Source organism: Notolepis coatsorum, assembly GCF_963971535.1.
Source record: "Notolepis coatsorum genome assembly, chromosome: 8".
Taxonomy (NCBI): Eukaryota; Metazoa; Chordata; class Actinopteri; order Aulopiformes; family Paralepididae; genus Notolepis; species Notolepis coatsorum.
In genome coordinates this window covers 55,067,573-55,211,751 of record NC_140172.1, presented here as the reverse complement: position 1 = coordinate 55,211,751, position 144,179 = coordinate 55,067,573, and the positions used below count along the sequence as shown (strand labels likewise).

Below are 144,179 nucleotides of genomic sequence, written 5' to 3'. Positions count from 1 at the left end.
CCTATCTTTAACAAAGAATGTACACAATCTCTCCTACTGTATCTTTAACAAAGAATGTACACAACCTCTCCTATCTTTAACAAATAATGTACACAACCTCTCCTATCTTTAACAAATAATGTACACAATCTCTCCTACTGTATCTTTAACAAAGAATGTACACAACCTCTCCTATCTTTAACAAATAATGTACACACTCTCTCCTACTGTATCTTTAACAAATAATGTGCACAACCTCTCCTATCTTTAACAAAGAATGTATACATCACACACTTACAATATTTAGATGATGAGATTTGAAAACATCACATATCTCAGATATAAAATGGATGTATGGTTCCTTCGTCTCAACTCAAGCATTCAGTTCCTTCTCAAGCAATCTCCTCCACTTTCCCTTTGTCATCTGCTGTCAATGGAAGGACGTTTTGGGGAGCATTTCCAAATTAATTCAATATACATACAAGTCCTATTTAACTTTGTCTTTTGATAGATTTCGTTTTTTAGAGAGAGAGAGAGAGAGAGAGAGAGGGAAGCCAATGGATAAATTATTTGTCAAATTTAAAGGAACACACCAACATTATGTGAAATACGCTTACCGTCTTATCCAGAGTCAGACAAGAAGATAGATACCAATTTCCTCTCTGTGCGTTCAGTAGAAGGCTTTCTGGCTGCAAGCTAGCCTAGCTTAGCATAAATGAATGGAAGTGGATACGAACCAGCTAGCCTAGTTGTTAGCCAAAAACACCTCTCCTGGAGTTTTAAGCTTCCATTGACTTGTGCTAAACTAGGCTAGCTTGCAGCCGGATAGCTTTCTACTGAACACACAGAGAGGAAATTGGTATCTATCTTCTCAACTGACTCTGGAGAAGACAGTAAGCGTATTTCCCATAATGTTGGCGTGTTCCTTTAAGATAAGATCACCTTCGATTTGGACAGAGATTATGTGTCTATTTGGTCCTTCTCTGCAGGACGACCTGAAGGCTTGGACCTCAAACATCATCATCAGTATAGAGGAGCATGAGGAGCTGGCCAAGCTCGACAAGCCGGGTGTTTTGTCCACAGACCCTGACCCCTCGGAGAGGAAGGAGAAATCAGAGGGCGACGCAGATGCCAGGTCAGAGAGATCCGAGCTGGGAGCAGAGGGAGAGGAGAGGTCTGAGAAGGAGAGATCAGAGAAAGGGGATGGCTCAGAGAAGTTAGACACGTCCGAAATCGCAGACAAAGCGGAGGGGGGGGCGGGGGGCTCCAGCACGTCTGGGAAGAGCAAATGAGTAGCTCTCTCTCGTTCTAACTTTACCCAGTGACAGCAGGAGGAGGAGGAGGAGGAAGAGGAGGCGGTGAGCAGGAGAGATGGGCTGAGGAGCATGTGCAGCTAGGTGCATATCCTCTCCTTCTCTCTCTGGCCGGGCCGGAACATCCTGAGGCCACCGGTCCTTGGACTGCCTATTGTAACTGTGACAGACTGATCTTTCAGCCCCTCCCTGTCACCCAGGCAATACATCAGTGCTTGCATTGTGCCATCTGCTGGTAGGTAGGAGGCGTGGCTGAGACACAAAACTTCCACCCAGTGGCCCACAGGAATTAGTCACTATCACGTCATTCATCATTCATCATTAAATCTCTTGGATTCCACGGCATCTTACAGTGTATTGACTGATAGTGTAATGCTCTGTCGATCTCTAGAAGACAACTCAAGCAGTGGTGAATGAAATGTCTCACAATATGATATATATATATATATATATATATATATATATATATATATATATATATATATATAAATAAGAAAAAAGAAAAGTTGTTTTTTTCTGAAGCAATATACTTTTTTATTTCTTCTCTTTTTTAGAGAGCGAGATGGGGAAGAAGGAAACAAGAAATAGTTGCAAATATGAACTCTACGATTCATCACATCCACTTTAGCTTATTCCTGACAGTTCTGCACCTTAAACACTCGGCACATCTGTAAAGTAACCATACAGTATTGACATTTAATCCTGTCACACAGCTATCATTGATTCATGCTAACATAGCGGAATGCTGGTATAACAAATTTTAGTTCAAAGGAGTTATTCAATACGCCCATTTATCGTATTCACAAATTTTTTTATTTTGATTAAAAGATTTGTTGTATTATTAATCGTCTGCCCAGCCCATGTCAGGAAAAATGTGTTCCATCAACCTCTGAATATTCCATTAAAACCCCAAGAGTCTGTTCAAAGTGGCAGCGCCCAAAGTATCACCAAGTCTGTGAGACACAACGCCTTTTTGTATACATTACTACACCGTCTTAAATCGGAACATTGCATGAAATAGTCTATTAGTGCAACTTTTACACTTATGCTTTTTACTTTATGTTCTTGAAGTAAGTTGAGCCGTCTTGAATTTGGAATTGCATTAATTTTATGCGAGCGGGAAAACTGCAATTTGCTATCATGGTCCACTTTTCAAAATCAAGAGGTAAGTTTAAAAAAAAAAAGATTAAAAAAAAAAGGCTTGTCTTGTCTCTACAATAAGCATGAGAACAACAGAATTTTTGATGGGGGGGGGGTAGAAAGTTATGAACACTCCTTGATCTGACAAATGAATTAAGAAGCCGTATAATCTCATTATTGTTTATATTGTATGACTGCAATACATAATTTTTAAGGATTGTAATGTTTTACGGGTGACAATATTTCACCAGGAACATTGTGATATCCAAATCAGTCAACCCAGAATTTATTTCCCCAAGAAGAAATACAACTACTTCCAGTCCCTACCCTGTGTCTTTCATCTGGAGTTTAAAAAAAACTATTGGAATATCCCATTCAGAGGAGAGTAAAATGTAAAACTGTCATGATTCAAGTCATTCGGTTGTATATACCTATCTTTGTATGTATACCAATAAATTCTATGCTCTAATAAAAACAGTACTCTGGACTGAAATGGGTTAAGATTAAAGCATTTGTATTAATCTACATTCCTGTAAGTAAAGTAAAAAGAAAAAAAAGAATCATCACTCAATTACAATATTACTGTTTACTCCATTTAAATGAAAAATATGCAAATTAGTCACTACTAAATATTATAGTGTATATAAGTACACCAATATCTAGTTGCATTAACATGTTTTACCAGGAAAGGAAGTGCAGCAGGACATACTGTAGGTATGTTTGTTGTGTATACATCATCATCTTGCTCCCAATTGAGGAGTTTCTTTTTAGTTTATTTTTTCTTTTTAACCCCATAAAGATTCTGTTAGAACAGCATTATGTAGTCAGTGTGACTGTGACTGGTGTGCTACATGTATTTATGGCAGTATATGAACAACAACAACAAACAGATCAACTATTGGAACTAATATACTAGCCTGAGCAGTTAAGTATTATGTTCACCAGTACAACTCTGTTGGTCCATTCAGGCTGACACCTATTTAAACGTTTGGTCTGTGACCACAAACATCAGTGGGTATTAATCTATATCGCTTGGTCATGTATGGAGATGTACTACACCAATGACACCTGGCCATGCTGTAATCCTACGTGAAAGAAAATACAGGAAACAACTTGGGGGGGAATTCAAAATTTCCATCGTCAATCAAATGGTTACTCAGACATCTTAATGCTCTGCCCTATACTCGAAATACATAAAAGAAAAGAAGTCTGAATGGAATCATTCAGAGAATCCATTTAACACAAGAGATGAGCCAGTATTTTAATTCACCGACTTTGGGATTGTAGTGTTAATACAGTACATACACAGTCTTACTGCAATCTTTGAATTAGACAAACTAGTATTGATAAGACATTGATATGCCATGATGTGTATGTTTATGTGTCAATTCATCACTTTGTTTTCCGTGGTCAACATAAGTGCCATGCCATGCAATATTGAAGATAGTGTGATTTAGTAGTGAAAACGATTGGTTATTTGGACATAGACAACTTCTCTTTTTTTTCTCTTTCTCTTTCTCTCTTTTTTTTTTTTTTTTTTTTTACACTCCTCCGACATCGAGCCATGTCATTGCAATAACATTTTATCATTGAAATAGGAGTTCTAGTGTTTTCATGTGGCTATAAATGGTTCAGACACTTTTTTTCTCATGGTAGTTGTTTAGTCCACATGTGTGTTCCCAGTGTTTTCATCCCAGCACTTTAACACACGAGTATGTTTCCCCCCCAGTATGTTTTAGGTAAAGATCTTAATAAAGCAGCATAAATCCTGAATGAAGAAAACATACCTTGTGAATTTGTGTTTTTTTTTCTTTTAAATGATAAGTTTCTGTTAACCTTACATTACAACTTGCTGCTATAACGTTGGAAAGAAAACCTCCAAACTTGCCGATGCAAACTTTGATGTGGATTTGTGGTGGACACACATTATCTGTCTGACTGGTAGTAATAGAGTTCATGAAAAATGTATGTTTTCGTATGTCGAGTCTAGTGTTTGACGAACTGTATTGAATGTCAGGATGCTTGATCGTGAAGAGAAAGCCAACATAATTCTCAGCGATAGATATATTCATTCTGTGAACCAGTATGAACCGGAATTCTTTCAACCACTTAAATGTGAAGTTGAGGATATTACTTTCAATACAAACTATGTCATTAACACATAACATTATCATCAGGTAGCAGCAGCATTGATTAGCATTGACAAATTATGAATCCATGGACTTCCATATTGATCAGCTCCACAATACTCTATGCTCATGTCTTGGTGCTTCCTACAGTATCGCATGGAACAGATTCCGTGGGTACGTCAGGTGTAATAGCAACATACTGTATGTAGGTACATGACATTGTTATGTAAACACACTCACCTGAAAGTAGTAATCACAATATTGAAAAATGTATTTATTTATTTTGTAACATGAAGAAAGCCTGTCTGTGTCCTCCATGTCTTACAATGTTACCAGGCCCCTGGAGCTAGAGACGAACATTCTGTCTACATTCTGTAACTAGCTGGCAACCGCCGGTCTGATTCAGTGATGGATGTCTACTGAAGGGCTGGGTTTTTTTCCAAACTGTGTTTATGTTCGAAGGGGTTATTATAGAAATGCTTCAGATCATTACGCTTGAAATATTTGCTTCTGTACATAACGGTAATTGGTACAATACAAAAATTTTTATGCTGTATATTTATGGCCTTCTTATAGCAATTAATGAAATGCTGAAACTCATCGGAGCTACTTGCAGTTTTCAATAAAAATGGGAGTGGGAAATGTGAATAACTGACGATGTGGAAAAACACAAGATTTCATGCAACTTTTGTTTTGCACTAAAGCACCGCCCCCCATGCACAGTGTAAAACCTTAGTGGTGACGCAGGGTCTATAAAAAAAGTATTAAAATAATAAAATAATAAAAAACTTACATGTATACAGTATTGCACAAAGTCTGCACAACTTAATGTATGTTTTAAGAATGTACATTTTAATTCTGATTTGTTTATTGAATTGACTGAGTAACATCTGCCGATATCTGTTTGTGGAAATATGAAATTATGGTATTGTCTCATAAACTCTGTTCATCCCTTAATCTGCCTTTTGTCTTTTTGCCTCCCTTTTTTGTTGTAGAAAATCAGTTATTTCACCAAATATTATTATTATTATTTTTTATTATTTTTGATGAATCTGCACCGATTGTAGTTCACAGGCTCAGGGTGATTTGATGTGAAAAACGAACACCCCATACGAAAATGAGCTATAGTATTTCTGTTGTTTTTTCATGTGCACCAAATAATAAAACCACAGGAATACTATAGTGTTTGACCTTAAGATTTCTATAATATTCCACTATAGAAATATTATGGTGAATCACTACAGTATTTCTGTGGTAAATATACAGTCTGTTTGAAAAAGAAAATGCAGGAATACTATGAATCACTATAGTATTCTGGGGGACTGTAAGAATACAAACCTATAGTGCTATTAACCAATAAACTTGCAATTAGCTGTAGCCTATTACAAATGTAGCCATAAGTCAATGACACTGTCCTTTTAACTTGTTGCACAAAATACCCACATGTATGTGAATCTGGTTGATGGAATGACATAAAGGTTGGTACTATGCTATAGACCACTTGCGACAACATCACTTTGGGTTTGATGCTGAACATTAAGATCAAAAACTAAATTAACGTCATTTGTCTTTCATGGTTATCAACAGTTTCCTTCTTTCAGCATTTGATCAGTTTGATTGACACAACATTTAGTGCACATATCCAGCTATCCCTGCTCTACAGGTGTGTGTCTCTGAATTATCCATGTACACTATAATATTATCTGCTATGTTGCATTCCTTGAAAGACAGTTAATTTCCCAGAGGTGTTTACAATTGTTGACACATCGACACCAAACTTAGTACATAAGACTGAGATACACCTATACTACATAAACTATAGCATGGGGTGACATACAGTATGTGTGACTGATTGTTCCAAAGGGCGACTACATTGTGTACGGGGACAACATGATTACTATGTTGCCTTGTTCAATTTCAAAATCAGATATACGCATCCAGCCTTAGAATAAAAATCACACCTTCTGGGAAAATATAAAAAAAATAATGGAACCAATGATCCAAACATAAACAAATGAGTAACTCTGCCACCAAAAATAAGATAAAGGAAGCACCTTTTCATTCTGTAGCTGATTGACTGATACAAGGACTACAACACTACAACAGGTAAATACTGTTTTGTCTTTTGATTGATTGATTGGTTGAACATTTTATTAACAGATTGCAAAATGGGTACAATACAGCATGGCTCAATACACACAATTGTTCAACATCCCCTCCAAATTCCTCAGAGACTCAGCAGCCGCCATCACCCCAGTCATCACACACATAATAAACCTCTCCATAAAACAGGGACATGTCCCCAAGGACTTCAAAATTGCGAGAGTGACCCCCCTGCACAAAAAGGGCAGCAAATTAGACCCAGGCAACTACCGCCCTGTTTCTATTCTTACCTCCATCTCGAAAGTCATGGAAAAAATAGTCTACGATCAGGTCGAAAAGTACCTTGCGGTACTAATCTACGAATTCCAATCTGGCTTCAGAACATCCCACTCCACTGACACATGCCTTGTCTATTTGAACGACCACATCAAACAAGAGGTGGACGCGGGCAAATACTGCGGCATGGTCATGCTGGACCTACAAAAGGCCTTCGATACTGTCAATCACTCCATTCTGATTGACAAGCTAAAAGCAATTGGTTTTGATAGTCTATCAGTGAGCTGGATACAATCCTACCTGGAGGGGAGAGAACAGATGGTGGAGGTAAACGGTACTCTATCCGGTACTCTATCCCCCTCACAGTGAGCTGTGGTGTTCCACAAGTAAGCATAATAGGACCGCTACTGTTCCTAATTTTTGCTAATTACATATCGTCAGCTTGTGACTGCAACTTGTTCTTATTTGCGGGCGACTCAGCCCTGCTGGTCTCTGACAAGAACAAGTTACAGGTTGAAAAAACCCTCAGCTCTGAACTTGGCAGAATCTGCATCTGGCTCGCTGATAACAAACTATCATTACACCTGGGTAAAACAGAGTCCATTCTCTTCAGATCAAATAACAAACTCAGCAAGACCGACGGCTTCTCAGTTACAGTGGGTGACAATATTGTCACAAGGAAAGATGAAATTACATACCTGGGTTCCATTCTAGAGGCAAATCTTTCCTGTAACAAAGTGGCATCCAATGTAATCAAAAAAGTCAACCAACGAACTAGATTATTTTTTTTTATCAAATCTTTTTTTATTTTCCTTTTTTTACACGAAACAAGACAACACAATACAGTAACAATACTAATAAACAAGACATCACAGGACAATAACAGTAATAATAACCCCAGCGAATCAGAGCATTATGCCTCTTTAAGGTCGCTTTCACATGTAGTTTTGGTGGACTCTGTGCGGTTCTGGTGGTGAAGTTGCAACATTGTTGCATTCTTCATTTGGTTCGCCTGCGTTCACATAGCAATTTGTCAAGCGCACCGAACTTTCTGAACAATGTCACGTGGTCGAAAAGGGCGCTCGTCTATGGGACACAATGGAGAGTGGAAATCCCTCCCTTTCAGGAAGTGAAATGCGCGTCAACACAAACTGCGTGAAGCGTGATAGTAGCAGAGACGTGGCATTGATCCATCGTTCGATTATAATTCCCAATCCCATTACCGCCATCCTCTCGCTAAACAACTTGTACACCTCGTTGTTTTTGTGAGTGCCCACATTCCCCACAAGCGGCTGTTTTATTTGGTCTTTTGCCCCCCAAGTCTGTTACACAGTGTGCTTGTTTTGCAGTGAATGCCGCGCCGCGGTAATATTAATAATAATAACAGCTGTGTTTTTTTTCTTCCTTCTACCCCAAGATGCACAGTAGATAGATAGATAGATAGATAGATAGATAGATAGATAGATAGATAGATAGATAGATAGATAGATAGATAGATAGATAGATAGATAGATAGATAGATAGATAGATAGATAGATAGATAGATAGATAGATAGATAGATAGATAGATAGATAGATAGATAGATAGATAGATAGATAGAGAGTTCCCATGTTTGTGGTGCTGCAAAAAAGCAGACATGGGGAAAAATAGACATCCTAACTAAACTAGACAGATTAATCTAAAGGTCAGTCCCCGACCAGGTTAGATCAGGGTAGGTTGAAGGAGAGAGAGAAAAGATGGGTCTTAAGCAGGGATTTAAAAGCTTCGACAGAGCAGGCGCCCCTGATGACGGCAGGTAATTTGTTCCACAGGTAGGGAGCGCGGTAGACAAAGGCTCTGTGGCCGGCGGATTTCTTTTTAACCCTAGGAATCGATAGAAGCCCCGCATTTTGTGAGCGCAGAGCATGAGCGGACGAGTATCGGGAGATGAGATCGGATAGATAGAGCGGTGCAGGAAGCCAGTGTAGGGCGGACAAAACTGGTGTGATGTGATCAGAGTTGAAGATTTTTGATGCTTGAATTAGGTAGGCCTGAAAAAGTGCATTACAGTAGTCCAAACGTGATGAGACAAAAGCATGAATCAGGGTTTCAGCATCAGCCAGAGTTAAGATGGGGCGGATTTTTGCGATATTACGAAGATGGAAGAATTTTGGTGAATTTTTTTATATGTGCATTAAATGAGAGGGAGGAATCAAAAATTACTCAGAGGTTTTTTATGGTGGAGCTCTGGGATACATGACAAGTATCAAAGTTGAGGGAGATGTCCTGAAACAGGCCTCTGTGGTTTGGGGGGCCAACAATTAACATCTCAGTTTTATCTGCATTAAGGAGTAGAAAGTTTTGCGACATCCACTTTTTGACGGCAAGCAAGCAGGCCTCAAGGTTTTGTAGTTGGGAGGAATCATTTGGCTATATATAATTGGGTGTCAGCGTAAAAATGAAAGTTTATGCCAAATTTGCGTATGATATTGCCTAGGGGTAGCATGTGAATCGAAAATAGCAAAGGGCCCAGGACAGAGCCTTGTGAGACACCACATTGCACTGGGAGGGTCTCAGATGTTAAATCATTATAGACCACGCAGTGTGTTCTATCAGTTAAATAGGATTTAAACCAAGCTAGTGCGAGACCCCGAATGCCAACATGATTCTCAAGCCGACCTAGAAGGATCGAGTGATCGATAGTGTCAAAGGCTGCACTGAGATCAAGCAATAAGAGCACAGAAGTGAGGTTTGAGTCAAGAGAGAGCAGTAAGTCATTTGTGACTTTGGTAACCGCGAGTTTAACCGAGTGTAAGGCTCTAAAGCCAGATTGAAAAGATTCATTAAGATTATTGTTTGATAAATGGTCAGAAAGTTGCATTGCGACGATCCGTTCTAACACTTTGGATAGGAACGGAAGATTGGAGATGGGTCTGTAATTTTTCAAGATTAGAGGGTCGAGGTTCGGTTTTTTAAGTAGTGGTTTAATGACTGCTGATTTAAAGGCCAGGGGCACCACGCCAGTAGACAAGGAGGTGTTGAAGATATTGAGTAGGGCAGGGCCTAGAGTTGGGAAAAGTTTTTTGATGAGAGTTGCTGGAAGAGGGTCAAACAGACAGGTTGAGGGTTTAGCCGCGCCAACCAATTTAGAGAGGGCACTAAATGAGACGTTTTCAAGGCAGCATAGCGTATGGCTGGAATCAAAGTCAGGGGGAAGGCCCATCAGAGGTTGGGAGGGACTCTGATTGTTGAGTAAAGCAACAATTTCATCTCTAATGAGGTCAATTTTCTTGGTAAAGAATTTCATGAATTCGTTAGCCGAGAACGCATGGTTTAGGGCACTTGGTTGTTTCTGAGTAAGTTTTGCAACTGTGTCAAACAGAAACTTTGAGTTGTTTTTGTTTTCATTAATGAGCCTGGAAAAATATGAGGTTTTGGCAAGTGAGAGTGCCTTTTTGTAGTTACGTAAACTATCATTCCAGGCAAGTCGGAATACTTCGAGTTTGGTGCAGCTAACCGCTTAGCGTCATCTTCTGAGACCTGTGGTAAGTTGATTTGATTAAGAAAGTCCTCCAGCTTAGTATGATCAAAGACCACCTCTGACTTGTACAGGTTGGAATAAAAAGAGCGAAATGTATCATTAATCTTTTTGGGGTTGGTGGTTACCTCCCCCTGTTGGTTCTTAACACTTTCAGTGCCCAGCAGGGGGCGCACATTTAGTGCTTGAATGCCCACCATCCACTTCAATGTTAGCATTAATATCGCCTAATCTATGTTTTAAATTATGGCTATGTGTCTAATCTGCCCGTCGCTTATCAATGACTCATTTCCAGTCAACATTGTCAAAGCGGATTGTTTTTTTATTGGTTCATTTCCGTTTTATAGCATTTTGAAAAGCCCTCGTTTTCACGGGAAAAAAAAGATTCCATGATAATCGGCCTGTACTGTAATATTCTAGAATGTTGTAATTTTTCGGCCTATTTATGAATAGTTTTCAAATAAACGCTAGATTATCGATAGTATATGTGTACGTGTGCACGCTGGTGCTGCGAGCTGAAAATCGATTCTCTCAGTTCCTGATCGCTCTTACAGTCAAACAGCCATATCACATTATAGGGGAAAAGCTTATATCTCCGTGAAAACAGGTCTGATTATCCTAAGACTGGTCAAATAGATTCCTTACCTGAGATCAGATGGTATCCAAATGGATTATTCCAATTCCTGATCGCTATTCCAAAAATCAATCCTTTTATTGATCCCACGCGTATACTGTAAAACACATATTACACGCTGTGCTGAGGGTCCAGAATGAATCTTATCGGCTCCGGTTACATGCGTGAGAAGTCAAATGTGGATTCCGGAGTTTTTTTTTCTCATCCATTTTCATTGAGTCCAATCCAAAATGGTGCATTACCATCTGGGATACGATAGGGGGCGCTTTTTTCACATCTGAGCGCCTGGCGGGGCAGGTTTACCAACGGTAGACTCGGTTGATGAAATATGAATTCAGATCGCTAATAAAAAAAATAAAACGAATTCTCGTGATGGGCATTCAAAGTGTTAATGGAAGGGATATCAGCAAATTGTTCTCTGGCTCGTATCATCATAGCTAGTAAATGGCTAGGCCTGGAGCCGTGAAAGTAGTAGTGCTAGTCTTGTTCTGTGCATTTGAAATTCAGATTGTTGTCTTAAAATGGAGTTAATCTCTTTTTTCACCACCTTAATTTGAAGCTCCAGTCGACTAGAGTAGTTCAAGTCAAGTCAAGTCAAGAGTTTTAATTGTCACGGCATACAGGTATACAATGAAATGCGGGTGGTCTTGCCCGCAACGATGTGCAATACAGTGGTACATATAATAGAATCAAAAGAAGAAAACAACATTGTGCAGTAACAGGTAGCAGGTAACATGGAGTGACATCTCGGTATCTGTACATAGTTATTTACAGAGCATGTGTGACATGCTAGTTAGCTTTGGTAGTGCAATACACTGTTCCTGTTATTCTAATTTAAAGTGTCCTTTCCTTTGGCCATAAGTGTGCGTGTGTGCGACATGAGTGTGTGCCCGCTCATGTTAAAGTGTTAAGTGGCTGCTCGTGTGTGAGCGTGCACAGTGTGCGTGTCGTGTGTGTGTTCATGTGTGCTTGTGTGTGGACAGTTCAATGTTCTGAGCACTCAATGTTCATTGTTCATGGCTCTGATGGCCTGGGGGAAGAAGCTGAGCCTAAGCCGCTCTGTCCTAGTAGCTGGGGTTCGCAGGCGTCTGCCTGACCTCAGCAGCTGAAACAGGCTGTTATTGGGGTGGTGAGGGTCTTTCATTATCCTGCAGGCTCTGGATTTGCACCTCTTGTTGTATAGAACCTGCAGGGGGGGTAGTGCAATACCCGTGGTACACTCGGCTGAGCGCACCACTTTCTGTAGGGCCTTCTTGTCCTGTGCCGTGCTGTTTCCATACCAGGCAGTGATGTTTCCGGTCAGGATACTCTCTACAGCTCCTGAGTAGAAGGACTGGAGTATCTTCCCCGATACTCTGAACTTCCTTAACTGTCTCAGGTGGTAGAGACGCTGTTTCGCCTTCTTTACTACTGTGTCTATGTGTGTTGACCATGTCAGGTCCTCTGAGATGTGGACCCCCAGGTACTTGAAGCTGCTCACCCTGTCCACGGTAGCCCCGTTTATCATCAGTGGTGTGTGTGTCTCCTGCTGTCCTCTCCTATAATCCACGATCAGTTCCTTGGTTTTGCCAATGTTCAGGAGCAGGCTGTTGTCCTGGCACCAGCGTTCCAGTACCTCAACCTCCTCCCGGTAGGCCTTCTCGTCGTTGTCCGAGATCAGCCCCACCACCACCGTGTCATCTGCGAACTTCACTATGGAGTTGGAGCTGAACTTGGCCACACAGTCGTGTGTGTAGAGTGAGTACAGCAGGGGGCTCAGAACACAGCCCTGGGGGGACCCGATGCTCAGGGTGATGGTGTTGGAGGTCTGACCCCCCACCCTGACCGCCTGGGGTCTTTCGCTCAGAAAGTCCAGTACCCAGGCGCTCAGGGCGGAGCTCAGACCTAGCTCGATCAGCTTGTCCACCAGTCTGGTGGGGACTATGGTGTTGAACGCTGAGCTGTAGTCAATGAACAACAGTCTCACATAGCCCCCCTTCTGACGGTCAAGGTGCGAGCGGGTGCTGTGCAGTACCTGGGAGACCGCGTCGTCGGTGGACCTGTTTGTCCTGTATGCAAATTGCATAGGGTCCATATCACTGGGGAGGGAGGCACAAATGTGGTCCTTGACCAGCCTCTCGAAACATTTCATGACCACAGAGGTGAGTGCCACCGGTCTGTAGTCATTTGGACATGCTGGGGAGGGTTTCTTCGGCACAGGGATGATGGTAGACATCTTGAAGCAGGCAGGGACCACTGACTCCGCCAGTGATTGTGCTGCAAAGAGGAGATCAACGAGGCATGAAGCTTTTCCAATTCCACCAGCTTGGAGAGACGTCCCTTGCGGAGATTAGATGCAAAGAGAGTAGTGTTACTTGTAATAAAACCCTTAACAGAATCCCATAGAATTCTGGGACCTTGTACCGAGCCAGCATTAAACTGCAGGAATTCAGTGAGCTTCTCTTTAAATTGCAGGTTAAATTCTCCATTTTTCAGCAGCGTTGAGTTAAAGCGCCATCTAGGGGCGCAGGGTGTTATTTTACTGAGAGAACCCTTCAGAAGGATACCTTTGTGGTCTGAAAGTGCAATGGGCATTAAGTCAACATCAAAGCTATCAAAGAGACGCGGGGAAGAAAAAACATAATCAATTCTGGAAAAGGTCTTATGTCTCGAAGAGAAAAAAGAGTAATCTCTCATGGATGGGTTGAGAGAACGCCACATATCAATTACCCCTGTGTCCTTGGACCAGGCCTGTAGGGCCATGGTAGCTTGTTTCTGATCAAAGGTTTCAGGGTGTTTTGATTTATCAATCAATAGATCCCATACTGCATTAAAATCAGCTCCTACTATAAACGAGTAATCAGGTCGTTTCAACATAGCTGCAGTGAATACAGTATAAAAGTTAGCGTCATACAAATTAGGGGCGTATGCAGAGATCAGAGCAATTTTTCGGTTAGAGTATTCAATTTTAGCAATAGTAATTCGACCATCTGCATCAGACCACACATCTAACAGTTTAATATTCAAATTTCGCTTCGCTATTATGGCTACCCCTCAGGACTTGGTGCTAAAAGAAGAAGAACTTATGTTATGGTAAAATCTATTTGCCAGTCTTGCATTATCAGCCATTAAAAGGTGCGTTTCACTCAGTAAAGCAAGGTCCACTTCCTTCCTTTTTATGCGGTGTATTAAGACCCCCTGTATTCCAGATCAAGATATTTAAATTAGCCATAGTCTAAAAGGGCTGCAGTATGATTGAATGTAATTCGTTTGGAGTAGAGCATTAGAACAGTCACATATCCACTCGTTAAGGTCCTATTGAGTTCCGAGCATGAGCGTAAAAACTAAAATAAAATAGAGCGAGTCGAATAAAAAGAAAAACGAAAAGCAACGCACCCCCCCCCATTCCCTCCCCCCTCCCCCCATCAGAAAACATTTCCGATATCGATCTTAGCCTTGCCCATGCACCGCTTGTTGTAAATGCCTTGGAGAGTGGGAAGCCCCCCTCCAATTGTGCGTTCGGCTGAACGGGCCACTCTCTGTAGTTTGCTGCGGTCTTGTGCAGTGCTATTCCCAAACCAGGAGGTGATATTGCCAGTCAGGATGCTCTCTATTGTGCATGAGTAGAAGTTCTTGAGGATCTTCTGACTCACGTTGAACTTCCTTAAGCGCCTAAGGAAGTAGAGGCGTTGTCGTGCCTTCTTGATAACACTGTCAATGTGTGTGGTCCATGTCAAGTCCTCGGATATGTGGACTCTGAGGTACTTAAAACTGTTCACTCTCAACCGGTGCCCCGTCGATGTTGAGGGGGCTGTAGTCCCTGACCCCCGACCTCCTAAAGTCCACAATCATCTCCTTTGTTTTGCTGACGTTCAGGGAGAGGCTGTTCTCTTGACACCATCCCGCTAGAACCTTAACCTCCTCCAGGTAGGCCCTCTCGTCGTTTGCAGAGATCAGGCCCACAACTACTGTGTCGTCAGCTAATTTGATGATTGTGTTGTTGTTCCGCTGTGCCACACAGTCATGTGTGTACAGGGAGTAGAGGAGGGGACTCAGGACACAGCCCTGGGGGGCCCCTATGTTGAGAGTGATCGATGAGGAGGTGCAGTTGCCTGCTCTCACCACCTGGGGTCTGCCCGTCAGGAAGTCCAAGACCCACTGGCAGAGGTCATAGTTCAAGCCCAGGTCCCTGAGCTTGGCTATGAGTTTGGAGGGGACTATAGTATTGAATGCTGAGTTGTAGTCGATGAATAGCATTCTCACATAGTTCCCCTGCCTCTTGTCCATGTGTGATGCTGCTGTGTGCAGCACATGGGCTATGGCGTCCTCCGTGGACCTGTTGGGGCGATATGCAAATTGCAGGGGGTCCAGGTTGATGGGGAGGGAGGAGCAGATGTAGCCCTTCACTAGCTTCTCAAAGCACTTCATGGCTATGGAGGTGAGAGCTACAGGGCGGTAGTCGTTGAGGCAAGCGCCAAGCGGGCTTGGATTTTTTGGGTACAGGGATAATGGTGGACTTCTTCAGACAGGTGGGGATGACAGCCTGTTCTAAGGACAGGTTAAATATGTCAGTGAATACCGGGGCCAGTTGGTCGGCACAGACTTTTAGGACGCGGCCGGGGATACCGCCCGATCCTGCTTCCTTCCTGATATTCACTTTCTTAAAGGTCCGCCTCACCTCATGCTCTGTTACCCTGAACACTGAGTCTCCATCAGCAGTGCCCCCCCTCTATTGCAGTGGTTTGTAGGCTGGTGCTGTTATTCCCAGCCTCAAACCTTGCATAGAAGGTATTGAGATCATTTGCTAAGGAGATGTCACTGTTCAGTTTGAGGGAGGTGCCTTTGTAATCTGTCATCATTCTGAGGCCCTGCCACATAGCTCTAGAGTCAGCCTGTTCATATTGAAGTTCAATTTTATCCCTGTAGCGCCGTTTTGCTTCTATTACTGCCCTCCTAACATTGTATCTCGCCACCTTGTGGTCATTCATGTTGCCTGCCACAAGCCCGGCGTTGTTGTTGTAGGCTGAGGTGTGCGCCTTCAGAGCTTCGCGGACGGATTTGTCTACCCAGGGCTTTTGGTTTGGGTAAACTCTAATTGTGGTAGTGGGGATTGTTTCTTTTACCAAAGTACAAACAAAGTCCAGCACTGTTTCCGTGTAGTCATTAATGTTATCTGTGTTATCGCGAAACACCCCCCAGTCTGTACATTCAAGTGCAGCTTGGAGTGTGCCCTCTGATTCTACAGACCATCGCTGCACATCTCGCGATACTACCGGGCCGCGCTTGAGACTTCGTTTATATTGTGGTAAAAGGAAGATGGCGTCGTGATCTGACTTGCCGAAACCACGAGCAGCTTGAGACTTATATCCACACTTAAATTGCGAGTAGCAGTGGTCTAAAATATTCCCGCCTCTGGTAGTACAAGTCACGTGCTGGTAGAAGTTTGGCAATACTTTTCTCTAGAGGTGGGCATAGATAATTTTTTTTAATCTAGATTAATCTATCTGCAATCCTGGATTTAATCTAGATTAATCTAGATTAAAATGGCTAAAAAAAAAGAAAAACTGCCGAAGGCATTCAAAATATGTGTGTTCTACCCAAATAATGACCAGAAGTAAGTCCTTACTTTTTCTTTCCTCCTTATGTTTCTCAGGCCAGGTGGCCCATTACACCATGAGCCCATCTCCCGTTTCCAAAATGCATTACAGACTGTTTGAAAAAGCTGTTTTGCTATGATAATTGGTAATGAAATATCAAAATAATGTTCAATAAGATGTACTTGTGTTTAATAAGTTGTTTTATTCAGAAGTTAACACAAATAAATAATATTACCAGTACAGTACAGTATCTAGCACACTCTCAGGAGCAAAACAGAAAGAATCATTTCAAACTTGAACTATGTGACATGGCTTGAATCAACTGCTCCAGTGGAGTTGCTCAGTGGCCAATGGTGTCAACTGTGGTTGTACTTGCAGCTCCCAGGTGTGAATGGAACTGTGTGAATGTGAAGCAGGGCGTTCCTGAAAAAGAGCATCTGTGCTCAGCGAACCTACCCTGGGTAAATAAAGAAAAAAAAAAAAAATTAGATTAATGCGTTAATTATATTATCGCGCGATACTAGTATAGCGTTAACGCAGCACGTTAACGCTGTTAACGGCCCAGCTCTACTTTTCTCAGATTGGCGCTATTGAAGTCACCCACAACCACAATAGCAGCGTCAACATTAGCTGTTTGAAGTTTGTTTACCTCGTCATGAAGCAGGGACAGCGCGACTCCAGTGTTTGCGCGGGGGGGAATATACACTCCGATCAGGATGACCGACGTTAAGTCTCTCGGGAGAAAGAAAGGCCAGCACTTGATGGATATATACTCCAGGTTGTGGGAGCAGTGGTTTGAAAGCTATTTCACATTGCCTGGATCGCACCAATTGCTATTCAACATGAAGGCTATTCCACCTCCCCACTGTTTACCGGATTCTTCTGTGCGATCTTTGCGGTGGATGAAGTGATCAACCGGTTGTATTGCGTGGTCTGGGACGTCCGGCGTCAGCCATGTCTCGGTGAAGCAGAGAACATTACAGTCTCTAACGTCTCTTTGGAATTGAATCCGTGCTCTGATGTCGTCCAGTTTATTTTCTATTGATTGCACATTGGCCAACAATATTCTGGGTAATGGCGTTCTGTGTCGCCTGGATCATAGTCTGTTTCGAACGCTGGCTCGTTTTCCTCGCCTGCGTCCTTTGTTGTTGGTGCCTGGGCCGCCTAGGATCTCAGCAGGCCATTGTTGCTGCTCAGCGAGCCGATCCAGAGAGCAATCCAGATGGTAAGTTTTTCTTAATCCAATGTCGATGAGTGACTGCCGGTCATACACATTAAATGCACCAACAGCTGGTACAAACAGAACTCTTAAAACTATATTAACAAAAGTAAGCACAGTCTCGTCGGAGCGAACAGATAGGCAGCCGGACGTGGCAGCGCCATCAGGCATACTAGTCATGGAAGCACCTCAAAGGCGCTAAAAACAAGATTACAAACGTTGAGTGCCAGCGACGATAAATCTCGCTTTTTTTTTATTAGCAAATTCATATTTCATCAATCTAGTCTCACGTTAGTGCTGCAAACTCTCTCTGAGCTCCATTGGGAAAATACCGCCCCCTATCGTCTCTCCCTGTTGTACTGCACCCCATTGGATTAGACTGAATGAAACACATGGGGGGGGGGGGGGGGGAATCCAGCTTCCTCATTTTACTTCTCGGGCAAGCCACCCGAGAGGATCAGATTCATTTCCGAGCCCCAAAACAGTGTGGAATACATATTTCCAGTATCCAGTGTTGGATCAATAAACGCGATCGATATTTGGAATGGCGATCAGGAATTGGAATAATCTTTTTGGAGAACATCTGATCTGAGGTAAGGAATCTATTTTACCAGTCTTAGGATAATCAGAACTTTTTTCACAGAGATATCAGCGTGTGCCAAATGTGTGTGTGTGTGTGTGTGTGTGTGTGTGTGTGTGTGTGTGTGTGTGTGTGTGTGTGTGTGTGTGTGTGTGTGTGTGTGTGTGTGTGTGTGTGTGTGTGTGTGTGTGTGCGTGTGCGTGCGTGTGCGTGTGTGTGTGTGTGTGCGATGCTGATCAGGAAATAAGAGATTCGATTTTTCAGCCCGCTTATATAGCGTGCATAAGTACACATATACTATCGATAATCTAGCATTTATTTGAAAACTATTCATAAATAGGCCGAAAAATTACAAAGTTTTTTGTGTATTCCAGAATATTCCAGTAAAGGGTGTTTATCACAGAATCTTTATATTTTCCTGAAACGAGAGTGTTGTAGCCAATTTAATGATTTTCTGCCGTTACGTTATTGTATGAAGGCACCGTGTCACCATGAAAGTGTTGACCAATTAGCTGGCAGTGGGCACAGGAGGCGGGGCTCAGATGTGCTCAGGTGCAGTCTATATGTATGTGTTCACAGGTGTGCAGCGGGAGGGAATTGGGTAATTATCACAGGGAAGCCACACTGTCTTTTTACCGTGCTCGTTTGTTTTGTTTTCAGTTATATTGAGTAACTTTTTGGGTTTATTTTGTAGCAATTATCCTGTGTTTAAATTCCAGTTTAAACACAGAGTTTACAGTATGCTTATATTTGTCCACACTGCAAGTATGAATAAAAACTCTCAAAACGTACTCAAGGAGAAGACATCATTTTATTATCAACAAGCACCACGCGTTGGAAAGAGCTTCACCCAGTATTCCCTCACTGGCATCTTTTCTTGTTAGGTTGCCCTTACACAAGTAAAAAGACAAGCTTCTAAACAAGATTGTTTTCAAAGACAGACAGACAGACACGGAAGGAGTCAAGGAACAGCGCCCCTTTCATTGACGTTTCTGCCGATTCAACCACGATATCAACATGCACAACGCGGAACAACACATCAAAGAAGCTACGGTGAGATGGATTCATGAATGAATGGAATAAAGTTGTGGAAGGAGTGGCCTCGCGCAACTGGATATAGGCAAATCCTATCAAGAATTCTAAGTAAAACCTCCGCCTATTGCTTGATATTCTAAACATGAGTAGCGTGGGGAATCAGGAAATTAACGTTGAAATGGATGCAGCTGTCAATCAAGATGAAACAGAAAATGAACTTGGCAAAAGGCTTTCTAAGCCCACATTTAAAGCTTTGGAAACAAAAATCATGTTGCTGTATAAAGAAAGGAACTTTGGACCGAAACAATTGTGTAAAATGGCTAAAGAGTTGGATCAAATGATGGGCTCAAATGAAAATATTTCCGCCATGCAAATTAAGCACGACACACTGTGGAAATTGCTTGGTGAAACTACACGGTTGCATGAATCACTAAAACCTCTATTGCCTGACGACGAAATGTCTAAACAAACAAAATGGTTTCAAGGTCACATGCACAATGTTAATCAAATCATTGACAAAATGGAGAAATGGGTGCGTGCTAACAGGGAGCAGTGCACGCCCACACAAGTTGATGACAATGATTACGAATTCAGTGGTGTTCTGCCTCCCAGGCAGTTTATATGGTTTTGATTTACTTTGGCACCACCTGTTGGTCGAACGTGGTATATACAGGAAGTGGGACCTCATGGTAAAATAGGAAGTGGTAGCTCAAAGATAAACAGGAAGTGGGACCTGCAGCTTCACCAGGAAGAGAGTTCGAGTAGGGTCTCATTATGAACAACATGCTGTTCTTATCTATAGTAATCCTTTGATTTGCCCCATCGTAAGCATTGTCTGTAAGTAATCCTTTATTGTTTGCAAGGTTATCTTTCAGTTTTGAAGTATATTGTCGTAGATGGGTCGCTGTTATGTTCGTATTCTATTACCTGTGATACATGCTAATGGCAGATACAGTAGATGTGCATAATACTTGGAATGTTTAGTACAACATGTCTACATATAATCATTTAGTACACTTACTGTATATCTATACTTTTTACGTGCACTAGTAGTAACACTATGCACTTCATTCTGTTTCAGTTTTACTCCTATCCTAGCAACAAGAACTGCATTAAACAAGAAACAAGGAAGTTACGTTGACTCATGTTGCTTATTGAAGAGTTTGGCTGGCCGTCTACCTTTGATTAAAAACATCATCGGGAGGACAGCACAAGTGGTGTGCCCAATGCAACTGAGGTTGTGGTTGACCCAAAGAACAATGCTGTGTCGAGTACAAATGAGGTTCTGAATAACAACGGTTCAAATAACAATGCTGTGTCATATACAAACGAGGTTCTTGATAATGACGGTTCAAATTTCAACTTTGTGTCAAATGGAAATGAGGAGGTGGATAGTATTGGGCCAGATGACAGTGTTTCCAATACGGGTAAATCAAGGGTGTCACGTGGTAGTTCTACCAGACACTCAATGTCATCAAACATTTCTGCATCCCTCTTGGCACAGGCCGAGGTGGCGGCACTCGTGGTATTGGAAATTACTTTAAAGGAAAGTCATGAAATGGAAGCCCAGGAAGCACAAATAAGAGCCCAGGAGGCACAAATAAGAAAAAAAAGACAATTGCTTCAAATACAAAGTCAAATTGCTGCTCAGACAGCTAAGGTGAATGTTCTCAGGAACAGAGGGTCTGACATTGAAAGCAGAGTTACAGATGGAATGAACTCTTATGCGTCAAAAGAAAAGGCTGCTCTCAACCCCTCTGCTGTACAATTCATTCCATCAATGTCAGATTGTCATGTCAGCTATCCACCAACAGGAGGGAGTGGACCTGCAATGGCAATTGATGCACAGCCAATGGATTCAATACAGCAATACAGATTTCTACCAACAGGAGGCAGCAAACCTGCAAGACCAACTCAATCACACCAAAAGCCATACAATCAGCTCAGTACTGTATCCACCCGGCACAAAGAAATCATTTCTCAAAACCAAACCAAGTGCTCCAACTATCACTGCAAGCATGCCACAAAGATCTCAACACCTACCTCATGCTGTATATCCACCACAGCAACCCATTCAAAGCAGTGAGGATCAAGGCAATATTTTCACGATCATGCAGAAGCAAAATGACATCACAGCATTACTTGTGCAACAGCAAGCTTCCTTATCACTACCCCCCAGGGATATACCAATCTCTGATGGAAACCCTTTTGAGTACAACACATTCATTAGAGCCTTTGAACATGGAGTGGAAGGAAAGGCTGCTAACAGTGTGGACTGCTTGTACTACCTGGAGCAGTACACTAGAGGGCAACCTAAAGAGCTGGTAAAGAGCTGTCAACATATGCCATCCGACAGGGGGTATCAAAAGGCTAGAACGCTTCTGCATGAACGTTTTGGAAATGAGCAGAAAATAGCCACTGCATATATGGAGAGAGCGTTTGGATGGGTACCTATAAAATCAGAGGATATCAAGGCCTTACAAGCATTTTCACTATTTCTACGCATCTGCTGTAATGCTATGGAGGACATCAGCTACATGTTTGAGATGAATATGCCATCAAACCTACGGGCAATAATCATGAAGCTACCTTACAAACTCAGAGACAGATGGAGAAACATTGCTTTTGAGTACCAGGAGAGACACCATCGTCGAGCAGGTTTCAGTGAAGTTGTCACCTTCATTGAAAGACAAGTGTCTATTGCATCTGATCCACTGTACGGGGACATTCTAGACACTGTTGTCTCAATGTCAAAATTGAAGATCGGAAATACAACATCACAAGGACGCATACAGGAGAGAGGAAGCAGTTTTGCTACGTCTGTGGCACCTGTTGAGTTTGACAATCAAGAGGAGAGAGACAAACCAACAAGAGGATCCTGCCTGCTGTGTGAAGAGGGTCACAGTTTGGAAGCATGTCCTAAAATGGAGAAGAAGCGGCATGGTGAAAAAATAGATTTTCTAAAAAGAAAGGGTGCTTGCTTTGGATGTCTATATGTCGGGCACATAAGTTCACAGTGCCATAGTAGGCTATTTTGTAAGATATGTAACCTGAGACATCCTACCATTCTCCATATTCATGAAAGGGAATGGAAAGAACTAAGATCACGACAAGATGACACACGAGATGAAAACAGAATGAGTCAAGTCAACATTCCCAAGACTTGTGGCCGGAGCACAGGACTGCGTTTTGTCTATTGTGCCTGTAAAGATCAAGGCAAAGAAAGGCAGCACAATCATAAAAATTTATGCATTCCTAGATCCCGGCAGTTCATCCACTTTCTGCTCTGAACAACTGATGAGGAAGCTCAATGTGAGAGGAAGGAACACTAGATTCCTAATGAAAACAATGAACAAAGAGAGTTTTGTCAACAGTCATGTCATCTCAGGACTAGAGGTCGCTGCACTAAATGGTGACGCCTACATCGAGTTGCCTGATGTGTACACACAACATAAGATGCCTGTAACTCGCAATAACATCCCACGACAGGAAGACTTGTGGGCTTGGCCGTACTTGAACACTGTAGACATTCCTACTATCAATGCTGATGTGGAGCTGTTAATTGGAACGAACACTCCAGAAGCAATGGAGCCATGGGAGGTGATAAACAGCAGGAGTAGAGGACCTTACGCTGTTAGAACCCTTTTGGGATGGGTTGTCAAACGGACCATTGAGAGGTGGCAATGAGAGTGGGATTAGCTGCCCCACAGTCACAGCCAACCGCATCTCCATTTCTCAGAAAGATAAGTCAAAGGAGCGGCTTTCAAAAATGGAACCTGAGGACGAGGACTGGTCTTCTGGGAAAGAGCTGCAGAGAACGGCGAAGAAGGAGAAAATTAAGAAAGTTAAAGAATCAGCCAAGAAGGAAAGGACCCTCAAAGAGAGAGACAAGCTCAAGGAGGAGAAACCTAAGGCTCACAAAGAGGAGAAAAGGTCCAAGGAGAAGTCCTCCTCAAAGGCTGACAGGAAAAGTGAACAGAACAAGGAGAAACATCTGCAGATGGACAAGGAGAAGAACACCAGGGAGGAGAAGGAGAAATCTAAAAATGAAAAGGCACCAAAGGGGGAGCCGAAACATGAAGGTTACGACATCAACAACCGTTTCCTGAACATGGAAGATACCAAGCTCAGTGCCTCCGATGACCACCACGACAGGTGGGCCTCAGACCCCTTCTTTGATTCCTGCCTCTACAGGGACGACAGTTGGGACGGTCCTGTGAAGGAGTACAAGTAATATAAATCCCACAAACGATGTGTAGCTAAGTTAAGTGATTCTCCAGGCCTCTCTGACTCCCATAGGAAAGACTCAACACCTGGTCAGGATGAACTGAACCACTTTCCAACAGAAAAAACAAAAGAGAAAGACCATAAAGAGAAGAAGGAGGAAAAGGGGCATATTTGACATGGCTAAAGAGAGGAAAGACTCCCTGGAGAAACACAACAAAGGCAAGAGACTCTGTGGATGCTACACACACACAAGGAACACAAGGAATGTAAAGACAATGTCAATTGACTCTAATTAGGAAAAGAAAAGGAAACAGGAGTTGTCGGACAAGAGGGATGCCAGCGAGGAAAAGACAAAGACAACGGTGGCCAAAGAACAAGATGAACTTTTCATAGGAGACATTTCCATGGTAGCGGACTCTAATGCGCCTCGTGGATCCTGTCAGACATGGACTTGTGCAGTTTGAATGTCCGGATCAAGTACAACGTCCTGGAGCAAACCATCGCAAATACCTATCTTCTATTGGACGCTGAATAGACTGAAGCCAATTTTCTATTACTGGGGTTACCAACCCTACTGGATTACATAAACATTATGAACTACATGAACTTTGAACTATCACCAAGATCTGTCTTCTTTTGGAAGCTGACTAGATTAATATCCATTTTCCTTTGGACTACATGAACTTTGGACATTACGAATTAAATATCAACGTGGACTACGCACTTGGCTACAATCACTTGCATGCATTGAATTGTTACGTGTTTATATAGTATCAATTGGGGGCAGTGGGCACAGGAGGCGGGGCTCAGATGTGCTCAGGTGCAGTCTATATGTATGTGTTCACAGGTGTGCAGCGGGAGGGAATTGGGTAATTATCACAGGGAAGCCACACTGTCTTTTTACCATGCTCGTTTGTTTTGTTTTCAGTTATATTGAGTAACTTTTGGGGTTTATTTTGTAGCAATTATCCTGTGTTTAAATTCCAGTTTAAACACAGAGTTTACAGTATGTGTAACGGGGAAGCCCGTGGGTATGTCCACAGTCACGGAAACAGGTGTGTTGACGAGTGACTGTGGCAGTGCGGGCTGGTAAGTTAAACTCACTTCCCCATAACAGGGTTAACAGACGCATAGGTACGGTAGTTAGGAGTGAATTCACTTCTTAGTGCAGCGGCCTGTGTCGTCGCCCGCGGACGCGGGAGCCCCCTGTTCGACTCCCCCTCGGGACATTCTCATTTAACATCAAACACAACGCAGACCCAATATGATCCGTCACATATGCTTATATTTGTCCACACTGCAAGTACGAATAAAAACTCTCAAAACGTACTCAAGGAGAAGACATAATTTTATTATCAACAAGCACCACGCGTTGGAAAGAGCTTCACCCAGTATTCCCTCACTGGCATCTTTTCTTGTTAGGTTGCCCTTACAGAGAGTTTTTCAAAATGGTATAAAACGGAAATGAACCAATTAAAAAACAATCCGTTTCGACAATGTTGACTGCAAACAAGTCTTGATTGATTGATTGAAAAGTTTATTAACAGATTGCAGAATGGGTACAGTACAGTACAGCTCAATTCATACAATTGTTAAGGGGATGCAGACCAGAGAAAGACTTTCGTCTTGTTTACATCAGGGTCCCCCATTTTCAATTCATCATAACATAATGACATACATGACATACAGATAGACAGTACTGCTACATCTATACATTTATGACATATCAGATTTGCAAATACAGTACTGTTTGTGATACAAAAAGTGTCCAGAAAAAGAGTGTATATACATTTGACGTAGAAACTGTACATTGGAGGAGGTTGGGTGGGTGGGGTGGGGTTGGTGGGTGGGGGCTGTACATTGGAGGGGGGGGGGGGTTGGGGTGGGGCGGGGACACTGTACACTGTACATTGGAATACTGACAAAGCCATACTTGGTAATTTACTGTACAACTGGGTTAAGAAAGACATTTGTAGGGGCCAGTTTCGAATTGCAGTCTCCCGTAGGTGTTCTTTGAGAGTGTTTTTGAAAGTGGGTAGTGATTCACATTCCTTTACAGCTTTGGGTAGGGCGTTCCACATTGATGTGGCATAATTGCGAAACGTGTTTAGTCCCTTGTTTGAGCCGAATCTGGGTTTAACATGATTTGTGGAGCTCCCTCTGGTGTTGTGATCGTGGTATTCACTGACCTTTGGGAAGTATTTTGACATGTACATGGGTACCTTGGTCGCGTAGTGTATCTTGTAGACCAGTCATTGATAAGCGACGGCCAGATTAGACACATAGCCATAATTTAAGACATCCCATTTCTGCTTTGCACTATATAGTACTGTACACTAGTACACTGCATAGTATATTATATGGTAACTCAGTTACATCTATTCTGCATCGAACATTGTACATGTCTATACTGAACACTGTGACCTCATTTTCTACTTCTAAATTACATGCTATACTATGTTATTTGATACTATCTCTGGAGCGTAACAGTAAGAAGCATTTTGTATGAAAGTATTCTGTACTTCTGTATGACAACTATTAAAGAAACTTGAAACTTGAAACTTGAAACATAGTTTTATGAGAGCTCTATCATTGAAGTGGACGCTGTCAACCCTCCCGTTCTTCCCGGGATTCTCCTGTATTTCACCCTTCTTCACGCCCTGTTCACGGTTCACGGAATTGGCACGTTTTTGAAAATTTTAAAAATAAAAATAATTTTTTTTTTTTTTTTTTTTATATAATTTTTTTTTAAACTCATAAAATATATGTGATCAAGTCCAGCGTTTGTGCCGACATGTCTCCATTTTCATTTTCCAGATTTTTCCAGGTTGTGAAAGTACAGAATGTAAGCTTTCAAATTATGTGTCATACTTTGAAATCTGAGAATGTTTTGAATATCATGTATTCATTTAAATCTGTAACTCAGTCTGTTGTCTAGAACGCTCAAGGGGAGGAAATGCCTCTGATTTTCACACTTCAGCTAGTTTGGGGGGGGGGGGCGTGGACAACTACCCTCACCTGAATGCGTCCATTTTTAACGTTAATGACTCTCTCTGTGTGAATGCCTTTACCTGGCTCAGTTAATCTGAATCCCAACGCGCAGCTCTATTCAGATGCAAAAATACCCCCCCCCCCCACCTCTCCTCTGTGGAGAGTACAAACTGTTTCAAAACAGTTTTAAACACAGAATTCTTACAATTAGTTATTATATCTGTTCGCTGTTATACTAAATATGTTCTTCATGTTCTAAGTGGTTGCCTAGTGGAGATTTAGGATTCACTGACTGTACACTGTAAGAAAAAAAGCTGCAAGAAAACTAAATGTCTGGCATCAATGGTTTCCAAATACTGTCAAATTACAGTAAAATCAAATACATTTACAGATTACAACCTTTATTTAATGGTTAATATTTTGATACAAGGTAATTTACTGTATTTTTATAGCATTTACACTTAAAGTAGGAAAACAAAAGTAATCTGTAAAATAATACAGTGAATTTCCTTAATACAGGTTTTGACCAGCAGCAGATGGCAGCGACGAGGCAGCTCCATTGGAAGGGGGCGGGGCCGGGAGGGAGGGGGCGGGGCTAAAATGTGCAAGTTATTAGTTGTCAAGAGCCAATCGCACAGGTTGCCTCATCTCATCTGGCTCTGCAAATAGATCTAGAGTCTGAATATCATATATAGCCTGCTGATGATCTCTCTCTCTCTCTCGTCAAATCCATTCTGAGAACGGAATGCAGTGCCCGCGACGCGGGTCTTGATTGATTGATTGAAAATTGTATTAACAGATCATGCTGGACCGTTAGCGAACGTGTTAATTGAACGCGAGAGGGGGGGGGGGGGGGCTTGTATTGATCAGGTTAGTAGATATTGTACCGATAAGGTATTACAGATCATATCCGCATGAAATAAACTAAAATGTTAAAACCCATTTAGACTGTTTCTCATTCCTGTACTGTTGTTTATACTCTGCTCCTGTGTTGTAACCCAACCCCCTCCAATGTACAGTAAATTACCAAGTATGGTTTTGTCAATATTCCAATGTACAGTTTTGCTTGTACAGTTGTACAGTGTCCCCCACCCACCAATCAATCAATCAATCAATCAATCAATCAATCAATCAAGACCGCGTCGCGGGCACTGCATTACGTTCTCAGAATGGATTTGACTCGAGAGAGATTGATTGATTGATTGATTGAAAAGTTTATTAACAGATTGCAGAATGGGTACAGTACAGTACAGCTCAATACATACAATTGTTAAGGGGATGCAGACCAGAGAAAGACTTTCGTCTTGTTTACATCAGGGTCCCCCATTTTCAATTCATCATAACATATATGACATACATGACATACAGATAGACAGTACTGCTACATCTATACATTTATGACATATCAGATTTGCAAATACAGTACTGTTTGTGATACAAAAGTGTCCAGAAAAGGAGTGTATATACATTTGGCATAGAAACTGTACATTGGAGGAGGTTGGTTGGGTGGGGTGGGGTTGGGTGGGTTGGGTGAGGGCTGTACATTGGAGGTGGGGGGGGGGGGGGGGGGGGGTTGGGAAGGGGACACACACACATTTTACAATGTACATTGGAATATTGACAGAGCCTTACTTGGTCATTTACTGTACAACTAGGTTAGGACATTTGTAGGGGCCAGTTTCGAATTGCAGTCTCACGTAGGTGTTTTTTGAGAGTGTTTTTGAAGGTGGGTAGTGATTCACATTCCTTTACAGCTTTAGGTAGGGCGTTCCACATTGATGTGGCATAATTGCGAAACGTGTTTAGTCCCTTGTTTGAGCCGAATCTGGGTTTTACATGATTTGTGGAGCTCCCTCTGGTGTTGTGATCGTGGTATTCACTGACCTTTGGGAAGTATTTTGACATGTACATGGGTACCTTGGTCGCGTAGTGTATCTTGTAGACCAGGCCCATTGCAAGTTGCTGTACTCTGTCGTCTACTCTAAGCCATCCTAGGTTGTCAAAGTGGGCAGGGGTGAGGTGGGTTCTAGGAGTCAGGTCAAGTAGTAGTCTGACTAGCTTGTTTTGAGATGTTTGTAATTTGTTTTTTAGTGCCTTTGAGGTGCTTTGGTACCATGAGGTGCAAGCATAGTCGTAGTACCCTTGAATGAGTGCTCCTGCTAGAGTCTTCAGGGTATTCTTGTTTACCAGAGAGGAGATCCGGTACAAGAATCGCGTTCGTTGGTTGACTTTTTTTATTACATTGGATGCCATTTTGTCACAGGAAAGATTAGCCTCTAGGATGGAACCCAGGTAGGTAATTTCATCTTTCCTTGTGATAATATTGTCACCCACTGTAACCGAGAAGCCGTCGGTCTTGCTGAGTTTGTTATTTGAACCGAAGAGAATGGACTCTGTTTTGCCCATGTGTAATGATAGTTTGTTGTCGGCGAGCCATATGCAGATTTTGCCTAGTTCCGAGCTGAGGGCTTTTTCAACCTGTAACTTGTTCTTGTCAGAGACCAGCAGGGCTGAGTCGTCCGCAAACAGGAACAAGTTGCAGTCACAAGCTGACGACATGTCATTTGCATAAATTAGGAATAGTAGCGGTCCTAGTATGCTTCCTTGTGGAACACCACAGCTCACTGTGAGGGGGGGGGATAGGGTACCGTTTACTTCCACCATCTGTTCCCTCCCCTCCAGGTAGGATTGTATCCAGCTCACTGATAAACTATCAAAACCAATTGCTTTTAGCTTGTCAATCAGAATGTTGTGATTGACAGTGTCGAAGGCCTTTTGTAGGTCCAGCATGACCATGCCGCAGTATTTGCCCGCGTCCACCTCTTGTTTGATGTGGTCGTTCAAGTAGAGAAGGCATGTGTCAGTGGAGTGGGATGTTCTGAAGCCAGATTGGAATTCGTAGATTAGATTTTTTTCCGCGAGGTACTTTTCGATCTGTTCGTATACTATTTTTTCCATGACTTTCGAGATGGATGTAAGGATAGAAACAGGGCGGTAGTTACCCGGGTCTAATTTGCTGCCCTTTTTGTGCAGGGGTGTTACTCTCGCAATTTTGAAGTCCTTGGGGACGTGTCCCTGTTTTATGGAGAGGTTTATTATGTGTGTGATGACTGGGGTGATGGCTGCTGCTGAGTCTCTGAGGAATTTGGAGGGGATGTTGTCATGGCCAGTGGCCTTGTTTGGTTGGAGGGCGCTCAGTTTTTTGAGTACCTCATCTGTAGTTACTATTTCCAGTTTGAAGTCGTCTTTGTTGACGCCTAGGTTCATGTAGTATGCTACTATGTGTTCTACCCCATACTGCCCTGAGGGGCGACAGTGGCTCAGGAGGTAGAGCAGTCGTCTGGCAATCCGGAGGTTCCCGGTTCGATTCCCACTCCTGGGCAGCGTGTCGATGTGTCCTTGAGCAAGACACTTAACCCCTAATTGCTCCCGATGAGCAGGTTGGCACCTTGCATGGTTGCCTCCACCGTCGGTGTGTGAATGGGTAATATGTAAGTAACAAATTGTGAAGCGCTTTGGATAAAAGCGCTATATAAAAAAGCAGCCATTTACCATTTAGGGTAGTTTGTTTACCAGTGTTGTGGCTATGTTTGTGAAGAAAGTGTTTAAGTAATTGGCTACATCCAGCTTGTCTGTGATGAGCGTGTTGTCCGTCTTTATGTTTATGTTTGAGAACCTGGTTTTGAGTTTTTTACTGCAGCCTAGTTGATTGTTGAGTAATTTCCAAAGTTCACGTGGTTTATTTTTGTTTTCCTCGGTTTTGTCATTGATGAAATTTTTTTTTAGCAGTTTTGATCATGGAGTTTACGTCATTTCTTAGTCTGTTTCTTTCTAGTTTGAGTTCAGTCACGTGGTCTTGGAGTTCACTGCTCGTGCTTTTGGTAAGCTTTGACTGACTTTTACGAAACTCAGAGCATTTTTTGTCTCTGGCTTTCATAGCGGTCAGTATTTCAGTGTGCATCCATGGCTCAGCGCGATTTTTTACCCTGGTGGTTCTTAGGGGGGCCATTTTGTTTAGTATTGATGAAAATTTGGTTTTGAAGCCAAGCCAAGTTTCTTCAACCAGTGTACCATTGAGTTCATCTGACCAGTCCAGACTCTCCAGTTCAAGGTTAAAGGCCTCGCTAGAGTAGGTTTTGAGGTCTCTAGATGTGACTGTTTTGTGACAGCCAGCCTTTAGTTTTAGCTTTTTGCGGGTACAGAATATCATGTAATGATCACTTAACCCGCATGCTATAACCCCTTTACTGGAGATCTTGGACTTGTCAGAGGTCAGTATGAGGTCAATGGTAGTCTGAGTTGATTCACATATCCTTGTGGGTTGGGTGATTAGTTGGCTGAGGCCGTGCAGATCACAAAACCTATTGAAGGATTTGAAGACGGGTGCATTTTTTTGTTGCATATCCGTGTTCCAATCCCCAGATCATCAGCAGGCTATATATGATATTCAGACTCTAGATCTATTTGCAGAGCCAGATGAGATGAGGCAACCTGTGCGATTGGCTCTTGACAACTAATTTTGCACGTACTGTATAGGCTACAGTATGTGTGTATGCGCGCACTGCGGGAGGTGGCCAGAAGCGCGCAACTAGCCAACTACTATTATTACTACTATATTAATACAGTTTGATCCATCGAAAAGCGCTCCAGCGCTTGAATACGGCCGGGGGATCCGCTCTATACAATGCAGACCCACGGCTCTCGTATTATAATGAGCCCCCGAGGCGTGTTATTATTAGAGTTAATAATATTGTATATTGTTTACACTGCCTTTTTATTCTATTTTTACTTCTCCACTGTACTATAATTATGTGACCTGTACCTCTATGTCTTCTACTACCTGTACCTCCCCTCCCCCCCGGCCCTCCCCATGCTGCTAAATTTATCTTATTTTATTAATACAACGTTTAACGTTCGCTAACGTAGAGAAACGTCAGACGTAATTCGAGATACGTCAGACGTACTTCGAGATACTTCCGTACTTTCCGCCAATCAGCGCATTGCCCTGTCACGGGAGTAATAATCTTGTGGCTGGGCGGAAGTTGCCCAATCTGGGGATTATCTCCGAGGCTGCAGCTGGAGGCTACTCGGTGGTTTACAAATCAAAACCATTCCTACATATTCCACTAAGTGGCGGTAATGACTCCAATAGCGACTCAATGGAACAGCTGAGGAAGAGAAGAAGAAAGAGCAAAGAGGGCGTAAGCATGAGGAAAGAAAGTGTCGTCAAACATCTTTGTTGACAACTATTTAAATAGCATTTAAAGGTGTTTTTCTCCTGCAGAAATCTATCCCATGGGCATATAATTTCGGGTGTATCCCGATTCGAACAACCTTGCTTCCTGATCATGGCCACCTGGATTAGGGCTACTTTTGTCTTGCGGAACTTTTTGAAAAGGCCTCTGGCTCTCCGAAGTTTGGCCCCGCACCGCGTCGTTGGACCTGGCATTTTGGCATCAATAGTCGGAGCCGGACTGGCATATTATCAATATACACAATGCAGCAGGAGGATGCTTCCCACTGTCCACGCAGATGAGCAGAATGTAAGCTGGCTTGCTAATCATAGAAACGAAAGGAAAAGCGCAGCGTTAGTTTATGTTCTGGCTGTAGTAGCACTGCATTTATTTCAAGCTGATGAGTCCGTCATTCAGCTGTTACTAGTATTCAATTATTGTCTGTCCCTTGTTGTGTTCTGTTGCAGGACACCACACCAGCCCAGCCGTCTGCCAGGCGGAGGCGATTCAACCAGTTCGCCTCCATGACTTACGAACAGGAGCCCTACATGTCACCGAGGGACTTCCTGTTCTCCGTGATGCTGGAGAAGAATGACAGTAAGATAAACAATAGGACCATTCATCAACATACTCAACTTTGTTTGGAGAGAGCACTGTTAAAATGTTGGCTCGTCTAAAAATGGCCAGTAACAAATGTAACCGTACTGTATATCTCTGTCATGATTTGATTAGATTATTATATCTCTATAGATTAGATCATTATATTATATGTATGTCATAAATGTCATTATGAATTGAAAATTCAAGACGAAAGTCTTTCTCTGGTCTGCATCCCCTTAACACATTCCCTGCCACGCACTTTCAGCATCTTATACCATTCTCTGCCAGTACTGTAAGGGCCCGGGTCCACCTATCTCACAAAAACGCTGGTAGTGCGCCGGTAGTGCTGGCATGAAGCACATCTTGTAGATGACAGAAAGAACAAAGAAATCTACAGCTGTAGTGATTGTTAATTGTACATGATTCACCCACGGAACTTGTTAGGAACAAGAGTTCCGCCCGAACATTATACTGTGTGGCACGACCTGCCATCACAGGTCAGTCGACTGCAAGCAACGTAGCAGTAGCATGTTGTATTTGTGTACTGAATAAATGCTGTTCGCTCTACCTCGAGCTACCGTCTCCGACTCCAATCTCTCGGCACTACACTGGTGACCCCGACGTTGGTCTCGCTGAAGTATCGGGGACCGAACCGAACATGGCAAACGATGCCGTTATTCTTCGATTGCCGGAGTTTTGGGAGCGAGGAAGAACAGGAGCAGTGCTGCCGCAGGCCTGTGTTTTTACCACGCGCGTTTCGGCGCGAGGGCGGCAAGATGCCGTTCCCCTTGCACTTTCGTCATAACGCATAAACGCCGACACCTGCGCCCAGTAGCAGCGGTGAGTGCAGGTATGTCGAACCGGCTGCTTTTCATTAGAGACACACTCTCCGGTTGAAAATTCCTCTGCGACACCGGAGCTCAGAGGAGCGTCCTGCCAGCAACAATAGAGGACACCACCGGCGACGATAGAGGTCCACGCCTGACGACCGCCAACGATACCCCTATCCGCACCTATGGTACAAGAACCGTGGAACTGTGTTTTGGGGGCCAGCGGTTCACGTGGGACTGCGTCACGGCCGACATTTCATTCCCACTACTCGGGGCAGATTTCCTGGGTGCACACGGGCTCCTCGTGGACATTAGACATGGCCGCCTAATAAACAGGCAGACACAGGCTTCGTTTGCATGTGTCCGCGATGAGGCGACATACGGCGGCCATCTTACAGCTTTCACCGACCACAAACCCCTCACGTTTTCTGAGTCAATGGTAGCGGAGCCGTGGTCGGCACGACAACAGCTCACGTACGATTCCGAGTGCACCGCGAGACACGTCGCAGACTGCCTCTCCGGAGTCGTCATCGGAGCTGTACAGCCGGACCTCGACTACGTCAACAGGGGCTCGGAACAGGCCTCCGACCACGACATCCAGGCCCTCGGGACTGCAGATTCCAGTCTACGCCTGGAGGACGTCGCGATTGGTCACTCGGGTCCGATGCTGCTGAATGACCTATCCACCGGACATCCTAGCCCACAGGCCCCTGAGGACTGGCGAAGGCTCGCCTTTGAGGTGGGGTACAACCACGACAAGATTGAACCCGCCCACGTAGACATTTCCCAGCCCTTAGAGCTGGCCCTCTCCCCCCGCCGAGGCCGTCCGTCGCTACCCCGGGACCCGCCAACGACTGAGCCGCCGTTGGCCTCGTCGACGTCTGTGCCCCCGGGTGTCGGGGAGGACGCGGGCGCTTGTGCTGCCCCTACCTCCCTGCCCCTGGCTTTCCGCACTCACCGTGGCCGGTTAATGCCCCCGGGCGCCGTGGAGGGCGCAATCGCTTGCACCGCGCCCCCGGTTGTCCGCTCACGCCGCGGCCCGGTCGTTGTCTCTCCCCGCCATGGATGAATTCTGGGGGGGCTTGTGTAGTGATTGTTAATTGTACATAATTCACCCACGGAACTATTGTTAGGAACAAGAGTTCCGCCCGAACATTATACCGTGTGGCACGAGTCGCACAACCTGCCATCACAGGTCAGTCGACTGCAAGCAACGTAGCAGTAGCATGTTGTATTTGTGTACTGAATAAATGCTGTTCGCTCTACCTCGAGCTACCGTCTCCGACTCCCATCTCTCGGCACTACACAGCCATCTTTTTATCGTTTTTGCCTGCCGCGGTTTTGCACATATAGCATATTTTAATACACTTTATTGTATATTGTGGGTAGACAGCCGTCTCTTGTGGGTAGACAGCCAAGACAGGCAGGCAACTCCGGTGTCAGGTTACAAACAGAGTGGTAGATATGAATGGCTGTGATTGGTTGTCTGAAAATGAGCTCAGCGCATCGCTCTGAAAGTTCAGAAAGTTTCAACTTTCAGCCGCACAAAAAAAGCTGAAAAAGAAGCCGACTGCAGCGCATTTCCTATAGGCTCTCTCCCTATTGGGATACATTGAAAAAAAGACGCGTGCGGTCATAAATATGAGGCAGGTGGACCCGGGCCCTAAGTCTATGGAGATGTTCACCTTCTTTGCAGGGCTATAACTTTTTAAATTGTATTGCTAAATTGACATTACTATGGCCCATTCAACATCGATTATCGTTCAGGATGTAGGAACGTTTTACTTTTTCATTCACACATTCATACGAAAATACCGTCTAGAATATAAATATGTTTTTATCGTTTTCTGCAGTAATTCCTAGAATGTGAGATATAGCATAAATGCATATATAGATTATCAAATGCCGTTTGTTGCCGATCCACGCTATATAAAAAATTTCAACTGTACATGGTCCTAAACGTTATGACTGATCATGAACGGGGGGGGGGGGGGGGGGGGGGGGTCGTTTATAATTCCGTGATCGTTGTTAAATGCTTTATGTAGTATGGGTGATATATAGATCAGAGCAGTTTGCATGGATAATAATAAACAAACAGGCTGAAAGTCACGGCAGCCTCCTCTTACCGTTGGGCGATGAGACTGGAGCAAAAAGATCCCAGTTATTTGATGGGGATCGAGTCGATCCATTTCCGGTTTGTATAATACTAATACACGCCCAAATCATGTCAATTATTGAGTTATGGCAGCGATCCATATCCACGGTGTGTGGCTAGAGTCCCGCGACGATATGCGAGTGGCCGGACGCATTTAGGAGACGCACCGATATCCAACCGGCCATTTCCGGTTTGGCAACTCGCCGATCATCCACCAGCGGGCAGTATTGAAGCGTTGCAGAGTTGTGCCGGCTCACACAGCATCAGACAAGGCTCCGTGAGGGAAATATGAATAACATGACGAAAATATGAAATATTATGATCTCAATAACGTCGTATGCCGTGGATTGGCAGAATTCGCATGAACTTGAAACAACGTGATTGGCGGTGAAAGTGATTGGCGGTGAAAGTGTTAACAATTGTGTGTATTGAGCTGTACTGTACCCATTCTGCAATCTGTTAATTAAAGTTTTTAATCAATCAACCAAATGGCAGTAATGTCTTTCAAAACGTTTGGAACTGTGACGGTGGCCGACTCAGTCATATCCTCTTAACTCATTCTCTGCCACGCTGTTTCCGGGATATCGCTATGCGCTGCCACGCATTAAACCAATGGAGGTCAGTCACCTTGTTTGCAGGGCTATAACTATATTCTATATTATAGCATAGTATGGATGCAATACTATGGCCATTTGACATAGAGTATCTATCGTTCAAGATGTGAAAAAGAAATAATTTTTCCATCCATACATTCCCGTTTTATACCTTGGGGAATATAAGTATGGTTTTAGAGCGGTTTAGGGTCATTCCTGGGAGGCTAGTAATAGCCCGCAATGTGTATTATATTAAATCCATTGGCATTTCGTCCCTACACACGCTACAGTTAAAAAATTAAATGCATATGATTGGTATTATGTTCCATCATGAATGCATGAAGGGGTTTCTGATTAATTGATTTGTCAATACGGCATTCCAGGGGCGTAATTAACGGGGGGGACACGGGGGACATGTCCCCTGCACAATTTCAGAAGGCAGTTATTGTCCCCCACACTTTTTTACCGTCCAAAACAATGTTACACGATAATAAACGGAGACGCGACGGGCACTAGGACCACAAGGAAAGCGGCTGCTAGTTCCCTCTCTGAGCTTTGACGACCTGAGCTTTGTTATGCAAAGACAGTAGCCACTAGCCAGGTGGGTACTTGGCACACGGCTACTTGTCTTTGCATAACAATAGTGTTTGAGATTCATTTCGGCTCGCCTCGAAAACAAGCGAGAGTAGACTATTGCAGCCGGGGGAGGAGTCAGAAAGTCGAACACTTCAGAGATGACAACAAGCCTCGCCTAAAAACTTAGGGCGGCTACGTGGCGTAGTGGGCAAGGCGCTCGCCACGAATGACGGAGACGCTGGGCTTGCCTGTTCGAGCCCAGCGCTCGTCATTGCTTTCAGTTTAGCTGGTCGTCCGTACTAATACACATTGGCCGTATTAGGGGGTGGGAAACTGATGGGTGGGGATCGGGCGTTGTGGACAGCGACTCCTACAGGTCGGTTGGTGCGCTCTGCGCAGTAGAATCAGGAAGTGTCGGGGGCAGCGTGAGCCTCCACGCGTTACTCCTCGCCACTGAGAGATCGAGCTGCGCAGGTGAAAAAGATGCGACTGCTGTTACCTCAAGTACCGGAGGGGACTTGTGCTATGTATGACTTAGTCCACATTGCAGCCGGCTTGTGGGAGGCAAGAAACAGCGTTCGTGACAGGGGAGGGTTGAATTGGATGATACGAAATTGGGATGGGAGAAAATATAGAAATGAGAGAAAAAGTGGATAAAAAAAAAAGAGTGCTAGGCAAAACAACAAAAAAAACAGAACATTCCTGACACCTGTCACAGAACCTCCACAACTGTAATTGAGGGAGGCGAGAGAGTGAGACTGTCCGGTGGGTGGGCGTGGGCGGTCTGTTACCGTGGTGCAGACTTCAGGGAGATGACGGCTGAGGGGAAGAAGCTGTTCTTGAGCCTGCTGATCCAAAATCTGAGATTGCTATAGCACCTCCCAGAGGGGAGGAGGGCAAACCGTCTGTGATTGGGGTGTGAGGTGCCCTTGACGATAGTTCGTGCCTTCCTCAGACATCGTTTCTGCTGGATAGACTCAATTGCAGGGAGTGGTGTACTGGTGATGCATTGGGCGGTTTTCACCACCCTTTGCAGTACTTTCTGGTCCGAGGCAGAGCGGTTACCATACCAGACTGTGATGCTTACTATGGCACAACGGTAGATGTTCACCAGAATCTGAAGAGACGCACTTATGCCCATATATGGATTGAGAGTTTATTAATCTAGCTACTAAATAGAGACTGAGAAATGACAGATGAAGGAAGTTAGACCGCACATTGAACAGGGATTCCCAGTTAAACTGGGCGTCAACCCCAGTCCTGTCACGGCTGCTCCATCTCTGAAAACGTCGAAGCTCATTTCCATGGTGGTTACTTTATTGGCAAAAAAAAAGATTAAAGCTTAAATTAAGTGCCATAATAATGGTATTGGATCATACATTTAAAACACCCTTCAGCCTTATGTTATTGCTGCTAGTTGGTGTGAAATGCATTATGGGATACTTGGCTGTCCCAAAGGATCCATCCGTTGGATCCTCCAAATTCTGCTGCATTCGAAGGAGACTTCGAAATGGGACAGCCTTGGTGGCACCACTGTGACACATTTGGTCTTCAAATGCAGCCTTTGAAGGATACAGCCCCTGCATTACACCTACAGGGTGTAGACGGTGAGCACTGGATGACTAAGAAGTTGGGGAAGTTGCCTTTGAGAACCAATGGTTCTCGAGCCGTAACGGCACATGGAGCAGGAGCCTATCTCCTGTTTCCGTAGCGTGAGGCAGCTTGACGTACAAGTACACCCCTTGGACATGACGCTAGTATGTCGCAAGGACTCCCCCCCCCCCCCCCCCCCCCCCCCCCCCCCCAAACCAACCCTTGATGCTGAGTGTCAAGCAGGGAGGCTATGGGTACCATTTTTTAAATAGTCTTTGGTATGACTCGGCCGGGGCTTGAACTCCCAGCCTCCCGCACTCAGGGCGGACACTACCCACGAGGCCACTGAGCCGGTTGAGAAGTTGGGGAACCTCCCCCTAACTACACCCTTGCACCATGACCCAAAGCCAAGAATAACTTACTCAAGTGTCCATGTATGGTCCAACTGTTGCAATGAAATGTTCAAGTGTCAAGTAAAAAAAAATATATATATATATATATATATTAATCCACTTGGGGAAATTGAGGTGTCATAGCAGCATGGGGGAAGGAGGAGGGGAGGTAAAAATATAATAATATAAATAGTAGTAATAATAGAGTAGAACATGGTAATAATATTATAATTGCACCATCAACTAACAGCACTTAGAACTAACAGCGCTCCCCCTGTATCGACGTCAAGGCAGTATATCGGCGTTCACCGTCGCCCCTCCACCCCAGCCTTTCCCCCCTTGTGTCACTCTCCTCCTCCCCCTCCCTCTTGATCGGGGATCCCCCTCCCCATCAACAACCCTAAACGCAGGGCGCCCAGCCCCCCCCCATCTTTCCTCCCTTGTGTCACTCCTCCTCACCAAATTACCAGGCATCCTTTCCCCCCTCTCCCGCCTCATCCCTGCTCTTTCTCTTTTCCCCCCTCATCTCCCCCACCTGCCTTTCACGCCCAAAATGGCCGAACTGGTAAATGCTAGGGATGGGACTTTCTAGCAAAAGTGCTATATTCATAATATCGAATATTCTAATAAATATAAATATATAAATATAAATATAAATTAAAAAAATGTATATAAATTTTTTTGTCAGCTGACCGACAATAAATCAAAATGACACCATTCACCATTCGTAGCCTATAATAACGGCATTGCATTGGCCTATCAACCGGCTTTAATAAACAAACAGGAACAGTAGCATGTGCATCTTTTTTATCAATTAGGCTATGAAAATTAGGCTGCCTCTAAATATAAAAAGGAATAAAATAAGTGTTTGCTTCAATAAAAAAAAAGCATTTTATAATAATAAAAAAATATAATAATAATGTAAAAATGTTAACTAATATTTGATTGTAAAAAAAAATATGAAATCGATCTTAATAACAGAATGACTATTCGGTCCCATCCCTACAAGCTACATTGCAAATGCTCTAGTCAATATGTGCCTCCTAGAACATTGCGATCATCTACTAGTGGTCTATTGAAGGTTCCAAGCCACAGTCTAAGGAAAATTGGGGATGCAGCCTTTGCAAACTATGCACCAAAGTTATGGAACACACAATATTTTCAAAAAGAAGCTAAAAACGTACCTCTTCACCATAGCCTTCTAATACACCCGCTGTTGATAGCACTGTAGCACTATTTTACTCTGTCCATTCTATTGCATAATTTTACCATCTATTCTATTCTACTATTCTATTATTGCACTGTATTATTTTATATTTTTTATTCTATTCTACAATTTTATTGCACTGCACTATTGCACTATTTTACTTGTCTATTTTATCTTACTCTTTTACAAGATGGCCTGTTGGGATGTTACACCTAATGTAAAAAAAACGAATTTTATGTCTGCACTGCACTTTATGTGCTCATTTTATTTTTTGTAAAGCACTTTGAGCTGCAGTTTCTGTATGAAAGGTGCTATACAAATAAAGTTTATTATTATTATCAATAATAATAATATACATGGTGTACTGTGTGTGTATATATATATATATATATATATATATATATATATATATATATATATATATATAGTAATAATTGTATATATGGTAGTAGCACACTGCGCCAGAGTCTGTGCAGTGTTTAGTAAATAAGAGTCAGACGTTCTCCAACCGTCAGTTCTCCAACTATTGGCATCAGTACCACGGTTGTAGAGCCTGATGGCTACTGGCATGAGGGACTGGTGATTTGTGGTGGGGGGGCGGGAGTCTGGCTGAACGTGCTCCTTATCTTGTCATCTTGGCTAGCTCCTCCATAGAAGTGATGGGAGGTATTTTCCAGTATAACATCCAGCTTTTTCATCACCCTCCTCTCTGCCACCACCTCAGAGAGGTGACGCGGTGGTCAGAGCAGTCAGAGGCCATGTTACAGGACGCACTGGATGACGTCGACTGGGACATGCTCCGGTCGAGTTCCAGTGACGTCAGTGAATTCACGGATGTTGTTGTTAGCTTCATAGCAACGTTAGCTAACGGCATCGTCCCCGCGAAGAAGGTTCAGGTTTTTCAAAACCAAACCGTGGGTTGACAACTCAATCCGTGTTGCCCTGAATGCTCGCACCGCTGCTTAGAACTCGGGCCGTGCATCTGGAAATATGGACTAGTATAAGGCAACAGCTTACAGGTTGCGCAAAGAAGTGATAGCTGCAAAAAATAGATATGCGAACAAGATGGAGGCACAGGTGGCCCAAAATGACACAGGAGGCTTATGGCGGGGACTACGAACGATAACTGACTATAAGGTCAGCCCCTCCTCAATCGGGAGTGCCGATGCCTCCCTTGCGAACTATCTTAACTCCTTTTACGCAAGATTAGGGGCGAACAGTGGCTACGTTAGCTCACCGGCTAACGGCGTCACTGACGCGCTGGTTGTCGCGGAGGAGAGGGGAGGAGCACACTCTCATTGACGGAACACAGCGTGAGGAGAGCATTCTTCGGGGTGAACACTGGGAAAGCTGCAGGCCCAGATGGGATAACAGGACGAATACTTAAGTCCTGTGCCAATCAGCTGGCCCCAGTGTTCACCACTATATTCAACCTATCCCTGGCCGAGTCTGTGGTCCCTGCCTGCTTCAAGGTGTTCACTATAATCCCTGTGCCAAAAAACTCCCAGCAGGCCTAAATGACTACAGACCGGTGGCCCTCACCTCTGTGGTCATGCAATGCTTTGAGAGGCTGGATTACATCTGTGCCTCCCTCCCAAGTAACATGGACGCATTGCAGTTTGCATACAGGACAAACGGGTCCACTGACGACTCTGTCTCCCAGTCTGTCTCTCTGCACGACACCCTTTCTCACCTTGACAGTCAGAAGGGGGGATATGTGAGATTGCTGTTCATTGACTATAGTTCAGCTTTAAACACCATAGTCCCCACCAGACTGGTTGACAAGCTGTTTGATCTGGGTCTGAACTCCTCCCTGAGCGCCTGGATCCTGGACTTTCTGACCGACAGGCCCCAGGCGGTCAGGGTGGGTGGACACCTCCAACTCTCAGGAATTTAGCATGTCTATTTTTATCATGCACATCTTATGTCTTCTTATTACCTGTTTTTATGTCTATTTTATTATTCGTATTATTGCACAATCGATGCAGGCATGACCACCTGCATTTCCCTGGTATGTATGTGACAAATAAACACCTTGAAAAATCAATCTTAAACTCGAATCAACCTTAGCATCGGGATGTGTTCTCAGCCCCCTGCTGTATTCACTGTAGTGTACACACATGACTGTGTGGCCAGGTTCAGCTCCAACTCCATAGTGAAGTTTGTGGACGACACAGTGGTGGTGGGGCTGATCTCTAACAATGACGAGAAGGCCTACCGGGAGGCCTGTAGCTGTTCCGCAACCGTTCCTACTTCCGGGGTAGGCCTGATTGGCCCCGACAGGCACGTGACCCGCCGCGGCCACGCCCCGCGGCAGCCCCAGGAGCAAGCTCGCTACTGCTGGAGTTCGCTTCGCCTTTCACATCGCTGCCGTTGGCGAAAGCAGGATGAGAGGCGAGAGCGTAGATTTCGCTGTGTATCATTTATCATTTGAAAGGCATACATTGTTGTCATACAGAAGTACAGAATACTTTTATCCAAAATGCTTCTTACTGTTACACTGTTAGAGACTGTGCAGTGCACGGCTTTAGTCTCACTCGAGTGAGGAAGACCGCTGGTTCTCCAACATACAGCGGTGTGCTCTTCAGAATGTACCGGGAGAAACGTTTACTGTACCCCGCAGACATAAGCGTCTCACAGGGCTGAGCTGTGCACGGCTTTAGTCTCACTCGAGTGAGGAAGACCACTGGTTCTCCAACATACAGCGGTGTGCTCTTCAGAATGTACCGGGAGAAACGTTTACTGTACCCCGCAGACATAAGCGTCTCACAGGGCTGAGCTGTGCACGGCTTTAGTCTCACTCGAGTGAGGAAGACCGCTGGTTCTCCAACATACAGCGGTGTGCTCTTCAGAATGTACCGGGAGAAACGTTTACTGTACCCCGCAGACATAATAAGCATATAGTGCTTACTAACGTTATTAGTTACGTTATTTCTGACCGAATTAGTCATTCATTTGTCTGCTTTCGCCAACGGCAGCGATGTGAAAGGCGAAGCGAACTCCTCATTTGTCTGCTTTCGCCAACGGCAGCGATGTGAAAGGCGAAGCGAACTCCAGCAGTAGCGCGCTTGCTCCTGGGGCTGCCGCGGGGCGTGGCCGCGGCGGGTCACGTGCCTGTCGGGGCCAATCAGGCCTACCCCGGAAGTAGGAACGGTTGCGGAACAGCTGCTACAGGCTACCGGGAGGAGGTTGATGTACTGGCACGGTGGTGCCGGGATAACAGCCTACTCCTGAACATTGGTAAAACCAAAGAGCTGATCGTGGATTTTAGGAGAATACAGCAGGGGACACACAAGCCACTGTGGATAAATGGGGCTATTGTAGACAGGGTGAGCAGCTTTAAGTACCTGGGAGTCCACATCACAGAGGACCCGACATGGACAACTCACATACACTGTGGTAAAAAAAGGCGAAACAGCGCCTCTACCACCTGAGACAATTTAAGGAAGTTCAGAGTATCAGGAAAGATACTCCACTCCTTCTATTCCGGGGCTGTAGAGAGCATTCTGACTGGGAACATCCCTGCCTGGTTTGGAAAAAGCACGGCCCAGGACAGGAAGGCCCTCCAGAGAGTGGTGCACTCAGCGCTTACACTCAGAGCGTACTACAGGTATTGCACTACCACCCCTGCAGGACTTATACAACAGGAGGTGCAAATCCAGAGCCTGCAGAATAATGAAAGACCCTCACCACCCCAACAACAGCCTGTTCAAGCTGCTACGGTCAGGCAAGCGCCTCCGTATATACGCAGCAAGAACAGAGAGACTAAGGCTCGGCTTCTTCCCTCAGGCCATCAGAACAATGCACACTGATCTCTCCGCACACAACACAACATTCTACACTCGCTCACACACAAACGCACCATAGGTCACTTTAAACACACAAGAAAAGGTCACTTTAAAGGAAGGGAAAAAGGACACTAAGAAAATAACTTGTTGTGATTGTTGTATAGTATAGTTAGTAACAGCAAGTATAGCATAGGGACATAGAAGTCAAACTGCACATTGTATAGGAGTGTACATAGGATCCAGTGCCTTTAAGCGATTTGTTAACATGTCTATTATAGTTATCTTATTATTATTACTATTGTTTTATTGCACAATCGTAGCGGGGCATGGCCAACCGCATTTCACTGTATGCCCTGGTATGTATGTGATGAATAAACTCTTGAATCAGATGGGGTGTGTTTAACCAGTTTGACTCCCACTATGGAACTAGCCTTCCTCACCAGCTTGTTCAGTTTGTTGTGTCTGTTTAGTTGATGCCCCACCCCCAGCTTAAATGCGAAAAAGAGGACACTGGCTACTACAGACTGGTAAAACTACTGCAGCCTATTACACACATTGAAAGACCGGAGTCTTTTCAGGAAGAACAGCCTGCTCTGTTTCTTCCTGTGGAGGGTCTCTGTGTTGTTTGACCAGTCCAGTTTACTGTTCATGTTCACTGTTTTTTACTCCCATGTGCGATCTAAATGTCTCTTTACTCTGTCCTGCAGATAAGCTACAAAAGAAAGTGTTAACCATAGAGGTAGGTGTCTGGATTGTGACCGTGTGCGAATGATTGAAAAATCAAACTGCATGTGTGGACAAGTATTCTCAATTTGTCATTGATTTGTTTTATGGTCTTGTTCCTTTTTTGTGGGGATATTTGCAGGAGGTTGATAGAATGTTGACCGTGGCCTCGCGAGCACAGCCTGACAACGAGCTGTTCAGGAACATTGGAGACAACGGTGAGCGATCAGATCAGCCATGTGATTGTGGACTAGTGTCGATGATGGAAACGGCTCATGATCTTTTAAAATTCCCATTGGTGTGTTTCAAAGTCCAAATGACTCTGTTCCTAAAATACATGGGTTACCTACCTAGAGCACACATGAGATGGCAGAATGGCCTGGTGGTCAGGGGACCGTTAGGAAGGTCACAGACCATCCCTGTAAAAGGCTACTTGAGCAAAATGCAAAACCGGGGAGAATGCAGTGCTCCGTTCATAATTTGGTACTTAAAGGAACGCGGCAACATTAACACTTTTGAGTGCCAGCCACGAGAAACTTGTTAGTTCATGCCATGCGTTGAGTGCCAAAAACGAGAAATCTCGTTATTTAATCGTTATTTTTTTTTATTATCGTTTTCCATTCATTTTTCATCAATCTAGCCTCACGTTACCATTGGGGATCTATCTGAGCTCGAACAGAGAAAATACCGCCCCCTATCGTCTCTCCGGATGGTATTGCACCCATTGGATTGGACTGAATGAAATGGATGGGGAAAAAAGAGTCCGCAATCCACATTTTATTTGTCAGGCATGTAACCGGAGACGATCCCATTCATTGCCGAGCCGCAGAACAGCGTGGAATATGTGTTTCCAGTACCCAGCGTTGGATCAATAAACGCGATCGATATTTGGAATGGCGATCAGGAATTGGAATAATCTTTTTGGAGAACATCTGATCTGAGGTAAGGAATCTATTTGACCAGTCTTGGGATAATCAGAGTTTTTTTTTCACCTATATCTCAGCGTGTCCCATGTGTGTGTGTGTGCTGATCAGGAAATAAGAGAATCGATTTTTCAGCCTGCTTCTCTAGCGTATAAGTACACATATACTATCGATAATCTAGCGTTTATTTGAAAATTATTCATAAATAGGCCGAAAAATGACAACGTGTTTTGTGTATTCCACTAAAGTGGGATTCCTGCAGAATAAAAAAGAAATTCTGGAAGTTTCCAAAAACGAACGTTTTTCAAAATGGTATAAAACGGAAATGTACAGATTTAAAAATAAAATAAAAAAAACAATCCGTTTCGACAATGTTGACTGCAAACAAGTCATTGATAAGCGACGGGCGTATTAGACACATATCCATAATTTAAGATATAGTTTATGCGTTCGCAAATGTGCTCGCCCTCCCATTGACTACAGCACTGGCACTCAAGCGCTAAATCGTGTGCCCCCTGCTCAAGTTTCAAGTTTCAAGTTTCTTTAATAGTTGTCATACAGAAGTACAGAATACTTTTGTACAAAATGCTTCTTACTGTTGCGCTCCAGAGACTGTGCATGACAAGATAAGTATGAAATAAAAACATAGTAAAAATTAGAAGAAAAAAAAGAGGTCACAGTGTTCAGTTTAGACATATGTACAATGTTCGTAGACGTAGTTACCATACAATATACAATACTGTGCAGTGTACTAATATACAATACTATATAGTGCAAGGCATAAATGGACAAGGTGCAGTTTAGGTACAATTCACAGTAGGTGTAAAGTGTTATGGCCATGTCCAGACTAAAACGATTTTGATCTTTTTCGTTTTAATTTAAAAAAAGGTTTCCGTAAAAACGAAACCGTCTCAAGATAATAAGTGCGTGCCACAAATTTACAAAATAAATGTCTTTCCTGTTTTTAGACGTCGCTCTTTTATTTTGAAAACCCCCGACCAGAAGTGTTAGTGTCTGTTGCTAGCAGCTTAACTTGTGTCGGCCGGTTCTGTGCTTTTTCAAGCTAACGTAACATTTTCCAAAGGAGAGGAGAGAAAGACCGCGGCTCACATTGTAATGGGAAATATTAAAGGACAAAACGATGAGCCGTTTACAAATCATTCTGAGTCATTATTAATAATGGAAACGTTTATTTCACCGTGGCCACAATGAAAGGACAGTTTACAGACGGATACATCATGTTCACACATAATCGTCTGGCCATAAAGTGACAAAGAGCTCTGGTCAGACGTACATTAAATACACAGTTGTCAGACGTAACGTAACAACAGATATCATGATGAAAGTATAAAATGGCCCAGTTAGGAGAATCAACCTTGGCTAGGCGGTGATGTTCACGATGTTCCTAACTGGAATGTTAAACAACCTTGCTAGCAGAGGAAAATATTTAGGTCAAAAGTCATCCTCTCCTCACATTAAAGGGACCGTAGTCTCTGCCAGTGTCTGACTAGCAAGCTGTACAAAGATAAAACGATATCTCAACACAGATCTATAATGACATGATAATATATTCCACGACAACATGCAGCTCAAACTACCTGTTGGAATAAATTAATTGATTGATGTTTAACTTGTCCCTGTGTGTGTCCAGTCATTTCGACTAGCAAACGTTGTCATAACATTACCACAGGATACCACTGTTTATTGTATTTAGTTGGTTAGCTATTTAGCTAATGTGGATAGCATTTTGAATAGCATCAATGCTAGCTGGCTGGCTACAGCTTTATTTATAGCTTTATAGAGGCTTTTTAATCGTCAAGGTAAGAGAGGATTTGTCATGATCAACTGAAGGCGTATGCTATGGAACAATGTGCTTGGGTTTTCAGAAAAGAAAGGCCAGCTATGTAACTCTAATCTCTAGTTAGTATCGTGTATTGCATCACAGTAGCCTCCCGATCAAGCTCAATAGCTTCTGTAACACAAATGCAACTACTCTGATGCCATTGTTGTTTAATAATAACTCCCGGTGTTTAATAAACACTTCTAGCCAGGGCCCTATTCCTCGTACCTGGTTCAACTAAGTCGATCAAAAGTCCCATTATCCAGATTCAATTAACCCGATGTTTGAATCCGCGCTTTCCCTGTTCCTCGAAGGCTGACTTCAGTCTCGTTCATTCGAACCAGACTTGATACTCAGGATAATTGCGCGTGGCCGCCTCAGTTGAAAAGACAGCAGATGTCGATCGCAGAAATCCTGATTTTCTAACGGCATTGATTGATTGATTGATTTAAAACTTTATTAACAGATTGCAGAATGGGTACAATACAGTACGGCTCAATAGCCTCGTCGACAAGTTAAATGCATAATCTATAGGCTAATTTTAAATCCCTCATTACCCCAATCAATCGGATTATATTTCTTTAAATGTGCCTGCTGGCAGTAGGCTTAATGGAATGAATAATCGAATGAGAGTTTTGCTTGTTTGTACAGTGTTTACCCCCCAACCCCCTCCAATGTACAGAAAATTACCTAGTATGGTTGTCAATATTCCAATGTACAGTTTTGCTTGTACAGTTGCAGTGTTTCCCCCCCCCAACCCCTCCTACCCAACCCCCCCCAGCCAACCCCACCCAACCTCCTCCAATGTACAGTTTTTACGTCAAATGTATACTCCCTTTTCTGGACTATTTTTGTATCACAAACGGTACTGTATTTGCAAATCTGGTATGTCATAAATGTATAGATGTAGCAGTACTGTCTATCTGTATGTCATGTATGTCATATATGTCCTGATGAATTGAAAATGGGGGACCCTGATGTAAACAAGACGAAAGTCTTTCTCTGGTCTGCATCCCCTTAACAATTGTGTGTTTTGAGCTGTACTGTATTGTACCCATTCTGCAATCTGTTAATAAAGTTTAAGGTTCAATCAATCAATCAGATCTATTGCTAGCGAAAATAATTAGTTCAACTCTTTCAGAATAAGTAGATACAAACAAGCCCAAAGAGTATCTAATTGATACAAATTAATAGATACTTATGAGGATATCTGTACTGTATGCGCTCGGCTTAGGTATCATGTACTTTATATATAAATACATGGTTCCCAAAATGTTCAAGGCGCGACCCGAAATAACGTGTCAGAGAGGCTTGGAGGCTATACAGTTTCACTATTAATCAGGTTTTAATCTGTTTCGGACATCATCCATACATGTATTTAATTGATTAACCTTTGGTTTATACCAGTGACACCTCATGTTCATCATCAGATACCACTAACCGTGCTTGAACAGATGGATGCATTTTCTCAAATTCATTAATGTCAACGGCTCATTCAATTTCTCAAATCTGTCAAACAGCGCATCTCATCAGACATTTTAATCCCAGTTACAATATCACAATAACGTGTGAGTAACAGTGATACAAATAAACAATCCACAGATTCAGATTCCTCGTAATTCATAATCCACAGTCCACGCATAAAGACGCTTAAATTTATGCTTGAATGAAACACAATCCGGGCGCTCCGTTACGCAAATACATCCACAGCCGAGAATATGAAACTAATCAGAGCCAAATGCCCGATTTCAGGTTTCATTCATTAAAAATATCCCGCGGGATTCACATTTGCAATGCTCCGCGTTATTAAAATAACCACTTGTGTGTCACGACGCGCGAGCGCCATATCCGTATAAATATGACATGCATTATTTAGGACAAAGTAAATCTATAGGCTGAATATGATTTATCAGCATTTTAGGTCTATTATTTTACATTTCAAATGCCCCCTCTAGAAAAACGAAGCACAAAAACATAATTCAGAATGGTATAATGGGATCTAGACTGTGAGAATTATTTCAGGAAGCGAGCTGCATTTCTTTGCGAGGGTGTGGCCATGCAGGTTATCGAGCTAACTGAACTAAACCCTGCTCTGGAGCAGGTTCAAACATTCTGATATGTTGCCATAGCGATTTAGAAAATCCGACGTCTGGGAACGGAAAGGTCTGGCTTAAGTCAAGCTATGCTGAAAATTATCCGGCTAACTCAAGTTAGCCAGGTACGAGGAATAGGGCCCAGGACATATAAGACATACCGTAAATCCTCAAATATAGGACGGGTCTTCTATTTACCTCAGCTGCAAAGAGCACCAGGCCTTTATTAGATAGAGGCTTATATAAGAGGCAGGCCTTAATTTCTAAAAATGACACTCATGGACATAATCCCTTCATTTTCAGACTTTTATTGCATTATTATTATTATTATTTTTTATTTTTTAATACGTACATTGTCTGTCTACATTTATTTAGACTAGCATTGGTATTTAAATATTGAGTGCAGTTGAGTAATTGTGGGATTAACGTAATTCACACACTGAAGTTGGAACTGTCTATACTAGGTTGCGGGGTCCGGGGACGGTTTAGCGTGTGGTACCTTCTCGACTTCCTCAGTCCAATCAAGTTGTTGACATGCAGGGAATAGCTTTAGCTGACGCTATCATAGCATCATGATCTGTAATGTGTCAACTGGACAACGCCAGCCTCGTCTGCCAACGCCATATAGATAGAGAATGTTAACGTTTGCAAACGAAGTCAACTTCATCCAGCTGACACCACAGATCTAGATATTATGACAACGTTAGCTAGCGCTAAAGCTAACCAGAGGGAAACGTTAATGTATGGTAGTCAGTGTAGCGGGAGGTAGCACTTGATTTCCATTGGCAAGAGTTTATCTCATTCTATATTACGACACGAAAAAAAAAAAAACTTATATTAGAGACCGGCCTGTGTTTGTCTAAATGCATCAAACCCCCGGCCATTATAAGAGGCCCCTCCTTTATTGGAGGTCCCTCCTCTATTAGAGGATTTACGCTATGTATCATGTTTATTTTTTTTTGTCTGGGTTTGCATGCGGATTAAGGGATATGCGTGTGAGCATGTGTGTGCGCCTCGGTTGGGAGTGTATGTACAGCAGAGCCCCGCTCGCTTCAGACTAGGGCTGGGCGATATGGCCTCTAAATGATATCGCAATATTTTGACATTTCCTCTAAAGCACTTAAAAATGCTTGATTTAAAACCCTTTGATGCATACAGTCACGCCAATATGATGATTATAATAAGTCCCTGCAACATATGTTTGCAGTATTAAACCATGAAGATAAGATGCTTTAAAAAATTATTAAATGAAAATGTACTAAGAGTAGTTACTGACACACTAATAAAAAATTGTTATTTACATCTAAGTCAATTTATATAAAAACGATTGGGTGCCTAAGACTTTTGCACAGTACTGTGTTTTCTATCCACTTTAGCCAAACACACACACACACACATATATATATATTAGGGATGTCCGATATTATCGGCCTTCCGATATTATCGGCCGATATCGGCATTAAAATGTGATATTGGTAAATATCGGTATCTGTTTTCAATTTTTTTTTTTTCTTTTTTTTTTTTACATTTCTATAACCTTTATTTACCCAGGCAAGCAAGTAAGAACAAACTCTGATTTTATTTATTGTCAAAAGTATGCATAATGTTGTGTTAATTCCACAACAAGAGATATGTAATGTTAATTACCTGAAATTATTCCATTTTTTGGGGGGGAAACCCTGCATATATCGGTATCGGTTGATATCGGTATCGGAAATTAAGAGTTGGACAATATCGGTATATTGGTATCTGTAACTGAGGGGTACAATTCCCTAACTGTATTGTTAAGTATGGTATTAAACCACTACCTCTTGTACTTTAACTTCTGGCCATCCAGTACATGATATAGATATGATGAACACTTTCCCACCTGATGAAACGAAGTCCACACAAATGTACAAATCGAATATTTAATATAGCAAAAGGTATATACAACGTTCTCTTGTTGACATTTATGATTTGAAATGCACTTGTATGGCAAATGAGTATTCGTAGGTAAATCAACATTGAATGTCCAATCTCTGGTTACGCAGGGAGTAAGTATACAACCTGGTTCTTTAGGGAACTATAGCGATGGTACTTAAATGATTATAGCTGGATACACTAAGGGGGGGGGGGGTCCCGCTGGTTGTAAGACAGTAGGAGGGGGGGGTTAGAAGAGCCGCTGGCGGTATCCCATCTGGCCGACGATTTCTTGGGAGAATTCAAAGTCTTGAACACGGTGCCCACAGAACCTCGGTCCGCAGATGAATACAGCTGGACCCTCTGGTGGACGGTAGCTGCCGGTCCACAACGGAGAGACGTGAGGCGACCTCACTGGTGTAGAGCGCCGTCTCACCTGGACTCCTCTCCGGGGGGTAGTTCCAACACTCAGCAGTGTTGGCCGTTATCCATGGAATAATCAAAGCACCCAAAGCATAATCCAAGCCGTGGAAGGCTCGCCGTCGTCCGGGTAAAGTAATCCAATGTACAGGTCTCCTCGTCCTGGCCCGGAGCTCCTCGGATGCAAGCACCACTAGTGGTCTGCCCAGCCTGGTTAAGACTCCAGATAACGTCAGGAACGATGGGGGTGCTGCTCACTTTATAACTCTAACCGACGATGCACCATACATAATAGACTATTATTAGCTTAATAGAAATACGTCCAACTCGACGGTATAGTGCCAAACTATGACAATTCAACTATTAATCCACACGATATCTCAATGCCTATGCTGAGGCCAAGTAGGCCTTACTGCACCACACGTGCGTCGTGGGTGAGGCTTCGCGTCTGTTACTCGGTTGGAGGGTAAAGAACTAATGGACTAAAAGAAAGTTCTACTTTACTTGCGCCATATATATATGCGCTGTGAACAAATAGTACCAGTCGTATTTCGCCAGACGTATTCCTACGCGGAACCGGGCTTGCCACGACATGTTGGGCGGCACGATTGAACTTGAACCTAGGGGTATGGCTGCTGGCGCCAGGTTCTCGTCCAATGGTAGAATGAAACTATTATGGGCTGTTTAGTAGACTAAAGGGATATTCAGTGCATATTGTACAAGGAATATACAGGGGATATCAAACGATATACAAATACTATTAAATATATATCCATAAATAAATATATATATTCGGTTTAATCTGATCCTTCACAACAGTATCGGTAAAAAAGCCAATATCGAGCATCCCTATATACACACATTACACACTACTGTGAGAAAATAATAATCACACACAAAGGGATAATGGCTTATAGCAGACTTAATGATTTTAGAATATTTCAGATAATGAAATTAAATGTTTATATCATCAACTATCCAGTTAGTATTTATACTGTAATGTTTGGCTACTTTAAATCATTGAATGGAGAGAGAGGGAGAGGGCGAGAACCCCTTGGGTTTTGTTTTAGGTTCGCTTTTTGAGCGTCTAAGCTGCCGTAGGCGATGACGTCACACTCGAATGTCAACAGGAAGAGTTTAACACACGGAGATGGAAACTGGATGCTGATATAAAGAAACTAATACCCAATAAATATGAAGTTATGTTTAAACTTCTGTTGTCAAGCGTCGTCAATATAACCCACCCCCTTTCCTCACGAATGGAACTAGTGACGTGGAGTCCGCTTTGAGCTTTTTCCAGGGTTAGCAGCTAACGCTAGCTAGTTAGCTTAGCCTAGTCATGTGGGATAACTAGTTAGCAGCTAACGTTAGCCCATTGCTCGCGTCAATTCAATTGCATGTTATTAAAGGTCCGCACTGGTCTGTCTAATGAAATTACAATTGCATGTAATTTAAGGTCCGCGCTGGTCATGTGTCTATAATGAAATGAGAGGACAGCTCTGCGCTAAAGCTAAAGTCTCATCAGCCGCGACGTGACAACATATACTCGATGTTCACGATTAGGGCTGCAATGATTAGTCGACATAATCGACGACGTCGATTATAAAAAATCGTCGACGAGGAATTGTTGCGTCGATTAGTCATTAAAAGAAATTATAAATTTTTTATTTATTTTTTTTATTTTTTGCACTACCTATCTTTGTGAAAGTGGCTTCTCAGCTCTGGTCCAGCCAGCTGAAGACTTCTTAGCTTAACATAACAGACCGACAGTAAGTTTGGGGGAACTAATGGGATAACTGGGGATGTTGTTTGGTCCTGACAAGAGTCTCAAAGCAACTCTGAGGTCATGCTCAATGTCCAATCTGTTCCTCTGCTCTGTCTTCAGCTGGACCAGAGCTGAGAAGCCACTTTCACAAAGATAGGTAGTGCAAAGAAAATAAAAAATTGTATTGTATTTTTTATTTATTTTATTTTTTTATATAATTGTTTTTCGATTAGTCGACTAATCGAAAAAATAATCGACAGATTAGTCGACTACCAAAATAGTCATTAGTTGCAGCCCTATTCACGATATAGTAATTTACTACATCTCATGTAGAACAAGCCGCGATACATTGAGTATACTCGATATATCGCCCAGCCCTACTTCAGACAGAGAGAGAGCACAGCGCGTGTGTGAGCATGTGTGTGCGCCTCGTCGGAATTGTGTGTAAGCACAGCAGAGCCCCGCTCCGCTTCAGACCGAGAGAGCACAGCATATGTAAAGCTGTAAAAGCCCGATCAAGCTCAATAGCTGTACAATGTACATGTTATTGTTGTTGTGATGTTTTACATTTACATTTACCGTACTTTTCGCACTATAAGCCGCACCTGACTATAAGCCGCAGCAGCTAAATTGAATGATGTGTACATATATAAGCCGCACTGGACTATAAGCCGCAGGTGTTTTAATGTTTAATTACCATATGTAATTAGCATTGGGACACAATACTGTCGGACAAATAACAAGAATTAACTCATTTACAAGTTGTATTAAGTTTAGCAAATAAGGGAACAGATAAATAACATTTCAATGCAGTCAAAAAAGCAATATTTTGATTTTTACATTTTCGGGTTTGGTCACGTCGAGTCACATATAAGCCGCACCGTTATATAAGCTGCAGGGTCGAAAAATGGGGGAAAAAGCCGCGGCTTATAGTCCGAAAAGTACGGTAGTCATTTAGCTGACGCTTTTATCCAAAGCGACTTACAAGTTCTGTACGACAAGTCATCAGGCAGGGTACCAGCTGAGTAACAATGTTCATCAAAGTGTTGCGTGTTACAGTGTAGGTTAGTTTTTAGGACAAGTGCATGACAGTAAGGTTAGTTAGGGTTAGAGTTTTTTATTTTTATATGGCTGCCTTCTCCAAAGTCCAGTTATTATTATTAGCCTAGCTTAGCACAATGAATGGAAGCGGACTGTGCGGGTTAGCTAGGCAAAGTCATCATTGGATTCACTCTCACTCGCCGGCTCAGTCTTCATTGAGACAGAGACAAAATAATAATAATAATAATGGCCTAATATCTGTCCTCTTCGCCGTGAATACAGAATTCTCCAATATGATTGATAGCTGCTCCCACTAATGTGTTGTCTGCTCAGAGCTAGAGAGAGACACACACTAAGCTGACAGGCGCTCACACACGCAGACCACACCCCTCCGAGGGTCCAACGCTTATCAATGACTTGTTTGCAGTCAACATTGTCCAAACGGATTGTTTTTTAATCTGTTCATTTCCGTTTTATACCATTTTGAAAAACCCTCGTTTTCTTTAAAGTTTCAGGAAAATATAAAGATTCTGTGATAAACAGCCTTTACTGGAATATTCTGGAATACACAAAAAACGTTGACATTTTTTGGCCTATTTATGAATCGTTTTCAAATAAACGCTAGATTATCGATAGTATATGTGACTCGGCGTCACCAAACCCGACTTGGTGCGGTGAGATGGCCGGGGGCAGCTCCTTGAACTTGCGAGGCCCGGGAGAGTGCTTAAGATTGGGCACACCGGGACGAGTGGAGGGCCTGGAGCTCAACACTTAGTCTGATTTCCATTTAGGGGGCCAGAAAATGCTGCGAACCGGGCTCTGGGTGGGTCCCCGGACGTCCCGGGGCTCCGTATCGGCTCCCACGGGCGCACCGTTGCTCGGATCCAGTCGGGCCTTCTACCCTGGGTCCATCTCGTTGTGGGGAAGCTTTCCCCAAATCACTTCCTGCATCGAAAATGCTCAGAATCGGAACTGCTGAATACCCGCAACTTACCCGCAACTGGCCCCCAAGGGGGCACTGTTGCTCGGATCCAGTCGGGCCTTCTACCCCCGGGTACATCTCGTTGTGGGGGCGCTTTCCCTCAATCACTTCCTGCATCGAAAATGCTGAGAACCAGGCTCTGGGTCCCCGGACGTCCCGGGGCTCCGTAGTCTGGTTCGCAGCATTTTCTGGCCCCCTAAATGGAAATCAGACTAAGTGTTGAGCTCCAGGCCCTCCACTCGTCCCGGTGTGCCCAATCTTAAGCACTCTCCCGGGCCTCGCAAGTTCAAGGAGCTGCCCCCGGCCTCCAGAGAGACCAGGCCCTCCACTCGTCCCGGTGTGCCCAATCTTAAGCACTCTCCCGGGCCTCGCAAGTTCAAGGAGCTGCCCCCGGCCTCCAGAGAGACCGGAGCACTGGCCCCCTAAATGGAAATCAGACTACGGAGCCCCGGGACGTCCGGGGACCCAGAGCCTGGTTCTCAGCATTTTCGATGCAGGAAGTGATTGAGGGAAAGCGCCCCCACAACGAGATGTACCCGGGGGTAGAAGGCCCGACTGGATCCGAGCAACGGTGCCCCCTTGGGGGCCAGTTGCGGGTAAGTTGCGGGTCTTCAGCAGTTCCGATTCTGAGCATTTTCGATGCAGGAAGTGATTTAGGGAAAGCTTCCCCACAACGAGATGGACCCAGGGTAGAAGGCCCGACTGGATCCGAGCAACGGTGCGCCCGTGGGAGCCGATACGGAGCCCCGGGACGTCCGGGGACCCACCCAGAGCCCGGTTTGCAGCATTTTCTGGCCCCTAAATGGAAATCAGACTAAGTGTTGAGCTCCAGGCCCTCCACTCGTCCCGGTGTGCCCAATCTTAAGCACTCTCCCGGGCCTCGCAAGTTCAAGGAGCTGCCCCCGGCCATCTCACCGCACCAAGTCGGGTTTGGTGACGCCGAGTCACATATGTGTAGTTATGCACGCTAGCGAAGCGAGCTGAAAAATCTATTCTCTCATTTCCTGATCAGCGCACACACACACACATGGCACACGCTGATATCTCTGTGAAAACAGATCCGATTATCCTAAGACTGGTAAAATAGATTCCTTACCTCAGATCAGATGTTCTCCAAAAAGATTATTCCAATCCTGATCGCCATTCCAAATATCGATCGCGTTTATTGATTCAGCGCTGGGTACTGGAAATACCGATTCCACGCTGTTCTGAGGGTCGGTGAAGACTTGGATCTCTCCGGATGGCTTGCCGGATAAGTAAAATGAGGAAACTGGATCCCCCCCCCCCATCAGTCTAATCCAATGGGGTGCAGTTACACAGGGAGAGACGATAGGGGGCGGTATTTTCCCAATGGAGCTCAGAGAGAGGTTGCTGCACTAACGTGAGACTAGATTGATGAAATATGAATTCAAATCGCTAATAAATAATAAAAAAAAAAAAGACAAACAAACGCTATATGTAGTTGCTGGCATTCAACGGTCGGCATGAACTAACGACATATAGCATCGTTGGCACTCAAAGTGTAAATAGCCTGTAATTATTAGTATGTATAATTTTTCATATGTATACTTGCACACCTGCTCTTATCTGCTACATATGCGCTCTCACACGTTACTCTGTAAATTTGTCCAGCCATCTGTACATTTGTAGACTCGATTTTTCATAGCATATATTCTGTATACTATATTTCTGTACACATCTATGCCTGTATATGCACACCTGCGCTGTTAGTTTAAATATGATTCATTGCACATAACTCTGTTATTAATGTAGCTGTTGACTCCTGAAGATATGTTTTGTATATTAATAGGAATCCTGTACTTAAAGTTGTAGATTATCTTCCAGCCATTGCCATGTTGTGTTGTTGACAACAATACAAAAAAAACTGGGGATAAAGTACTCTTATCTTATTCATAGTATTCTCATGACGTATTTTGCCAACCAATATGGTGCACTGCTACAGCTCATTGGCCACGTTTGTGATTTAATGATAATCGGCTGCTAGATTATTACAATCACCTGTTGTTTGCTGACCACGATGTCTGCAATGGAATACTATGAATACCATAAAGAATCTATCTTTTTTCATGTCTTGCAGGTCTGATATCGTATACAGAATACCTGTTCCTGCTGACTATCCTGACCAGTAAGTTTTTTAGATTCCCAAATCTGGCATGAGCTGCCTTGGATTGACTTTTCCCAGCACTCACAGAATGGTTCCCGAGAATAAGAGGGAATGTATTTAATGTTTATGGCTAAATTGTGCTGTGGAATATTGTTTTTGCTGTGGTTTGTCTGAAATCTTGTACTTCCTTACTTGGGCCTTTTAAATTCCCTAGGGAGCAATGAAACCCCTCATACCTTGTAGATGTAATGTCATCTTTTTACCTCCAGTAAAACAAATCAAGCAATGGACCCATCTCAAACCCTGCCCTCATTTCTTGAGCCTCCAATCACAACTGTTGCTTCCCTCGGGCAAAGTGATTCAAGGATCAAGATAAGAGGGCGGGGCTTGGGATCGTTTTTTTTTCTTCTTTTCTTTTCTTTTTTAACATTGTTTTCCAGTCAGCCTTGGGGAAAGTTACCCTGTCTCCAAATGTGCACATATTGTCTTACTATAAAGTTCTGCTCTGCACAGGCAGCATAATAACACAAAATCCATTGACATTTCAGAGCCTCGCACAGGATTTCATATAGCTTTCAAAATGCTTGATATTGATGGAAATGAGCATGTTGACCAAAAGGAATTCCTCAAGGTAAGATTTTTTTCAACTTTAAAATAGGGGATTCGATATGTTTTTGTTTCATTTGAAATATGTTTGCTTTTTCACTGTAATCATGTTATGTAATTATTCTAAACATTTGAGATATAATAATAGTTTAAATGTCATAGACGTAGCAACAATTATATACATATATTCCACAGATAAAGAGAAACTTGTGTTATTAAAATCATGTAATTTTGATCAAGTATATCTATAATGTTCTAATGTAAAATGTTGCCACTTTTAATGCTGCCTCAAGTACTGATGCTACCACACTTGTAAGTATGGACCCTTGAATGTTCCAACTTGGTGCCGATACCAATCAGAAAGGTGAGGTAGAGTTGTACTGCTACAGTAGTTCCTCAAGTCTGTTTGCCATTTGTTCAATGCTACATCTGCATCTCTGCAGCCTTGTTTGGTTCCTCATTTTAGCCAAACCATTTAAAGTCGTCTCAACAAAACATTGATACAACACTGAATACTGTAGAGATCCATCTGCTGAGTGCAAAGGCTTGCATGGGTATTGGCAACCCTTACAAAAAGGTATCATGGTAGTTTCATTTCAGTTTGACCATTTTACCAGCCATTGTATAAATAAAGTCCTATTTAACAGGGTTCGCACAAGGTCCTTGAAGTGCTTAAAGTGCTTGATTTTTTACAAAAAACCCAGGGCCTGGAATTCCTTAAACAGCAAAAAAAAATTAACAAAGTGCTTAAAAAGTAATTGAAATTCAAATTAACCATTTGCATTGAATGTTTTGTTCATCCATGATTAAATAGTTCTGAATCAAGAAATATAATCTTTTTATCTAAAGTAACTAATTGTCTGTTTTAAGCCATAATATTGGATACGATTTTTTTCCAAAAAAAGAAAACTGCATTTAAAAGTCAATTGGATCCTTTTAAATGCCCTTTTGAAATGAAATATAGTGCTTGGGAAAGTACTTGAAAGTCCTTGCTTTTAATTTTGCAATGTCTGTGGGAACCCTATATTTAAACCATGATACTGATGGTAATATCATGGTATTTAAACCATGATACGGATGGTAATATCATGGCATTTCCATCGTTTTCTTTTGGACTTACTTTTACTTTTTTGGAAATACCATGATACCATTTTGTAAGGGAAATATTGGGCCCTCTAGGATGAGAGGTGGAGTCTTCTGTGTGCTTCTATTGTGGTCTAGTTTGTCTACTGGATTGCATGTCCACAGCACCACCTGTCATACTGACATGGTCTGCCTTGGTTCACAAGTCTGAATGCGAGTATGGAGCAGAACTGCATGGATTTCCATCTGCTCCAGGTTTATTCAACTGGGTATCAGTTTATTGATTTACTAGTCAAATTATTCTCTTTCTGTTGACATTTCCTATGATGGTTAAGTGGTTTGTGTTTGTAGTTAAACATTTTAAATGGAAGACAAACCATTAAAATCTATTTTAAATGGGAATACTACCGGTACTTGATTTAATAATCCTGTGATCTGTCCAATATTTGTGAACATTAACTCGGGCCAAAGCCAGAAACCATCTATACACAACAACACATTGGGCAATGTGACAGGGCAACATACCAACAAGGAAACCATAAAAGAAGGAAGGGTCATTACGTCAGAATACCAGTGCTCTATGCTCTGCTTGGTGCCAGTTCTATTGAATCCTGTATTACAATTCTAAATATACAACCCAAAAAGAGTTGAACCTGTAACATAAATTTATTCCTGAATTTAGTGATTTTATAGTGAACTATAGAATTACGAAAACTTCCGCAATTGTAAATCTTTGATTTCTTGTCATGAAAATTTATTGTGACTTTTTGCTTCTTTTTTTCCTGAAGCTCAAGAAGATCATTGGAAAAATAAAGGAGAAAGTCCCTAAGGAGAACTCAACAGAGGTCCGTCAGCACTGTGTGAATGCGCTCTCTAATGCTTTATACAATGCTTTATGAATGTGTAAAACACATATGCTGTGGTACTTTTTTAAATCAATCAAGTAAAAATGTAATGTCGTTTATTTCTTACGTGAAAATAACGTGTGGCTAATGGAATGTTACATGTCATGTATGATGGTACTGTGGAATAGAGGAGGCAGGCGGTGTTTAAATGACATGTGATGTTAACAGAAAGCAGCAGCAGAGGTGGAGGGAGTGAACACCACGCTGCAGGCCTTCTTTTTTGGCAGGAAAGGAGATAACAAACTTCAGTATAAGGAATTCCATAGGTAATGAATTGCCCTTTGTTACCATGTTGTCACTGCCTTCTGCTGTAACTAACAAATTCCAAGCAATATACGTAGGATAATATAATAAGAATATATTTAAACTAGGGGTGGGGGAAGAAATCGATACAGCGATATATTGCGTGCCGATATTATATCGATACTCTTGACAAGTATCAATATTTTTTTAATACAAATTTTAAAACATTTGCAGTTGAATGTTTGAATGTTTTTTTGAAAAATGTTATATTGCGATATTCTACTATTGTGGGGTGACTAATTTTAAATAAAATGTTTAGCCAGGTCAAGCAGCTAGAATATAAATGATTTATATTCCAACATGCTCAGTATGTGTACTTTTATCCAACAGAATGGTGTTACTGTGTATTTCTGTACTTATATCCTACTGAATTTCTTGAAGGAGTTCACCTAATGTTAGATCAAGCTAATTTATTTCATACAAAAGATTGTGCGCTCTGCTGTACAAACTGTAATGGCCGACGGGCTCGTGAAAGAGTTTTATTCCGTGAACAAAATTAAATATAGCCGATATTGTGATATATTTTTCGGCCACGTTTTTCTTATATCTACGTACTGAATTCCGATATATTGTCCCATCCCAGCGTGGTTTTCAGTAAAGCATGTCTCTCCTGCAGGTTCATGGAGGATCTACAGGCTGAGGTTCAGGAGATGGAGTTCCTGCAGTTCTCCAGGGGGATGGACACCATGCGGAGAGAGGACTTCGCTGAGTGGCTGCTGCACTACACCAACGAGGAAGACAATGAGGCCTACTGGGAAAATATGAGGAAGAGGATCCCTGCTGGCCAGGTACAAGGACGGGGATAGTTTGATGGTTTCAAAATAGGCAGAGCCATACAGATGGGGAAGAGCACTTGTGCACAACACCATTTTGAGTCAAAATGATCTCATATTGTGTGTGTAGGGGCCTGACTGTTCCCATGTGTACTGACACCCAAAGGTGCCCGATTTTATTGAGGTGACTGATCCAATCATTCTTTCCACTAAGTAGTAGTAATGTATAAAGTTCAGTTTTCCAATTACTAGTATATCCCAAATGTGGAAGAGGCAACGCTGTGTTCTGTGTAGAAAGCAGAAAGGTTTTCTGAAATTGCCTCTAATGGCGTGCTAGAGTTGTGAGACTATCAGTGTTGATAGGAACTACTATATAGTGATTTGATTTTGTCTATGAAAGATAGACATCAGTCTTCAGTATTTGGGTTCCCCTTGGTGCCCCTGCGGGGTAAATGATTTGGTTCCAGAGTTCAACCTGACATCACGTCTCTGCTCCTTCTCTGCTGTTCTGTGTTGTATTTGCCCCTTGCACTTTTAGCTTGACCATTGTCTCAAAGTGAGTTTTATGTACGTCTGAAAATAATACCATATAACCAGGTTATTTCTAATTTTGAAAACAAACTAAATCTATACCACATCTATGTGTCCCAAAACTGAACAGTGATTTTCTTTCACAGAGCATCACATTTGATGAGTTCAAAGCCTTCTGCCTCTTCACCAACAACCTGGAGGATTTTGCCTTCTCGGTGAAAATGATCAGCCAAGCCAATCGCCCAATAGGAATGAGTAAGGTTTCTCTGCCATTTGTCAGTACTTGTGCTGCACATACATGTGGGTCTCTGATGGCCCCACTAACACATAAACTGTGAAATAAGACAACCTGTATTCAGTATGTCTGTATTCAGAAACTGTGCCTTTAGACGAGCCGTTCAGATTTGTTTCTCCCTCTTACATCAAGTGGAGAGGGCGGTCCATGACCTGTGTGTCCATTTTTCAAGATAGCGGCTTGCTTGTGAACATTATGTTTCCTAAATTCTTTACCTAAATGGTTCACAAAAATATGTTTCTGGCATTTTATGTGAGAAATAAGAAATAGGATTTGCAATTGTTGGATCTTAATTCATATTTGATCTGCAATTCAGTTTGATCAGAGTTTGTGAGCTGGAAACCCCACAGTTTCAGAATGTGGTGTGGGAAAAACACGTCTCATTAACATTTAAAGTTACAGAAACAGCCTGTCCAGAACAGGATTGAAACAGAGGGGTATAGAGACTAGAATGCATAATAATCTGAGTGGTATTTACAGCAGAGAATATTTGCAGATATGTTTTGGGACCTCTGACACTATATTAACCCATTCTTTGCCGGGCATTGTACCCATCATTGTACCCTCTCTGCCAGCACTATAAGTCTATGGAGATGTTCACCTTCTTTGCAGGGCTATAACTTTTTAAATTGTATTGCTAAATTGACATTACTATGGCCCATTCAACATCAATTATCTATCGTTCAGGATGTAGGAACGTTTTACTTTTTCATTCACACATACTAAAATACCGTCTAGAGTATAAATATGTTTTTATCGTTTTCTGCAGTATTTCATAGAACGTGAGATATAGGCATAAATGCATATATTAGATGATCAAATGCAGTTTGATACCGATCAATGTTATATTAAAAATTTCAACTGTACATGGTCCTAAACGTCATGACTGGTCATCTGCGGGGGGACGGAGGGAGGGGGGGGGGGGGGTCGTTTATAATTCAATGGCCGACGTTAAATGATTCATGTAGTATGGGTGATATATTGATCAGAGCAGTTTGTATCGAAAATGGTAAAGAAAAACGCTGAAACTCACCCCAGTCTCCTTGTAGCGTTGGGTGATGAGAGTGGAGCAAAAAGATCGCTATTATGGGATGTTGATCGATGCAATCCATTTCTGGTTTGTATATTACTAATACATGTCCAAATCATGTTGATTATTGAGTCATGGCAAAGATTCATATCGACGGTGTCTGTATTGAGCCCCGGGACGATAAGCGAGTGGCCGGACGAAAATAGGGGACGGACCGAGCACTTCCAGTTTGGCAACTCGTCGATCGGCCACGAGGTGGCGGTATTGAAGCGTTGCAAAGTTGTGATGGCCCAGACAGCATCACCCAAGACTCCGTGGGTGAAATATGAATACCATGACGAAAATATGAAATATTGATCTCAAAAACGCCTTACGGAGTTATTGGCAGACAACGCATGGCGGAGAAACCCGCCTTAACACGTGATTGGCGAAGAATGGGTTAACTTGTTCCAAGGGAGTGTAATGTGTGACCTTTTTAAGATGTCCACTCAATACAAACAATCCCAGGGCTCACCATGCGTCTCCCTTTTTGTTTCTTCCAGCTCAGTTTAGGCGAGCTGTGAGGATCGCCACAGGCCACGATCTGTCAGAGAATGTGTTGGACACTGTATTTAAGATCTTTGACCTGGACGGAGATAACTGCCTGAGCCATAAGGAGTTCATGTGCGTAATGGAGGACAGAATTCTGCGGGGCCTAAAGGTAAAGAGCTGGTATCTCATAGCAGGACATTTATATACCGCTGGTGATAAGAACATGTTACAAGTGAAGTTGTAGATAATTTATCTTCAGTGATACCATTGGGAAATACACTAAGCATTTATGTGCCATGCTTATTACTTTGAATGTTAATTAACACAATAACTTTGAAGTGCAGAGGTTAGCTTTGATTTGAGGGTTGGCATTTTCTGTCACATTCTGATATATAATAGAAGTCTTATCGGGTAAACAAAGGCCTTTTTGGCATACAGCCCAATACATTTAAAATATTTTGTATTATAAATGCTGCTGTTGACACCAGAATCTCCATCAGGCTTAATCAAAGCTAGATTGAACATCTATCTATTGTAGAAGGGAGAGAAGAGCATCTGAAACTAACTGTGTGGTGATGTTTATAGATTACACACCTCCTCCCTGGTTAGACCCTCCAATTAAACAATTGAAACGTATAACGATATGATGCCATCTTGTCCTCAGGTCCGGCCCCAGCATGGCTTCTCCGGCTACTGGAAATGCGTGAAGCGAGAGACCCTGAAGGGAGCCCAAGAGGCCTTGAGAGACTCTGGCAGCCCCTTCTGAGCCACACGCTCTAACGGAGAGGAGCGCCCCGGCTCACCTTGCTATTTCAAGCTATGGTCTAAAACGAGGGATTACACCACATTCAATGTACAAATAAGAAACATTTCTATGGAGAATATATTTAATGATTACATTTACGGGTGTGGTGGTTGTTTACAATATTTTCCATATCTTTTCAACATTGGGTTGGTGTGACACTTCACTGCTCCAAGTCACGCTTTTTTTCATTTATCTTTTTCACGTGTGGATTATCTCTAGATTTTTTGATTTTGCACTACTTTGTACTCAAATGCAATGTTTACAAGGCTGGTTAACTGTGGTATTGGGGTCAGCTCTTCTGTGAAATGCTTTCTGTGCATATTGACATGGCAATAAATTGTGTTGGGTTTATTATCCCCAAATAGTTTTTCTTCCCCCAGCAATACATATTTATCAAATAAAGTGAAAGAAAAACCTAATCGCTGTAATATATTTGTATCAATATCAAATGTTATTTAAACAGTAAAATAAGACAAGAACCATAACTACAATAACTATTCTGTAATTTATTAGAGTTGACCTCTTAGAGTACATGGGCTAAACATTGGAGCCAGTTATGCTAATTATCTTACCTTATATATATATATATGGGAGAGTTCAAAAAGTAAATATCAGACGGATAATAACAAGCTTACTTCTGTGATAGATGGAGAAATTAATGACAGATGCCAAGGTTCAGTGAATACAGCATACACAGCTACAATACAATAGAATTACATAGAGCATGAAACCATCTTTGGTCTTCTCATCATTTACTATAAACAAATACATATAAATTTGTATTGTATCAAAAATAGAAATTACATAGCCATTGAAAGTAAATTCACATTTTTGACATACAATATATGTAATAAAGGAGCATACCTAGACATGTATGAATGATTACATTTTTCAAACCTTGGCTTTAAGGACCTAATGGTTTTGCCGTATTTTTGAACATTCACTTGTTTTTCAGTCCGATTGATTCCATGACTCTGTTGCACCATGTACTAACAATATTGGTTTCATTCACTTGTAGAACACAGTATGCAACTTAATGTTTTGTAATATATAATAGAAAGACAAATGGGGGGGAAACAGATTGTCATTCTTAAAACAGACCTGTGCTTTCAATCCTGGGCTTTTAAAACAAGGCCCCATGAAAAGCCTTCGTTGTATTGGACATGGAGAGTAATTTCTGTAGAACTTGCTCTAGAGTCTGTCTTTAATGTACTAGCACCACCTCCAAGTGAGCCCAGCCCAGACAGACAGACGTGGCCCCCTTTTGGTGAGTGATTATGTTGCCTTTTTTTTCTTCCTTTTTTTTTTAATGGTGTTTCTGTAGTTGTCCTGGGTTTCAAGGTAATTCTGTTTTCTCGCTGCACCTCAGAGGTACATGTAATGAACTGCAGCCAGCTGGATCACTGGGTGAGGAGTAAGGGAAGTGCTTTCAAAGTGTTGTTTGATCCACTGTGGAGAAAGAAAAAATACACATAAAAAAGGTCAGACTTAAAGTGTTTTATCAATTGAATAATTATTCACAAATGTTAAGCGTTATGCCTACTTTGCTGCCAAGACCACACTGAATAAGGGGCTGCTAACAATTTTCAATTGACCTATCTCAAGCCCCGCCCTCTGAAGTGATGACACCTGTTCTGGAAGTGATGTAACAGGAGGATCAAGAAAAGAGGCGGGTAATTGAGCGGTACATTTTCCAATTTGATTGTTTTGTTGTTTTTGTGGTGGAGATTCAACAATCAGTATCTGTATCAGCCAATGTGGGAGGAGAAAAAAAACTAATATTGATCAGCCTGGAAAAACCATACAGGTGCATCCCTCGTTCTTGAACAGCTAAATGAATAATCAGCCCAATATCTATACAAGACTGTCTACAAAACCACACGGCATATCTATCTATCTAGGTCGTCCTCGGACGGGCCCTCCATCGGTGCTTCCAGTCATCCCGATCCTCCATGCATCTGGCTAGCTCGCCGGTGCTTTCTGTTCCCACATCTCTCCTGAGTACGTCCACATAGGTTAACGTGGGACGTCCTCGTGATCGATGCCCGTGTGTTGGTTCCCACAGTACAAGTTTGCTGGTTGGCATCTCATGGTGTCTCTGGCAGTGACCTGCCAGCCTCATTCTCCTGACTGCCACTTTATCGCTCACCTTTAGCACCCCCCCATACAAGTTTGCATTAGTGACATGCTCATCCCTGTTGATGTTGAGCACCACACGCATCATTCTGGTGTAGCACCCATCCAAGGACTTCTGCAGGGTGGGCTTCAAGGTCCAGCATTCACTGCCATACAAAAGGACAGACTCAACTGTTGCATGAAAGAAGTTGAGCTTGATTTGACGGGGGAGGTTGGATTTCCACACACTGGTCATGCCGTTCAGAGCCCTCGGCATAGATGTTAAACAAATAAATGTTTAGTGGGCCTTAACACTTTGATTACCACTGGTGAACATGGTAAAACGGTTAAATGCCACCACCCACTTCAATGATGGCGTTGTGAACGCATAATCTCTGTCTTAAATTATGGCTGTGTGTCTAATCTGCCCGTCGTTTATCAATGACTTGTTTGCAGTCAACATTGTCGAAGCGGATTTTTTTTTTTTTTTTTTAATTTGTTCATTTCAGTTTTATAGCATTTTGAAAAGCCCTCGTTTTTCAGGAAAATATAGGTAGATTGTGATAATCGCCCTTTACTGGAATATTCTGGAATACACAAACGTCGTAATTTTTCGGCCTATTTATTAATCGTTTATCGATAGTATGTGTACTTATGCACGCTATAGAAGCGGGCTGAAATATCGATTCTCTCATTTCCTGATCAGCGGCACACACAGGACACGTTGATAAATCTGTGAAAAAAGCTCTGATTACCCCAAGACTGGTAAAATAGATTCCTTACCTCAGATGTTCTCCAAAAAGATTATTCCAATTCCTGATCGCCATTCCAAATATCGACTGCGTTTATTGATTCAGCATTGGGTACTGTAAATATATATTCCACGCGTTTTCCGGGCCGGCGATCACTTGGTCTCTTCAGTTGGCTTGATGGAAAAGTAAAATGAGGAAACTGGCCCGCCCCATCAGTCTAAACTAATGGGGTGCAGTTACACAGGGAGAGACGATAGGGGGCGGTATCTTCCCAATTGAGCTCAGAGAGTCTGCAACACTAACCTGAGGCTCGATTGATGACATGAATTCAAATCGCCAATAAAAAAAAATACGACAAACAAACGCTATATAGCGTTGGTGGTAGGGCTGCAACTAATGACTAATTTGGTAGTCGACTAATCTGCCGATTATTTTTTCGATTAGGCGACTAATCGAAAACCAATGTAAACAACAACTTTTTTTTTTTTTTTTTTTTTTAATTACCTATCTTTGTGAAAGTGGCTTCTCAGCTCTGGTCCAGCTGAAGACGGAGCAGAGGAACAGATTGGACATTGAGCATGACCTCAGAGTTGCTTGTCTACCATCACCCCAGACTTTGAGACTCTTGTCAGGACCAAACAACATCATAACATGATGATCCCATAGCAAATTAAAATAATGACTCATGAAACATTTGAATTTGGATCTTTAAGCCACTTTAAATGAAAATGTATTTGAAGAACAATACAGCAATCACTCATAACAAGATAAATAAATTAAATAATACAAATTAAAGTGGAAGTGTACTTTAAATAACTTTTGTTTGCTGTGTGAGAGGAGTCCGTGTCCGTGTGTGTGTGTGTATGTGTGTGTGTCTTACTCTGATCGCTGTGTGAGTGAGAGGAGTGTGTGTACTGTGTAATTTGTGTGTGTGTCTTACTCTGATCGCTGTGTGAGTGAGAGGTGTGTAATTTGTGTATGTGTGTGTCTTACTCTGATCGCTGTGTGTGAGAGAGAGGAGTGTGAATGTGTGTGTGTCTTACTCTGATCGCTGTGTGTGAGTGAGAGGAGTGTGTATGTGTGTGTGTGTCTTACTCTGATCGCTGTGTGTGAGTGAGAGGAGTGTGTATGTGTGTGTCTTACTCTGATCGCTGTGTGTGAGTGAGAGGAGTGCGTGTGTAATGTATTGTGTGTCTAGTCTGATCATCATCTCCTGCAGGGGAACAATGTTTTCAATGTCCAAAATTTGCTATGGGATCATCATGTTATGATGTTGTCTGGAACCCTGAGAAGCCACTCTCACAAAGATAGGTAGTGCACAAAAAAAAAATATATATATATATATATATATATATATTTTTTTTTAATGACTAATTGACGCAACAATTTCTCGTCGACGATTTTTTATAATCGACGTCGTCGATTATGTCGACTAATCGTTGCAGCCCTAGTTGGTGGCATTCAAAGGTCGGCATGAACTAACGACAAAACGCGTCGCTGGCATCCAAAGTGTTAAGGTATGTACTCATCAAAACATTAAGTAGACCGCTGGAGCAAGAGGCAGAGTTTCATCATGCTAAACTATGACGACAGGCAGCAAACTGCATGTAGCAGCCTGGATCATCTCTTCTGTTGTAGGAGGCAAGTTAGCAGTCATTTCAACACCTCACCACGGCCGGCCTATCCTTGTAGGTAACGATTCCATTCGATTTGTTGACCGCTACGCCATGTCATCAAACTTCCCTCCTATATCCGACTTCATGCTCCAACTGGACAGCTTAGGTATTTGCGCTCTTAACTCACGGATCACCATGGACATTGAACCCTTGTACACCCACATACATGGAACAAGCTGCTGTTGACGTGACATCATAGCGGAGAGAATCCCTGCACCCCATTATCAATTCCTTGTGCAACAGTGAACTACCCCCAACCAATAACACCAACTCAGTTTGACATTTCTTCAGATTAGGTTCATTGCCATGAGGATTGTCCTCGTGCGTAGTCCCAAGTAACTAGACTTTTATGTACTGAAACCTGAAAGTACAGATGGGTGACTGACCTTTTCCTGTCCAATTTATCTCATCTTCCATAGTAAACAATTTCACGAAAAAGGCACAGAAATTGCACCCATCTGTAGTGACTGGAGAGTGATGATTTATATCCCACTGTTTGAGTATTCTGATGGAGAGGCCACTCTACACCTACATGAAGTCTCATTGGTATTGGGGGGCATTGGTCTCTGCTTTGTTGACAGAAAAGACAAAATAATTTCACAAATGACCATGTAAGGGTCCGACAGTCATTGATTGCAAAAGGGTTTGCGATCAAATAGTGAATATGAGGACCTAAGGAGCACGCCAACATTTTGGGAAATTAGCTTATCGTCTTCTCCAGAGAGAGACGAGAAGACTTCCATTCATTGTGCTAAGCTAGGCTAACGTGCGGCCAGATAGCTTTCTACTGAATGCACAGAGAGGAAACTGGTATCTATCTTCTTGTGTCTCTCTGGAGAAGACGGTAAGCTAATTTCCCAAAATGTTGGTGTGTTCCTTTAATTTAAGTGTACGTTCATTTATCCAATTACTTTTGGTCGCCTAAAATTGACTATGAAAAGAATTTACAATTTCTACACAATTCACCCAATATGGATGTAAACTGAGTCTGGAATGCTCTCCCCCAAGACATTACAGATTCAGAGTCTCTCTCCATTTTTCAATCCCACCTCAAGAACCATCTATTTTTCACTACATTCTCTTAGGCCTTTCAATTACCGGTACCTTAAAAGGGGAACAGGAAAAATGTGAATTTGAATGTCATTTCCATGGCCCAAGACAGTTCAATCAATATTTGTGAACATGAGATACTCTCTCCCAAAACCAGAATCCAGAGAAGTGAGTAAGACTCAAACTTGTGATGTCATCAAGTATAAAGTCTGGAGCTGCTGCATTGATAATAAAGAGATTGATTTTGTGGACCCATTTATAATATAATTTATATCCTATATAATTGTATATATGAATTCCTCTAGTTTCTTTGAAGTACATTGTTGATTGTTTACAGTTTGTTATGTTTTCTTTTGTGTGGCCATCTTGGTCTATTATACTTAGTTTGTATTGTAAGCCCATATGGGCTGGGCATACATCTGTATGTAAGACACAAATGTAAAATATCAAAATCAATCATGTATATATATATATATATATATATATATCCAAATTAGCTTTATTCTATTCTCTATTGTAGTGTTCTCAGTTCTGAGACACAAAATGTACCTATATGAAATGGGTGCTCTGAGTCATCTATAAAATATTTCACAATTAATTGTCTATGAAGCAGCTTCAGACTTTATACTTGATGACATCACAAGTTTGGGATTCAGCACTCTAGTTTCGGATTTTGTACCATCTTAGACTAAAGCAATGTATGAATTCTGAAATTGGGCATAGATCCCCTTTTCTTCCATTCCTGTTCTCATATCAAACTGGTTAAGAAGTGAAACAAAAACAGCTCAGTTAATTCAGGAGGTTTTCTTTAAAGGACTAGGCTATACCAGTGTTTTTGACAATAAGTACCAAGTCATTCTTCTTGCGATACAAAAATCACTATTTTTACATGATCTTTACCGTTACTGAAACCGTTCATTAAATTTCATTTAATTCATTCATTCCATAAGCTTCATTGTATCCGAATATGCATCTTACACGCCACATGAAAGTAACCACATCTGACTAAAATGCCATGTGCATTTATTTTCCTGAAAAGGTTTAGTTCTTCCCCTGAAAAGTTACACAAACTGTCTTGAAGCCATTGGCAATGGTGAATTACCAATTTTGCAGTAACGGTAAAATTATAATGGCAGTGACTTTAGTATCAAGGAAAGAATGACTTAGAAGTTGGAACCCACACCAGACTGGCATGGTCCTTTTAAAAAAGGTGCACCATTTAAGTTTTGGGAGATATTTTTAACTGGAGGGGGTCTCTGTACATTTCCTTACATAATTGAAACAATCCTCTATGGAAAATTGGACCCCTTAAACACTGATTTGAAACTATAAAGTTACCTGAAAAGTGAATGCTTAAGTGAATACTGTTTTTGTTTACAATGGTAAATCTTCTTTCAAACATATTTAATATTAAAGTAGGCATCTTCTAATTACCCTAGAATACATGTATCAGTTGTAAATAATAACCCCTAACTTGACGTTTGTTTAAATCATGTTTAATTAATTACATTTAAAAAGTGAATTGAATTCAACCCTGACAGACTAACATCTTGTTACCTTACCATTCACCACAGCAGAACTGAGAGAGGTCAAGGGTCGCTCTCCTTCTTCACCGTCACGTCTCCGTCCCCAGCCAGGATGGTGGAGATCTCTCCCTGCATGAAAGCCCACGGCACGTTGGATCCCGAGAGGGGACATCGCTCTCCGCTGGGACAGTACACTTCCCCTCCCGGGCCCTGGCTGCGGATGGACCCGCGGGTGCAGGGGAAGCAAAACTTGTGGTGCGGGACAGAGGGACACTGGACGAAGTGGGTGTCCTCCAAGCGCTCTCGGCAGAGGGTGCAGCAGAGCAGAACCCCCTGAGTGCCGCTTCCCGACTCCCCGGCGTTGGCACTGCTCAGTCCCCCCGAGCTTGCGCCCTGCCCCATGACCGCCTGGGAGACTGAGGAGGAGGCCGTGGAGGGACTGCCACTAGTGGGACGCCCGCCTGCAGAGGAGTGGGCGGCGGAAATGCTGGGGCTCTCCCTGGCCATCTGGCTGGAGCTAAGGCTGTCGGCCACTCCCATGAGTGCAGAGATGGGAGAGGGCTGGCTGTGTAAACGAGGAGGGCCCTCCTGAGGAGCAGGCATGCCGGAGAGAGGCTCCATACCTGGATAGGCACCTCGGGGCCAGGGCTCTCTAACTGGGTGATCTGGTCTTCCTTCACTCTCTCCATTCTCTGATCCCGGGGATGCTTTGCGTCGTCGTGTGGTGGTTTTTGGGGGTACAGAGCGGCCAACAGCTGCCATTGGCATCCCTGCGTCTGCATATGGCTGTGGTAGCACCTCCTGGATGGGGGGCTCCTTAAACAAGCGCACACCGTCGTTCAACAGCTCTGTGAGTCCACGCCAGTCTGCAGCACCTTGCCGTTTCTCGTATTCCAGGTAGCGCAGCCCAGAGTTCACGGCCTTACCTGCGTCCTTGGCCGAGTCGCGGAACATCTGCCTGACCAGATCTGGGATGCCCGAGAAAACCATTCCGGAGCCACTGGGGTACTCAACAAACACCTTCAGCTCGTATTCTGGGGTTGTACTGGCATCAAAAGCTAGAATACGCCCCACTAGATTATGGTCCTTCCTAAAGCGCACATTGAAAGGGACACAGCCACTGAGGGTTATAAGGACATCACGAACGGCTTTGGGGCGGTTAGGCCAACCTTCTGCCCGGCTCCGAGCACTCTCCGCCAGCTCAGCCATAACTTCTCCATTCCTCCAGACTCCAGGATCCAGACCCATTATAGCAGAGGTGCTAGCTCCTACACACAATGACATGGCTGACACTGCCTGTCGCCTACCAGCATCACCTATAATAGCCCCAGCTGAGACAGCAATGGGAGGAGCTCCAGCCCTGGAGCCCGACAATGGGGCCAAAAGGCCATGAGGAGCCCCTACTAACCCCTGGGCCAACAAGGCGTGTGGTATACTCCCGTGTAGAGTAGGGACCGCCGCAGCCATGGCCCGGCGATTGTTTGGGCTCTGCCTGCTCCCCTCCGACATGGCAACATCCTCAGCTCTGTGGAGACCATTGGGGATGCGAGGGGAAACCCCGAACTCCCCCCTCCCCCGGTCTAACCGCTCTGCGTGCTGCCGCCCTCCTCCCTCCATAGGCCCGGTGGAGCTGGGTTTGCCTTGTTGTGGACCAGGAGACCTGCCGTCTAAAACCCCATGGGTGCTCTTCAACTGCCTGGCCGTTTCAATCAAGAGCTCGATTCTGTCAGCCCCGTCGTAGTTCACACAGCCTCGGCACACGGCTTCGCTGAATTCCCACAGCATCGCCCAGGGCATCTTGGGCAGATCGCAGAGGTAGCACCATTGCCGTCTGGAGGATGCCTGCGAGGCGGAGGACATGTTGTTTACAGGCCCTCGTTACAAACTTTTTTCCAGCGGCCTACGCGTTAGTCTTCGTTTGTCAAGAATTCGTCAATGTTCAGACACATTTAGCCACATACCTCGAATTTCATGAGAGGATTAGGATAAGCTCAAATGCGACTGTTGAAAAACATTTAAAAGTTACCGACGTCTTCTTTCTTGGGTTGTTCGTGTCAGTCTGTCTGGAAGGAAGTAAAATGTTATAAGACACCGGATACACCTACGCGGCAGTATCTAGGCATTCTGGGAGCTGTAGTTCACCTAACTGGCTAAACATACATGATACCGGTAGATCATTCTCTCAGGCTCTTGACTTTAGCCAAGTCACCTTTTTATTTAAATCACTGTCAGTATTACACTTCATCACAACCAGACAGTAGGCAATACATTTTAACGTGTGTACTTGCTATGTCCTTAAAGATGTTTTGTAAATCTACCTGCAAATCGAATGATGGCAGGTGGTGGCTTTCTATTCAAATGTAACGACCAACTAATCAAAACAGTAGAGCTGATCTGAGCACAAAGAACCATTGTGGTGTGTACAAAGCTCTGTTTGATGTCATGATGGTTACAAGACACAAGGGGGAGCATTTATGGTGAAGAACATCAGTGTGATTGTCACAAGCGCAAAATGCTGTAATGTTAGGTAAATAACCTATATCTCACATCCCCATAACTTACAACATCCACCCCACTCAAAATAACATGCCATTTACACAATCTAACTTTTTTCAAATCAGACTGCCAAATCACTGTGACCAGGGATAGTTGAGATTTTGCACCCTTAGCCCCATTTCTTACTACCAATGATGATATTAGCTCCGGATAGTTAGCCACAAAATCAATGCAAAGTCAATTGGGTCAAGCTCCTGTCTGTACAAGCTGACTGAGGCTCACTGAAATCTACTCCACAGTGCACAAAGTAGATTTCAGTCAGCTCGTACAGACAGGAGCTTGTATGAGGAACAGCAGGGGTCCAAAAATCAAGGACTATCCCGTTAGCTCCTTCATTCCATTCAATACATGTAGTGGGCAATCACAGCTATTGCATCTTGAAAGGCTAGATATAAATCAGGTTCAGTTAGACCTCTTTATACGTTTACCAAAAGTATTATGAGACCTATTTGCTATATTGTATTGGGATACAACAGAGGATACAACTAAACAATACATATATTTCCTATATATCAACCTTGAATAAAGCAGTGATTCATAAAACAAAACATCCAACAACACAAATATGGTGGCCTATAAGGACCTTCGGTACAAGGTCAACCAGAAACCTAATTTGGGTGTACGTTCACAAATGTTATGGCCTCATAAAATCAAGAACCCAATTCATTGTCTATGGAGCAGCTTTGATATTCCAGTCACAGATTGGGAGAGTTCTCTCTCTGCACATTCACAAATACTGACTTTACCTCTGGGCACAGGAAGAACACATGTGAAATCTTAAAATGGGTGGCATTCCCCTTTAACAACTCAGGATTTCGGATCATGAATTACTACTAGTAACACATTTAAAACATCACAAATCATGTACAAAGACAGAAATAACCTGTTGCCAAAAAATATACAAAAAATGTTCAGGGAAAGAGAAGGTGGCTATTCTCTTGAGAGCTAAAACTCTGTCAGAACCAAAATGAAACGTATCTGTGGGGTGGACTTGTGGAACAGTATGGAGTTAGAGATAAAACAGAGTACAAACAAATCAGTTTAAAAAGATGTACAAAAAAATCTTAAATAGGTATCTGGAAGAGGATGTGTGTTGATTGGGAGTAAGATGTAAATAAAAAATAGAAATTATGTAGATCATATGGTATTTATTTAGTATATATAATGACATTTATATAAATGTATTTGTATAGAGATACAGCGTTTATACATATAATTAACAATAGATTAAATTATAATGTGAGTTAAAAAAGGGTAGGAACTTTTAAAAGTGTATACTTCTTCCTACTCCTTTTTCGAACAGGGTAAACTGATTTGTTTATCCGTTTCTCTTTTTTTTATTATCTTTTGTAGGCTGTCAAATGAACATATATTTTTGTTTTCATACTTGTTTGAAAATAAAAATATTTCATTCATTCATTCAACATTGAATTATTTATATCTACAATCTATAGTACAGCAATAAGTCAAATATTTGACTTCCCATATTACCGCACAGACTCCAGCTTTAGCTTGACTGAAATACTTTGAGTACAAAAGCTGCATCCGTCTTCTGCAGACAACGTCTACTGAACTACATACGTTTGGAAGTAAAGCTCAACAGAATGCAAATTGACGATATCTCAAACAAATTCCCAGGACGCATGACATTATTCACATTTTATTCCTCAAGTTAGCACGACAGACATAAAAGTGAGACATTAAGTGTTGCATTGAATACGTTTGATGTTACCACCTGAAAGCTCGCCATGCGTTAAGTATTCCATGACTTGTGACAGGAGCACACAAGGCAGTAATGAAATCAAGCACGTTGAGCAAAATATTTATTTTAAGACATCATTCATGGAGAGGTTTATAGACAATGTATGACGTGTGCTGCCAACCTTAAATAGATTCTACACGAGTCCCCAATGATCCTAAACTCTGCAAAGATACAAGACAGGAACTGTGCAAACAAGAAAGTACCTCACAGGTACGGCATCAGGTGACTGTATTGACCACATTCACACAGCGGCCATTTTGCTCTCATGACGGGCTCCAGTTGGGTTCCTGGCTCCATAGCAAAATAGCCACTTTGAGAACATGGTAAATTCTCTCTAGATAAAGTGACATCCTGTGCAATAACACAGTAATGTGAAGCTGGCTGAACTCTTGACACAACATGGCTCCCAATGTTGACTCTTAAGTGTATTCCATATAGCTGTAGCTTCTAGGTGTTCCTCTTCGTATACATGAGAAGGTCTCTCTGGAGCTCTCCTTCTAGACTTCCCGCATTCTTGCTGCCAGGTGGATCAGTGACCAGGGTCAGTTTGTTGAACACTCCTCGACCAAAGTAGTCAGCCACAACAGAGAATCCATCATTGGAGATGTGCAGCTGAACACATGCAACACAAAACAATTACAATTTGTTCAATGAGCAATAATAATAATAATAAAGTATAAGGCCAAAAGGCAACAAAATGAACCCCTAATTATGTAGAAGTTTCTAGTCAGCCATAATTATCACAGAGCGAGTGACAGTGATTTAGTGAGCGAGGGATTGATTTAGTGAGTGTGAATAGTAAGTGTATGAATGAGTGAGTCCGTGAGTGAAAGACTAAACGAGCAAATGATTGAGGGATGATTTGTGTGTATTTATTTCTGTTCACCTGTCTGGTGAAGTGATCGTGCAGGTCTCGCTTCTGGTCCTGGACACGCAACATGTCCATCACTTTGCGGTTCTCCGGAGTGCAGGTGGGACACTCTGCCTCACTCTCAGCGTAGCTCTCAAAGCAGTGCTGATGGAAGGAGTGACTGCACAGGAAATGGACGGACGGCAGCTCTAGGGGGCTGTTACACATGTTGCACTTGGTCTTTTGGAAAATCTTTGCACTGGGAGGAGAGATAAGAGTTAGAAAATTAACCATATGTTGATGTAAAATTATCCAAAATGTTAGAACTGTTGTTGTGAAAATCACGACTAAATCACTATCCCCCTGGATATCAGAAACTAACAGAAACCATTTCAGATAACCAATCTGCTTCCCTGAAGAGATTGCATTACCCTGCAAGGTTACCCTGATTGGCCAATCAGTCAGTCTGTCAGTTGTCAGTAATTGTAAAGGATATCAGCTAGCTAGCTAGTCCACAAACAAGTAATGAAACTAGTTTCAGGAATTTTAGTGGCTCAAAAATCCACAGGCAACTGTGACAATATCTTTATCACCTAATCACCTATTAGCACAGATTAGCCAATATAAATCTCCCATAGCAACTGGTCACCCTGGTCCTATGAACTTGTTTACATTTGAAAGCCTTTCAATGAACAGAAGGTCACGCCTCCTCAGAGTCAGAGAGGATGCATTAAAGCGGTTATATCAAATCAAATGATACATCTGAAACTGAAAAAATTACGTTCTTCACAGTAACATTCCACAATAAGCTTGTTCTGACCTCAATTAACACTTTGGCTGCCTAAGGTTAAATTCATGATATACCATAGATTGCCAGCGCTATTTGTCTATGGAGAAAGTCCCCTTCTTTGCAGGGCTATAACTTTTTAAATTCTATTGCTACATTGCCATTATTAGGGCCCATTCAAAGTCCTATATGTATTGTTCATTGTGTAGCAACGTTAAACTTTTTCATTCACATATTCATAGTAAAGTATGGTCTAATGTATAAGTATGTTTTCATCTCTTTCTGCAGCTTTCTCCAGAACGTGATATATAGCCCCAAATGCATTATATTGATGATGAAATACAGTTTGATGGCAATCAGCGCGATATAAAAAATTCCAACTAGACGTACTTCTAGAAGTTACTACACGTCATCTGATGTTGACCGGATGGGCGAGGGGGCGTTTATAATTCTGTGGGCAGCGTTATACCAATCATCTAATGTGGGTCAAATGTTGATAATAGCAGTTAGTATCGAAGACGGTAACGTTACACGCTGAAACTCACCCCAGTCTCCGCGCGCCGTTGGGCGATCGTCGTAGAGTAGAAATCTTATCATTATGGGATATATTTTTACCCGGTCCATCTCCAGCTTGTATAATGGTATATACGTCCAAATCATGTTGTTTATCGAGTTATTGCCAATCGATCACCGTGTAGCGTGACGAGCCAGAGTCCCATGACCTATAGCGAGCGCCCGGAAGTACTACGGTCGTCTAGGACAACCTCTATTCAACATCCTGTTTGGCGATTGCGCCGATCGGCCACCAGATGGCGCTCCTGAACCGCCAGAGAGCTCAGTGGGTCCTGCTGGTGGATCTCAGGCCAGCGGAGGGGACATATGAATCCGATCGCAGATTTTTGAAATATTGATATAAGGACGACGTAACGCGTCCTCTGGCAACTTTAGCATGGCCAGCAAAGGGTGGGGCGGAGCTGAGCGATCATGGAGTAGACGTGTTTCACATGAGCTCCCTTCTACCGTGCTGAATATACGTTTCTCCCCATTAGTCTTTATTTTATTTTTATTTGTTTTTTATCTGTTTGCTAGGTCGTCGTGTTTAGTATACATTCATCAACTTTTTTCGACTTTCTACGATGGCGGGGGTGGAAACCAGAGCCATGAAAGAATTAGGCACGACACCGACACCGCCGAGCATGGCCGCACCGTCTCCCGCTGTCGGGGAGTTAAGCGAAGCTGTGCTCTTGGTCATGACCAAGCTACACGCAGACTCTGAGACACGCATCGCTGAAGCACAGAAGAAAGTACACGCAGACTCTGAGGCACGCATCGCTGAAGCACAGAAGAAAGTGTTGGCGGATTTCTGTATCAGCCTCCGTCGTGAGATATCAGAAGAAATACGGCTGGCGGTAGTCCCGCTGACAGACAAGATGGAGACGATTCACGCTGCCTCATCGGCTAATGCTAACGAACTAGCCATGCTAACGACGGAGGTATCATCACAGTGTGAGAAGATGGCGGGTCTTGAATCCGCCCTGCTGGCTAGGCAGGCTGAAGTCAACAAACTACAGTCGGCGATGGAGGAGATGCAGTCCCGGGATAGACGCCACAACGTCAGGATTGTTGGAGTACCGGAGACCAGCGGTGAAGGCCGTCTCTCTGAGACCATGCCCGAACTGCTGCAGAAGATACTAGGGACGGACGTCCTCCCTATGCCTCCTATCTGTGAGTCGGCCTACAGAGCGGGCAGGTTTTCTCCCGGCGTGAACAAAGAACCGAGGCCCATCATAGTCAAGCTGAACAGACTCCAACAGAGAGAAATCATCATGCGGTCGGCTCGTACCAGAAGGGGTACTCTGAGGCTTGGCGATCACAAAGTGGCCATTTTCGAGGACTTTACACCGGAGGTTCAAGCTCAGAGAGCCGAGTACAAGGTGGTCCTGACTAAGCTATGGAAACTAGGCCTGAGGCCCACGTTATTCGCTCCCGCGAAACTATCTGTGTTGGAGAAGGTCGGTGGTCAGCGTTTGTTTTGGTCGTTGGCTAAAGCGAAGGAATATCTCGCGGAGACACCCGAGTCTGTTGCTTGATATCTATGGAGGGTGAGTGACTTGGCGGTTTGGGCCTATATACATTGATTAGGTCGACTATTCACAAACACTTGCTGTCATGCCCAGACATGCTAACTGTCCTCTGCCCATCCAACTAGCGGGGCTTCCCAATGACTTCTGTTACTTGCTAAAGCTGACCTCATGGTCGTACTTGTGTATCGCCTCTTTGGAAGCTAACGAGCTAGCTGAACAATGTACATAGTAGGCTAACGTGCTATCCGGATTCGTCACTAGCTTACGCGCTAGCCTCGGGCTAGCCAGCGGGCTTCGACTATGGTCTGCGATGAGACATTCGAGACCCGTTAATGGTTACGTATTTTGGTTGCTGTTGCTGTTCAAAGGGACATTGGTTTGCACAGTTCAAGAGTGACCGAGTCCCTAACTAACTTCTGGTATGCTTTTTATTTTTATATCCAGGTTGTTTTGAGCTTTGGTGATCCAAAGTAGATGCCAAGGTCGGTTGAATATGCATATACAATATTTGATAACAGGTTGGGTCGGGTATGGCTTGCACTTCATGGCTATATGGTTATATGGCTTGCACTCTAGCCATTACCCTCTTTTCCTTTCTTTTTTCTTTCCTATTGTCGCTGTTTTTATGTCATCTATATGCGCGATTTAAATGTGATCCGGTTCTACCTTGGACTAACTGCTGACTCGCCTTAATTTTGTTTTGAATTTTCCGTGAGGCACTTATGCTATAACGTTGATACATTAATATGCAGACTCCAAGGTAGATGGTTACAGGTTGATGCTGAGTAATTATATAATAATTATTGTCGCTGTTTTAATGGCATTTGAATGAGCAATTTAACTGTGATCCGATCCTACCTTGGACTAACTGCTAATCTGCCTTAAATGTGTTTTGAATTTTCCGTGATCCACTTATGCTATAACGTTGCGACATTAATATGCAGACTCCAAGGTAGTTGGTTACAGGGTTGATGCTGAGTAATTATATAATAATTAGTGTCGCTGTTTTAAGGGCATTTGAATGAGCAATTTAACTGTGATTCGATCCTACCTTGGACTAACTGCTCCGACCGATATCTTTATTGAAACAATGTATGATGACAGGTGGTGTCAGGTGTTGCCTATTACCATCCCCGGATTGATTAATGAATGATTGTGTTTAATTCTATTCTTACATAGGTTAGGTCATTTCAGCCGTTGTGCCTGATCAGAGGGACGGCTAAAGGGGTGCACTTTGACCATAACCTTTTTTTTTCCCTTCCTCCTTTTTTTTTGTCATTGTTTAATTGACACTGTTCACACAATTTTGCACAATTAACCTGTGACCCGAACCTGCCTTAGACTATCGGCTGGGATGCTTTAATTTAATTTTGTTTTGAATTTTCCTATACCCTTTTGGGCTATAAAAATGTGATGTTGAAGCGCAGATTCGGAAATAGAGGGCTGCAGGTTGATGCGGAGTTATTATTTAATAATGGCTATTTTTACCATTATGGTTGTCTCATGTTGGGGCCAGGGCTCAGGTGGGTTTCGACCGATATCTTTATTGAATTTTATTTTATTATTATTTGTGTTTATTGGACTAGTGGGGGTTTACTCAGGGGTTTATCTAGAGGGGGGTGGGAGTGGGAAGCGTCTTATTGATCCATGTCTCTAGTGGGAAGTGATAGGAAGATGACCATCCTCAGTGGATGGGGCATAGGGTGGGGATTGGAGAGTGGGTATAGGGGAACTTATAGTAGGACGGGTGGGTTAGGGTTTAGAGTAGAAGGAGGGGGGGTTGTAGCTGGGGTGGTATTTTTATGTGTTCTATGTACTGTTGTCTTATATATGTGTAAGTGTTCCTCCTCTGAACTCCTGGGATTGACCGTCCGGGCCCGCCGGGATCGGCACCTCTGTACTCAGCCTGGCTGCACGGGTATGTTCTCTACGCACTTATACAAGCTCGACCATGGCTAAATTGAATATTTTAATTTGGAACGCAGGAGGGCTTAACGCCCCACACAAGCGTGCCAGTGTCCTTTGGCTATTGAAGAGGAGAAATATTGACCTTGCTCTCCTTAGTGAGACGCATTTAATGGTAGGTGACGTGTCAAGACTGGCAAATCGGCAATATCACGTTATCTCCTCATCCTCAGCCGATGATAAGACGAAAGGAGTAGTCATAGTTACAAGACGTAACCTTGATATCAAAATCTTGGATGTATGGTCGGACACGGAGGGAAGGATTACTATAGCAAAAGTTGAATTCTTGCATAGGAAGATGGCTATAATAGCATTGTATGCTCCTAACACATTTGATTCAGCGTTCTATAATACAATCACGAAGAATATGTTGGAACTTAATGGATACGCTCTCATTGTGGGTGGCGATTTTAATGCGTGCTGGGATGCGGAGATGGATAGGTCCGGGCCCTCTGAAACGAGCGACCAGAAACGGGCCTCTAAGGCCCTCAGGATGTGGGCCAAAGACACGGGGCTCACAGACCTCTGGCGCTTATGCAACCCCACCCTCAGAGATTACTCTCACCTGTCAGCCAGACACAAAAGCTTCTCTCGAATTGACTATGCATTCGCGTCCCCTAATATGTTTGATAGTTTCGATGTCTCATTGGTTCCCTTGGCTCTCTCAGACCACAAGGGGATTTTCCTTACGGCAACCTTTGGCAGGCTCTCCGCAAGAGCTCCCAGATGGCGTTTTAATTCGACCTTGCTAAAGAACGATGACTTCTGTTCTGAGTTCAGGAGTAAACTAGCTGAATTTTTGCAGATCAACGTTGGCACAGTAGAAGACCCTAGGGTCCTGTGGAACGCATTGAAAGGATTCATCAGGGGTCATGTCACACTATTTGCCTCCAATTTGCGAAAATCCCGGTCAAAAAAGCTAGAAGGACTGGAATCATTATATGCGGACCTATACGCATCCTTGCAAACTGACTATAATGAACGACTAAACACACAACGTAAGATAGTCAAAAAAGAAATAAACTCCATACTTAAACAACAGTCTGAGTTCTTGATACATAGGACAAGACAAAATTACTATTTTCACGGCTCCAGACCTAGCCATCTATTGGCAATGAAAATACGCTCAAATGATCATTTCTCAGATATCCCCTCGATTAGGACGAGCCAGGGTGCAGTCACTACTGATTCGAAAAAGATCAATGACACTTTTAAAGAGTTTTACTCACAGTTATATAGCTCAGAGGGTAATCTGGATGACTCTAGATTTGAATCGTTCATCGGCGGGCTTGAGATACCCCACATTTCTGAGGAAGAGGCCAAGGAACTGGGGAGACCGATTACTCTCGTAGAATTGAGGGAGACTATTGTTGAAATGCAGAGGGGTAAGGCGCCAGGCTGGGATGGTATTCCACCCGAAGTGTATTTAGCTTTCTGGGACCAACTGGGTCCATTGATGCTCGATATGATCAATTACGCTATCGAACAAGGGGAGTTCTCAAGAGATGTCAATATGGCGTTGATTTCTTTACTTCTCAAAAAGGACAAAGATCCCAATGATTGTGGTAGCTACAGACCCTTGAGTCTTCTCGGGGCCGATTTAAAGGTGTTTGCCAAGGTGCTGGCCCGTCGCCTGCAGAGATTTATGTCTGTATTGGTACACTGCGATCAAACTGGTTTTATCCCGGGGCGTCTGGCTGCAGATAATCTTAGGAGGCTGTTGCATGTAATCGATAACAGTAAAGACAATACAACTCCATCCACAGTTCTGTCTTTGGATGCCATGAAGGCGTTTGACAGACTTGAGTGGTCATACCTGTGGAAGGTACTTGAGGTCATGGGTCTTGGAAAGAGTTTTATTCATATGATTAAAGTCCTGTATGCCTCGCCGTCTGCGATGATACTGACAGGCAAAAACTGTTCCACACTCTTTCCAGTCTCCAGATCTTCTAGACAGGGTTGCCCTCTGAGCCCGGGACTGTTCGCGCTTTCCCTCGAACCTTTGGCCCAATTTATTAGGCAATCGGAGGACATCGTCCCCATAATGGTCAACAATACTCCACACAAAATTGCTCTCTATGCGGATGACCTGCTGATTTTCATGGACGACCCCTCCCGGTCGGCCACAAAATTATTGAGGATAATCGACGACTTTGGTAAATTGTCAGGTTTTAAGATTAACTGGAACAAATCAGCCTGCCTACCTCTTAATGAACTGGCCAAGGCGGTACGACTACCAGCTGATATCCCCATAGTAGAACATTTTAAATACCTGGGCATAGAGATATTCCCCACGCTGAACCAAACTACTAAGTACAACTTCACGGGTACTTATGATAAAATACGCCAGGATCTAGACAGGTGGTCGTCCCTTCCTAACTCCTTACAAGCCCGGGCTTCCATAATCAAAATGAACATCCTGCCTAGGATAAATTTTATTAGCTCAATGCTCCCCCTGCCCCCTCCAATAGACCACTGGCGCAAGGTACAATCGATGGTATCTAAGTTTGTCTGGAATAACAAACGCCCGAGAATCAAAAGGGCTACTACTCAACGTAGGAAACAAGATGGGGGCCTCGCAATCCCTGATTTTAAACTTTATTTCTGGTCCTTTTCACTGAGACCTCTGATGTGCTGGCTAGACCCTGTAGAGGCTGTATCGTGGCGCTCCTTAGAAGCGGCGGCGGTGTCTCCGCTAAGATTGCAGGATGTAGTGTACTCCACTGTCTCTATTGCGAAATGCCGGCTGAGGTATGGACCGATCATAACTCACGTGATCCAAACGTGGCGTAATGTACAGAAGTCGTGTGGGGTTAAATGCCCTTGGCACCTGGACTCTCCAATTTTTAATAACCAGCAATTACTTGTTGGACACAAGCCGGTTAATATTCCTCAATGGCAAAGGAGGGGAGTGCATACTCTGGAGGATATTTATGATAAGAACGGCCTCCGTGCGTTTCAGGACTTAAGAGAATTTTATGATCTTCCCGGCGAGTCCTTCTTTCTTTACCTTCAACTAAGGTCAGCACTGAGGGCGCATGGCGTACCGTGGGCTCAAGCCTTGCACCCACACCCCTTCCTCAGGCTCATAGTGGACAGGACGACATCCAGAGGGTTTGTCTCCGACTTTTATACGCTCTTAATTCAATCCACGTATAAAAATTTATCATTGGATACAATCTGGCGTGTGGATATCCCGGAGTTGGACCCCGAGTTTGACTGGGATGATGTTTGGGCAAATGTGGCATTATCTTCCCGCAACCCCAATCACCAGCAAATTAATTTTAATTATATTCATAGGACCTATCTTACACCTAGGAAGCTATTTGCTATGGGACTGATAACCGACTCTCGGTGCACTTTGTGCTCTCAAAAGGCCACTGGCACTTATATGCATATGTATTGGGATTGCCCACCAGTGGCCCGCTTCTGGAGGTCAATAACGGACAAACTTTCAGATCTGTGTGGCTTAACTATCCCATTCACAGCTGTTACGCTACTCCTGAACGATATAACGACACTACCCGCGTCCGTACAACTGAAAAGGGTTGTCCTAGCGGGCGTCACAGCAGCGAAGAAGCTAATAGCAATGAGATGGAAGGAGCCTGAGAAGCTTACAATGATTAACTGGTCCCTAACTCTATTGGATGTGATTTATCTTGAGATATCCACAGCCCGGGTGATTGGGGTGGGGCAGGCTGGAATTGACCTGTGGTTCGCAGCAGCTGAGAAGGTAAAGACCGCAGTGTGCGGCTGAGCGGGGTTGGGGTGCGTGTTCGGGTGAGTCCGGCGGTCTCTTGGGAGGGGGAGGAGGAAATGTTTTTGTCTGTCTTGTCCCTTGTCTTGTCATCTTGAGTTTAGCTGGGGATATTATGGGGGGGCAGCTATTTAACTAGTTCTTCACTGTTTGGCCACTTTTACACGGTCTCTGTGAGTCTATGGAACACCTCTACAGGTTTTTGTTTTTTCATGAAGGTTCATTGCTCTGTTTTCAGGTCGTGTTCCCCCAAAAAATGGTCCTTGTGGTGGGTTGGAGATGTACGTTTTATTAATATGGGGTCACACGGCCGGGAATCGGGACTGAACACTGGGAAAGACCATTTATTAGATAGTACCCCTTGGAATTAATTTAGTAGGTTGAACTCTGGTTTCTTTTCTCTTGTCTGTATAATTGTTAGTCATTATTATTATTGTTTTTGTTATTTTCTTGTGAAGTTCTATGTATTGTGATTGTGGTTAATGTGTTGTCTTGTTTCGTGAGAATGTCAATAAAAAAATTTGATCAAAAAAAAAAAAGCATGGCCAGCAAAGACGTCTAAAGACTGCTCCCAGCAGTCAAAGTGTTAACCCTTTCTCTGCCACGCTTATATCCATCAATGTTTGATCACTGCCAGCTCTATTTGTCTATGGAGATGTTCACCTACTTTGCAGGGCTATAACTTTTTAAATTGTATTGCTAAATTGACATTACTATGGCCCATTCAACATCGATTAGCTATTGTTCAGGGTGTAGGAACGTTTTACTTTTTCATTCACACATTCATATAAAAATACTGTCTAGAGTATAAATATGTTTTTATCGTTTTTTGCAGTAATTCTTAGAACGTGAGATATAGGCATTTATGCATATATTACATCATCAAATGCAGTTTGCTAGCGATTGACGTCAGATTAAAAATTTCAATTGTACAAGGTCCTAAACGTCATGACTCATCATCTGCTGGTGACCGGAGGGGGGGGGGGGTCGTTTATAATGCAATGGCCGACGTTAAATGAATCATGTAGTATGGGTGATATATTGATCATAGCAGTTTGTATGGATAATAATACGGTAATCAAAAACGCTGAAACTCACCGCAGCTTCCTCGTAGCGATGGGGGATGATACTGGAGCAAAAAGTTCGCTATTATGGGATGTTGATCTAGATGAACCATTTCCGGGTTGTAATAATATATACGTCCAAATAACGTTGTTTATTGAGTTATGGCAACCGATCGATTATCCAGTGTGTCAAGATGGAGTCCCGGGAGCGATCGCGATTGGCGGACGGAATAGGGGGGACACCAAGCACTTCCGGCCCCACTTCCGGTTTGGCGATCGGCCACCAGGTGGCGATATTGAACCGTTGGAGAGTTGAGTGGAGATCCCCAGCACCCGTCAATGATCCGTCGGTGAAATATGATTACCATGACAGATTTTTTAAATATTGATCTCAAAGACGCTGTAAAACGTCATTGGCAGATTAAGCATGGCGAGGAATGACGTCTTAACACGTCATTGGCGATTAAAGGGTTAATAGCGTCGAGAATATAAGTATGTTTTTAATCTTTTCTGCTGTAATTCCAAAAACAGTAGTTATAGGCCCTGAAGCATAATGATAGATTATCGATTGGCGTTTCTTTCATATACATGCTATATTAAAAAATTCAAATGTATATGATCGGTATACATTATGCTTCATCATGCGTGAAGTAAAGGGGGGGGGGGGTCGTTTATAATTCCTTGATCGTCAGTAACGGCTTTATTTAGTATGGGTTGATATATTGATCAGATGGTTTGCAGTGAAATGAATAAACAATCGGGCTGAAAATAACGTTACTGTCCTCTTACCGTTCGCCGATGAGACTGGAGGAAAAAGATCCCAATTATTTGACGCCGATCTCCTAGATCCATTTCCGGTTTGTATGGTGCAATAAACGCCAAAATCATATCGATTATTAAGTTTACAAAGCGATCCAAATGCACTATAGTGTTTGTCTGGAGCCACGTAACAAGATATCACTGCCGGAGGGATTTCCAAGACGCACCGATCGGCACTTCTGGTTTTGGCGAGAGTGTAACTCGCCCAACCATCCACCAGGCGGCGGTATTGAGGCGTTGCAATCTCATACAGGGTCCCACTGCAGTCCGGAGGTTGGCTGGATGAATTATGAATGCCATGGCGAAAAAATGAAATATTGATCCCAAAAACGGCGTAAGTCGTTCTTGGCGTTCAACACATGGCGGGCAAAAATGGCGTAACTCGTTCTTGGCGACCAATGTGTTAACATGTCTTATTTCAAACTAGTGGCAATAAAATATCAAAAACAGACAATTAGTTGTTTATTTTACTTAATTTTGTCTGATTGTGTGTATAGATCACAATTACAATACAGAACTTTGAGGGTGTTTTCTCAAACGATTTTTTTATTAATGCATTTTACTTACACACAAAGACATGGAACTCCATTTCCCTAGTACCTACACACACCAACATTTCTTCCCATCCATATCCTGCTTCTAATTACAGAAGGGTTTGTTGATATATTTATTTATTTATATATATACCAAAACTAGGCGAAAATAAAAAAGATTTATGACAGTAGACAGTATTTCCTGATGTATGGCCTGATAAGAGGACATAGCCACAATCCCTTCTGGAAAAAGTAAAGTTTTGAATGTATCAACAAAATGAAACAAAGTTTTTGAATCTGGCATTATCCATGTTGGTGATTCGTGTCTTGGTGATATATGCAAATGTATGCATATTTAATGAGGAATAGCCTAATTTGCATATATAAACATAACATTCAGAAAACGTGCAATATATTTCTTCTTAGTTTATATCAGGGGTCAGCAACCTTTTTGACATGGAGTGCCTGTTTGAAATATAGTTGTAACTAGTGTGCCTCAACAATATTCCATGCATCGTATTTTTTTTTCTCATAATCAGGTATTTGATAATTTTTACATTATTACATCATTATTGTTATTATTAACAATATTATTATGATGGTTGTATCAACCCTAAATCTGAGTTGGGGGGGGGGGGGGATGCAATGCAGACAAACAGCTGCATACAGTGCGACCATTTCACTCACATTTGCCCATTCATTTTTGGACACATCACACACCATCTGTGTGTGTACTGTACATGTGCTGTCATAGCTCCACCTACAGGCCTAATGGAGAACACCAGGAGAACACCAGGATGTGAATGGAGGGTGAATGTGAGGTATATCGTGTAAATAAGTTTTGATTGATCGCAAGACTACACTGTAAAAAAAATAATAATAAATTACCAGAACTTAAAAATATTGAGTTCAGTTACTGTGCATTAAGGTTCAGTTTTCAATCCATAATAAGTTAAACCTAATAAAACTATGTTTATTGTCATTGTTTTAAGAACACAAGTTGACTTGGTAATACTCACATTTTGAGTAAAAAAAATGGCTTTTAACATGTGCAATGTTCAATGAAATAGAAAAAGAAATAATAAAATGTGTTGATTAATCCCACTGGTCACAATGTTGACCGTAATAATGTTTTTGTTATAAGGCTCTGCAAATGTTACTGAATGATGTAGCAATGTATTTCCAGCTAAATTGAAATAATAAACAAATAAAGGGTCTCAATTAAATATGTGGTAGTAAAAAGAACCTGTGGGAGGATTTCAACAAGATAAATGCGACAACAGTGCAAAATATTTCACTATAATATTTCAAAGCAAAATTTTTTATTTTAATTTTTTTTACTGCTGCCCCGTGCCTATGCAAATGCCCCCGCGTGCCTATGCAGGCACGCGTGCCTAGGGTTGCCTACCCCTGGTTTATATGTACATAACAAACTGGGAACGTTTCATAGTGATATCTATTCAAATACTGTCTCGCCTTAAGTCTCAAGAGATTGGGTGCTTCTCACGACTTGTGATTTGTGTTTGAACCAATAGTCGTCACCAACCTGCTCCTGAGCTCCTGGATCTCGGAGCGGAGGTGGGTGGTTTCCTCGCGGTACTGGTTGATCTTGCGCTCGTCATCCTCGATCTGCTGGCTCTCCCTCTGCAGCTTGTTAATGAGGTAGTCCTTGATGACGGACAGCGTGGCCGTCGAATTGTGCGCCAGTGTCTGCACCACTGCACCCGCCCACACAGAAACAATGTACACATGGTGAGAGACGCCTACTACATGGTAAGAGACTACCCCTACATGGTAAGAGACTACCCCTACATGGTAAGAGACTACCCCTACATGGTAAGAGACGCCTACTACATGGTAAGAGACTACCCCTACATGGTAAGATACGCCTACTACATGGTAAGAGACTACCCCTACATGGTAAGAGACTACCCCTATATGGTAAGAGACGCCTACTACATGGTAAGAGACTACCCCTACATGGTAAGAGACTACCCCTATATGGTAAGAGACGCCTACTACATGGTAAGAGACTACCCCTACATGGTAAGAGACTACCCCTACATGGTAAGAGACTACCCCTACATGGTAAGAGACTACCCCTATATGGTAAGAGACGCCTACTACATGGTAAGAGACTACCCCTACATGGTAAGAGACGCCTACTACATGGTAAGACTAAGAGACTACCCCTATATGGTAAGAGACTACCCCTACATGGTAAGAGACTACCCCTACATGGTAAGAGACTACCCCTACATGGTAAGAGACTACCCCTATATGGTAAGAGACTACCCCTACATGGTAAGAGACTACCCCTACATGGTAATAGACTACCCCTACATGGTAAGAGACTACCCCTATATGGTAAGAGACTACCCCTACATGGTAAGAGACTACCCCTACATGGTAAGAGACTACCCCTACATGGTAAGAGACTACCCCTACATGGTAAGAGACGCCTACTACATGGTAAAAGACTACCCCTACATGGTAAGAGACTACCCCTGCCCTACATGGTAAGAGACGCCTACTACATGGTAAGAGACTACCCCTACATGGTAAGAGACTACCCCTACATGGTAAGAGACTACCCCTGCCCTACATGGTAAGAGACGCCTACTACATGGTAAGAGACTACCCCTACATGGTAAGAGACTACCCCTATATGGTAAGAGACGCCTACTGTTCAAGTAACATGCTATATGGATATTATGCACAAAATGAAGAGGAGAGGAGGAAGTGCGAGACTCTTAGTATCAAATATATATATATATATTTATCTATTACAATCTGCTTCCATTCATTATGCTAAACTAGGTCAGCATGCAGCCAGAAAGCTTTCTAACGAACGGTAGAAACTAGAGGAAACTGGTATCTATCTTCTTGTCTGACTCTAGAGAATATGGTAAGCTAATTTCCCATAATGTTGTCATGTTCCTTTAACAAGAAGGCCTTGGCATAGGCTATGGCTAAAATCCTATTCCCTGAAAAGGTTATGGAGAAGACAGCGGTGAGTGTTCACACATACAAACTGAAGTGTCCTGGGGTACAGGAAGAACATATCGTTAGCCTCATATGATAATTGCCTAAGTAATTTCTTGGCCAAATTGAGATTCCTGCCTAACTGTAATCTTCTCACACTGCTGCATTGCCCTGGCTTAGTGCCTATGTCCTCAGCCAATCAGAACGCTTCTTTCGTTAAAAAAATCCCCATCTGCCTAACTTACTCGTGTGACTTGTGCATTTTAACATTACATACACAGATGGCGATCGCATGACTTACAGTAGGCAAGTATAACAACTGCCTTAGTGTATGACATGTATGTATGTACGAGGAAAAAATGCCTAAGTCACGACATATTTTGTTTAAAAGTCACCTTATTTTGTTACGCAATGGTTGTTGTGTTTTTGTATTTTTGCAAACTTGTTGATACACCGTGTGGAACTTATTTTCAAAATATAAATTAAAAACGTGTACACATTTGCTGGAAAACTCGTTTTTTCTTTTCCAAAAATCTTGAAAAATGACTTTGGCAATTATCGTATGAGGCTAACGATATGTGAATTCTTAAAAACGGGTGACATTCCCCTTTATTTTGACTACGGCCGGGTTGGTTTCTGAATACATATTTAGATAAAGATTATAACAATTCACCATAAAAATGTAGTTACAATAAATAAGATTGTGAGACACTGAGGATATGGAATTAAAAACGGCCTCCAGCTCACCAAGCAAAGGAGGCATCAGGTTGTTCTGGTCGATGTGCAGCAGGACTTGACTGATGTAGGCCTTGCAGTCCTCTTCTTTCCTGGCAAAGTAGCCCAGCGCCTGCTCCCACAGGCACACCTCCTGCTCTCCGTAGCGCTTGCAGGCCTCCACCACTTTGCAGTACTCCTCGTTCTGCATGTGGTAGTGCATAATCTGCTGGTAGCTGCACGGAAATATAAACACTGGTGTAAATACATTTTTAAAAAAGTGGATAAAAAAACCTATCCACTTTAGACATAATAATTGCTCAACATACTTGAAGTTATAATAATAATAATAATAATAATAATAATAATAATAATAATAATAATAATTAATTACATTTATATAGCGCTTTTCTAGACACTCAAAGCGCTCCCCACAATGTAGGGTGGAAATTGCCTCCTTCACCACCACTGGTAGCATCCATCCTTGGGCTACGCAGGCTCAATGGCTGCCATACACTGGCACCAGGCACACATCACACTACACAATGGCTGAACGGCTCAGGAGACAGGGATTGATAGCCAATTAACACTATCAGTGCCGGCCTTGTTTACCTTTTTACCCTGTTGAATGGCATCATCCACTTCAATGTTAGCGTTGTGAACGCATAATCTATGTTTTAAATTATGGCTATGTGTCTAATCTGCCCGTCGCTTATCAATGACTTGTTTGCAGTCAACATTGTCGAAACGGATTGTTTTTTTTAATCGGTTCATATCCTTTTTATAGCATTTCGAAAAGCTATCGTTCTCTCGAAAATTTTCGGAAAATTGAAAGATTCCCCCATAAACGGCATTTATTGGAATATTCTCGAATACACTAGACACGTTGTCATTCGTCGGCCTATTTATGAATCGTTTTCAAATAAACGCTAGATTATCGATAGTATATGTGTACTTATGCATGCTATAGAGGCGGGCTGAAAAATCTATTATCCATTTCCTCAAGATCACATACACACACACACATACATACATACACACACGGCACATGCTGATATCTCAGTGAATACAGCTCCGATTACCCCAAGACTGGTAACAGAATCCTTACCTTAGATCAGATGTTCTCCAAAAAGATTATTCCAATTCCTGATCGCCATTCCAAATATCGATCGCGTTTATTGATTGATTATTCGCTGCTGTAAATATATATTCCAGGCTGCTTTCCATCTCGCGATCAGATCCCTCATCATCAGACGGCTCGCCAGCACAGTGGATGCAGGGGCTGCTGTACCAACAGGAGACTCGGTTGATGAAATATGAATTCAGATCGCTAATAAAAAAATCAAACGACAATACACGTCGTCGGCACTCAACAGGGGGTCTGATAAGACGACAATACACGTCGTTGGCATTCAAAGTGTTAAGGGGAGGGGTGATTAGGTGGCCTTGATGTCAGACACCTGATTGGGGAACCCCCTACTCTTTGCGATAAGTGCCCTGGGTTCTTTTAACGACCAGATTCAGTCAGGACCTCGGTTTAGCGTCTCATCCGAAGGACGGCACTCGCAGCTGTATGGTGTCCCCATCACTGTAACAGGGGCACTGTTACTGACTAGTACAGAGGACAGAGTGCCCCCTGCTGGACAGCAATACCACTTTCCGACAACGGCCTTGACCGTTGATACTTGAAGTTATGGTGAAATATATTGATATAAACACTGATATTGCTGCTGTAGCCAGCTCTGACATCTGTGTTTAAAAGCACTGCTTGTTGTGGGATTTTCTCATGTAAGGCCTGATCTTGATTCAGCTTTCCCCTACCTCCCCTACACTTGATCTTGCTCTATTTAAAAAGAACAAAGAAACATCTTCCTTGTCCTTGTAATTCATTGTAGATTACCATGTGTCCACAATCACGTTCCCAAGACCCTTGTACAAAGGTCGGTGCGAGGTGAGCACAGACGTGTCACATTTCAGGTGCTGAGCAAATAGGCCCACTTACAGCTTGCCTTTCTCATAGAGATAGAGGACCCCTTCTTTGAAGTTGTGCATCTGACAAAGGACCAGGGCCTTGTCAAAGACGGTGTTGTCACTCCTCAACAGCGACAGTGCTGCCCCCTGCAGGACCTTCTTTCTCTGCCAGACAAAATAGAAACGAGATGCTCTTTCAAGTTCAATCAAAACAAACCACATTGTTAAGCAAAGACAAAACTAGTTAGAACAAAGAAGTGTAACCAAAGACAAAAATAGCAACATTTTGTTAGAGGAACTTGGAATTAACAGGCATGTACTAATTTGTTCAATCATGACTCATGCATAGAACTATTGGTACCTGTAGGTATCAGACATCTGAATGTGCAATTACTCTTGCGTTTTTTATTTATTGTATTCATCATTATTCAATGAGGAGTTTCAGAGCACTACTTACAGATGTACTTCCAGATACAAGGCCATATACAACGATAGGATAAACAATGTTTTCATTCTACCACACAATATTTACACAGGGCTTTTAAATTTTCTCGCAACTATCATCTCATGTAAACTCTGTGTTGTATATCGCATAATATAGCATGTGATTTCACAGCGAGTTTGAATGAGAGAGAGAGCGAAAATGTTATTCCAGTAACCTCTGGATCCTGTTCGTGCGCCCAGTCCTGCAGCCGGAGCTCCAGCAGCGTGTCATAGACACCCTGGGGAGAGAAGGGCTCCACCTCGATCATGTGCTCCAGGAAGGCCTTCAGCTCCCGCGGGTTGTTGGCGAAGATGGAGATGAATTCCTCCGAGTTGGCCTGGAGCGAAAAAGGTATATGAACATACCCTTCCATCATCATCATTTATATTTCTCCAATAGGGAGGTGTAGTGGTTACGTCATTGTTGTGTCCCACGCGGTCCACCCCACTTGAAATTGCAATGTATTTAAAACAAATAAAGCATGAACATTGGCATGGTCTACCTTTCTGTGTGTATTCATCCACAATCTATAGCTCAACATGAAAAAATGCGCAACTAATCGTCAAAGTAGCAAAATAACAACGTTTATGTTTTCGTTCACTGAGAAACTACACAATGGCCATGACGTGTGCTAGGCGACAGCACTGAACGACAGGCGTTCTACTGGTGGTAAGTGTAGTTTTTTCTTTTTTTTTTCTTTTTATTATTATGTTTTATTGGTTTCTGCCACCGAGCAGTCCGGTAGAGCGAGAGAGGGGAAGAATGGGAGATAGACGGGGGAAGACATTCGGCAAAGGTCGCCGGGTCCGGGAGTCGAACCCGGGACGGCCGTGTTGCACCGCAGCGCTGTACGTGGTGCCCTGGTGCCCCAGTGTAGTTATTTTTTAACGACAAATTAAACTACCTTGTTTTAACCCTTTCTCTGCCACGCTTATGTACATCCTTATACCATCCTCTGCCAGCTCTATTTGTCTATGGAGAAGTTCCCCTTCTTTGCAGGGCTATAACTTTTTAAATTGTATTGCTAAATTGACATTACTATGGCCCATTCAACGTCAATTATCTATCGTTTAGGATGTAGCAACGTTCTACTTTTTCATTCACATATTCATACTAAAATACGGTCTAAAGTATAAATATGTTTTTATCGTTTTCTGCAGCATTCTGCAGAACGTGATTTATAGCCCTAAATGCATTATATTGATGATCAAATACAGTTTGATAGCGATCGGCGCCAGATAAAAAATGTCAAATGTACGTGCTTCTAGAAGTTACTAATCATCTGATGTTGACCGGATGGGGGGGGGGGGGGGGGGGGGGGGGGTCGTTTATAATTCCGTGGCCAACGTTAGATGATTCATGTAGTGTGGGTGATATGATAATCAGAGCAGTTTGTATCGAACACGGTAATAATAAACGCTGAAACTTACCCCAGTCTCCTCGGGCCGTTGGGCGATCAGCTTGGAGTAGAAATTTTGCTATTATGGGATGTTGATCTAGATGAACCATTTCCAGGTTGTATAATACTATATACGTCCAAATAACGTTGTTTATTGAGTTAGGGCGAGCGATTGATTATCCAGTGTGTCGAGATGGAGCCCCGGGAGCTATAGCGAGTGGTCGGACCGAATTTGGATGAGCACCACTTTCTGTTTCCGGTTTGCTGTTTGGGCGATCCGCCACCAGATGGCGCTCTTGAACGTTTGAGAGTTGAGAGGAGATCAACAGGAGATCTCAAGTCTCCGCGGGTGAAATATGATCTCAATGACGTGTTACGGCGTCATTGGCAGATTACGCATGGCGGAGAATGACGTGTTACAGCGTCCTTGGCGATTAAAGGGTTAACTAACTTTATTTCAACCAAAAATGCTTAAACAATAATGTTAGTGATAGAAGGGAACTCATTTTGTGCAAAAATGGAAAGCTAGCCAATGTTCATGAGGCATAGGCCTGCCGCGATAAGCAATAAATCGATTAATCGGCGTGATAATTAAAATGAATGCAATGATTTTGACGGGCGCGATTAATTGCTATTTGCGCGTTTGTTTTAATGAGGCGGAACCAGTACCCCTCGTCAGTCACTCTCCGTGTGGGGGGCCGCTGGCCTTACTACAGAGTACAGCACGGGAGCTTCGTGGGGCAGTAGCAACGGCACATATAGCTTAACTACATTTCTCAATAGTGTTGCTCCTTTTAACCAAGTAGCGTTCTTCGTAGTGTAACGTTAGCTATTTTTAGACCCAAGTAGTTACTCGCTACTGCCCGGAGAAACTGGACTGCTAAATAAAGATCTAGCGTTGATGCTCATTCAATGCTAACAACATTAGCTAAATAGCTAACAAACGAAATACAACGTATAGCATAGCTACAACACAGAATAACGTTAATACAATTACATGCATCATTGTTTACAATGAACGGGTGGGGTTAGTCAAAGGACTGGACACGGGGACAAGTTAAACATGAATTAATTTATTATAACAGGTAATCGAGTTGCGCTCCCGTGCCTACGCACCACAGGGCTATTCTATTCTATACGGCTTTGACGCTTCCTCCTCATCGTTGATTGCCTGTAGTAGCTGCATCTAACGTTAGTAGCTAACGTTAAAACTAACCTAAAGTTAGTTGTTCACCAACAATCTCAACATTTGTTTTATCATAAGCTCAAAAACACAGAACCGGACGAGACAAGTTGGCCGCTCATAGGTGCTACTAGGATAATAACAACAATACTTCCGCTCCGGTCGGTGGGCTTCAAAATAAAAGTCTAAAACACTGGAAAAGACGGAGCGGTGGGCTTCAAAATAAAAGTCTAAAACACCGGAAAATACGTTTATTTTGTACAGCGTTTTTCCTTCACGAGTACATCAATCGTGATCAATCGATCTGGATTATTTTTGCCCATCCCTAGTTTATCCTGTGCTGAAGTCTCCATTCCAATAGAGATAGTATATATTTTGGTGTTTATTTGATTATTGTTTCACTGCCTTTTTATTTATTACGTTTCCATTTTTTTCCTCACACTTTATTAACATTCTGTACATGGTACCGCGGCGCAAGGTACATTAATAATACATGTACATGTTAAAAGGATGACACAAAAAGCCAGACAGAGGGCTTGTTTCCAGTTTCAGTTTGTTTTATAATAAACAATCAAACTGAGCATTTTTTTTATTTAGGATATTTAAAATGTCTTCCAATGTTAAATACAAGTTTATTGCACTTTGAAACGGTGTCCTTGCATTATTATGCTATTATCATTATATTAGTGAATTTTTAAAAGAAAATTGAGAACTTTTGGGAAATAAATTTCTCAAAATATTCTCTAACCGGTCGCAATAATATCGCTTATCACGATATTTTCGGGGGCAATTAATCGCCCAGCAAAAAGTGTTATCGTGGCAGGCCTAATGAGGCAGAATTATTACAATAGTCGACAATAAGGGTGGCTGGGTGGCGCAGTGGGCAAGGCGCTCGCCACCAACGCAGGAGATACTGGTATCGAGCCCAGCTCTCGGCGTTGCTTCCGGCTTGGCCGGCCGTCGTACTAACACAATTGGCAGTGGTAGAGGGTGGGAAAGCCGGTGGGTGGGTCCTGGTCATTGTAAACAGCGACTCCTACAGTTCGGTCGGGGCACCTGCTCAGCGAGGAAAGGATCTAAGGGGGGTAGTGTGATCCTTCCACACGTTACACCCTCTCAGTGAGAGTCTGCGCTGCCAGGTGAAAAGAAGCGGTTGATTGGCTACACATGTGTTGGAGGAAGCATGTGATAGCCTCCACTCTCCTAGACCGACTGTAGGGGGTAGGTGCGCAGCGACCAGGAAGGGGATTGGGAATTGGCATAACGACTAACATTGGGATGGGAGAAAAAAGAACGGAGGAAAAAGGAGGGGGGAAAAGATAAAAAAATGTATTAAAAAAAATTGTCGACAATACATTTTCCCAATGATAAATCTCTATACGGGTGGACTGCGCGGGAAACTAAAGTGACGTTAGACTACACCTCCCTATAGCTTTGTGTAATATAATATATATAATGAATACTTGCTCTAATATATTGTGGTAATACATTGCACATCAGTATTTCGGTTTGAAGTTAATTCTTTTTTTAATTCCTATGTCAGTTCTCAGGGCTGATATGCAACAGAATCTTAGAAATTACATCAAAAGCGAATATCAATAGAGAATAATACCAAATGCTAATAAAAATGGTTCACAGGTGCTTTGGAGATTTATTATAACAAGATGTATGGCTGATAACAAGCGTCATTGACCATATTCACACGGCGGCCATTTTACTCTCATGTCACGTCGGGTTTGGAATTCCCATGGTAGGAGCAACAGGGTGGAAAAGGTATCCCAACCTGAGCATGACATAAGATCAAAATGGCTGGTGTGTGTGAATAACGGTCAATTAACACGAGGGAGCACCACTGTGTGGCATGAAGACCTTATTAGTTGGACCTCTCTCCTGGCCGTCTCTGTTGTCCGCCGGGTCTCGTTGGGGCTGGTAGTCCGTGCACAAGCCCTTCAGGAGCAGCGTGGTGCCCTCTGGGACGTGGTACATCAGGGTTTTGCCATAACGCTTCATGTTGCTCTCAGCTTGTTCGAAGGGCAGGCGTCCGATGTAGCGGAGAGCCTCCTGGTAGTTCTGTGACATGGGGAGGGAGGCAACTGACGTTTTAACACTTAACAGTCTCTCTGTTCACCGAACGCTGTTGTCTCTAGGAAAACCTGAAGGATAACAACAGACTAATTCTGCAATAGTTTGAACTCGTGTGGTGACTTTGAATATGGCCACCAGTGACATCATTGTGGACATTCATTGAATCATTGTGTTAATTACAGCTCAATGAAATGATAAAGTAGCAGTCCCTATAAAAGAAGGTATCGCTATGTTTTCATCTACATAATTTCATGGTGCTGTAATTAACACAACACACGGATTCAATGTCCCCGATGACATCACTGGTGGCCATATATTCAAACTAATTTACTCTCAATAACCGTCAAACTAAATGAATGTGTGCAAAACTGTTTAGAGTTTGTGAGATTGTGTGAGATCATTGTGCAAAATAAATAAGCATTGTTGTTTGGTGAAATGCCCTTTTACTGGAGTTAGGAATATAATGACTTCTAGTCTAGTTGCATTGTACAATGAAAACAGATAAAAAATTGTATGTACCGGTATGTAAAAGACACCAACAACAACAGTTTAGACTAGTGCAGTCAAATATATTATTATACCACACGCTCTGGAGAGGTTTGGGTTTGGCCCTAAACTCATAGCTTGGATTAAAATTCTATATACGTCTCCGATGGCTGCCGTTCGCACCAACAACAATCTATCCACCTACTTTGAACTCCATAGGGGTACGAGACAGGGATGTCCTTTATCTCCACTCCTTTTCGCGATCGCAATGGAGCCCCTTGCGCTGGCTCTGAGGCAGAACACCGATATCAAGGGGATCATGCGCGCGGGCTCGGAGCATAAAGTCTCGCTCTACGCGGATGACATGTTGTTGTATATATCACAACCCCAAACGAGTCTCCCTCGGTTGATGACCCTACTTGCAGACTTCGGCAAAATATCCGGATACAAAATCAACATTAAAAAAAGCTAACTGATGCCCGTCGGAACCTCGGCGGATCGGATACCTCTGAGCACATTCCCGTTTAAAATTAGCCCTAAAAAGTTCAAGTACCTCGGGATATGGATCACGCATGAACATAAAGACCTATATATGGCTAACTATCAACCTTTACTGTCTAATCTGGCGAGAGATATTGAACGTTGGGACCCCCTGTCGCTATCCCTGGGTGGGAGAATCAACACAATAAAGATGAATGTATTGCCAAAATTTCTATATGTATTTCAGAGTCTTCCAGTCTTTCTGACTAAAACATTCTTCTCCAAGATAAACAACCAGATATCTTCCTTTATCTGGAACAAAAAACCGCCCGGATTAAAAGATCTATGCTGCAGAGACCCCGCGTAATGGGTGGGATGACGCTTCCAAACTTCATTTACTACTACTGGGCAGCAAACATAAGATCGTTATTATACTGGGTAAAGGGCGAGGACACAGCTCCCTGGTGGACAGTGCTGGAGAGAGCGTCGGTTAAATCCACCTCCCTATCTGCCTTGTTATGTGCTAAGCTCCCGTTCACACAGCCCATATCTAGCTTTACCTCGAACCCAGTTGTCATCCATTCGATAAAAGTGTGGAACCAATTTAGAAGAACCTTTTCCCTCAGGGAACTATCACTGGCTGCTCCGATCACAAGAAATCACATGTTTGTCCCATCAACGATGGATAAGGCCTTCAACAGTTGGGCTGGGAGTGGAGTGATTACGCTGTCTGACCTCTATATAGACGGCAACTTTGCCTCCTTTGAACAGCTAGTACAGAAATACAAGATCCCTAGGTCACACTTCTATAGATACTTGCAACTCCGGAGCTTCGTAACTTCGAACTCTGACTGCTACCCAGTGTGTCCTCCTGCCTCCCTTTTAGACTCAATCTTGAACTGTAAACTGATCCAGAAACAGGCAACTCGACACCTTTAGATCTCCTCAGGGGCAGATGGGAGACTGACTTAGGTGAACCAATCACAGAGGACACATGGGACAAAATAATACAGGGGATTTTCTCCTCTTCCATTTGCCTTAAACATGCGGTTATCCAATAAAAAATTGTACACCGACTGCATTGGTCTATGCGACCGCTGCAGACAGGCAGCTACAGCCACTCTGCTCCACATGTTCTGGACGTGCCCAAAGATCACCATATATTGCATTATTCGGAGTGGCCCCAATGGACATCCACTTTAGATGGTGGGAATCTAGAATGCTGGCCTTCTGTTCACTCTTGGGGTCATGAGAGGTCATGTATCACATCAAACTGGAGAGGATCAGGTATACTGTCAGAGGTTGCACTGAAAAATTCCACAATATTTGGGATCCTTTCTTGACTTTCTTTGAGGGTATGGAGGCGGAGGATGTGACAGAGGCGATCTGACTGGCCTTCCTGGCCTCTCGGCCTGCAATTCTTTTATGTTCTTGCTTTTCTTTTTTATGTCTACAGAGTACAGGAGAGATGCTTGTGTCACTGCTGTCTGGTGATTCAAATGCTAAAGGGAAAATTGTTGATTGATTAATGAATGACTTAAGGTAATTAAGTTGTTTTAGAACGGTTCTGTCTGGTATGGGGTGGGGGGAGGGGAGGGAAGGAGGGTGGGAATTATTTTACTTTTCTTTTGGCCCATGTGGGACCGCTTGTGAGAAAACAAAATCTTTGAATAAAAAAACCTTGTTTAAAAAAATATATATATATTATTATACCAATGTTATCCTAGATCATCTGGGGGAAATAGCGTGAACCTCCGCACACGTTACGTTCCCCCGGTGAAACTCCTCGCTGTCAGGTGAAAAGAAGCGGCTGGCGACTCCACATTTATCGGAGGAGGATGCATGTGGTAGTTCTACACCCTCCCCAGGCCGACAGTGGGGCAATGCGCACAACGACCAGGAAGGGAATTGGCATAACGATTAAATTGGGATGAGTAAAAAATACAGAAAGCCCCCCAAAAAAAGGTGTTTCTAACCTTGAGGTCCTCAAGCTGGATCTTCAGGTACCACTCGTGGTGCATGTGTTTCTCTGCCAGGAACACGGCGTGGCTGTGGTAGCCGGCCTGCCGGAGCACTTTGATGGCGATCTCTACGTCAAAGTGGACCTCGCTCTCACTGCTCTGTGGAAACCATGTGAGAAGAGAACAGTGGTGTGGGTTTAACGAACATGTATGACCATGAAGGGGATAAGAGATGATGATAATGTGCTGTTGATTACGGACGGATAAAAAGCACACCGCAGATTCAAACACTCCCTTGCAACGTGACACATAATCTACAGAAAATAATATATGATGGAGGCAAAGAGGCCCCTGACAAAAACCTTTTTAGAGTGTATTCTTTTTCCATAATGGGTATTACTCGACTTGTAACTTTATCACTAGGGCTGACCTTCGAAGCTTTTTTTGGCAATCGAAGCTTCGGGGCCGAGCTTCGATTTTAATTCGAAGCTTCAAAAAAGAAAAATATATATTTTTTTAATTAATTATTCTAATATTATTTTTATTTTTTTTATCTTATGTTGTGGGACTTGTACAGCACTTTTGTAAACTTTGTTGTTTTTAAATGTGCTCTATAAATAAAGTGGATTGGATTAATTAATTAAGTAGCCCCTTTCGTGACTGTGACGAAGCCAACAAGGTTTCACTAGGCTGTGCTGTCTGGGTGCAGTGGGGCTGCTCTCACAGCCAACGACATGACATTACATAATTATGTTGCAACCTTCGTCTATCAAGCAAACAATTATATTATATTTAATTTATCATTTATAATTATATCAGACAATGCACCTACAAAAGCAGATGATTACAATAAAATTAGCCAACTTGGTAACACATTAGTCATAGCAGCATAGGCATAGCCTTATTAATGTTTTGTGTGGCGTCGCCGTCGTGTACAACGATACTTGCATATTTTAAAGTGTAACTACACGTGACGTCTGATGACTTCTTCGTCGACATGTCTGCTGCACATGTCCTTGTTGTTTTCAACACAGATAATCTCCACATGCTTGTTGTAGAGAGGTGGAGTCGAGGCGCCGCTTACTTTCGTTTCATTGGAATGGAGGCGCAAGATTTTGGAGGCAAAAAAATAAAAAACGTTATTTTTATTTTTAATTTTTTTTGAACTTCGATTTTTTTTTTATGTTCGAAGCTTGTGCCATCGAACGAAGCTTCGAAGTATTTAAGACAGCCCTATTTATCACTCGACAAATTTATGTTTAAGGACTCTTCATCCACCTCTTCACAGGAAAGAAAATGTCAATGTTCACCACCTACTTTTTGGCAGATATTAGAGTCGACCAGGGGTGTCAAACTCAATTACAGAGGGGGCGAAATTAAAGATACAGATGTTTTTGCGAGCCGGATACCTAAATACCTGAGGTCGCTAGCTTAATTGGTGACTTTGTTTATCTATTCAATTTGTGCATACCAGCTCAATACTGTATGTTGTTGTAAATGCTCTTCAATCTCAATGAATAAAATGAGAGATGTTTAAAAGGTGGGTAAGGCTGGGTCAACCATGGATATTGGCTTTTTTTTTTTTTTTTTTTATTATATTATTTTTTAAACACGCATAACAAACATGACAACACACGATAAGATACACAAGCATTAATATACAGTGTATATCCAACGAAATTACCATTTATACCAATGTCTTATACAGGATATACCCCTAATACCTGTTATCTAAAAACCTACACACATATGCTCCAGCTTGAACCCCCCCCTCCCGGACCCCTCTTTGGATAGTACCTCCATTATCCCTCGCTCCTAACCAGACACTACCATTATAAGCTAGCTTTTATTCTCTCCACCACTTCTAACCACATTGACATTTTGGATTCATTGAGACCCAGAATTCTTGCTGTAGATATTTCTTGATAAATCACATCGAGATATGTAAGAAACCAAACTTTCCGGCAAATTTTTTCCGGTTGAAACCAGCGTGATGCGATCAGCTTTTTAGCTACTGTGATACCCGATAAAACCAATCTCTTTAGCTGTGGATTTACTGCAAACTCAAAAACATCATTCAATAGTAATACAGAGGGGTGTACAGGTATATTCCAAGATACGAGTTTTGATAATTGTTGGGTCACATCTTTCCAGAATGTCTTAACTGGTGGGCAGTCCCAATACATGTGCATAAATGTCCCTTCGTCCCCATTTGTACATTGGGAGCATTTGGAGTCTTGTTTAAGACCCATTCTGTTCAGTCTTATAGGAATCAAGTATGTCCTGTGAATATAGTTAAGATTGATTTGTTGATGGTCCGGGTTCCTTGATGTAAGTCGGACATTTGCCCAGGCTCCTTGCCAATCAAAGTCACTTTCCAGGTCTGGTATATCCCTCCTCCAGATAGAGTCTAGTTGGAGGGTTTCATACGAGGACGTTAGTAATTGATGATAAAAATCTGAAACAAAACCTCTCGATGTCTCTCTTTCATAGAAGAATTTGTGGTATCTGTGGTGTTCAATTGGTATGTCTAATGGAACACCGTGAGACTTCAAACATAGCCGTAACTGTATGTAAAAAAGCCATGTGGACTTGGTGAGATTACATTTTTTGCATATTTCTCCATAACTACAAAAACCCTGTTTGTTAAAAACATCCCCTAATGAGTGTATGCCTTGCTCTTCCCATATAGGGAATCGTATAGGTCGTTTTTCAATTAAGAGTGCATTGTTATTGAATAAGGGAGTATGATTGTGCCATTTATGTGGGTTAGGATATTTTTTTTGTGTTTCACGCCATATCCGGATCGCATGGGTAATTATGGGGCACAGTGCTTGATTGGTAGTTTAGAACTTTAGTGTATGCTATGTCCTTCAGTCTATGTGGGGCTACTATGTTTTCTTCTAATTGTCTCCAGGATACTAATGCTTGGGGATCAAACCATGTTGTCAATGGTCTTAATGTGTACGCCTTAAAATAGTGGAAAAAATCTGGAAATGCCATGCCACCGTCTGCTTTATTTCTCTGTGCGGTGGATCTTTTTATACGTGGTGGTTTGTTATTCCAAATAAATTTGTATGTGGAGGAGTGTAATCTTTTCCAGTAACCCTCTGGAGGGGGTAACGGTAGCATTGAACTGAAGAAGTTGATTCTAGGTAGTACATCCATCTTAATTATTGATATCCGTACTGAGTTTTTAAGTTTTGCCCACCTATCAAGGTCGTCTTTGATTTTGTTTTGGATTTTTGTGTAATTGTGCTTCACCGTTTGTCTTATGGTGGGGAATATTTCCACTCCCAAGCATCTAAAATGTTTTACCATAGGTATCTCTCCTGGGAGGGTTATATCTTTTTTTGCAGGGGTGTTAAGTGGAAGGAAAGCCGACTTCGGCCAATTTATCTTAAATCCCGATAAATCACCATCATCGGGATATTGGCTTATTATAGATATTTTTTTTTTTTTTTTATACAGATTTAAATGACATACTGGTATTAGGATTCAATTAATTATTCACCAACAAGAGTTTTAAGATGAGAAATTCTAGGCTAAACTGGTCCAGGATTATTGAAGAACAAAGTAGAACACACGCACACAAAACATCTCACCTGGGCCCTCATTTATCAACATTGCGTATGCACAGATATGTGCGTAACCCGTGCGTACGATCATTTCTAAAAAAAATTGATCTTTTTCCCCCTCCATTTTCCTCAGATTTTCTCCCATCCCAATGTTAATCGTATGCCAATTCCCAGTCCCTTCCTGGTCGCTGCGCACTTACCCCCCACAGTCAGATCATCTGGGAGAGTGGAGGCTACCACGTGCTTCCTCCGACACACGTCCAGCCAATCACCGCTTCTTTTCACCTGGCAGCGCGGATTCTCATCGAGAGGGCGTAGCGTGTGGGAGGACCACACTATCCCCCTCAAGTCCTATCCGCGCTTAGCAGGCGCCCCGACCGAACTGTAGGAGTCGCTGTTTACAACGACCCGGACCCACCCCGCCAGCTTCTCCCACCCTCTAATACAGCCAATTGTATTAGTGCAGACGGCCAGCCAAGCTGGTGACAACCCCGGAGCTGTGAGCTGGATTCGAACAGGCGAATCCAGCTCAAAGCTCCGGGGTTGGTGACGAACGCAATCTCCGCTCGGCCACCTAACCGCCTACGCGTACGATCATTTCTAAGCAAAGTGTGGGACTTATCAATTTGACCGTGTGCTTGACTTTGTGCGTATATCTTCGCTCAGCTCTGACCGTGCGTACCTGGTGCCCAGCGGTAGAATATAGATACTGCAGACGGATGGCATATGCTTTCATCAGTTTCATGCATTAGTTTCAACGCGGAAATAAGCTTTCATTCATTAGTTTGACTGCTGTGTTCTGTATGACCCCCGTAATTCATTATAGTTAATTGTAAAATAGCGACAGTAGTGTAATTATGGTCAAAACCCTATAAATAGCATTTGGAATAATAGGTCTTTCTTTCTGAATGAATGCAGCATGGTTTATAGCGGTATCGGAATATACGGGGTGTACTGACTGCACTCCGCGTAACTCAACTCGTTATTATTTTGTGCATAGATTGCAGAAATACGGGAACGTTTTGATTATATTTAAAAGGCTTTGCCATTGTTAAATGAAATAAGTGGAATTTCGAAGCTGTAAGCAGAATACAAGTCATATGAACACCCACAATAGTGTTCTTCCCCCTTCCTACTGTATAAGAAAGAATTTAAAATGCATTGCAACGAGAACAGAGGTTATTTGTTGAGTTTATGTGTATTACAAAACCCTTGCAATAAATGTGTCTTAAATGAATGAAAAGCATACATGCTCTGGATATACAGGTAGCATATATCAAGTGGGTGATATGACTTTTATTCTGCTTACATAACTTCGAAATTCCACTTATTTCGTTTTACAATGTCAAAGCCTTTTAAATATAAATCAAAACCTTCCCGTATTTCTGCAATCTATGCGCAAAATAATAACGAGTTGAGTTCTAACAAAGAACGTATTACATGCTGGGTAGGCTGATAGAGTAAACTGTAAATGAAATAGCCTATAACATTATAAAGGATAGGCTATAATAGCAGGGTCTTCCCAACCTTTATTCCCCAGAGCCCCACGATTCCTGGGAGACATATAGGAATATGATATGATATAAGGTATACTGGTCCGTCAGCGAGGAGATAGCCCACAGCGGATAGCCATTAAAGGCCATTTGAGAATATAGGCTATTAATGCAAAACGACGGCCTATAGCCTATACATATTATTTAATGTTTTCATAAGCGTAAAGATACAACAGCTAAATTAACGATCAAGTTAGTTTACTGTGCAGGCTTCGCAGGGCTGTGCCATGTGCTATTATATATGTGCACATTACTGTTGCATAATGTAGGCTATGGCTGCTATTATATGTAATTCATATAGGCTACCTAATACCGACAACAAAATAGATTGTATGCCTCTACAAATCATATTATACCCGGTAGCCAATCGAACGAAACGAATAAAGGAATGCATATTCCAGCATGGTTATAATGACACACCAACACCAAACAGTGGTTAACGGTCTTTATTAGTATTTTGAGCTGTCCAGGCAGAATTGCAGCAATGGTCTTAGGGAGTCATTGATATCGGACATCACCGTGTACAAGTCCGCCAGCCTTTTATTTATCCCATAACACGGGTTGTGTCTTCTTGGTTCGACAGCGCCTCCGTGAACAATCTCGCTCGTGGAGTTTCTCAGAGTTCGCTCGGGTTAGTCCATTATTGCACATCCCATGGGGGGTATTTCATTACCATATATGGATAATCATGCACGAGCATTGGCGGTAGGAACAAATGGTATTTATCAATACGGAGTGTGCGTAGGACCCGTGTACGCACGGTTGATAAATCCCGATATTTCTGTGCGTACACACATTCTAAATTCCGTGCGTAGGAACGGAAATAGAACACTTTCTACGCAACGTTGATAAATGAGGGCCCTGGGCTTTCACTGGTCTAGGGCAAAACAATTATTTCCATGGCTTTGATTTCAGAGTAGGTATGTTAAACTAAGTGGAACACATTCACACGCACAAAACACGCAAAACCTATTTCACCTCAGCATCTCCTTCTACTGCAGCTTTCATTTCAGCAATAGTTTACATCATGAAGTAAAATTGGATACAACCAAACAATACCACGAGTGAAAGCAATGACTGACACGTTTTTAAAAGCAAAAGTAAATAAAAACATAATGTACAACTGAAGGCTAAATACTGTGTCCTCCTCTAATTGCCCCCAAATGCAGTATTAGGATATTCACAAAAAAACATGATGCCGGTACAGATAACACCTGTGTACTTGAGTATGCGTGGACTAGAATTGAGTCATTTGTATTGCTGTGCAGTTAGCGGATGCTCTCTCTGGGACATCATGAAAACGGTTAGCCAAAATACTACACACTTTTAGTTTGATGCATCTAGTTTTCACCACGACATTCAAAAGTAATGATTAGAGTGTGAAAATAACCTGTGAGCTAGGCATGTTAAAAACATCTAATACGTTTCAACACAACAGTTAACTTAGCTTAATTTTCCAATCCATACTATTGTACAATTCACAGTGTACCCAACTCCCATTCAAAGATCTCTAGTCGTGCTGACCTTGATGAACTCCTCCAGCTTGGAGCTGTCCTTCAGCTTGGTGTAGCAGTTGAGCAGCAGCGTGGTGTGGTCTGCGTTGGCCAGTGACTGCCTGTGAAGTGCTTGTAGGTAGGCTGTCAGGTTGTGGATCCTCTGTGCATCAAGGAATTTCCTGATCACATAAGAGGGCTCCAGCTTTCCAATGGTGCTATGATGAGGGGGACATGTAATAAAAGCTGATTCAACATTGAAAGTAGTCCAAAAAAAATCTATTGAGAAATTACAGTTGATTCAAAACTCTGCTGCCAGACTTTTAACAAAAACACAGAAGAGAGCATATCACTCCTGTTTTAGCTGCACTACACTGGGTTAGGGATGCACGATAATTATCGGGCCGATTATGCAATTATGCCGATTATGCAATTATGACGTCATCCCGATAAACTCGATAACGTTATTGATAGCTCCGATAACATAATACATTTTTTGGTTAAAAGAAATCCGGTGTGGGTGGATTTGGATGAAGGGCGCTTGTTTTTATTATAGCCTCCTCCCGTTTTGCCAGTACTGTGGTAAAACTGATAGCGTGTGGTTTAGGAACAGGGAGTTTTTCACAAATCGAGCGCTCCCTTTCTTGGCTGTGACGTAGTCACGTTACATTCGGAGACAGACAGTCGATCTGCCAATTACGTCCCACGGCTTGCACCCACCTCTTCTTCTTACCACCAATCAGAAGCTCTCGTTCGTTTATTTACCTCCGGATTGTCAGCCATTACTCTACTCGGAGCTAACGTTATCTCCCCGCCAGCCACATTGACAAGTACCAGCGCTTATACATTACTGGCAAATGTCTTGTTGCACTTGTGGCAACGAGCATTGTCAGCATCGACTTTAGTAAAATAGACCCAGACTTTTGAACATTTCGTTCTCTCCGCCATTATGAGAGCAGAGCTGTCTGTACTGAGTCGGCAGCGCAGCACCCGTGTGAGTGAGTGTGAGTGAGTGTGTGTGTGTGTGTGAGTGAGTGTGTGTGTGTGTGTGGGAGGGAGCCCGCTCGCAGGCAGAGACAGAGGCAGGAGAGATAATAGACAACGGCCAACAAGATTAGTTTGCGACGTTTAAATTCCTCAAAAAAAAAAAACATAATTTCTCGAGTACCGATAGCAGTACCGATGACGTCGGAGCTTATAAATACTAAAAAAAGAAAAAAGAAAAAAAAATTGATAAAAAAAAATATATATATATATATATATATATACAGTTACAAAAAATATTATAATACAATAAATATCGGTTATCGGTATCGGTATCAGCTTGAGGAGCATAAAGTTATCGGTATCGGTGTCAAAAAATCAATATCGTGCATCCCTACACTGGGTCCCTGTCTATTTTAGAATTGAGTTATTTTACTTGTGTATAAGGCCTTAAATGACTTGGCACCATTTTATATCACAGAGTCTCTGCTGTTTTACACCCCGTCAAGAACACTTAGGTCCACTGAAGCAAGTCTTTTAATCGTCCCTAAAATGCCCCCCAGAAAAATTGCATTATCAGCTTTCTTTTATTAAACTGTGAGATGGGGTCAGTGGACGTTTTTAAAGAGCATCTGAAAACACATATTTTTAACTTGGCTTTTAACTGTATTTAGTATTGTAGGAGCTATTTGATTGTTTTTGTGTTAAGTTTGTAGTTTGTTAAGTTCATCACTGGGTGGCAGCGTGGAGCACATGGGTTTTGAATAAAGGCACAGGTGTAGGCTATTGCAATCAAGGTATGGGTGACGGGAGAGGTCTCACGGTTTTTACCGCACGTACCCTCGCTAGTTTTCACTATCATTAATATCATTTTCTTTTTTATCCACTTTTTCTCCTCCTGTTTTTCTGTATTTTTCTCCCATCCCAATTTAGTCGTTATGCCAATTTCCCCCCTCCCCTTCCTGGTCATTGCGCGCATGTGCCCCCCACTGGTCGGTCTAGGGAGCCCTGAAGTCTATCACATGCTTCCTCCGATACATAGGAGACAGCCAGCAGCCTCTTTTCACCTGGCAGCGAGGACTCTCATTGGTGAAGTGTAACGCGTACTGGGAGGTCACACTACCTTCACCATTTCCCTCCCTCGCTGTGCAGGCGCCCTGGCCGACCTGTAGGAGTCGCTGTTTACAACGACCAGATTACCACCCACCGGCTTCCCTCCCGCTGACACCGCCAATTGTGCCAGTATGACGGCCAGCCAAGCCGGAGGCACCGCTGACAGCCAGATTCGATACCAGTGTCTCTGCGGTGGTAGACAGACGCTTAGTCCGCTGTACTACCCGGCCGCTACCTATTAATATCATTTTCTATAAACTATTGTTTGGCTCAGCAACCATGTATTACGTTAAATATTTCAATTAAATGGGAACTTCACCCAAAGGCAAGTGACACCGACTGGCCATTACGTTTATTATAATTGCGCGTCACAAGGATTTCCCGCACCCAGCCGAGCGCCTACCAGGACGCGTCTATACTTTCAACAAACTTGTGTTTCCGCGTTCAAGTTTTGCACTCTGATTGGCCAGGTCATGTGACATGTGCTCCAATCGTGGGACGGCAAGTTCTGCGCCTATTTCCGGGTTGAACAGCCTGCAAACTACCTAACGCCTAGTTTATCACTGGTTAAGCTTAGGCGACTCTTTCGCAGTTGGTTAAGGTTAGAGTTTGGAATCAGGGCAGGCGTTCTATCGCCATGCTCTAAGACAAACTCTAACCATAACCAACTTCGAAAGAGCGCCTAAGCTTAACCATCCAAAAACTTGCGGTCCCACGATTGGGCGTACATGTCACATGACCTGGCCAATCAGAGACGCGAAAAAACTAACTTTGTTGTGGAAAATATTCAGGCTACCAGGACATCAGGATAGTCGCTACAAGTATATTCCTTTTGTTTTAATCATTTTTACACTCTGGGCTGCTTTCTATTGCATGAAGGGTGCTTTATAAATAAAGTTTATTATTATTATTATTAATAATAATAATAATAATAATAATAATAATAATAATAATAATAATAATAATAATAATAATAATACGCATATCCCATTTTTAAACGGGATAATGAAGGAGTCTTGAGCCCTTTTCAGACATGCACTCTGGACAATGCGCTGAGAATCGGGTGCAGGTGTTGCCCAGAGTTGCCTTTTGGGACATGTAGCACACAGCATGCAATTCTCCAGGGCAGACGTGTTCGGACACATGGAAATATAAATACGGTGTTTGGTTTAGGGTTAGGGGTGGTGTTAGAGGGGTGGTGCCTAGGTAGAGCGAGGGCATGACAGAAATCAACAACATCAACATACAATACATACAACATACATTACTTGTAAATTCAATCAGTGGGCAGTTAAACAGAGTTTCTCCTAATACACCTAATATCCTAATACATACACACGAGGGAAATCAACGTTTCATATCTCTCATCCATCCTCAGTCAGACAGCGTTTCATATCTCTCATCCATCCTCAGTCAGACATTGTTTCATATCTCTCATCCATCCTCAGTCAGACAGTGAGCGTTTCATATCTCTCATCCATCCTCAGTCAGACAGCGTTTCATATCTCTCATCCATCCTCAGTCAGACATTGTTTCATATCTCTCATCCATCCTCAGTCAGACAGTGAGCGTTTCATATCTCTCATCCATCCTCAGTCAGACAGTGAGCGTTTCATATCTCTCATCCATCCTCAGTCAGACAGTGAGCGTTTCATATCTCTCATCCATCCTCAGTCAGACAGCGTTTCATATCTCTCATCCATCCTCAGTCAGACAGTGAGCGTTTCATATCTCTCATCCATCCTCAGTCAGACAGTGAGCGTTTCATATCTCTCATCCATCCTCAGTCAGACAGTGAGCGTTTCATATCTCTCATCCATCCTCAGTCAGACAGCGTTTCATATCTCTCATCCATCCTCAGTCAGACAGCGTTTCATATCTCTCTTCCTCAGTAACTTGCCCAACACTGATCACAGCGCTCACCGAATGTACTGCTGGATGGCTCCGTCGTGATCTCCCTTGATGTAGAGGTGATCTCCATACTGCCTGAAGATCTCAGACAGTCCGTCACTGTCCAGGTGCTGGCTCTTGGCCAGGTTGATGGCCATCACAAACAAGTTCTTCTTGAACAGCATCTATAAAAGGACAAACAACACATCATGACACAAAAATTAAGAATAGGGAATACTGCTCGGATATGATGAGTAAGTTGCTTCTGTCCCTTTCCATGAAGGGTATTGCACTTGAGTTCATGAGGTATTTAAGTAAGTATGATGCTCAACTTTTGGGTGTCACCCTGGATGAACGGCTGACCTGGTCAAATTATATGAATAAGATTGTAGCTAAAATGGGTAGAGCAGGAGATGTTCCTACATACAAATCGCTAGTTTTGTCTCATCTCGACTATTGCTCAGTAGTTTGGTCAAGTGCTACTAAAAAAGATCTGCACAAACTACACTAAACTAGAACAAAGCTGCACGTCTGACTCTTCACTGTCCATCCAGAGCGAGCGTTGATGGCATCAGGCTCGTCACGGCTAAAAGTCTATGACAGATTACTAAGGCAAAGTAAAATATATTGTTGGTTTCCTGTTGGTTGTCAGTTTGACCATGGGTAGGTAGGGAATTTATTTTATTTTATTTTTTTATTTTATTCTTTCCCACGGCGACTATGGATAGGGCATTTCTTTATTTAAAGGTGCTATGCATTATAAATGTCATTTTTCAGTCTCTAGCATTGTATTATAGTAATAGGAGTTCGTATCAATGTGTTTTTGGGCCTAAATACTATATTGGCGAATTCCTCAGCTACAGCCCATCCCCTCTTTGCCTCTAGTAAATCAGGTCATGTTGATTTGACGACCTGGTGCACGTCACAGGGCGCTGTTTATAGCGCACGGTGATGTGATTGGCTCTGTGGTTTTAGTAATGCCCGCCTCCATTCTTGCTACCTGCAGGGTGGAAGGTTTGTCCAGAAGATCACTAATCAGCTGAAGCCTGATGCGGTTCCCTCGGTCTTCGACAGACAGACCGGCGTTAGCTCTCGGGACTCGGGAGCGATCGCTAGCTACTTAGCACCAGCCGGGGCCGGCGTTAGCAACCGGGAGCGTCGTTGAGCATTCAGCCTGCTGGCTACCTAGATCCACTTCAACCAGCGTCGCGGAGCATTCAGCCTGCTGGCTACACAGCTTGTCGGTGTGCTAATAGCCTCTGCAAGCTAACGGTAGCTGGCTACACAGCTTGTCGGTGTGCTGGAGCCTCTGCAAGCTAACGTTAGCTGGCTACACAGCTTGTCGGTGTGCTGGAGCCTCTGCAAGCTAACGGTAGCTGGCTCTAGGCTATTAGCACATCGACAAGCTGCTGGAGCTCCCGACGCTCGGCTGGTTGAAGTGGATCTAGGTAGCCAGCAGGCTGAATGCTCCGCGACGCTCCCGGTTGCTATCATGTGCAGGTCCTCTTCTCAGACCTGTGTGGCAAAGCACTGCACACGCATCATGCAAGCTACACATCGCTGCATGTTGATCAATGGTGGCCCACTCGGTGCATCACAGTGGGCTACTATTGTGCTAACAACAACCGCGGTGTCCGGCTTGTCGGCCGGCATGAGTGCTCGATTTGGGGTGGTTCTCTCCTCCTTGTGTGCCCCCGTTCTCGCGGGTGTCCTGCCGGGGAGCTTGTGGACGCGACAACAGCGGCGGCCGTAGCGTTAGTTAGCTCATAGCTATTGTGTACCACTAGCGTTACGGCGGGCTCGAGCACCCTACGGCTGCCGCCGTTGTCGCGTCCATGGGCTCCCCGGCAGGGTACCCGTGGGGACGGGGGTGTACAGAGAGGAGAGAACCATTTTGTGTCGGGCGTGCATGCCGGCCAGCGAGCCGGACGTCGGGATATGTTGTTAGCACAATAGCTACCAAGCTAAGCTATGTTAGCTTCTAACGGTGTATACACAATATGTACAACGACACAATGATTTACATTATTACAAATATGGTAACGTGGTTGTGGCTTTTACAAATAGTGGTAACATATATATAGATAGACAGTACTGCTACATCTCTATATTTATGACATACCATATTTGTATTGCTACAGTACTGCTCAGTACTGCTATGATGGAGACCAGAGAAAGACTTTCGTCTTGTTTACATCAGGGTCCCCCAATTTCAATTCATGGTAACATATTATATATATATAGATAGACAGTACTGCTACATCTCTATATTTATGACATACCATATTTGTATGTAACCTGAAACCTAATCTCTGACGGGGAGATGGGCGGAGCTATTTGGTGGGTGGCTGTCACTCAAAGTCTGGGTGGAGCCAAGCCAATAATAGCCTGCTTTCATGAGGCTGAAAAATGCTGGTTTTGAGTACAAGATTAGAAATATAAAACAATGATTATTTTTGGAATAAAAATTACAGATGTGTTACATAGACTCACAGGAAGTGTGTAAAGTTGCCCAAATAGTGCTAGGAATAGCAGTGCATAACCCCTTTAATTAAAATGTTCACAACAACATGGATGCATGTACTCTGCCAGCATGTTTAATATCCATAATACTAAATGTTTGACTAAGATTTCTATGAAACTTTATTCTAAAAAAAAAAAAAAAAAAATCTGATTAATATTTTTTTTTAAAAACTCATAAAATATATTGGGTCGCACCTAAATCGGCAGGGTCGGTCGGCAACCGGAAACCAACTATTAATTTTGTTAGGCCTAAGTAATCTCCTGCTCGTTTTCCGCTCTATTTGCACTACAGCGAAGCCAAACAACTCCAGCAGACAGGTAACACAAGGTCACATGGTCATCCCTGTGCCTCCATCTTGTGCCATGAAGAGGACAGTTTTTATAGAGCTGCCACTCTATGGAATAAAATACCTAGGGCGGGATCCACAAAGAATGGATTGCACGGTGCTAATTGCACCCTTACTTACAATTCATTATGAATTGAAAATGGGGGACCCTGATGTAAATAAGACGAAAGTCTCTCTCTGGTCTGCATCCTCTTGACACATCCAGCGCCAAAAACGCTGTACAGCGTTATTGCCCGCCATGCGTTGAACGCCAACAACGCTGTACAGTTCTGTACAGATCAATATTTCATTTTTCCGCCATGGCATTCATAATTCATCCACCCAACCTCCGGTGCTGCAGCGGGACCCTAAATGGGACTGCAACGCCTCAATACCGCCGCCTGGTGGATGGCCGGGCGTTTATTGCGCCATACAAACCGGAAATAGATGTAGGAGATCGGCGTCAAATAATTGAGATCTTTCTCATCGGCGCACGGTAAGAGGGCAGTAATGTTATTTTCAACCCGATTGTTTATTCATTTCACTGCAAACCATCTGCTCAACATATCAACCCATAGTAGATAAAGCCGTTACTGACGATCAAGGAATTATAAACGACCCCACCCCCTTTCCTCCACGCATGATGAAGCATAATGTATACCGATCATATACATTTGAATTTTTTAATATAGCGTGTATGGGAAAGAAACGCCAATCGATTATGCTTCAGGGCCTATAACTACTGTTTTTGGAATTACAGCAGAGAAGATTAAAAACACTTATATTCTCGACGCTAGTAACAATGTATAAATGAAAAAATATAACGTTTCCACATCCTGAACGATAGATAATCGATGTTGAATGGGCCATAGTAATGTCAATATAGCAATACAATTAAAAAAATTATAGCCCTGCAAAGAAGGTAAACATCTCCATAGGGTTATAGTGCTGGCAGACTGGCTATATTGATGGATATAACCTATGGCGGGGAATGTGTTAACAATTGTGTGTATTGGGGCGGCTAGGTGGTGTAGTGGGCAAGGCACTCGCCACCAATGTGGAGTCGCTGGGTTCGCATGTTCGAATCCAGCTCTCCACATTGTTTTCAGTTTGGCTGGTCGTCCGTACTAATACAATTGGCAGTATTAGAGGGTGGGAAACTGATGGGTGGGGATCGGGCGTTGTGGACAGAGACTCCTACAGGTCGGTTGGTGCGCCTGCGCAGTAGAATCAGTAAGTGTCGGGGGCAGCGTGAGGCTCCCACGCATTACTCCTCGCCACTGAGAGATCGAGCTGCGCAGGTGAAAAGATGCGACTGCTGTTACCTCAAGTACCGGAGGGGACTTGTGCTATGTATGACTTAGTCCACATTGCAGCCGTCTTGTGGGAGGCAAGAAACAGCGTTCGTGACAGGGGAGGGTTGAATTGGATGATACGAAATTGGGATGGGAGAAAATATAGAAAATGGGAGAAAAAGTGAAAAAAAATAAAAATAAAAAAAATAATTGTGTGTATTGAGCCGTACTGTATTGTACCCATTCTGCAATCTGTTAATAAAGTTTTCAATCAATCAATCACACTTCAATTCATAATGTAAGGGTGCAATTAGCACCGTGCAATGCATTCTTTGTGGATCCCGCCCCTAGTCTGTTAAAAAGTGCATCCAACTAAAGTTGCTTTAAAAAACAACTAAAGGGATGGATGGTTAAGGGATAGCCTGGCTCTCTCTGTATTATAGTGTCCATTATTTGATTTTTCTTTATTATTGTTTAACGTAACTTTTTATTTGAAAGTGTCCATTATTCTCGCTTTCTTTGTGTTTGAATCTTTTCATTTGGGATTTTTTAAAGTGTTTGTTACTTAGTTTATTTTCTCTTCTTTTGTTAAATCTTGGAAATATAGGTATATGTATGTATGTATGTATGTATGTATGTATGTATGTATGTATGTATGTATGTATGTATGTATGTATGTATGTATGTATGTTTTAGTTTTGTTCCATGTGGACCACAGGGAGAATAGCTGTTGCCTAGGTGACAGCTAATGGGGTTCCAAATAAACAATAAAAAATATGAGTAACATATACTGCTGGGATACGAGTAGTAAAATATAAGGAATACTGCTGGGATACAAGTAGTAAAACATAAGTAATACTGATGGGATACAAGTAGTAAAACATAAGGAATACTGCTGGGATACGAGTAGTAAAACATAAGGAATACTGCTGGGATACGAGTAGTAAAACATAAGGAATACTGCTGGGATACGAGTAGTAAAACATAGGGAATACTGCTGGGATACGAGTAGTAAAACATAGGGAATACTGCTGGGATACGAAAAACATAGGTGATAGGAAGGTGCTTTTTGGTAGTTATTTATCAATCAAATTTTTTTTTTATTAAAAACCTACTGATCTGGCAGTCACTTCTAATAATGAACATTATAAAGAAAAGATGGCTTGTCCGAAACACATTCTATTTAATGTTCATTAGTGAGAGAGTGAGAGAATTTGAGTCTTGTTCCGTTTTTTAACAATAATAAATAATTATCAGTTTATAAGAAACACAACTCTCCTCACTGTTCTTATTAACACTTTTATGGAAAACTGAGCATTTAAACCCAAGAGATACAGAGATTGCAGGCTTTTGGACTCACTTCTAGCTTAGTTTGAGTGTCCTTTTCTTGCAGAACAAACATCTTGCCGTCTCTGGTCAGGATGTAGAAGGAGCCCCATTCTGCCAGCACATCCACAATGTCATCAAAGGAGGCACTGTAGGCAATGAACTTGTTGTCCAGGTCATAGATGGTCAAGAGTTGTTTCTCTGATGGAGATGTCTCCCTGCTGTTGAATCCTGACCTGAGCACAAAACAAAGAGTCAGAACAATCACTTATTTTGTTTTAAACTGTAAAACACTATGCAGACTGCTTTGTCCCAGCTGGGATCAGTCTACACAATGAGCTCCACAGCAGAGCAAAGGGACCTGTATCTTAGGGCGTTTTATCATTAGGAATGGTTGGTCCGTTCCGTCCTCGAGAGTGATAGCCCCCCCTCCCACTCCCCCCTCTGGCCTGCTTCCTCACTACCAATCTCGTTTCATCCCCGAGCACACATGAGGGAGCAACACCCCAATACAGCAGGTGGCGGTATGCACCTAGTCGGTTTGCTGTAGCTGGCATTTCAACCCTTCTTTGCTCTTGGATAAAGCATTTCGGGATGGAGCGGCGTAAGTTTAGCGAGTAGATGACGCAACAATAAGCGCTCCCTGCGCCCTGATATCTGTCTGTGTCTGTCTCTTTCTCTCTCTCTCTCTCTCTCTCACAGACAGTTCATATTTCATTTTATTTTACTCCACCTCTTTATTGGATTATCTGTCTGATAATGTCTGTCCGCTCTTTTCTACATTCTTCCTCTCTAATTTTCTATGTCAGCAGTCTGGCCAATTTGTGTGTGCGTGTCTCCGTGTGTTTTCGTGTGCGTGTGTGTGTGTGCTGACGCATGGTTCTGTGGGACTAATACATTTCGCCACGGGGGGCATAATCCCACGGGACAATGCATTGGTAACTTGTTTCGCATGACGAGACATCATTAGGTGGCTTCTTCGTTCCGAAGGTTGCCTATCACTCTCCAACCCATTCTGTCCCCACTTCTTCTCTCCAACTCCGTGACTCCGCCTCTCACTCCGCTCCAATCACAGACGTCGTCTACCCAGCCTCTTCTTGGTCTTCCACTTCCTCTCTTTCCATCCACCTTCCCCATCACCACCTTCTTGAACATCTCCCCGCTGGATCCTCTCAGAACATGCCCGCACAAGTCCATCTTTCTCTTTTTCAACCTCTCCAGCAGCTGTCCTCCTTGCATATCCGCTCTTCTCAGTACCTCCTCATTCTTGATCTTATCCTTCCATGTTATCTTCAGCATCTTCCTCAGTGTCCACATTTCAAAAGAGTCTATCATCCTCTTTTGCCTCTTCATTCAGCGTCCATGCTTCTGCTTTGATTGATTGATTGATTGAAAAGTTTATTAACAGATTGCAGAATGGGTACAGTACAGTACATCTCAATACATACAATTGTTAAGGGGATGCAGACCAGAGAAAGACTTTCGTCTTGTTTACATCAGGGTCCCCCATTTTCAATTCATCATAACATATATGACATACATGACATACAGATAGACAGTACTGCTACATCTATACATTTATGACATATCAGATTTGCAAATACAGTACTGTTTGTGATACAAAAGTGTCCAGAAAAGGAGTGTATATACATTTGGCGTAGAAACTGTACATTGGAGGAGGTTGGTGGGGTGGGGTTGGGTGGGTTGGGTGAGGGCTGTACATTGGAGGTGGGGGGGGGGGGGGGGGGGGGTTGGGTAGGGGACACACACACATTTTACACTGTACATTGGAATATTGACAAAGCCTTACTTGGTAATTTACTGTACAACTAGGTTAGGACATTTGTAGGGGCCAGTTTCGAATTGCAGTCTCACGTAGGTGTTTTTTGAGAGTGTTTTTGAAGGTGGGTAGTGATTCACATTCCTTTACAGCTTTAGGCAGGGCGTTCCACATTGATGTGGCATAATTGCGAAACGTGTTTAGTCCCTTGTTTGAGCCGAATCTGGGTTTTACATGATTTGTGGAGCTCCCTCTGGTGTTGTGATCGTGGTATTCACTGACCTTTGGGAAGTATTTTGACATGTACATGGGTACCTTGGTCGCGTAGTGTATCTTGTAGACCAGGCCCATTGCAAGTTGCTGTACTCTGTCGTCTACTCTAAGCCATCCTAGGTTGTCAAAGTGGGCAGGGGTGAGGTGGGTTCTAGGAGTCAAGTCAAGTAGTAGTCTGACTAGCTTGTTTTGAGATGTTTGTAATTTGTTTTTTAGTGCCTTTGAGGTGCTTTGGTACCATGAGGTGCAAGCATAGTCGTAGTACCCTTGAATGAGTGCTCCTGCTAGAGTCTTCAGGGTATTCTTGTTTACCAGAGAGGAGATCCGGTACAAGAATCGCGTTCGTTGGTTGACTTTTTTTATTACATTGGATGCCATTTTGTCACAGGAAAGATTAGCCTCTAGGATGGAACCCAGGTAGGTAATTTCATCTTTCCTTGTGATAATATTGTCACCCACTGTAACCGAGAAGCCGTCGGTCTTGCTGAGTTTGTTATTTGAACCGAAGAGAATGGACTCTGTTTTGCCCATGTGTAATGATAGTTTGTTGTCGGCGAGCCATATGCAGATTTTGCCTAGTTCCGAGCTGAGGGCTTTTTCAACCTGTAACTTGTTCTTGTCAGAGACCAGCAGGGCTGAGTCGTCCGCAAACAGGAACAAGTTGCAGTCACAAGCTGACGACATGTCATTTGCATAAATTAGGAATAGTAGCGGTCCTTTCATGCTCCGTATGAAAAGACTGACATAACATACGTTTCCAAAATCCTGGTCTTCGTTTTCCAACTTATGTTTCTTCTCAATAATTCTTTATGGTTCCAGAATGCGCCCTTTGCAATTCCGGTTCTTCTCTTAATGTCCATGTTAGCTCTTCCACCTTCACTGATCCAGCTTCCAAGGTACATGTACTCCTTCACTTGTTCAAGTTTTTCTCCATCCACCTGTATTTTACAAACAGTAACTGGTGTTTTTTCAATGATCATTACTTTAGTTTTCTTTGCGTTTAGCGACATTCCATAGTTTTTGCATTCGACATTCAGCTTATTCATCATGTCCTGTAGATCTTCTTGACAGTTACAGACTATAGCAGTGTCATCCGCGTATCTTATATTGGTGATGTTCTCTTCGCCAAGTTTTACTCCTTTCCCTCCTCTCAGACCTTTTTTCATCAGTGATTCACTGTACATATTAAAGAGTACAGGTACAAGATGCATCCTTGTCTTACACCCTTCTTGTCTTACATACCCCTGTGAATATTATTGCACGGATTGGAATACGGGCACGCGTGGGAGCTTGCACAATGATATTTGCAGCAGGTTGACAGTGATATTTGCAAGTGCTCTCTTGACAGAGAGAGAGAGAGACGTAAGCACTCGGCTGAATTGAAAGACAGCTTCCCTCGTTGGAGCAGGTTTTACAGACTACAATCCCAAACGGACCTAAATAATATTTTTAAATTGAAGTATGAATACTAGTCTATTCTGGGCAAGCAGGTTAGCACCAACAGAACCACTTGTTACAGCAAGCCTCTTCCGTGTTTTGGTACAGTTTGTTTGCACATCTGCAATCGTTCTGTTGCCGGGGACGCCGATTCGCTCCCAAAACCACCTTTTCAAGTGGTCCCGGCATGGAGCGAATCAGCGTCCCCGGCGACAGAACGGAGTGTTCTCATCACAATAATTTTGGGGTGATCGTGCTCGGATTCGACCCCGGATGGCTAGTGGGAAAGCCCCCTTAGTAAATACTCTGATGGTGGGGTGCACTTTAATGTCTTCTACTGGTGTAGTAGAATATGGCATTAGGTGTATTAGGATGTGGTATTAGGTGTATACACATTAGGTGTATTAGGATATGGTAGGTGTATTAGGATATGGCATTAGGTGTATTAGGACTGCCCATTGATTGAACTTTGTAAGTACTGTATGTATTGTATGTTGATGTCTGTCTTTTTTAAGTCTCTGTATGGCGTGACGGAGCTAAATTAATTCCCCCATTGTGGTATAATAAAGTTGACTAAACTAGATTTATTGTAATTTTGCATACACAAATCTCCACATACACACCTATGCACAGACAAAGTACATTAATAACATCAATGCAAAACAGTAATGTAAAAAACAAAAAAAGAAAATTCCACCCAAAACAGGCCATAGTTCATGTCCATATGCGATACAAATGGGATCAAAACAACATGTGATATACAAGTATTCATTTCTAGTGTCCCTTCTTGACCTTTATTATATTGTTTGTACTATTCTATTATTTTTAATACACCATACCAGTATATTCTGTCAAGAGCAGCATAGTCAATATAGATTTTACAAATGGGAAGTGCGCATTCCTAAATCTATCGACGATTACATGAGGTGTGCAACATTAAGAATCAGTTTTTGTATCAGTCAACACTTTAGCTGGTCATTTCCATTTTTTGGACACTCACATTATTCAAAGTCCAGAGAAAAACAAAGCGTTGTCGTCACAATGGCGGGAAGTATACATAATATATATATATTTTTTTTTTTATAATTTGTTTATAGGCTACCCAGCTTACAGTTCAATTGTCTGATCTGTAAAGAGTACTTAAACTCATCACACATCATACACCTTTTTTATTTTTTGATTTTTTTTTCTTTCCAGCTTTTTCTGGTCAGACATGACCGACAGAGGAGAGGGTGAACGGGAGAAGAAGTGGGGAAGACATGCGACAAATGATCCCCCGGGAGCGGGAGGCGAACCCGGGACGGCCGCGTAGGTGTGCGAGGCACTATGTGGTGCGCCACGAGGGCGCCCCATGTATTACACCTTTAAAGAAAAGGCAACACCACAAAACAACACTGCATTTAATTTAGTGTCTGTATTCATTTAGTAGAGCCTTGAGTGAATGCATTAGTGTCGGTATTAAGATTAGCAATAGAAACCCCAGCACAGATCTGTCCTCTTTCCGAAGTCTGGATTTCAGGATTCACTGCGTCAAAATTACTTCACCAGGTTAGATATAATCTGGGAAGAAGTTGAGTTCAAATGATAGTTCAGATTTTTTAACCCTAGCCCCATTTCCTACTTTCCAATGATGATGTTGATCAGCAGAGTCCTTTCTCAGCTGCACAGTCCATGCTGATCCTCTAGCCCTAGAATGGCTGATATTACATGAATTGCATGTATTCCATATACAGCCATAGAATGCTCCATGCTATCTGTTGGGGGGGGGGGGGGGGGGGGGGGGGTTCACCCCCATGACATCCTAATGTGTTGCTCTCTGTGTGAACTCACAATAATTAATTGCTGTGACTTGGGGTCAGTTCTGTCATATAGTATCAAATCCCTTTGAACGTTCTGGCAGAAAACGTATTTAGTTAAATCGCTCTACTTTTCCACAAGATCCACACAGACCACATTGTGTGTACATGGTGGGATGGCAAACACAGCAGCACCAACCACATGAAAACCTCTGTTGCTGAGCCAGGTGCATTCCGTCTTTATAAAGCGAACCTACTTTGTGTGCTCTGTAGAGTAAGTTTCAGTGAGCTGAGCTTCAGTCAGCTTGTACAGACAGGAGCTTAACCAATTGACGTTGCATTCGTTTGTGGCTCGGAGCTTGTATGAGCTCTGTTGTATCTTAGAACTTTGCACTGCTCTGTAGTTATATTTTTATTGAACTATTTTATCACACTTTTTACTGTCCGTTCTATTTTAGAATTTTTAGCCTATTTTTAAACTGAATCAAACCGCACTTTTTTACTCTATTCTATTTTATTATTTTTATTACTGAATGAAACCCTAAACAGAGAGGCCTATTGGGATGCTAGATCCTAATGTGAAACACTGTGATTTACCTTACCTTGCTACCTCTATCTTTTTTATGCTCGCTTATGCCTGTATTTTTTTACTGTTGTGAAGCACTTTGAACTGCAACTTCTGTATGAAAAGTGCTATACAAATAAAGTTATTATTATGAGGAACGGCACAGAATGTGCTGAGAAAGGATTCTACAAATCGACAACATCATTGGTAAATAGGAAATCAGAAGTATCCCTTCTAGAAGATTCTCCTCACTTGGCGGGTGACTTGGTGTCCCTGACGAGCAGGAGCAGGTAGCCTCGGTGCCAGTGGGCCAGCAGCTTCTGTCCATCGAAGGCAAAGCAAGGCCCTCGTTCATCTGGCTGATACAGGTACACGCACTCGTCGCCGGCCACGATGAACTGGGAGTCCTGGGACGGGTCGGTCAGAGAGGAGCAGCGCAGGGCGCAGCCGTGTGTGTCCAACTCTAGCTTAGGATACTCCTTGATTGACAGGGTGTAGCACTGGACATAGGGACAGGAAATGGTGGCAAGATTAAAGCTACAATCTGGAAGTTTAATCCCGAATTGGGTTAGATGAAGAACCGTGCAAGTCCAATTAAAGTTTTGGTGTTTTCCCAAATGTAATATGTACAGTAGTGCTGTCAGGCGATTAAAAAAATGTATCTAATTAATTACAGGATTTGTAATTAACACTTTGGCTGCCATGAAACGTGTTTAGACGTCATTGCCGGCCATGCTCAATATTGCTTATATCAATATTTCAAAAATCTGCGATCGGATTCATATGTCCCCTCCGCTGGCCTGAGATCCACCAGGAGGACCCACTGAGCTCTCTGGCGGTTCAGGAGCGCCATCTGGTGGCCGATCGGCGCAATCGCTTAAACAGGAAGTGGCATAGAGGTTGTGCTGGACGTCCGTATTACTTCCGGGCACTCGCTATAGGTCCCGGCATTCTAGCTCGTCACAATACACAGTGATCGATTGCCAATAACTCGATAAACAACATGATTTGGACGTATATACCATTATACAAGCTGGAGATGGACCGGGTAAATCTACATCCCATAATGATAAGATTTCTACTCTACGATGATCGCCCAACGGCGCGCGGAGACTGGGGTGAGTTTTAGCGTGTAACGTTACCGTCTTCGATACTAACTGCTATTATCAACATTTGACCCACATTAGATGATTGGTATAACGCTGCCCACGGAATTATAAACGCCCCCTAGCCCATCCGGTCAACATCAGATGACGTGTAGTAACTTCTAGAAGTACGTCTAGTTGGAATTTTTTATATCGCGCTGATTGCCATAAAACTGTATTGCATCATCAATATAATGCATTTGGGGCTATAGATCACGTTCTGGAGAAAGCTGCAGAAAGAGATGAAAACATACTTATACATTAGACCATACTTTACTATGAATATGTGAATGAAAAAGTTTAACGTTGCTACACAATGAACAATACATATAGGACTTTGAATGGGCCCTAATAATGGCAATGTAGCAATAGAATTTAAAAAGTTATAGCCATGCAAAGAAGGGGTACTTCTCCATAGACAAATAGAGCCGGCAACCTATGGTATATCATGAATTTAACCCAAGGAAACCAAAGTGTTAATTAATCTAATTAATCACATTTTAATCACATAACCATTTTAGGCCTGATATTTTATATTCTATAATCATATTTCAAATTGCATGTGTCCGGATAGCAGAATTCAGTACTGTATCTACAAAACCTTCTGTTTAATCATCTTCCCTTTATTCATTTGCTTAGATTTTTCAGGTCTGGTCAATTTTAGAATAGTGTTATTCACAGTAAAAAAAAAAAAAGAATAAAAAAAAGAATTGAATTGATATTCTCATTTGGTTCATTACAATTTACTCAAGCCTAGTAACAGACAGTATTTCTGACACTGGGAATACATTCTCTGAGATCCATAGATGTCCCTAGAATCAGATACCAAGAACATGCAAATGTTCATTTAAAAAAAAAATGTTTGTAAATGTTTATTCTACGTTATTATGGAATGAATGTTCATTAACACTTTGAGTGCCAGCCACGAGAAATCTCGTTAGTTCATGCCATGCGTTGAGTGCCAAGAACGAGAAATCTTTTTCGTTTTTTTTTATTATCGATTTCCATTCATTTTTCATCAATCTCTAGCCTCACGTTACCAGTGGGGATCTATCTGAGCTCGAACTAGGGCTGGGCGATATGGCCTCTAAATGATATCGCGATATTTTTTGGCCATATCGCGATACACGATATATATCGCGATATTTTGACATTTCCTCTAAAGCAGTGGTTCTCAACTGGTCTAGCCTCGGGACCCAACATTTTCCTTAGTCATTAAGTCGCGACCCAAAATTTTGAACCACTATGATTTATGTAAAAAAAATAATTTGCAGTAATACGCAATCTTTCAAAACATGAAATAAACACAAAAAAGTGCAACAAAAGTGCAACTATTGCTAAAAACCCAATGAAATAAAAGAATAATAAATAATATATGCTTCTTAGCAGATTTCTTAGCTTAACATAACAGACCTAAATTTGGGGGAACTAATGGGATAACTGAGTTTGCAACAAAAGTGCAACTAGGGCTAAAACCCAATGAAATAAAATAATAATAAATAATGTGCTTCTTAGCAGATTTCTTAGCTTATCATAACAGACCTAAGTTTGGGAGAACTAATGGTAAATGGCTGTTTTTATATAGCGCTTTTATCCAAAGCGCTTTACAATTTGTTACTCACATTTTACCCATTCACACACCGATGGCGGAGGCAACCATGCAAGGTGCCAACCTGCTCATCGGGAGAAATTAGGGGTTAAGTGTCTTGCTCAAGGACACATCGACACGCTGCCTGGGAGGAGCAGGAATCGAACCGGGAACCTCCGGATTGCCAGACGACTGCTCTACCTCCTGAGCCACTGTCGCCCCTAATGGGATAACTGGGGTTGCTTGCAACAAAAGTGCAACTAGGGCTAAAAACCCAATGAAATTAAATAATAATAATAAATAATTATGCTTCTTAGCAGACTTCTTAGCTTAACATAACAGACCTAAGTTTGGGGGAACCAATGGGATAACTGGGATTGCAATAAAAGTGCAACTAGGGCTAAAAACCCAATGAAATAAAATAATAATAAATAATATGCTTCTTAGCAGATTTCTTAGCTTAACATAACAGACCTACGTTTGGGGGAACTAATGGGATAACTGGGGTTGCAACAAAAGTGCAACTAAGGGCTAAAAACACAATGAAATAAAATAATAATAATAATAATAATAATAATAATAATAATAATAATAATAATAATAATAATAATAATAATAATAATAATAATAATAATAATAAATAATATATCCTTCTTAGCAGACTTCTTAGCTTAACATGCAGGGAACTAATGGGATAACTGGGGATGATGTTTGCTCCTGACAAGAGTCTCAAAGTCTGGGGTGATGGTAGACAAAGCAACTCTGAGGTCATGCTCAATGTCCAATCTGTTCCCCCGCTTTGTCTTCAGCTGGACCAGAGCTGAGAAGCCACTTTCACAAAGATAGGTAGTAAAAAAAAAAAATTCACACACATCCGCGACCCACTCAAAATGGCCCCGCGACCCACTTTTGGGTCGCGACCCACCAGTTGAGAAACACTGCTCTAAAGCACTTAAAAATGCTTGATTTAACCCTTTAGTCCGCTTTGACCGCTTTTCCGCCGTCCCTGCTACACTCGGGACCAGTACACTAACGTTAGCCTATAGCTCCGCCGTCCCTGCTACAGTTGGGACCAGTACACTAACGTTAGCCTATTAGCTCCGCCGTCCCTGCTACAGTCGGGACCACTACACTAACGTTAGCCTATTAGCTCCGCCGTCCCTGCTACAGTCGGGACCAATACACTAACGTTAGCCTATTAGCTCCGCCGTCCCTGCTACAGTCGGGACCAGTACACTAACGTTAGCCTAGTTAGTGTATGTTTGTCCCTGCTACAGTCGGGACCACTACACTAACGTTAGCCTATTAGCTCCGCCGTCCCTGCTACAGTCGGGACCAATACACTAACGTTAGCCTATTAGCTCCGCCGTCCCTGCTACAGTCGGGACCAGTACACTAACGTTAGCCTAGTTAGTGTATGTTTTGTGTATTCCAGTAAAGCGTAATTCCTGCAGAATTTTTTTCTTTTTCTGGAAGTTTCAAAAAACGAGCATTTTTCAAAATGGTATCAAACGGAAATGTACCGATTAAAAAACAATCCGTTTCGACAATGTTGACTGCAAACAAGTCATTGATAAGCGACGGGCGTATTAGACACATAGCCATAATTTAAGATATAGTTTATGCGTTCGCAAATGTGATCGCCCTCCCATTGACTACAGCGCTGGCACTCAAGCGCTATTTCTGGCGCCCCCTGCTGGCACTCAAAGTACACTTTTTTTTTTTTTTAGGCATGTCCATTAAAAAATTTATTTTCATAACACGATAATTTGCTGTGCAATTAATTAATCTAATTAACGCAATAAACTGACAGCCCTAATGTAAAGATGATGTGCTCAAGCCTTCTGTAACACTATAGTCATTCTTCAAGATAGTGGAAGTTGAAAGTGAGATGTCTGATTGATGATATACAACTGCACTTCCTGTTTACTGCAACTACATGACACGCACCCTACAAAAGTTCCCTCACAAAACATCCATGAGTGAGTGACCACAATTTGCCACGTAGAGCCCAAGGTGTGAAGACATGTTTAAAACAGACATGCATGGTTTGCCTTGATAACTATCAATCAAGTCCGTCTTTCAAAACATGAAATAAACACAAAAAGTGCAACAAAAGTGCAACTATTGCTAAAAACCCAATGAAATAAAAGAATAATAAATAATATATGCTTCTTAGCAGATTTCTTAGCTTAACATAACAGACCTAAATTTGGGGGAACTAATGGGATAACTGAGTTTGCAACAAAAGTGCAACTAGGGCTAAAACCCAATGAAATAAAAGAATAATAAATAATGTGCTTCTTAGCAGATTTCTTAGCTTATCATAACAGACCTAAGTTTGGGAGAACTAATGGTAAATGGCTGCTTTTTTATATAGCGCTTTTATCCAAAGCGCTTTACAATTTGTTACTCACATTTTACCCATTCACACACCGATGGCGGAGGCAACCATGCAAGGTGCCAACCTGCTCATCGGGAGCAATTAGGGGTTAAGTGTCTTGCTCAAGGACACATCGACACGCTGCCTGGGAGGAGCAGGAATCGAACCGGGAACCTCCGGATTGCCAGACGACTGCTCTACCTCCTGAGCCACTGTCGCCCCTAATGGGATAACTGGGGTTGCTTGCAACAAAAGTGCAACTAGGGCTAAAAACCCAATGAAATTAAATAATAATAATAAATAATTATGCTTCTTAGCAGACTTCTTAGCTTAACATAACAGACCTAAGTTTGGGGGAACCAATGGGATAACTGGGATTGCAATAAAAGTGCAACTAGGGCTAAAAACCCAATGAAATAAAATAATAATAAATAATATGCTTCTTAGCAGATTTCTTAGCTTAACATAACAGACCTACGTTTGGGGGAACTAATGGGATAACTGGGGTTGCAACAAAAGTGCAACTAAGGGCTAAAAACACAATGAAATAAAATAATAATAATAATAATAATAATAAATAATATATCCTTCTTAGCAGACTTCTTAGCTTAACATGCAGGGAACTAATGGGATAACTGGGGATGATGTTTGCTCCTGACAAGAGTCTCAAAGTCTGGGGTGATGGTAGACAAAGCAACTCTGAGGTCATGCTCAATGTCCAATCTGTTCCCCCGCTTTGTCTTCAGCTGGACCAGAGCTGAGAAGCCACTTTCACAAAGATAGGTAGTAAAAATAAAAAAAAATAAAAATTCACACACATCCGCGACCCACTCAAAATGGCCCCGCGACCCACTTTTGGGTCGCGACCCACCAGTTGAGAAACACTGCTCTAAAGCACTTAAAAATGCTTGATTTAACCCTTTAGTCCGCTTTGACCGCTTTTCCGCCGTCCCTGCTACACTCGGGACCAGTACACTAACGTTAGCCTATAGCTCCGCCGTCCCTGCTACAGTTGGGACCAGTACACTAACGTTAGCCTATTAGCTCCGCCGTCCCTGCTACAGTCGGGACCACTACACTAACGTTAGCCTATTAGCTCCGCCGTCCCTGCTACAGTCGGGACCAGTACACTAACGTTAGCCCATTAGCTCCGCCGTCCCTGCTACAGTCGGGACCAGTACACTAACGTTAGCCTATTAGCTCCGCCGTCCCTGCTACAGTCGGGACCAGTACACTAACGTTAGCCTATTAGCTCCGCCGTCCCTGCTACAGTCGGGACCAGTACACTAATGTTAGCCTATTAGCTCCGCCGTCCCTGCTACAGTCGGGACCAGTACACTAACGTTAGCCCATTAGCTCCGCCGTCCCTGCTACAGTCGGGACCGGTACACTAACGTTAGCCTATTAGCTCCGCCGTCCCTGCTACAGTCGGGACCAGTACACTAACGTTAGCCTATTAGCTCCGCCGTCCCTTCTACAGTCGGGACCAGTACACTAACGTTAGCCTATTAGCTACGCCGTCCTCCCGGCTACAGTCGTGACCAGTACACTAACGTTAGCCTATTAGCTCCGCCGTCCCTTCTACAGTCGGTTCCACTACACTAACGTTAGCCTATTAGCTACGCCGTCCTCCCGGCTACAGTCGGGACCACTACACTAACGTTAGCCTATTAGCTACGCTGTCCTTCCGGCTACAGTCGGGACCACTACACTAACGTTAGCCTATTAGCTCCGCCGTCCCTGCTACAGTCGGGACCACTACTGTAGCAGGGACGGCGGAGCTAATAGGCTAACGTTAGTGTAGTGACTACACTAACGTTAGCCTATTAGCTCTGCCGTCCCTGCTACAGTCGGGACCAGTACACTAACGTTAGCCTATTAGCTCCGCCGTCCCTGCTACAGTCGACCACTACACTAACGTTAGCCTATTAGCTCTGCCGTCCCTGCTACAGTCGGGACCAGTACACTAACGTTAGCCTATTAGCTCCGCCGTCCCTGCTACAGTCGGGACCAGTACACTAACGTTAGCCTATTAGCTCCGCCGTCCCTTCTCGAGGAAAGCACTGCGAGTGTCTCTCGGCCGCGGGCAGCGCCATATAAACTAATACTCGATGTTCATGATATAGTACAGTACTACATCTCGGGTAGAACAATCCGCGATACATAGAGTATACTGGATATATCGCCCACCCCTAGCTCGAACAGGGAAAATACCGCCCCCTATCGTCTCTCCGGATGGTATTGCACCCATTGGATTGGACTGAATGAAATGGATGGGAAAAAAAGAGTCCGGAATCCACATTTTACTTGTCAGGCATGTAACCGGAGACTATCCCATTCATTGCCGAGCCGCAGAACAGCGTGGAATATGTGTTTCCAGTACTCAGCGTTGGATCAATAAACGCGATCGATATTTGGAATGGCGATCAGGAATTGGAATAATCTTTTTGGAGAACATCTGATCTGAGGTAAGGAATCCATTTTACCAGTCTTGGGATAATCAGAGTTTTTTTTCACCTATATCTCAGCGTGTCCCATATGTGTGTGTGTGCTGATCAGGAAATAAGATAATAGATTTTTCAGCCCGCTTCTCTAGCGTGCATAAGTACACATATACTATCGATAATCTAGCGTTTATTTGAAAACGATTCATAAATAGGCCGAAAAATTACAACGTGTTTTGTGTATTCCAGTAAAGCGTAATTCCTGCAGAATTTTTTTCTTTTTCTGGAAGTTTCAAAAAACGAGCATTTTTCAAAATGGTATCAAACGGAAATGTACCGATTAAAAAACAATCCGTTTCGACAATGTTGACTGCAAACAAGTCATTGATAAGCGACGGGCGTATTAGACACATAGCCATAATTTAAGATATAGTTTATGCGTTCGCAAATGTGATCGCCCTCCCATTGACTACAGCGCTGGCACTCAAACGCTATTTCTGGCGCCCCCTGCTGGCACTCAAAGTCCACTTTTTTTTTTTTTTTTAGGCATGTCCATTAAAAAATTTATTTTCATAACACGATAATTTGCTGTGCAATTAATGAATCTAATTAACGCAATAAACTGACAGCCCTAATGTAAAGATGATGTGCTCAAGCCTTCTGTAACACTATAGTCATTCTTCAAGATAGTGGAAGTTGAAAGTGAGATGTCTGATTGATGATATACAACTGCACTTCCTGTTTACTGCAACTACATGACACGCACCCTACAAAAGTTCCCTCACAAAACATCCATGAGTGAGTGACCACAATTTGCCACGTAGAGCCCAAGGTGTGAAGACATGTTTAAAACAGACATACATGGTTTGCCTTGATAACTATCAATCAAGTCCGTTGAACCCTTGCACTGAAGAACCATTATACGGTAAGTACATTTTGAAATCTTTTGGACAGCCCCATGTATTTGCAGTTCTGTATACATAGTGGCTCCGCTCGGCGTCACTCATGCACTATCCTCGCATATGTGCACGCGCACTGAATAAAATACCACAATGTACCTTTATCCCAGTATTCGTCTGACCACACCCCTCGTTAGCTTACCTTCATAAGCAGGTGTGTGGTCACCTGCTCTCCTTCTCGCTTTCACCACAAGGAAGTGCCTCGGTAGTACCCCACTTGACGTGTTGTTAGTTGAAAAGAGTTGAGACGTGTTTACATTGTGCTTAGTTTTTTCTTCTCTCATAACTATTCAAAAAGAAAAAGCTAAGTCATAATGTCTACTTCGGAAAGTAGACCCACTCTTCACCAGCGGTTCTCCATTCCCGCCTCTGTCGTGCGTACTGGTGCGGGGCTGCTGCCACTTTCGTGGTTGCCGACCCAGCCCAGGAGACAGCCGATGGATAGTTTGCCTCTCAGAGGAGCCGAGGCATCGGTGCCGTCGCCCCGGCGATGGCATGATCTCGACTCTGGTTCCAGGGAATCGTCCGTTGTTGAGCGGACGGTTCTTTTGGTTCCGGAGGATTTGCGACGCAAGCTTTTCGCGTCTGCCCGTTCACATCGCAAGATGGTGGCATGCAGACGCGAACGGCCTGGGTTTGGGGAATTGCTGGAGACCAGCGAGGATGCGTCGGGCTCTGCATGTCCGATGGAAACTGAGGATTTCATGGAAGAGTCGGACGGATTCTTGTTTGAAGGCCCTGTGGAGGCGAGTATCCCTCCTGTCCAGGAAACACCGGAGGGGGGAGAAATGTCTCCTTGGGGCGCCTTGTTCGAGGATGTCTGGGAACCACCTCGGCCTCTTCGGCAGGATGCCCTGCTATCAGCCACATCAGACTGTGGCTCCTCAATTAGTCGAAGCCTGCTGCATGTGAGGGATGCGGGTTCGGTGGAGGAAAGTCAGCAGGGGGAACTGCGAGCTTTGTTTCCCGAGCTCATGGCGGTAGCTGCCGCTGCCGCAGCCATTGCCTGCTCCTGCCCCCGATGATCTCATAGGTCATCTCTGGCAGCGTCGCCCGGTGAGAGGGGTGGACGTTGTCTACCCATTTTTCCCCTCAATGGGGGCCTATGTTCGTCAGGGTCAGGCGGTGTCTCACATCATGGGACTTACCACCGCCTACGCATACCAGTTACGCGGGTGTCGGGGTTGGTCAAAGGTATGAGAGAGGGCGTGCCACGGCTTGATAGGCCGATGGCCCCTCTCCTCTGTCCGGATGTGGTGTGGGAACCATTATGCAAGCCGGTTCTCCATGGAAGATCGGCTAGGCGATTGGCATATTGGGGTGACCAGTCATTTATCGCTGGTACAAAATCGCTGGCTGCGGCTTCTAACATCGCCCACCTGGCTAGATTTGTATCGGGGATAATGACGGGCGGCACAGGTCTGACCGAGGTAAAATGCGATCAGATCACCCAGGCGGCAGGAGCTGTCCTGCATCTTACCCAGGTGCAGGCCATAGCCTCGGGGAAGATGCGCGCCCTGGCCACCCTGACCCAGCGCCACCTTTGGCTGGAGCAGGCTCGAGTGCCGGAGAAGAAGAGAGCCCCTCTTCTGACGGCCGACCTCTCCGATGCTGGATTATTCGGGAAGGCCCTGCAGCTGATGACCTCAACGTGCAGAGAGATGGCAGAGGAGCGGTCCGTGCTCCAGCCCCATTTTCCGCCTCCCGTTCTTGCCGGTGGAGTCAGAAGGCTTCCACGACGTCGAGCTCCCTCCGCCGTGCCTACCACTGCCTCCGCCGCCACTGCTGGCCCCTCCAAGAAGGCCAGGAGGAGAGACGGCGATTCTGCTGCCGCCGGCCCATCCACGACCGGAGGAGACGGTAGGGAACGCCGTGACCAGCAGCCGATTCACTACCGTCCCTCCGGGGCTTCTCGGGGTGGCAAAACCCGAGCTGCTCGAGGCGGCAGACGCCGCTAAAAGTGACTTTTCCCCCTGTGGTCCCCTCTACACCCTCCCCGGCCCACTCATGATTTTGTGCCGTAAATAATAAATAAAAAGTTCCCTAAAAAAGGGGACTATATTATTGGCCAAACAAACTGTTTATTCACTAATACAAATGATGGGGTTGCGAAATGTGAATCTGCATTATTACATTGAGAGATGAGTCGTGTTATGATATTAAGCAAGGTCTGCAAGCATACACTCAGTCATAGAAAGGTTCTATTAGCCTGACGCTCCACATGCAGGTAGAAGCTGGTGGTATGTTCCGTTGCTTAAGCAAAGTAATGTTGAGCCACAACACTGTTGTGTTAGTTGCAGTAATACTCGTGCACACACGTTCAACGGCTTGGCCGTTACTCTCTCAGTGTTTTGCTATGTGCGACATAGAAAGCGGGTGTAGGATTCACACACACACGACTTGTTTTGTTGTAAATCCTGTTCACATTCCGTGGGTAGCGGGCATTGTATTAGCTTATGCTATACTTTGGCTTTCTACCGAAGGTCTCAAAATGCTACAGTTGGTTTTTGGTGTGTAGGGAAGAAGGGGTTGTGTGAGGGGGTGCCGAATAAACCCCTCCTTCCCACTTGATTGGTTTAGGGGATTTTTTTTCTTTCTCATTTCTGCTGAACCAGTCGGGGCCGAGCCGTTCAACGTCTTGGCGAGGGGAGGGTTATCTTGACACGACTCCTATTACAAACAGGAGTCGTGTACAGGGTTTCCCCCCGTCATAGCATATACGTTGCTATGGCGACGGCTTCCATGAGTTGAGATCTTTACGTAAGGTTTGTGGTGTTAAAGTGTCGGGTTAGAGCGTAGGGCTTACGGGTCTGCTACGCTCGATTTTATGTGTAAACTTGAGTCAGTTGGTCACGTGACTCACAGTTGACATGTCTTTTTCATAACTGCGACTCGTGTGGGAAGGCTTCTGGGGAAGTTCGGTCTATACTCTTTGACAAAAGGAGTGACTAGATGTAAAAATATAAACAGTTTTTACTCCCAGCTGTGCAGTTGGGTTTATACTGTTGATGCTTCTTCTTTATTGTTATAAAGAGTTGGAGTTGGTTGCATCTCACCCCTCTTGTCGTTCCCCTGGGCGCCTTGGGGATTCAATGAAAGGTCTAAATAGCCTATTTATTGATGTGGATATACCCGACGCACACATAGTGCTAGTTCGGGATGTTCTGTTGGACATTAAGCAACTGACTGCCGCGCCTTGGTTGCTTGGGGTTAAAACAGCGTTTTTATAAAGCAACTGGGATGGGGGTTTTTCCTCTTCCGACGACCTGTGTGGTTGTCGACGGATTCTCGTTCATATCGGGGGATGATGACAGAATGGATCTGAACATACGTAGAAGGGTTTCACGCCCTGGGGGTGGGCCGCCGGGCGCGGTTCGCACCGAACGTCTGGGTGGCGCCTTCTTTTCATGTCTAAGATCAACACGCATGTCTGCCCCTTCTCCTGGAGTTGGCAGATCGGCGTGGTTAGGGCACGGGACTGGTTCTGGACATGCTGGTCTGGATCAGTTGCACCCGTTGTCCGTCCGGGTGTCACAGGGTTAAGCGCTATGGAGCCCTTGTTGGGTACATTGTATTCTACACTGTCGTAATGGCTTACGGCCGTGCCAACCTGTACACGCCCGATCTCGTCAGATCTCGGCCGCCACGCAGGTTGGTCTTGGTTAGTACTTGGTTGGGTGACCTCCTGGGAATACCAAGTACGGGGTGTTTGGGGCTGGTTCTCCATTTCTTTCGCTCTTCTCTTACGCGTGGCGAAGAGGGGCCTGTTGGGGTGGTCTTTGACCTCCTCGGGGGATCCTGTGCTCCCCGTATCGCCGGGCCCGGTCCGGAGTAATGTTTTCGTTGACACGTAGGCCCGGGATAACCCTGTTGGAAACTGAAACGGTACTGCGGTGGGCCGCAGGTACGTTTTGGAGTTTTTTTCCTGAGGGGTTATGGGACCGACCACCGCATAGGGTAATGCCTGGGTGGTTGGTTCTCTGGTGTGTCGGTGCGGCGTCAACTCCCGGGTTGCCCGGTTGAGTGTGCCCCTGCACGTTCGTGACGTCTGCCAATTGTGTCAGCCTTCGCTTTGAGGGAGGTTTGTCATAGTGACGACAGCGCCAGCATACGCCCCTTCCGCCGGGGCGGCTGTGTTCAGCTGTCCCCTCTGGCGCCTGTCTCGTCCGCAGTCTCCAGGCTCGGGTTAACAGCCTGTTGCCTGGTTTTTTCCCCGGTGCGCTGCCTGCTTCCGTGGTAAGTCTTGTTATTTCGGCCGTGCTGACTGTCTGTACTGCAGGGTCAGTATGCCAGGCGGTGTACTATTGGGGGGACAGGGCCCGCTCGGCTGAGGGGCCTTTGTCCGAATACGCTGGCGATGTGGGGGGCGGGGTCACTAAGTGCCCACCTGGTGGGGTCTTGATGCTGGCATCATGGACTTCTCCGGGCCCCCGTTCCAGGGGGTCCAGTCCCTTTGGTGGGTCTGGGCCTTCCTTCGCGCTCCGCTGCTACGGCCTTGCCACGGGGTTGGGTTTGCCCTTGACCCCGTGATTCTGGGGGCAGTAACGAGGTTGTTCCCTCCGTTCGTTCCCGGGTGGCATGCGGGTTGTGCGTGTGTGTAGTCGTGGGGTCAGGCCACGGTCTGCTCACCCTGTGCGTTGAGTTGCTTGAGTGCCTCTTCGCACGGTCGGGTCCGTCGCCCTCCCGGGAAACCTCCAATAGGGGGGGTGCCCTCCATTAGGGGGGGGTCGGGGGGGCTCGGCCCTCCCTGTTCTGATGGTTGTGGGGGGCCTTCAGCGGGGTGCATTTGTCGGCCGGTGGCTCCCGCTCGGCCTCCCTTGTGCATGAGTGACGCCGAGCGGAGCCACTATGTATACAGAACGTTAGGTTATGACTATAACCAAGTTCTGTTAATAGTGGGGACGCTCGGCGTCCGACGCCGCTGCAGCCCTTGACCTCACCTTGTGGTGAAAGCTTGGGAAGGAGGAGAGCAGGTGACCACACACCTGCTTATGAAGGTAAGCTAACGAGGGGTGTGGTCAGACGAATACTGGGATAAAGGTACATTGTGGAATTTTATTCAGTGCGCGTGCACATATGCGAGGATAGTGCATGAGTGACGCCGAGCGTCACCACTATTAACAGAACTTGGTTATAGTCATAACCTAACGTTTAAGTGAATGTGACATCACCAGAAAGTACTCAGCCTCACTACTGTCTTTAACTATGAATGAACACCATACATCATACATACTTTGACTCAATTAACCCTTTCAATGCCACGGACGACATATCTAGTTTTATCAGCCCCCCCATTGAGTGCCCACGACGACAAATATCGTTTTCTTTTTTTATTAGCGATCTGAATTCATATTTCATCAACCGAGTTTCCCGTTGGTACACCAGCCCCTACAGGAGCCCAGAATGGAGAAAAGCGCCCCCTATCGTCTATCCCTGTGTAACTGCAGGTCAGTCGCTTAGACTGACCTGGGATCTGTAGAGGCGGAGCCAACTGGCTCCTTGTGCTGGCAAGCCGTCTGATGAACATGGAAGTGATCGCGGGACGGAAAGCAGCCTGGATTATATATTCACAGCAGCCAATAATCAATCAATCAATCAACGCAATCGATATTTGGAATGGCGATCAGGAATTGGAATAATCTTTTTGGAGAACATCTGATCTAAGGTAAGGAGTCTATGTTACCTTACCAGTCTTGGGGTAATCGGAGCTGTATTCGCCGAAATAACAGCGTGTCCCCTATGTGCCATGTGTGTGTGTGTGATCTTGCGGGAACGAGATAATCGATTTTTCAGCTTGCGTCTATAGCGTGCATACGTACAGATATACTATCGATAATCTAGCGTTTATTTGAAAACGATTCATAAATAGGCCGACAAATGACAACGTGTCTAGTGTATTCAAGAATATTCCAATAAATGCTGTTTATGAGGATATCTTTCTATCTTCCCGGAAATTTTCGAGAGAACGATAGCTTTTCGAAATGCTATAAAAAGGATATGAACAGATTAAAAAACAATCCGTTTCGACAATGTTGACTGCAAACGAGTCATTGATAAGCGACGGGCATATTAGACACATAGCCATAATTTAAAACATAGATTAGGCGTTTTTAACGCTAACATTGAAGTGGATGGTGGCATTCAACAGGGTAAATCAACGTTAATCAAAGGCACTGAAAGTGTTAAGGTTAACTGAAGGACTACCGGTGGCCCAGGACTAAGCATACTTTGTGTCTGCAAAACCAAAACAGTGAGTAATGATGACTTACATGGACTTTCTCCAGAGTGGCAACAAACAGGTGAGTGACTTTGCCCATTTGGCGAAATGCAAGGCCTGTAACTGGGCAGGTGCCCTCGTGCAGGGTGAGAGTTTTACTGTGCCTGTCCCTGGTGATGTCGCCCTTGGTCAAAACCACACTGCCATCTGTGAAGCCTGCAAGAACACACAATCTCCATTTACACACATCATCCATTTACAAAAACAAGAAAACACAACATGGGAGGGGAACCAGTAGCTAGGATGCCATTGACCCAGATGTGATGGACAAAGGTAATCTTGCAAACAAAGTCATTAAGACATGGCTAATTGAAACTGTAGCTGTCAAGTCGTTTTTTGTAATTCAACAACGCCACCAACAAAAATACAATACAAATTTGCTTTGGTCATCTTATGACAGTTTAATGCAAACACACCTTGGGAGGTACTTGCCGCACAAGAAACCTATTCAATCGTTTAGTCAACACACATTTGTTTTTTTTATCTACTCTCTCGCCATTTTCTATTTTTCTCCCATCCCAATTTCGTATTGTCCAATTATACCCTCCTCTGTCTCGAACGTTGTTAGGCCATGCCTCCCACTGGTCGGCTGCAATGTGGACCAAGCCTTGCATCACGTGTCCCCTCCGGTACACGAGGAGGCAGCTGTTGCATCTTTTCACCTGTACAGCGCGATCTCTCAGCGGCGAGGAGTAACGCGTGGGAGGCTCACGCTGCCGCTGTTGCTTCCTGATTCTGCTGTACAGGCGCACCAACCGACCTGTAGGAGTCGCTGTCCACAACGTCCGATCCCCACCCACCGGCTTTCCCACCCCCTAATACACGACCAGCCAAGCCGGAAGCAACGCCGAGAGCTGGGCTCGAACCCAGCATCTCCTGCGTTAGTGGCGAGCGCCTTGCCCACTGCGCCACTTAGCCGCCCCAGTCAACACACATTTGTCAGATAAATCAATGGAAGCCTAGCTGACAGCCTGATCCAGCATATGCAGATTAAGTAGGCTATATATGGTATGACCCCTTTGGGGAAATTCAGGGATATGTAGCTTACCAATGGCCATAAAGTTGAGGTTCTCGTGTACACTCAGGCATGACACTTCTGTTGGCTTGTGTCCAGGAATTGCAGGAAATATCCTGGTGCACAAAGGATTTCCACTGTCTCGCTTGTCTAGATTCCAAACCTTCACCTGGTAAACAGGAATCACATTCATATTAGTGCAGTTTTAGATAGACTAGGTGCTTCAATAACAGAGTATTGCCCCATGCTTTGCGTTTCTCTAGGAGTCTCTACACTTACTAGGGGGTTTATTCCGTGTTCGTCTTGCCCCACAGAGACCAGGATACTGTGCTGCTTCAGTTGATGGAGATGTGTCACCCGTAACTTGTAGGCCTGAAAGGAGGTCAACTGCAAGGATCGTGTCAAAAGCCAGATCTGGCCATCCATATGTGATATTACAGGGTTAAGGTCAGGACGGAGCATGTCAAAACTGTGTGTTAAAAGTGTTGTAGCAAGAGACTGGATGGTGTATACAAAGATGTGTAAGCAATAATAACATAAAATTATACAGTTAACTGTTGGAAGTGTACAAATAACGGCATGGCTAACAAACTAGAAGAATTTCGTTTTAGGTTTAATTTTCCTTTCAATTGCATTGACAACCAACATTTTTATTGTGCTTTTCTTAGCCCTAAGCACCATGCTTTACGCATTGGTTAAGCTCAATCTGTAAATAAAAACATAAACAAATTGTGTAGCCCTAGGCCCCTAGTACAACCAAAAATGAAAAAGAAAAAAGGGAATGAAACGTGTTTTCCAAACCCGAGCTCTTTTATGCAAGAACTAAAACTAGGTGACAGGTTTAGAATAGTTTCTTGTATGGGCTTCAAATGTTTGTTTGAGTAAAACGGGCAATCTTATGATTTATAATAGTTTAACAAGAAAGCCCCAAACGGCATATTCCATCCACAAATAAAAGCTCTTCAAGAATGTTGAATATACCCATATTTGTATGTTCAAATCACATGGTACATGGAGTTTGATTAGTTAATGACACCATTAACAAGTGACCTCATACAATTTCCACCACACACCGAGCTAAGTTGTGGGTTGAATTTGATTCAGCTTAAAAGTTAGTACTACTTTATTTCCCGTCATTGATAATATGACAGAGGTTATGTGATCTAGATCTACATACACCCTGACTCTACACTAAAACAAGAGGATTATGACTATCTTAACAAAAGTGTTTTAATAATGCAGATTGTTGGTACCAGACTATTTGACATGAATCTAGTTGCCTCAAAAGGCTGACTCTGGATTCATGAGGTTGTCAAATAACGTAAATGTTGCTCGTTTCAATGCTAATGTTGTGCTAGCAATCAAAGCCTTTGCGCATTATTAAGGATATCTCCAAGAACAATGTGGCCCCTGCCGGAATCACACGCCGATATTCCACTTGGAAGGACGAAGTTTTTGCCATTATCTCCAGAATCCTTCACTGTGTCTTTGTCAAAAAACACAAATCTTCTCCATTGTAAGAATGCAGCCATTTTATTAGCAGTAGCCAAACAGACTAGCTTGGGAGGATTTAAGGTCATGTGATACACAGCAGAAGTCACGTGATGGCCCACCACGCTGTCAGAGTGTCGCTGTATTTACTAGCCTCCTCGCAAGCCACACGGAATCTTGTACGATTTCAGAATCTTGCTTTGTGAAATCAATGATGCACGATTTATTCTGGCTTGCGATGCGATGTATTTTACTGCATGAATGAATGAATGAATGAATGAATGAATGAATGAATGAATGAATGAAAACTATATTCTAACAGATTGCAGAATGGATACAATACAGTACGCCTCAAGTACGCCGCGGGACGCCTGAATACTTTTACCAACGGATTTCCAGTTCCGTATTCGCGTTCTGCGCTCTGATTGGCCACTGACGTTTCTGGTCACGCCAATCGTGTGACGGCAAGTTATGCCACTGGTTAAGCTTAGGCACTCTTTCGAAGTTGGTTAAGGTTAGAGTTTGTCTTAGAGCAGGGCGATGGAACACCAGCCCTGATTCCAAACTCTAACCTTAACCAACTTCGAAAGAGTCGCCCAAGCTTAACCAGTGATAAACTAGGCGTTAGGTAGTTTGCTGCTGTTCGAGGCGGAAATGGGCGTGTCACGCTATTGGGCGCACATGTCACATGACCAGAAACGTCAGTGGCCAATCAGATCGCAGAACGCGGAACTGGAACTCCGTTGGTAAAATAATAGACGCCCCCACCGTATATATTTTCTCCCGCCCACCCACCCCCTCCTAATGTACAGTCTCCTCCCCATCATATGTATATATTTTCTGTTAGGATCTCTGGGTAACAGTACTGTATATTTGTATATAGTATATGTCACAAATGTAACAGTACTATACCTGTATATGTCATGTATGTCCCTATGCCATAAATGTCACCATGTATGTTGTGTATGTCATAAATGCCACAGTGGCAGTTCTAGACCCTTTTTAGGGGGGCTAAAACCCCCTAAATGTAATATTAGCCCCCCTAAGATAATTTTTTTTTATTATTATTATTTTTTGTAATTAACTTTTTAGTTTTTTATTCTTGTTTTATTATTATTATTATTATTATTACAGACATGGATTGCCGGTAGTAGCCTCATTGGTTAACTATAAACAAATATATATATAATAATAATGTCAAAGACGTTGGTAACGTCATGTCAAGTCCCAGTCCAGCATTCAACACAAGACGTGGAAGCAGATGTAGCTGTAACTAGTTTAGTAATAGTGAATTTGCCAGTGCTGATGGGCAACAAGACAAGTATGTTGAAACGTTAGCTAGCACTATATAAAATTACTGACTATTCTGACAGAGAACGTTGTCAAATTGGTCATTAGTTCCATGGTGTTGGTGTAATAATAGTGTCAAAGAACATTAGCTAATGTTAGCTAGCTGATGCTATTAGCTAGTTAGCTATCAAGCTAATGTCAGTTCAGCTAATGTTAGCTAGCTAGCCAAGCTAATCTGCTTGCTACAAAGGCTTATTGCTGCCACGCAAAATGAAGAAATATGTCGTGGCCTCAAAATAGTATTTTGTTACTTCAAAATGTATTTAGTTACCTCAAATGAATCAATTTTAGACCTCAAAATAATATTTTGTGGCTTCAAAATAGAAAAATATTTTGTGGCCTCAAAATAGTATTTTGTTCCCTCATGATTTGAACAAACCTTCACTCACTGGAAATGTCTTTTTCCCATAGATGGATATAGGAAAATGTCAGTCTCTCTCTCTCTCTCGAAACGCAGTGAGCACTACGTAATATGATCATGATGATCGACTGGAATAAAAAATTATAATAATAGGTTTACTACTTACATACTGTAGTTGTCTCCTTAACACATTGGCGGCCACTGGGATGCGTCTAATATAACTCTAGACGACCAGCATGTAAACAGACTTGCACAGTCCATGGGGCTGTTTGTAGAGCTAAATCTATTATAGTATTGCTATCTGTCCATTCTCATTGTCAATTGAGACCATAAACCATCCCTTCAAAATGGATTAAAGAAATAATTTTTTCATCAATACGTTCTTATTTTATAGCGCCGTGAATATAAGCGTTATACGGCATTTGGTCTAGTATATTTCCTGGAAGGCTAGATAAAGGGCTAATAGCTACTAACGTTATATCCAATGGCATTTCCGTTATACAAAAGCTACAGCTAAAACTCAAACTGCATATGATCGGTATGATCCTCAAGCATGTATGCATGAAAGGGGGGGGGGGGCGGGGGACGTAGTTTCTGATTATTGATTACCAATAACCGTGTTCGTCTAAGTAGCCACATACGCTGGTCGCCTGGTTAAGTATCATAGCAAGCTCTGATCAGCATGTAATAATGGGTGGGGGGGGGTCGGGGGGGCTGTACATTGGAGGTGGGGGGGGGGGGGGGGTAGGGGGGGGGCACTGTACACTGTACATTGGAATACTGAAAAGCCATACTTGGTAATTTACTGTACAACTGGGTTAGGACATTTGTAGGGGCCAGTTTCAAATTGCAGTCTCCCGTAGGTGTTCTTTGAGAGTGTTTTTGAAAGTGGGTAGTGATTCACATTCCTTTACAGCTTTGGGTAGGGCGTTCCACATTGATGTGGCATAATTGCGAAACGGGTTTAGTCCCTCGTTTGAGCCGAATCTGGGTTTAACATGATTTGTGGAGCTCCCTCTGGTGTTGTGATCGTGGTATTCACTGACCTTTGGGAAGTATTTTGACATGTACATGCCGCTCGGGAACCTTGAATAGGTTATTAAAATGGAATAAAAGCCAAAACAACCTTGCTATATCCGTCCTCGGTCCATTAAGCATGGATTCGAAACACGTATATATCCGTGGTCGGGCGCCATTGTGTTAATACTGTAGTTGTTCATTAATGTTACCTAAGTGTCATAAGTGATTTGTATAGCAACAACTCACCAAAATTGACTATTGCACAACTGATTTGACAAAAATAATCCTCCAAGGGGCGAGACCCCCTTGGCTGGTCGTTCATACTAATACAATTGGCAGTATTAGGGGGTGGGAAGCTGATGGGTGGGGATCGGACGTTGTGGACAGCGACTCCTACAGGTCGGTTGGTGCGCCTGCGCAGCAGAATCAGGAAGCGACGGGGGTGGCGTGCCCTCCAAACGCAGACCCCCCGACGCTGAGAGATCGCGCTGTGCAGGTGAAAAGATGCGACTGCTGCTTCCTCGAGTACCGGAGGGGACACGTGATGTAAGGCTTAGTCCACATTGCAGCCGGCTTGTGGGAGGCATGGCCTAACAGCGTTCGAGACAGGGCAGGGTAGAATTGGACGATACGAAATTGGGATGGGAGAAAAATAGAAAATGGGAGAAAAAGTAGATACAAAAAAAAAGGTAGGCATACTTGTTTACCAGAGAGGAGATCCGGTACAAGTGGCTGTGGCAAGGAAACACGGTTGGGGTAAATTAATGAGTCGAGTATCTCATTTAACAAAATCCTTCTTACCATAA

General features: G+C 43.2%; 3 protein-coding genes across 4 annotated transcripts; 1 reads left to right on the top strand and 2 right to left on the bottom strand.

The window, feature by feature from the left end:
• Positions 1-31,902: 31,902 nt before the first annotated feature.
• Positions 31,903-64,720, top strand: micu2 (mitochondrial calcium uptake 2). Its single transcript, XM_084319647.1, has 12 exons — positions 31,903-32,263; positions 32,422-32,551; positions 44,396-44,427; positions 44,554-44,629; positions 57,476-57,523; positions 58,051-58,133; positions 59,980-60,036; positions 60,265-60,362; positions 61,016-61,187; positions 61,850-61,958; positions 63,571-63,728; positions 64,224-64,720. The coding sequence occupies exons 1-12, from the start codon at positions 32,069-32,071 to the stop codon at positions 64,323-64,325; spliced, it is 1,260 nt and encodes a 419-aa protein (XP_084175773.1). The 5' UTR covers positions 31,903-32,068; the 3' UTR covers positions 64,326-64,720.
• Positions 64,721-65,649: 929 nt separating this feature from the next.
• LOC311232826 (interferon regulatory factor 2-binding protein 1-like) lies at positions 65,650-73,547 on the bottom strand. Of its 2 annotated transcripts, XM_084319646.1 has the most exons (3): positions 73,445-73,547; positions 71,520-73,325; positions 65,650-65,813 (listed from the first exon to the last, which is right to left on the bottom strand). In XM_084319646.1, exons 1-2 carry the CDS (start codon positions 73,454-73,456, stop codon positions 71,547-71,549), a joined length of 1,791 nt encoding a protein of 596 aa, XP_084175772.1. In that variant the 5' UTR covers positions 73,457-73,547; the 3' UTR covers positions 65,650-65,813; positions 71,520-71,546. The 2 variants fall into 2 exon arrangements, with proteins under 2 accessions (XP_084175772.1, XP_084175771.1); XM_084319645.1 differs by having other exon boundaries at positions 71,520-73,540.
• A 1,967-nt stretch (positions 73,548-75,514) lies between these two features.
• On the bottom strand, positions 75,515-140,697 carry vps11 (VPS11 core subunit of CORVET and HOPS complexes). Its single transcript, XM_084319797.1, has 16 exons — positions 140,542-140,697; positions 139,431-139,579; positions 139,185-139,320; positions 138,129-138,292; positions 123,593-123,840; positions 117,524-117,725; positions 112,053-112,204; positions 108,064-108,250; positions 101,424-101,567; positions 98,266-98,466; positions 93,990-94,151; positions 93,362-93,495; positions 91,393-91,595; positions 89,207-89,378; positions 76,688-76,910; positions 75,515-76,413 (listed from the first exon to the last, which is right to left on the bottom strand). Exons 1-16 carry the CDS (start codon positions 140,681-140,683, stop codon positions 76,249-76,251), a joined length of 2,784 nt encoding a protein of 927 aa, XP_084175923.1. The 5' UTR covers positions 140,684-140,697; the 3' UTR covers positions 75,515-76,248.
• Between the last annotated feature and the right edge of the window lie 3,482 nt (positions 140,698-144,179).

What these genes read in the sequence shown, in the direction of transcription:
- micu2 (XM_084319647.1), top strand. Translation starts at nt 32,069, where the DNA reads ATGGCCACCTGGATTAGGGCTACTTTTGTCTTGCGGAACTTTTTGAAA. An exon ending in GATGCTGGAGAAGAATGACA is followed by an intron (nt 32,552 to 44,395) that starts GTAAGATAAACA and finishes TCTGTCCTGCAG; the next exon opens with ATAAGCTACAAAAGAAAGTG. An exon ending in CAGTATAAGGAATTCCATAG is followed by an intron (nt 60,363 to 61,015) that starts GTAATGAATTGC and finishes TCTCTCCTGCAG; the next exon opens with GTTCATGGAGGATCTACAGG.
- LOC311232826 (XM_084319645.1), bottom strand. Translation starts at nt 73,343, where the DNA reads ATGTCCTCCGCCTCGCAGGCATCCTCCAGACGGCAATGGTGCTACCTC.
- vps11 (XM_084319797.1), bottom strand. Translation starts at nt 140,683, where the DNA reads ATGGCTGCATTCTTACAATGGAGAAGATTTGTGTTTTTTGACAAAGAC. An exon ending in CTCTATGAGAAAGGCAAGCT is followed by an intron (nt 91,596 to 93,361) that starts GTAAGTGGGCCT and finishes ATTTCCGTGCAG; the next exon opens with CTACCAGCAGATTATGCACT. An exon ending in ATCCAGGAGCTCAGGAGCAG is followed by an intron (nt 76,911 to 89,206) that starts GTTGGTGACGAC and finishes CTCTCCTCCCAG; the next exon opens with TGCAAAGATTTTCCAAAAGA.